The sequence below is a fragment of the Rhodamnia argentea genome, chromosome 2 (genome assembly GCF_020921035.1).
Source record: "Rhodamnia argentea isolate NSW1041297 chromosome 2, ASM2092103v1, whole genome shotgun sequence".
Lineage (NCBI taxonomy): Eukaryota > Viridiplantae > Streptophyta > Magnoliopsida > Myrtales > Myrtaceae > Rhodamnia > Rhodamnia argentea.
In genome coordinates this window covers 32,697,670-32,838,086 of record NC_063151.1, presented here as the reverse complement: position 1 = coordinate 32,838,086, position 140,417 = coordinate 32,697,670, and the positions used below count along the sequence as shown (strand labels likewise).

The 140,417-nt window shown below is 39.9% G+C and overlaps 14 protein-coding genes across 22 annotated transcripts; 6 read left to right on the top strand and 8 right to left on the bottom strand.

Annotated features, from left to right (window-relative positions):
• The first annotated feature begins 9,712 nt into the window (after nt 1-9,712).
• Nucleotides 9,713-15,354, top strand: LOC115737875 (laccase-14-like). The gene is made up of 6 exons (XM_030670269.2): nt 9,713-9,862; nt 11,521-11,672; nt 11,779-12,023; nt 12,129-12,257; nt 13,895-14,845; nt 14,956-15,354. Exons 1-6 carry the CDS (start codon nt 9,761-9,763, stop codon nt 15,084-15,086), a joined length of 1,710 nt encoding a protein of 569 aa, XP_030526129.1. The 5' UTR covers nt 9,713-9,760; the 3' UTR covers nt 15,087-15,354.
• Nucleotides 15,355-21,172: 5,818 nt separating this feature from the next.
• Nucleotides 21,173-25,917, top strand: LOC115737173 (laccase-15-like). Its single transcript, XM_048275131.1, has 7 exons — nt 21,173-21,293; nt 21,740-21,891; nt 22,466-22,710; nt 23,605-23,730; nt 24,516-25,116; nt 25,220-25,578; nt 25,690-25,917. The coding sequence occupies exons 1-7, from the start codon at nt 21,195-21,197 to the stop codon at nt 25,887-25,889; spliced, it is 1,782 nt and encodes a 593-aa protein (XP_048131088.1). The 5' UTR covers nt 21,173-21,194; the 3' UTR covers nt 25,890-25,917.
• A 5,682-nt stretch (nt 25,918-31,599) lies between these two features.
• On the top strand, nt 31,600-38,069 carry LOC115737149 (cytochrome P450 78A7). The gene is made up of 3 exons (XM_030669146.2): nt 31,600-31,850; nt 35,872-36,877; nt 37,428-38,069. Exons 1-3 carry the CDS (start codon nt 31,600-31,602, stop codon nt 38,067-38,069), a joined length of 1,899 nt encoding a protein of 632 aa, XP_030525006.2.
• A 2,638-nt stretch (nt 38,070-40,707) lies between these two features.
• LOC115756792 (uncharacterized oxidoreductase At4g09670) lies at nt 40,708-46,763 on the bottom strand. The gene is made up of 2 exons (XM_030696750.2): nt 46,222-46,763; nt 40,708-41,499 (listed from the first exon to the last, which is right to left on the bottom strand). The coding sequence occupies exons 1-2, from the start codon at nt 46,681-46,683 to the stop codon at nt 40,879-40,881; spliced, it is 1,083 nt and encodes a 360-aa protein (XP_030552610.1). The 5' UTR covers nt 46,684-46,763; the 3' UTR covers nt 40,708-40,878.
• Nucleotides 46,764-47,718: 955 nt separating this feature from the next.
• Nucleotides 47,719-51,823, bottom strand: LOC115756656 (pentatricopeptide repeat-containing protein At1g09900-like). Of its 2 annotated transcripts, none has more exons than XM_030696543.2 (2): nt 51,481-51,823; nt 47,719-49,151 (listed from the first exon to the last, which is right to left on the bottom strand). In XM_030696543.2, the coding sequence occupies exons 1-2, from the start codon at nt 51,485-51,487 to the stop codon at nt 47,923-47,925; spliced, it is 1,236 nt and encodes a 411-aa protein (XP_030552403.1). In that variant the 5' UTR covers nt 51,488-51,823; the 3' UTR covers nt 47,719-47,922. The 2 variants fall into 2 exon arrangements, with proteins under 2 accessions (XP_030552403.1, XP_030552488.1); XM_030696628.2 differs by having other exon boundaries at nt 47,719-49,238; nt 51,483-51,823.
• A 2,663-nt stretch (nt 51,824-54,486) lies between these two features.
• Nucleotides 54,487-73,525, top strand: LOC115736063 (uncharacterized aarF domain-containing protein kinase At1g71810, chloroplastic). 2 transcript variants are annotated; one of them, XM_030667568.2, is made up of 21 exons: nt 54,492-55,032; nt 55,810-55,854; nt 56,567-56,605; nt 57,511-57,681; nt 57,918-58,070; nt 58,496-58,531; nt 59,327-59,370; nt 60,191-60,281; nt 60,968-61,009; nt 61,115-61,223; nt 67,610-67,724; nt 67,851-67,900; nt 67,968-68,046; nt 68,697-68,747; nt 68,891-69,032; nt 69,133-69,177; nt 69,437-69,541; nt 69,634-69,675; nt 71,618-71,800; nt 72,143-72,262; nt 73,214-73,525. In XM_030667568.2, exons 1-21 carry the CDS (start codon nt 54,655-54,657, stop codon nt 73,316-73,318), a joined length of 2,145 nt encoding a protein of 714 aa, XP_030523428.2. In that variant the 5' UTR covers nt 54,492-54,654; the 3' UTR covers nt 73,319-73,525. The 2 variants fall into 2 exon arrangements, with proteins under 2 accessions (XP_048130558.1, XP_030523428.2); XM_048274601.1 differs by lacking the exons at nt 72,143-72,262; nt 73,214-73,525 and having other exon boundaries at nt 54,487-55,032; nt 71,608-71,792.
• A 2,730-nt stretch (nt 73,526-76,255) lies between these two features.
• On the bottom strand, nt 76,256-89,472 carry LOC115727015 (shikimate kinase 3, chloroplastic-like). Of its 3 annotated transcripts, none has more exons than XM_030657382.2 (12): nt 82,723-82,758; nt 82,567-82,594; nt 82,230-82,437; nt 81,332-81,393; nt 81,130-81,184; nt 80,975-81,047; nt 80,347-80,434; nt 78,374-78,456; nt 78,138-78,267; nt 77,924-78,002; nt 77,429-77,493; nt 76,256-76,585 (listed from the first exon to the last, which is right to left on the bottom strand). In XM_030657382.2, the coding sequence occupies exons 3-12, from the start codon at nt 82,432-82,434 to the stop codon at nt 76,526-76,528; spliced, it is 900 nt and encodes a 299-aa protein (XP_030513242.1). In that variant the 5' UTR covers nt 82,435-82,437; nt 82,567-82,594; nt 82,723-82,758; the 3' UTR covers nt 76,256-76,525. The 3 variants fall into 3 exon arrangements, with proteins under 3 accessions (XP_030513242.1, XP_030513017.2, XP_030513169.1); XM_030657157.2 differs by having other exon boundaries at nt 81,332-81,390; nt 82,710-82,725; XM_030657309.2 differs by lacking the exons at nt 82,567-82,594; nt 82,723-82,758 and adding an exon at nt 89,468-89,472 and having other exon boundaries at nt 82,230-82,487.
• Nucleotides 89,473-90,371: 899 nt separating this feature from the next.
• Nucleotides 90,372-92,768, bottom strand: LOC115726609 (pentatricopeptide repeat-containing protein At1g34160). The gene is made up of 2 exons (XM_030656598.1): nt 90,856-92,768; nt 90,372-90,562 (listed from the first exon to the last, which is right to left on the bottom strand). Exon 1 carries the CDS (start codon nt 92,660-92,662, stop codon nt 90,938-90,940), a length of 1,725 nt encoding a protein of 574 aa, XP_030512458.1. The 5' UTR covers nt 92,663-92,768; the 3' UTR covers nt 90,372-90,562; nt 90,856-90,937.
• A 419-nt stretch (nt 92,769-93,187) lies between these two features.
• LOC115726690 (cleavage stimulating factor 64) lies at nt 93,188-99,766 on the bottom strand. Its single transcript, XM_030656712.2, has 10 exons — nt 99,569-99,766; nt 99,251-99,329; nt 98,017-98,191; nt 96,577-96,610; nt 96,233-96,474; nt 96,074-96,151; nt 95,395-95,430; nt 94,887-95,312; nt 93,962-94,189; nt 93,188-93,689 (listed from the first exon to the last, which is right to left on the bottom strand). The coding sequence occupies exons 1-10, from the start codon at nt 99,597-99,599 to the stop codon at nt 93,546-93,548; spliced, it is 1,473 nt and encodes a 490-aa protein (XP_030512572.1). The 5' UTR covers nt 99,600-99,766; the 3' UTR covers nt 93,188-93,545.
• Nucleotides 99,767-101,984: 2,218 nt separating this feature from the next.
• LOC115727740 (very-long-chain aldehyde decarbonylase GL1-9-like) lies at nt 101,985-105,072 on the top strand. Its single transcript, XM_030658042.1, has 3 exons — nt 101,985-102,046; nt 102,615-102,956; nt 104,172-105,072. The coding sequence occupies exons 2-3, from the start codon at nt 102,726-102,728 to the stop codon at nt 104,715-104,717; spliced, it is 777 nt and encodes a 258-aa protein (XP_030513902.1). The 5' UTR covers nt 101,985-102,046; nt 102,615-102,725; the 3' UTR covers nt 104,718-105,072.
• Nucleotides 105,073-106,855: 1,783 nt separating this feature from the next.
• LOC115727823 (probable F-actin-capping protein subunit beta) lies at nt 106,856-110,925 on the bottom strand. Its single transcript, XM_030658154.2, has 8 exons — nt 110,637-110,925; nt 109,758-109,828; nt 109,153-109,266; nt 108,878-108,960; nt 108,725-108,798; nt 108,477-108,596; nt 107,446-107,541; nt 106,856-107,295 (listed from the first exon to the last, which is right to left on the bottom strand). The coding sequence occupies exons 1-8, from the start codon at nt 110,763-110,765 to the stop codon at nt 107,212-107,214; spliced, it is 771 nt and encodes a 256-aa protein (XP_030514014.1). The 5' UTR covers nt 110,766-110,925; the 3' UTR covers nt 106,856-107,211.
• Nucleotides 110,926-112,467: 1,542 nt separating this feature from the next.
• Nucleotides 112,468-119,441, bottom strand: LOC115726867 (tRNA pseudouridine(38/39) synthase). Of its 3 annotated transcripts, XM_030656976.2 has the most exons (15): nt 119,268-119,441; nt 118,950-119,009; nt 118,571-118,667; nt 118,031-118,103; nt 117,535-117,580; nt 117,061-117,171; nt 116,044-116,128; nt 115,489-115,591; nt 115,262-115,322; nt 115,005-115,135; nt 114,662-114,779; nt 113,583-113,706; nt 113,241-113,348; nt 113,072-113,155; nt 112,468-112,700 (listed from the first exon to the last, which is right to left on the bottom strand). In XM_030656976.2, exons 1-15 carry the CDS (start codon nt 119,340-119,342, stop codon nt 112,627-112,629), a joined length of 1,350 nt encoding a protein of 449 aa, XP_030512836.1. In that variant the 5' UTR covers nt 119,343-119,441; the 3' UTR covers nt 112,468-112,626. The 3 variants fall into 3 exon arrangements, with proteins under 3 accessions (XP_030512836.1, XP_030512908.1, XP_048130871.1); XM_030657048.2 differs by lacking the exon at nt 118,950-119,009; XM_048274914.1 differs by lacking the exon at nt 112,468-112,700 and having other exon boundaries at nt 113,123-113,155; nt 113,241-113,352.
• A 927-nt stretch (nt 119,442-120,368) lies between these two features.
• On the top strand, nt 120,369-126,403 carry LOC115727279. 3 transcript variants are annotated; one of them, XM_030657689.2, is made up of 9 exons: nt 120,371-120,981; nt 121,700-121,751; nt 122,319-122,392; nt 122,546-122,647; nt 123,016-123,159; nt 123,963-124,014; nt 124,398-124,471; nt 125,222-125,311; nt 126,138-126,403. In XM_030657689.2, the coding sequence occupies exons 1-9, from the start codon at nt 120,854-120,856 to the stop codon at nt 126,148-126,150; spliced, it is 729 nt and encodes a 242-aa protein (XP_030513549.1). In that variant the 5' UTR covers nt 120,371-120,853; the 3' UTR covers nt 126,151-126,403. The 3 variants fall into 3 exon arrangements, with proteins under 3 accessions (XP_030513347.1, XP_030513549.1, XP_030513424.1); XM_030657564.2 differs by having other exon boundaries at nt 126,133-126,403; XM_030657487.2 differs by lacking the exon at nt 126,138-126,403 and having other exon boundaries at nt 120,369-120,981; nt 125,222-125,988.
• Nucleotides 126,404-127,032: 629 nt separating this feature from the next.
• On the bottom strand, nt 127,033-132,122 carry LOC115726534 (putative laccase-9). Its single transcript, XM_030656484.2, has 7 exons — nt 131,929-132,122; nt 131,457-131,608; nt 129,445-129,689; nt 128,795-128,920; nt 127,926-128,517; nt 127,403-127,761; nt 127,033-127,240 (listed from the first exon to the last, which is right to left on the bottom strand). The coding sequence occupies exons 1-7, from the start codon at nt 132,043-132,045 to the stop codon at nt 127,041-127,043; spliced, it is 1,791 nt and encodes a 596-aa protein (XP_030512344.1). The 5' UTR covers nt 132,046-132,122; the 3' UTR covers nt 127,033-127,040.
• Between the last annotated feature and the right edge of the window lie 8,295 nt (nt 132,123-140,417).

The following is a 140,417-nucleotide window of genomic DNA, read 5'->3' as shown; positions in this document are numbered from 1 at the left end:
TGTTACAGGCGATGCTGTCTTCATATGGCAGTGCAATGATCTTGATCGAGTCAAGATGTACACGTTATATCTTCATAGCATCTCATGTTTTCTTTGCGCGGCCCAATCAAAAGGGGCATGACAAAAGCGTTATGATCGTTGGGACGCAAGAGTCCATGATTCTACTTAGGGTGGAGACCAAGCTACTGGTCTATTGTGCTATGTACACGAGTCAGCCTTGAGAAACTTTTCTCCAGCTACCTGAGGCATCTAGATGCGGTTTTACTTTGAAAATTCAACATGAACGCGCATGCGTTCATCGTGCGTAGTTTCTAGGAATGACTAGTTTCGGGTCGGCCCAAATTTTAGAACTTATCCGTTGAAATTAATTTCTCAATTTTTGAAATTCGAAACTTACTCCGTCACAAGTTTCAAGATCGATTTTAGGATTTAATTAGGTTCCACCTATATTCTTAATTGAATGATTGCATTGAATCATTACTTCTAATAACTACCAATTTTTATTATTATAATCAACTAACCACAATTCATATTCGGACACATAAAGAATATGAACGTGAACAAAGTAAAAGTCTCAACCTTGATTATCGCTGAAATTAAAATTCAAACTAGTGATTTTAAATTACACACTCATCATTTGACGCCATGGAATATTGCAGAATTGTGCAAAAACATAGAACACAAAAAACACAAATTCCAAGTTCTCACTGGACCGGATTGGTTCCACAAAGATATGGAACCTACCCTGCATAATTGGTACATTTATTCAATTTTCAATTTTACCATGAAACCATGCTCACCCCTAATAAAGGTTGACCAACTACTTCCTTGGATTTTCCAAAGCAGGCAAAGACTAAAGCATACATAGCGAAGCATCGAATTTGTTAGTTAAAAAGGAGCTTAAGACAGAAATTGATGCAAGAAGTGGGGAGACAAATTGATGGCAGCATGGTTCACTTTGGAACGGGGATCAAAGAAATTATCAAATAAGTCGTCAACTTCGTCAAGAATCAGTTTGTTCGACGAGCAGCCGTTTTCGTGATTTTCCAATATTTGCGTACCGAAAAATTACTCGATTGATGGAAAACTTTTTTCATTAACTGAAAATAATAAGTTTAAATTTAAGAAAGCGACTTTCCTTTTTTATAACGAGTGGTTTTTTTTTTCCTTGATTTCATGCTTCGCATCAAAGTGTAAAGACCCCTTTATGTCTATTTCCAATATCTCGTTAATTTATTTTTTTCTGTTTTTTCTAGATAACTCTCATGTTTTTTGGGGTAAGTACATCACAAGTGTCATAAATTTTGTACGACGGTCACTTAAGTGCCATAACTTTTTTTTTTGTTCACTTAAGTGCCATGAAAAATTCAAGGTGTGCATTAAAATATTCAAAAAATTCATTTCGCCATTGTCATGTTAGCTTTTTCGGCTGCCACGTCAACTTTCTGGTATCCACGTAAGCGATGACATTGAAAGGATCGATTTTTGAAAATTATGGTACTCAAGTGATCGAAAAAACAGTTATGGCACTCAAGCGAGCGCTGTACAGAAGTTATGACACTTGCGGTGTACTTATCCCTATGTTTTTTGGTTCATAAATATTCTACTATGTCCCGAATATACTTCATGCTCACGTTCTTCTACATTCCCAAAAAACCCAATCATGCTTAACATTTCACAAATACGATTTCATAGTTTATTTCCTAGTTTCTTTGCATTTCATGTAATTTTGATGGATTATATAATAAACAAAGAAAATGTCGATTTCAATTTGTAGTCATTTTTTACGATGTAAACTGTCTTTAGTAGATTTCACTTATTACCACATACCATAAAATCAACTTACTCAATCTTCTTTTAGCAGAAACACCAGAAAACGGTCCAAATTCTACCAAATTGAATTTCCGAAAATCATTTTCCACCAATAGGAAGTTTCACTTAAATTAACTTTTAGCAATTTTTTTTTCCAGATTTTCTCATGTTTGGTTCACAGAAAATAAACTAATCAAGAAAATCGTTTTCATCATTGGAAAACACATTCAAAATGGGGAAAATGAGGAAATCATTTTAATTTTTTTTTTACTTTTACTTTACTTTTTCTTTTTCTTTTTCTTTTTTTCTTTCTTCCTTAGCTAGTCGCTAGCCACATCGACCAGCCACGGGCCGGGGACAAGATCACCCAAGGCAGGCAAGGCTCGAGCTTGCCAGATTTCGGAGAGCTCGAGCCTTGCGAGATCCAGCCAAGTAGAACCTCGCTTGAGGCCGGCGAGCTCGTCCATCAACGTGGCTTGCGACTAGAATCGGAAGAAGGAAAAAAGAAAAAAATAATAATTAAAAATTCAATTTTTCTAGTAATTTTCTTCAAAAAATCAAATCAGATTTTCCATACCAAATAACGAAAAATATTTTTCTATTCACTTTCAAGTTTTAGCGAAACACCAAAAAAACATTGCCATATTCCTGAAAAATGACTTACTACAATATTTTTCAAAAATATCTCATTTTTTGCGAAATAGATGAAGTCCGAATGGGAAGATAGAAACACGAGATTATGTTGCATTTGACGGTACTGGAATTATGCACTTGGACGTGTATGATATTTTTCTTCTATGAGACAATGGCAACACTTCACCACGATGCCAAATAAATGATTCATTTATGAGCATTTTCTCAACCGTCTAGGTTGGGGCAAGGCTAGGAAAAATCATGGCCAGTGCTATCCAATTCAAATGGATCCAATTTGGGGACAGATTGAGACTCCCAATGGCGATAGGCTTCCTGCAATTGGTGGACCTAGGGTCGTTACTAGATCTCAGTGGTTGGCAAGGTCGGGTTCAATCAAAATAATGTTGCAATTATTTCGTTTCTTTCGTTAACTCCTGAATCAGATCCCCTTTTTCGTGTTATATATCATTAGAGGGAGCCCCACGAGATATACGCGAAAGCGAAGCGACATCGTTATGTTAAAAAAAAAAAAAGGAGAGAGATAAAGAAGTCCTAAATTTATTGCATAGCAGTTAATTTGGTCAAAAAATTTTTAATTATGCCAATTTAATCCTAAATTTTTCAATTGTGCCAATTTGATCCTAAACTTTTTTTTTTTTGTCAATTTAGTCCTTAATCTGTTGAGGATTTGTCAATTTAGTCATAAACTTAATATTTGAATACTTGATAGGAATAAGTATATTGGCAAATCGTCAAAAAAATTAAGACCAAATTGGCAAATCATCAGAAAGTTTAAGACTAAATTGACATAAATGTAAGATTTAAGATTGAATTGGAATTCGTACAATTTAGGACTTTTTGGACAATTCTCCCCATGAAAAGAATATGATAGTTACTAAAGACAGTGAATAAAGCGAGTGATTATCGTATAGAAAGTGAGAGATTTTCGTGGCTTTATACGTAGTATTAGTTACTTTATAATTGTCTTCATTTCTATGCTTTGACATCACGACTATGATTGAAGTGCACATCATAAACTTGACAAAGATTTCACGGACATAATATTTTGTCTTTCAATTTCGTTTGTCTAAAAGAAGTTACTGATTTCTTCAAAATTATCAACACCCCCACCTCCATATGGGGAAACAACAGCTTTCTGACGTTGACAATCTTGAAGAAACCAGCGGCAATAATAGTGCGTTACATTGACATGAGAAGGAAGTGATGCATGTCCCCCAACACGGGCATGCCTAATTGGATAGAGAGTTTGACATGGAAAGGCCATCTTCAAAGGGCGCACCCATTCAAAATGGTTCATGTCCGGTAATCCCAAAAAGATTTGTTCGACCAAAAAAAAAAAAAAAAAGATTTGAGGAGTTTTTGGGCTTCATTCATGGAAAGTCAAAGGTCGGGTATCAAAGCGAATCATGCCACCATAAATTGCGTACGCTTATGGAACTACATCCCCATTGTCAAACAACCTTGAGTTTTCCTTTTTTAATTTCTCTCGGACGTTTATTTTTTTTTTCCAAGCATATTGGCTCGATCAATCGTTATAAATACATGCAAAATGCTGCGTTCATGCGCATTGGATAAGACTTTGCTCGCTGAGCGGCAGGCATGGCCTCCTCGAATTGTTGGCATCTTCACGAGATCCGACGCCCCCAAACTGAACGCTTGACCGTTCGATCGGACCCTTTGCGAAATTATTTCTGAATTTTGCTTACGGGTGCGAAGTCGGCGGTGAGAATGTACAATTTGTAAACAAGAAGGTGAGCTGGGTAAAAAGGTCCGGCTCAGCCAACCTCGTTGAATGTGATGCCGACACCGACAAGCATTAGGGGCCTACTTTATTGAGATAAGGTGCTGGAATGAGAGTTCCAGTGCTTCAAATTCTGGGGATTTTGCTAGTCCTTGGCATCCCCTATTGCGAAGCCAAGTTCGTGGTAAGTGCGACATCTTGGGCATTGACTTTCCCTTGCCATGGCTTTTGGGGCATAACCAAAGCTTTCATGATTGAGGGGTTTGACCTGTTTAATTTATGCAATCGTCTTTTGACGATTGTTTTATGGCTAAACAATCGAAGGAGGGCAAAATCTACGACACGTGATTAGCGCTTCCATTGGGACAAAAAAATTAATACCACAAAAAATTTCAATTTGATACATATACGATAAATTTATCTCAAATTATTTTTTTGACCATAAAAAAACTCCAAATCTGTACATTTGTGAAAAATTTACCGCAAATATTTCTTTGATCACAATAAACTCTAAATTGGTACACATGTAACAAATTAATCTCAAATTATTTTTTTATCACCAAAAACTACAAACCGATACACATGTGATAAATGTATCTCAAATTAAATTTTTTACCATAAAAAACCCTAATCGGTCCTTCATTAGTTTCCGTTTAATTGGGTATTATACAGAAAACTTCAAACCGATACACCCATGATGAATAGAGGGTAAAAACTTCAAACTGGCATACTCGTTAACGATCACATGTCATCCACTCAGCAATTTGACGATAAAATTTAATGGAGACTAACATAGGGTAAATTTATCACATATGTACTAGTTTGGAGTTTTTGGTGGTCAAAATATTAGTTTGGGGCAAGTTTGTCACAAGCGTACCAGTTCACGATTTTTGATGATGAAAAAATAATTTTGGGTAAATTTTTTATAGGTATATCAATTTAGAGTTTTTGGTGGTATTAACCCATAAAAAAAAGAATTATTAGAACCAAACGTATTTCATATTTGGGATATGATCAGTAGAAGTCATAAAACTTGTCGTAAAAGTGCAATTGAGCCCTAAATCTTGCAAAAGGTGCAATTGAGTCCTAAAACTTGTCAAATTGGTGCAATCGAGTCTTTTCGTTAACACCGTCAACTTGACTAATGGAAAATGATGATGTGTCATTTTAAAATTAATTTATCTATCCTACGTGGCATTTATTACTATTATTTTTTATTTCAAATCTTATTTAAATTAATTTAAAAAATCAAGAACATGATACAAATTAATTTTAAAAAGCAAAAACAAAACAAAACACAAAAAAGGAAGAACGGCAGCTGGGCAGGCCTCGCCGGTGAGGCTAGGCCGTCGCTGCCCATCACCGGAGGAGCCGGCAAAGGTCATCGGCCCTGGTCGAGGGTGGCCAGCTGTCACCAGCCCCCAGCGAGACCTCGCCAGCCCAAGGGAGAGACGGGTTCAGTGCAATCAACGCAAATCTGGGTTCATATGCTTCATAGGCTACCGCTACCGCTGTGAGAAATGCCAAATAATCCTCCATCTCCTTTGTGATGTTGATGTGAGGGAGAAAATCAGAGGACGCTCATCCGTGATGCATTATTATCCACATCCGCACAGCTCTCCTCTTACAACACGAGAACCCAGACGACTATCAAATGCAAAATCTGTGATGAAATCATTCCATCAGGCGACTTCTTTGCTTGTCCATATTGCAGATTCTTCCTTCACGAATCTGTGTCCTTGGCGACGTGTGATGAAGTTTCTCGTTGCATTTGAACCCAGATCTAGGTTTGGGTTGAGGAAACCCAGATCTGGGCAAGCCGGGCTGGCGACGGCTGGCCACCCTGGGCTAGGGCCAGCGACCTCCGCCAGCTCCTTCGGCGATGGGCGGCAGCGGCCCAGCCTCACCGGCGAGGCCTGCCCAATTGATGTTCTTCCTTTTTTTGGGTTTTGTTTTGTTTTTTCTTTTTAAAATTAATTTTTAGCCTTTTATTTTTTAATTAATTTAAATAAGATTTGAAAATGAAAATAATAATAATAATAATAAATGCCATGTAAGAGAGAGAAATTAATTTTAAAATGCCACATCATTTTTTTCTGTTAGTCAAATTGATGGTGTTAACGAAAGGACTCGATTGCACATTTTGCAAATTTTAGGACTCAATTGCACTTTCATGATAAATTTTAGGACTTCTATGAACATATCCCTTCATATTTCAGTCTAGTAACTTGGCGTTTTCTTTCTATTTTCGTCCTTCATCTTTCACCATGATCTTCGGGCTGTAGCTCAATTTGTCCGGTCAATTCCTCCTGTCACCTAAGGTATTTGATATACTCTGTCGACGTATCGACATGGCTGTTCATTGGTCCTTCATCTCTCTCTCGCAAAATTGAGGAAATACAACATGATACAGGATTGAAATAGATTTTGTTAAAAGAAAAGGAGAATTGATTATGTAATTATCCTTAATTCATTGTGAGGTTAACAGCCTATTGTGGGCCATAAAAAATAAAAAATAATTAAAAATTAATATGAGGTTCACGCTTTTAAGAATTTGTGTTCAACAATACGTTGATACTTTCATAGTCACCAAAAATCGTTATGCTAGCAAAGCCCAAAGAAAAATTAGACAAGAAATAACTTAACAATATGCTGTAAGTACCCAAATAATTTGCTTACAATATATTTTTTTCATTTCCACCTCTCTCTTCCCTGGAAAACATGTTTGATAAGTCTTAGAATTCTCTTTGAGAAAGAAAATGATGCAAATTTTTGTATCCCACCAAAACTACGAAAAAGCCTTACTATCATAAAAAAGCGGAAAATTATTTAAATGTAATAAAAAATAATATGCATCGGCACCGATCGTGCCACGTAAAACGGTTGGCGTCCATGTTAGGGATTTCCGGATAATTGACTAGATGGACTCAATCGACAAAACATGAAAAGGCTTACGACTCAATTGATTAAATTAAAAAGGTTTAGGATGGAATTGTTAAAAGTGTAATAGGTTTAGAACTTTTTTCACTCTTTTGTATGTGTATGTGAGCATATTGTCGCCCCCCTTTTTTGCGTGAATGATTCGTTTATACAGTTATGGTGCTAGGGCTTCATTAGAGCAAAAACGAATTTTGTGCATTCCTATTTTAGATCGAGGAGACATACTATATATTCAAGCTAGAAAATTAGGATATCTCCCTCTACTATCCCCTATACGGGCAAAATTGTTAGGCTAAATTTCAAATAAGGATCCGAAGTGAATCTTGTTTTAAATAAGCATCCGAAGTGGACATTATTTCAAATAAGGGCCGCATCACATAATTATGGGTTGGCCGAATTTTCACGGGGGTTTGGTCCTTATGGACTCGATCTTGGAAATTCAATAAAGTTTGCTCATCAAATTTATGACCATGCTGGTTAATATGAAATTGATGTGAACATATTATGATAGTGTCCCGATCCCTAGTTTACAAACGCCACTGCAAATTAATGTAAGTGGTATTTTTGGTCGGGACCGATCCCTAGTTTACATATGCAATAAATGGTTAAATACGATAGCTAAATATTTGAGTGTCCACATCGAACGGGCTTTGCTCTGGGTGACCTTCTCATAGAGGTGTTTGGACCTTTTCCCCAAGGATTTTATCTGTTTCTCGTAGCGAGGTAGCCACTGAAACCAGATCCACAAAACTCGGATATCAAATGAAAACCTCGTGGGGGGAAAACGTCTCCTTCGCTCTCAGCTGAGGGGAGTGACAAGGGATGCGTTAGGAGAGGCAAAGAAAGATACCCGTCCTACCATCGGAACATGCCGGAGGGAGTGCGTGTCCTCATCCGATACGGAGGAGGGAAGAGAGTGAGAGAGAGAGAGAGAGAACAACATGGACACGCACCTTCTAATAGTGCTGGTCCAACCCTCGAATGGCTTATGCGGAAAGGGAAATCAAAGCTTTTTTCCGTTGTCGTTACCTTTGGTTTTTGTTTCCCCCTTTCATAGCACAAGGCATCGAAATCTTTGGACTCAAATGATCCTCGCATATGCACGGGGAGCCTCCGGTTCACGAGTATGGGGAACGTTGTGGTTTGGTTAAAACTGTGGCATCTAAACCAAAAGCTTAACCGCTCGACCAATCCATTGAATTTACCTTTGATTTTTCTTCGGGAGAATAACAAAAAAAAAAATCCTAAACTTATTATAGTTGTGCCAATTTAGTCATACAGTTTTTTTTTAGCCAATTGAGTCTTAAACATTTTGTATTTATGCTAACATAGTCCACCCGGTCATTTACGGATGGATATCAACGATGTGGCGCAACCAATGCTAACCTGGACAATTTACAATAACATTTTAATTTTTTTTTATTCCCTTTCTTTTTCCTCCAGCCAGTTCCCGTGGGTTGACGAGGTCGACCTCCACCAGCCTCTAGCAAAGCTCACCCCTGCCGACCACCGGCGAACTTGCCCTCGCCACTAGGCGATCACCGAACCTCGACGATCAGCTGGAGGAAGAAGAAACGAAAGAAAAAAACAATAATTCGAAAAAAATTAAAATATTGCTAAAAATTATCTACGTCGGTATAGGTCGCGCCATGTCGGCGATTTTCGGCCACTATACCTAAAAAAACTTCAACTTTAGCATTTGTGATAATTATATCCAAAACTTTTTTTTTGTCTCATAAAAACCCCCAACTTTTACTTTTGTCCCAAATTCTACCGGTTTAATACCCAAAGAAACTCTCAACTTTAGCATTTGTCCCAATTATATCCAAAAAAAAAAATTATCTCGTAAAAAACTCTCAATTTTTACTTTTATCCTAATTCTACCACCGTTAGTCTTCCGTCCATAATCAGCGTTAGTTAATTCTATGTGGATCAAGTTTTCTCATTGAACTTACTAATGAATCTTCTAAATTTGAAAACAATAGGTTTTAGGGACGACGAGGTTTTAAATCGTTAGTCCAAATATCTCCATGTCTAGCCGTTTTTGGGGCTGCCGAGTGTTGTAGAGAATACGAAGCGTGCCATCTTGAGTGACTCTATATATCCCGGCAACATGTAGAGGAAGCAAACTACAAAAGAGAAGTTTTACTGAGGTGTAATTCATTAACAACGTGAATATGCCACATAGGATTTACTAATGGTGATTATGGACTGAAGGCTAACGATAGTATAATTGGTACAAAAGTAGCAGTTTGAGGTTTTTTATGAGACAAAAAAAAAAGGAGTTTTGGATGTAATTTGGACATATGCTAAAGTTGAGGGTTTTTTTTTTTTTTTGTACTAGGCCGGTAGAACTAAAACAAATCAAAAGTTTGGGGTAGAATTGGGACAAATGTAAAAATTAGAGATTTTTTATAAGACAAAAAAAGTTATGGGTAGAGTTGTCACAAATGCTAAAGTTGGAGTTTTTTGGGGTATTGAGTCTATTTTGATGGCGAATAGGCAGGGAAGCCTTTCGCAGTGTATAAATAGACACTTCCCGCAATCCGCTAAACTTAAGGGGCAAGACAGAAGAACACATACTTTTTTTTCTCTCTCTCTCTGTTGATCGAAATGAGGAGCTCAGTGGGAGTTCAAGTGCTTCAAATTCTGGGGCTCGTGCTAGTCCTCGGCACCCATTATTGTGAAGCTGCTACTCTTCGCCGTAAGTTCGTGGTAAGTGCAATAGATCTGGCCCCTAATTTTGTTTATCTAAACTAATTTGAAGCCTATTACATGGCTAATCCCAAGATGGGGCATTTCAACTTGGGTTTAGCACTTTCCATAAGGAACAAAATCATTCGAAATCGTTTCCATATGCATAACATTGGGTCCATTGCTTTCGAGTTTTCTTTGGATTTTGTACTTCATCTTTTGCCTCGAAACTTGTTCAGTTTGGTGAATCAAATCCTTCTCTCACCGCCGCCCAAAGCCGAATCCCAATGGTAAATGGGTCACGCCGTTCTCCGCGAGAATAAGTCCGAGTTATGTTGTGAACAAATCTCCGGCCAGCTTGTGTCTTAGGCATTTGCTACCTCATGGGAAGAACTTCCTAACTTTTAGCACTAGGACGTCGTGGGGCGGCGGTGACGGGATCGTACATCTAGAGAGGATAATAGTTATGTTGGTCTTCTTTCCTTTCCCTTTTTACTTATAATAAAAAGCCCGTCCATCTATGACCAAAAAAAAAAAGCCCGTCCATCAACTGTTACATTTTATTTGTTTTGTCAAATTGCTAGCGTGACACTGTCGGTGGGGCGAAAATTGGCAAACTTTGCTGATGAGCCACCTGAGTGGCATGGCATCAACAAGAAGATAGGAAAAAACAGCAGAATGAAACCCCATAAAAAACAGAAATGATAGATCTAGCTACTTGAGAAGTAGCAGCAGCTTGTGCTATAGAGACGTCCACTGCCATCCACCATCTTTGGACCCATCGTCGCCGAAGTGCCACGGCCACTGCCATCGACCATCTTTGGACCCTTCGTCGCCGAAGTGCCACAGCCACTACCGTCGAGACTTCTCCATGGCGTCAACAAGAAGATAGGAAAAAACAGCAGAATGAAACCCCATAAAAAACAGAAATGATAGATCTAGCTACTTGAGAAGTAGCAGCAGCTTGTGCTATAGAGACGTCCACTGCCATCCGCCATCTTTGGACCCATCGTCGCCGAAGTGCCACGGCCACTGCCATCCACCATCTTTGGACCCTTCGTCGCCGAAGTGCCACAGCCACTACCGTCGAGACTTCTCCATCCCCCTCCCCTCCCCCCCCTCTTATCTGTTTTCTCCCTCGACACGTGCCGTCTCTTTGCTGTCTAATCGCAGCAGCAACGGCAAGCGAGTGGCTGAGCAACGATGAAGCTTCTGTTGAAGTTGTAATAGGAGGATAGAAGAACCATGGAGATGAGAGAGAGAGAGAGAGAGAGAGAGAGAGAGAGAGAGCATGCCTTAGTTGAAAATGAAGTATGAGGAGAGAAAAAAAAATAATCTAAATGAAAGATCCTAGAGAAAATCCGGAGTTATGAATTTTTTGTGATGTGCATTATTTCTCTAGGAGTTTTACTAGCATAACAGTGTTTGAGCGCACTATGAGAATAATAATATATTGTAAGCTACAAATTCTTGAAAGAGTGGACCTGACGATATTTTATAATTAATTAATTATTTTTTTTGTGATTCAGGACAGACTGTTATTTTTACAGTAGATTAATCATTTCTCTTTTTTCTAGTGTCCGAACAATGGTTGACACACGTCCACGTACTCTTCTATGTTCGTTTAACTCAATGGATGTGTTCTCTTCGAGTCCATGATACATTACTGTCGTTGCCAGATCAAGGAAACACCCTATACGAGGCTGTGCAGCACCAAGAGTATCCTAACCGTTAACGGTCGATTCCCCGGCCCGACTTTATATGCCCGCAAAGGCGATACGGTCATCGTGGATGTGTACAACAAGGCCAATTATAACATCACTCTTCACTGGTACTTCCCCTCTCGCTCTCAAACTTCACTAGTGCCGAAAGCAGACAAGGAAATTTAGTTTTCACTTATCTCTAACGAACGAAAGCGAAACGAACGAAAACAACAGGCACGGCGTGAAACAGCCGAGAAATCCTTGGCATGATGGTCCCGAATACATCACGCAGTGCCCAATTCAACCCGGAGGAAAATTCACACAGAACGTAACGTTCTCGCTCGAGGAGGGGACACTTTGGTGGCATGCTCACAGCGATTGGTCACGCACCACCGTCCATGGTGCCATTGTCGTTTATCCGAAGAACGGCACGAGCTATGCTTTTGCTATGCCTCGTGCAGAAGTGCCCATCATATTAGGTTTGAAACTCGGAATTGATTTCCTTCTTCAGTTTGTGTGATCAAATATTCCCATCATTTTTTCCAATGTGATCTCACAGTAATCAAAGTGTATGCAAAATGCAGGAGAATGGTGGAAACAAGATATAGTCGCCATATACGATGAGTTTCGTCGAACCGGAGGAGATCCAAACATTTCGGATGCTTATCTCATTAATGGTCAACCGGGCGATTTGTATCCATGCTCAAAACAAGGTTAGCATATTCTTAGACATAGTGTCCTTATTGCTCTTCTAGAATTCCAAACCCACCTGGTGTGCGGGAATCTCTGTTTCCCTTGGTTAATTACGGATCAAGAACAAAATCTTTTATAATCGTCTTTCTTAAAAATTTCATCATTTCATTGCCATGTAGGAACAACTTTAATAAATTATTAACCAGAGTTCGAATAAATCTCCACGTAAACAAGATTTATACTTATAGTATTATCATTCTATCTAATGATATATGTAAGTGGGCCATGTTTTTCTCCGACCAGTCTCTGATTGATGGTTTAGATATGTTTACACATGAACTCTGTGTAACAAAAAAAAAAAAAAACGTATAACAAAACAATAAATTAAATCATCCTGGGGTTTGATGGCGGCGATGTCATAGCTAGGTTGATGGTCGCAGCATTGCGAGGTCGTTTGCAATGGGGCGGGGAGCTCAGCGGCGACACGGTGAAGGGGGGTGCTGGGTGTGAACGGCTAATTTGTGGGAGGGAGGAAGAAGGTGAAGAGGGGAGAGAAAAGGAATCGAGGTTTTAAAGTGTGTTTTCAATTTGTGTGAGGGAAAGTCACGTCGGTGCAAATCGGTTTCCAAATGTCGGAAGGAAAGTTCCTTCCTACTTTGAAGAAAACATGGCCCCAACCACGTGAACCAAAAACTAAAATCCAGTGGGAAGTCCGTGATGGAGCAATGATTCATGTGAATAATTGCATTGCGAGGACGCTGGTAGGACCCCGACGTTTCTAGCACCAGTTAATGTACTCGCCGGAAAAGTTTCAATCACTGTTTGAATTGTTGCGTTGCTTAACAATTGGTAAAATTACCAAAAAAGTCGTAAAGCTATTAGAATTGTGCCAATTTAGCCATAAATCTATATTTTTTTTTTGTCAATCGAGCCCTCAACATTTTGCATTTATGCTGATTCAATTAATCCGGCCAATTTTCGATTAGAAATTGTTGACGTGATGCAAATGGTGCTGACTTGGACAATTTTTATTGATTGTTCTTTTCTTTTTCCTTTTTTTTCTTTCACTTTCTTTTTTTCGCCTTCCTTCTTCCTTAGGTCCGGCGATCGGCCAAAGGCCCTCGCCGGCCTCTTCCGAGCTTGCCCCTGCGGGCAACCGGCAAGGGTCGGCCTTGTCGGTCCTCACCTCTGCCCGATCGCCAATCAGTAACCGGCTAGAGGAATAAAGATAGTAAGGGAAAAAAAGAAATAGAAAAAAGGAAAAAGAAAAAATATATAACGATAAATAGAAAATTTGAAAATATATTAATATGTTAAAATTTATCGATGTCAGCCACCATCTGTTTCACGTTAGCGATTTAGGCTAAAATTGATTGAATGGACTGAATTAGCACAAATGCAAAAGGTTAAGGATTCAATTGACCAAAAACAAAAAAAGGTTTAACACTAAATTGACATAATTACTATAGGTTTAGGACTTTTTTTTTTTTTTGTAATTCTCCCCCTAACAAAGCATCGTGTATTATCTCCGAGCTACCAAGACAATACATCATATGATACATGTTAGGGTTTTAAGTCGCACTAGTTTTAGCAGGCTTTCAGCATTAATCAATTTCTTAGATATTGTTTGTTTTGCCGCCTTCCCTTTCCCCGCTAGATACGTTTAAGTTGGTCGTGGAATATGGCAAAACATACCTTCTCAGGCTCATCAACGCGGCGATGCAGGAGATCCTCTTCTTCGGCATCGCGAACCACCAAGTCACGGTGGTCGGCACTGACGCCTCCTACACGAAGCCCCTAAAGGTCGACTACGTCGCCATATCTCCAGGCCAAACCCTAGACCTCCTCGTTGAGGCCAACCAGCCCAAGGACCATTACTACATGGCTGCTAGGGTTTACTCGAGCACAACCGCTCTTGCGTTTGACAACACGACCACCACGGCCTTAATCCAATACAAAGGTCAATACACACCGTCGTCGCCGACTCCTTTACCTAAGCTTCCAATCTACAATGATACAACTGCATCGGTCAACTTCACTGGCAGGCTTCGCAGCTTGGCTAGCGGGGAGCACCCCGTCCCTATAACTGTCCCGCAGACGGTGACCCACAAGTTCCTGTTCACCATCTCTGTGAACACGTTCCCTTGCGTGAACAACTCGTGTGACGGGCCGAACGGGTCCCGCCTCGCCTCGAGCATGAGCAACATAAGCTTCGTGTCCCCATCGATCGACATACTCCAAGCCTATTATAACGGCATCCCGGGCGTGTTCGGCACCCATTTCCCGAGCAAGCCCCCGCACAAGTTTGACTACACGGCAGATTACCTCCCGCTGGCCCTGCAGACGCCACGACGTGGGACGGAGGTCAAGGTGCTCGAGTACAATGCGACGGTGGAGATGGTCCTGCAGGGGACCAACTTGGTGGGCGGGACCGATCATCCCATGCACCTCCATGGGACCAGCTTCTACGTGGTGGGGTGGGGATTCGGTAATTTCGACAAACACAAGGACCCCAAAAATTATAATTTGGTGGACCCTCCATTGCAGAATACCATCGCAGTGCCCAAGAATGGATGGACCGCTGTGAGATTCCAAGCCTTCAATCCAGGTACAACCATTCCAGCGCTGAACAAGTTTGTCATGATATTAATTAGATGCTACAGTATAATTGAAGGAATAATAATTTGGCCTTTTGGGAAAAAAAAAAACCTTTTTCAGGAGTTTGGTTCATGCATTGTCATATTGAACGACACTTGACATGGGGAATGGAGATGGCATTCATCATCAAGGATGGCCCGACCACAGAGTCGCAGATGCTTCCACCTCCGCCGGACATGCCGCCATGCTGATGTAATGAAACTTATGGGTTATTAGCCCTTCGTTTGAAGTGTAGTATTTCATTTTTATTAGTTTTTGGTACTTGAGGAGGCATCTGAATCGGAATTCAGGTGCTGTCCTAATCAAGACGCACAAATGCTTGATTTGTCCGGTCATAAGAGAAGAAGTTGTAGAATTGTTTTCTGCTTTGTAGCGGACGAGATGTACTCATATTGTTATATGTACCTGTTGTAAGAATTTGCTGATCAAGAATAAAACTATTTGTGATCATATTATATACACAGGCTGCGTATACAACATTAGTCCAAACGCAGATTAACTATTCAGTAGATTTCCGCACCTTTTTGTGCATCATAGATACGCAAAAATAACTTCACTTTCAATTTGGTTTTCACGGCGATAGCAAGATCCAAGTAATAATCTTACATGAGAAAAGGAGGGCACTTCGGGCGCACATAGCAATAGTTCTCTTCCTTGTCCTTATTTCCGGCCGGAAATAGATTTTTCTATTTCTGTTCCCTAGACAAGTTTCTAAGCCGAAATATGTGTTTAATAACGACACAAAATTTCTATTCTTGGAATAGAAATTCATTTCATAATAGCATAAAATTTCTATTTCCTAGTCGCTAGTATTCTGCAATTTTCACAATTGACATACGTCATCAACATAATCAAAGCTTACATCCACAATGAGGGAAAAAGGACCCAAGCAAAGCAATACCATGACATGAGTCTCCCATACACTTGGATCATCCACAGCCATCATTTTGTTTACATTATCCCATCCAAATCCAAACCGTGAAAGAAGCTTCTTAAAACTGCTATCTTGTAACTTCAGTTTGTTTACCCTGTTCTTCAATTGAACTAGACTATAGTGAGGAAGAAGCCCTAACGAGTGATGCCCTAAATTTTGGATAGCCCGAACTTATTTTTGTTTTTTGTTCTAGAAACAAAAAAGTAACTTTGTCCTACTTCTAATTTCTTCTCTAAATCTATTTCTGAGTCAAAAATTTGTCCCCAGAATAGAAAAATAAAATTGTGTCACCAAACGGATTTTTATTTCAAATCTGTTTCATGGAACAAAAAAATAGAAACATAGAGAAAGAGAAATGTTATCATGCGTGCCCATTCGCATCAATCAAGTTAATCTCCTAAAATGGTCAAATCACCCTATTCTTCCTCGATTGTTTATATCCTTTTTTAATAGAATAAAATGAAATTATTTCTTACTCGTGTTTTATTCTAATAATAGAAAGTAGAATCCTAGCACATGTCACATCTGCATATTAATTATTGGGTTATTTATATTCCAAAAATTGGCCATAAATGGGTTTAGAACGATAAAACCCGATATATTATAAGTGTTAAATGGCTTCACAACTTACTTAAACCCAACTCAATATCTATAACTCTTTCTTCATTCTTTTTTTGCTCTTACTCGATCTCCCGCTCACTCACTCACTCTATGTTCTTACCTCAATTTGGATATGAGTTTCTTATATTTTGTATAACATGAAAATATTTTAATAATATAGGTCAGGTCGAATATGTGTTAAATACGAGTCGTGTCGGGTATGGATTGCTAGATTTGTGTCGCATGAAAGTGGATCAATTCGAGTGGGACCATTTTCAACCTGTCTAGAACCCGATCCATCCATTTGATTGGCCTAATTATATTCTCATTAAAGCCATGAACTCTTTGACAAAAAAGAAAAAATAACAAACTCTGAACTCATTGCAAAGTGCATAGGGTAAGATAGATTTATTTTTTATGTATAGGTCATATTAAATGGATGAAAACATGGCTCAAAATAATAAATGAAAGTTGTTATGCATGACGTGTCGTGAAGTCAACACAGAATATGCCAGATTCGTGCTTTACATAGACTGGGTGAAAAATGAACGGCCCAGAAAGAGCATAAAAGCTTTTAGCGCAACATTCAGACCGGCGCTAGCTTAGGATAGTCAAAAGTCGGCAACGAAAATCTCGGTCAATTTCGAGAGGCTTGACTTATGGTGCGACGACGTAACTCTAGGAGCACCAGACCATTCAAAGACGTTATTTTGATCGGGCTCAGACAATTTTGCGGATGATGACATGTGCTCGGACAGAAATGAGGAATCCTTCCTCGTTTTCCCTGTAAACAAAATGGTGATTTTGACGAACAGGTGATGCTCCCGCATGCAAGATAGTGTGTTAACGATGGATTTTGACCATCGGAGTTCGGATTTTGAAGGAAAGGTGTCAGAATTAGGAGAACAAAACAGAAAAGCAAGATTAATAAATGGACGCGAGGGACGCTATTCCCGACTAATGGCATCCATAGTCTCTTTTGTCGTACCTGAGGCCTAAGGGCAGGGAAAAGTGTTAAAAAGTACTAAATCTGTTGCATTGGTGGCAACTCAGTTATAAATCATTTAAGTGTATCAATTTAGTCATAAACCGTATGTTTTTGTGTCAATTCAGTCCATCCGGCCAATTTTTATCGAAAATCACCGACGTAGATACCGATTGTCTTATGTGACACGATCGATCTTGACGTGGTCATTTTTTTGTAATAATTTTTTTCGTTCATTTTTTTTATTTACTCTTTTTTTTTTATTGAGGGTGGCAAGGGTACTGGCCCTCAATATATTAAAAAAAAGGAGTACATAAAAGAAAAAGAAACAAAAAAAAATTATAAAAAATAAAAAAAGTCCATGTCAGAGTCGGGCGTACATGTGGGACATTGATGTCTACATCGACGATTTACGGCCAAAATTAACTAGATATGCTCAATTAGCACAAATGCAAAAGGTTTAGGATCAAATTAGCACAATTAAAAGGTTTATAACTCGGTTGGCACAAATGCAATAGGTTTAGAACTTTTTGACATCTTCCCCTTGAGGGCGACATGGATAATAGCATAGATAACCCATGAACTTTGGTCCAATATGCAATGTCATCCATGAATTTGTAATTTGTGCAATGTGGTCCCCGAACTTTAACTCAATATGCAATATCGACTCTAAACTTTTAATTTGTTCAATATCATCCCTGAATTGTTAGTAAATGTCCAATGTAATCCCTAAATCATATGAAAAATATTTAAAAATTCATGAACCACATTGAAAATTAGATCCAGATTTAGTGATCACAATAAACAAATTACAAGTATAAAGACGAAATTATACATTGAACCAAAGGTCGGGAATCACATAGATTAAAAGTTTAGAGGATGATATTGTACATTAGATTAAAAGTCAACAACCATTATTTTCCCAACTAGATATATAGATCTCTACCGCACGCCATTCTTTCCCCAGCCAATCCGAGCCAGCCACCACACGTTTAACATCCCTAAGAAGACTATGGGGCTCATTCCACTGTTATAATTTTCTAAATGATAGATGACATAATAAGATATAAACTTAATTTATTTGGATCAACATCGTCATAATCATTGGATGTGAGGGCGTTGCTTACATAGACTATATATATATATATATAGGCATAGCTAATTGCAGATGGGAACATTGTATACATTGCGTCATTTCTCTACTTATGTTCAACTTATAATATATGTTTCTTTCCATCTTTCTAATCTCTCTTTCAGTTTAGTGATTTTATGAATCAACTTTCAAATTGATGATGAGATAAAACGTACTAAGTTGACTAGTTGTATCTTAGTATCACGTCGAAAAAATAACTAAAAAAATCATAAAATTATTGCACTTGTGTCAATTTAGCCATAGATCTTTTAATTTTGCTAACCAAGTCTTAAACCTTTTGATGATTGGTCAATGCGATCCCTCTTATTGATTTTCATCGAAAATTGATGACACGGACTCCGGTCGTCCTACATGGCACGACCGACGACAACGTGAATAGTTTTTGCATTTTTTTACTTTCTGAATTTAATCTTTTTTTCTTTTCGGTTTCTTCTCCTTTCTTTTTTCTCTACTAGATCCAACCAGGGTGCCCACCCCACCCTCATCAAACACAGGCAAGGGCAGATGACCCTTGTTGGTCATTGGGGAGAGAGTCACGAAGCCCTTGCCATATCTAGGCGAGGGCTTCACAATCTTTGGTTAGTGCCCGGACTTAGAAAAAAAAGAAATGAAAGAAAGAAAAATTAAAATTAAAAAGAAATAAAAAAAAATTTGTCAATGTCAACGCTGGTCATGCCAAAATTGGTTGGAATGACTAGATTGACAAATTGTCAAAAGATTTATGACTCAATTGACAAAATTAACAGGTTTAGGATCGAATTGGCACAAGTACAATGGTTTTATGACTTTTTTTTAGTAATTTTCGCGTGTCATATCTATCGCGATAGCATTGTTCTTTTAGTCTCTCTAAGTTCGTTTAATCCAAGACCTGAACAATGGTCTCCTTAGCATCTCATGTGGAAAAATTGTCCAAAAAATCTTAAACATATTGCACCTTTGCCAATTCAATCCTAAACCTTTAAATTTTGTCAATTGAGTCCTAAATTTTTTTATGTTTTGCTAATTGAATCAATCCACCCAATTTTTACGGAAAATCATTGATGTAGATATCAATCTCCTACATGACACATCCAACGCTAATGTAGATAATTTTTAATAACACTTTAATTTTTTCGAATTTTTTGTTAACTTTTTTTTCTTTTTCTTTTATTTTCTTTTCTTTCTTAAAGTGGCCTGCAAAGGTCGTCGAGCCTCACCGGACACTAGATGTGGGCCGTGATGCCCTCGTCCGGCCTCGCCTAGACTCACATGTGGCTACGATGGCTTCGCCCACGGTCGGGAAGGGTATTGTGGCCCTCGCCGGCCGCAGTAAAGAAAATGTAAAGAAGAAAAGAAAAAATAAATAAATAAATTCAAAAAATATTAAAAATTTATTAAAAATTATCCATGTCAGTAGTGGCCGTGTCACATAAGATGCCCGACATCAACAATTTTCGATCAAATTAGCTGGATGGACTTAATTGGCAAAAGGTAAAAAAGGTTTATAACTCAATTGGTAAAATAAAATAAAAAGTTTAGGACCGAATTGATAAATGTTCAATATGTGTAGAACTTGTTGAACAACTTTCCCCACTTCCTTGCGCTCTACGTCGCATGATCTCTATGACATGTCTAAACTGACCCTCATTTTCAGTACGAACAAGGCCAAAAAAAAATAGTTATACTTGGAGATCAACCAAAGCTAGTCTCCCAAAGACATTGAGGAAAGACAATTCACAAGGAGGGAAAAGTTTGCTACCTCAGAATTTCAACATGCCATTGTTTTCTTCGATAATGAATCCATGACAACGACCTAAGTTCGAACTTCTTTGTTGTCCACATCCAAGGAAACGTATGCATGTGTCCTTTTGCTGGGCCGGGGAATCGTATCCACTTGTTTACCAAACAAAGACTGAGAGGAATAACCTGTCTCGCCGGAGCTTCACGACAAAAATCCTAATTAGCATCACCTAGCTTTCCAAAGGTTCCCGATCCACGGCAAGAAGTTATGCACTCATTCGATTATTACTTAAATCTGTGGAGGCTAATCGCGACAAGCGTTCGTCGGGGTTTTTGGACTCCATCTTTGAATCTCTCTGCGTCAGGCTTTCGGGCGTTTGTGCACTTGTCGTGGATGGGGGACGGACCAATGGGCGTACGCGACATAATATACCGGACACTATAACGATTTGAATAGATAAGTAGGTGGGATTTGAATGAGTTGGAATAAACACGAGATGCCCGCTCTTCGCAAGCGTCGATGTCTATCAAAGAAAGGTGAGCAAAGACGAACAATGAAGAGAATGATTAGTGCTTGAGACGATGCTTTTCCTTGGACGACCAACGACCACCAACTATCAGTCCCCGCATAAAAGGGCACACAACCCAAACGCACACACCGAAACACTTGGGTTTACCACGAGGTGGATGGTTTGAAAGTAAGCTGAGAGCCCCCGTCAACAATTTCTCACATATTACGTAGATCGGAATCCTTTTCGATGCCGGCCCGAAATGCCTTTAAATAAGCTAGTAATTGTGGTTGATCGTAGTAAGAGCCTACTCAGTGGAGTGATCGAGAGCTTTGCATTGCGAGAAACTCGGGATTCACAAAAAGGGTGCGAAGTACAAAACCTTATTCATTTCAGGACATGGACCTGTTCCAATCCCGAATGTTTCGTTGTCTTCTTGCGCTCAATGTGGTGCTCCTTCCCTTGGCTCAAGGCAGCATCCACTTCTACGACTTTGTTGTGAGTACATTACACTCAATCTTCTTCTTTTTTTCTTTTTTTTTTTGGTTGCGGAGTGGGATGCTGGTGCGCTTGCGGCGCGAGGCCTCCTCGACCCCTTTGACAAGTTAGAGGCGTGAGCTCAACTCCTCGCCCGTGTCTCTCTGCGTGTATCTACACATGTCAAAGAGGGCGAATAGCTTGGCTTTCTCTAAATGGTTTTCCCAATAAGTGAATTTATGCAAGGCATCGGTTTCCTCTAAAATTAGCAAAATATCAAAGAGGCTAAAAGTCGAATCGTGTTCTTCATTGCCCGGCCAATCGATCAATCCACAAACAGGTCGAAGACATAGAACAACACGCATCTAGAATTCTTTCTTTGTATCTTTTCCTTTTTTTCTTTCTCACGTTTCACACTTGTGCTGAAGCTTGAACTACATAACTGATATCGTTGGCGTGCAATGCAGCTGAAGGAGCAAAATTTCACGAAGCTGTGCGTGACGAAGAGCGTGTTGACGGTGAACGGCAGCTTCCCGGGGCCGGAGATGAGGGTCCATAAAGGAGACACGGTGTTCGTCAACGTTCACAACCACGGTTACTACGGCGTCACCCTCCATTGGTAAAGCTGATAATCAACTCCTTTTTCCTCATAATCAACTTAATTTCACGTAAGCTTTGAATGGCATTATTCCTTAATTGTTACTGTTACACGCTCTTTCTCTTTTGGGGAAAAACGACACCGTTTTATTGAGATGTTGGGGGGCGAAGAAAAGTTTAGTTTTGTGAGGGTACCCTTTGTGTGGTGGAGCGTTGAAGTTTGACTGCTGTGTTTGTATTAGCAAATTTTTTTTTTTTCACTTTAAGTGCTTGTTACCGAACGCCTTAGACATAAGGAAATCTCAAAATATCACATTATAAATTTATATTCTCAACATTTAAATCAGATAAGATCCTTTGACATTAAATAGGAACTTTTTGCAATTGTGCTCAATTTTGTGTTGGACAATGTTAGTTATTAATCGAGAGAACCATAGCAAAATCTCAAACATAGTGGCGGTCTTAGAGAATGGCTGAAATTCATTAACTTATCGTGGGAAAGCTCCATCGCACTATAAATAGTCGATGTCACATACTATCCCTCGATTTTTCAAATTCGGACGTTAGTTTAACTGAATCCGTTTCCATTCATGAAGGCACGGCGTCAAACAGCCTGGAAATTCATGGTCGGATGGCCCCGAGTTCATCACGCAATGTCCAATCGCCCCGGGAACAAATTTCACTTACGAGGTCCAGTTCACAAACGAAGAAGGAACCCTGTGGTGGCATGCTCACAGCGAGTGGACACGTGCAACCGTCCACGGCGCAATAGTCATTCTACCAATCGAAGGAACCACTTATCCTTATCCGAATCCCGATGGCGAGGAAGTCCTCGTGTTTGGTATGTATATTTGGATATGGACCCACCCATTTATGAACTCATGATAGTCATTTGAAAAGATCCGTCCCTTCGGGTCCGTTTGTTGCACGAAAAATGAAGGATTTAAAACATTTCCTAAAAATAGTAGCTTGCATCGCTAAAAAAAAAAAAGAATGAACAAAAAAAAATTCATCATCCACAAAAAAAAAAACATAGTCATAAATTATTGTTGATTTTTATCATTAAAAATACGCAAGCAATACGAACAATCAGTTTTAGAAAAATATTTTTTAAATTATTCATTTTTCATGAAATAAATGAAGCCGGTGACTATTTTCTTTTTCTTTTTTTTATGCATGGAAAGTGGCATAAGAGTCAACATATAAAGAGAATAAATAGATTTGCCAAAGTCGTTATTAGATGAGTTCTCGGTTGGCGTGATAATAATAAAACAAGTTTATGAATTGGAAGAGTTAGGCAGACTCATGTCGGCATTCATGACTATATATAAGAGCTCCACAAAAAAAAAAAGTCATAAATTATTGTCGATTTTTATCATTCAATAATATACGCAAGCGATATGAACAATCAATTTTAGAAAAATATTTTTTTAATTATTCATTTTGTATGAATAATAAGTGACACTAACTATGAGGTCAATTGCACGTGCTTTCTCTGAAAGCAATAGCTGGTGGACGACACCATAGAATAGAGTACGTAGAAGAAAAGTCTCAATAGTCCCGAACCTTCCCCGGAATGGTACGTCTGATTTGGTCTTTCAACTTTGTTGAATTCGTATCCATCTGCTCGGAAGTTACCTTACACATTACAAAGTTGCTCGATTCGCTGTCGCTCGTTCTTAATCCTTAAATCGAGATTTGCAATTGTTGATGTAAATTTGTGATCGAATCGCAGCTTGTTGGTACAAGGAAAGCATGAGGGCATTGCTGGAGTTAGCACTTGATACTGGCTCAGACACGCCTCGGTCTGATGCCTATACGATCAACGGTGAACCGGGTGATGCGTGCGCGTGCTCTAACGGTAAAAATTTGAATTAACCGAGTTATTTAAGCTAAACAATATCTTAATCCTCTCTTAAATGTAAACTTTAACAAGTAATTGTGCTGGTATTAGATTTGAACAAATTGTCCAAAAATTCCTAAAATCTATTGCATTTTTGTTAACTCAGCCATAAGTCCTTTAATTTTGTCGGTTAAATCCTAAACATTTTTATGTTTTGCCAATTGAGTCTATCAGTTCAATTTTAATAAGAAATCGCTGAGATAGACGTCACTCATCTTACATGGCGTTGTTTTTAATAATATATTAATGTTTTCTCGAATTTTATTTATTTATTTATTCATTCATTTCTTTTTCTTTTTGTTATTTTTCTTTCTTTCTGTTTTTTTCTTCCCTTCTACCTCTAGCCAGTCGCTGGGCCTTAGTGATGACCAACAACCGGCAGAGGGAAAAAGGAAAAAAAATGAAGAAAGAAACATAGCAAACAAAGAAAATAGAAAAAACATAAAAAAAAAAAAACATAATGCTTTTAAAAAAATTATTAAAAATTACGCACGTTAGTGATGACCATACAATGTAAGATAGTCGGCATCCACGTTAGTATTTCTAGCTAATATTGGCTAGATGGACTCAATTGACAAAAAGTAAAAAGGTTTATGACTCAACTAGCAAAAATTAAAAGTTTTGGACTGAACTGATAAAAATCCGATGGGTTTAGGATTTTTTAGATAATTTTATCAATTAACTTTCAAGCCCAAAACTCTTTGTTATGTCGGCTATGATTTTTACATATAACTATGTCACAGAGACAACATATCGCGTGCTCGTCGATTATGGGAAGACGTATCTACTACGTATGGTTAATGCGGTTCTCAATGCGGAACTCTTCTTCTCGATTGCCGGGCACAACCTTACCGTGGTCGGCATGGACGGGGCCTACCTCAAACCGATAGACACCGCCTATATCATGATGACTCCGGGCCAAACGATGGACGTTTTGGTCACCGCGAACCAGTCCCTCAGCTACTACTACATGGCCGCGCGACAGTACTCCAGCGACCGTCTCGACGTCACCAATTACGATCATAGCAACGCGACGGCGATTCTGCAGTACCGAGGCAACTACAGCGCTCCCGAAGCGATCCCATTCCCGTCGACTCTACCATCATACAAGGACAACGCCGCGGCCCTGACGTTCACGGACCGCCTCCGGAGCCTGGCGTCGGAGGAACACCCCGTGAACGTGCCACAGAATGTGACGACGCGCATGTTCGTGTTGGTATCCATGGGTGTGCTGATTTGCCCAAATAGCTCATGCGGAGGAATTTATGGGGATAGGTTGGCTTCAAGCATGAACAATTACAGCTGGGTCAACCCCTCAATTGATATACTACAAGCTTATTATAGGTAATTTAATTTCCATTTGACACGCGGTATATATATGTATATATAAACATATATGTAAATCTACCAAAAGGATACGTCAATTAATGGTATGTTCATCTTGCAGGAACATCAGTGATATTTACAGCACGAATTTCCCGGACTTTCCCGGGATTTTATACAACTTCACGGGTGACGATCTATCGCTGAACATTTCAGTACCAACGAAAGGGACGGTCGTGAAGGTGTTCGATTTCAACGAGACGATTGAGATTGTGTTCCAGGGGACAAACATCATCGACGGGGCGGAGACTCATCCTATGCACTTGCACGGGTACGCTTTTTACGTCGTCGGCACCGGCATCGGCGACTTCGACGTCGATACTGACCCTCAGCAATACAATTTAGTCGACCCTCCATATCTAAACACGGTCCCCGTGCCGAAGGGCGGATGGGCAGCTATCAGATTTACAGCGGACAATCCAGGTAAAAATCGCATTGGTTGTTCTTCAAAGTTTGTGCATTTTCCGTTTCATACATATACTAAACTTTTGCACACCGCACTCACGACGCTTGTTTTAAATGTCATATAAACAGGTGTATGGTACATGCACTGTCATTTGGACCGGCACTTGACGTGGGGCATGGACACAGTGTTCATAGTGAAGAACGGAGGCACGCCCGCAACGAGCCTCCGCCCTCCTCCGGCTTACATGCCACCGTGCCATAACTCAACTGGCTCATCTCGATTATTTAGTATTTTAGACAAAGAAGCACACTCGTTGATAATGCGGTAAATTAGATTTCATCTGAGTCTGTGGTTAAATCTTTCTTATATTGAGTGACTAATTAGATGTAACATTGTGCAATCGGTGCATTCTACCATACTATGAATCAATCCTATTGTCCGTATCTGTTCATCGCAACGCCCTCCGTTACCCAACTATTGGCAATACTTGTTGACGACCAATTATGTGCTCGCCATTCTTGTGAACAGATTAAAAAACAAGCTAGTCGGTTTAATGGATTACGAATGAAAAACCTAAAGGCATGGCACTTAAGATTATATGGATAATCTGAAATCAACCTAAAACAGATTGATTTTCCGAACTAGGAAATCCAGCTTCAATCTAGGGTTTGTAGATGCACTCTGCACTTACTAAGCTTGAAATCGAGTCCGCTCATCGTCACCCATTATGACCCATTTGTACTGGGCCACAACTTTTCTACGCCATTCTAACCTGCACGCTGCCGCATCGAAAATTTTATGGACCCAAAACCACCGCACCAAAGAAAATGCCTAGAATGAGATTCGTTGATCTCGGGTAAATGTTAGGAATGATCCGTCCATTATTTTAAGAAAAGTTTCAAACAAAGGTCTTCATTTTCTCAAGCATCAGGCAAGCCCTCACTAACCTCGCCAGGGCGAGCGAAGAACGATCCTCACCCGAGAGAGATGAGGGCTATCCTCACCGGCCCATCGACTGTCGCAGGCCAGCTGCTGGCGAGAAGGGAAAAAGAAAAAGGAAAAAGAAAGAAAAAGGAAAAAAAAAAAAAAAAAAAAAAAGCAAATGACGAAAATGTCATTGGTCAGATCCTTCTTTAAAACAATTAGCGCACTTCAAGTCCTTATTTAATACATACTCCACTTCATATCCTTATTTAAGAAAATGACAACCTTTCGGACAATTATTTGAATTTTTTTCTTATTTTTATTGCTTTCTTGATGTGGTACACTATTTATGCAGTACAGTAGAGACGAGCTGATTAGACGTTTTTCTAAATTGCTTGACTTTTTCTTTGCTTATGGGTTTCTTTCGCCCCTTAATGCACTCGATATCTTGAAATGTTTCCTCATATAAACCCGTCAAATAGGTGGGTCATGTCGGATTTTGGTCGACTCATAAATGGTCTGACCCCAAAAAATGACTCATTTAACCAGTTTATAACTCATTTATTGGAATGCAAATCTAGTGACTCATATCCTATTTGAGTTGTATTCCTAGAACAAGTTCACATTTAATTCAATCTAGGAAAATGCATACCCAAATTGAGGTGAGAATGTAGATTGAATGAGCACAAGATCAAGTGAAGGCAAAAGAGAATGAAAAAAAAGTCATAGAAGTGAGTTGTGTCTAATTAAGTTATAAACTCATTTATGATCGATTTAACACTCATATTATATTTAATTATATACATGACCCATTTATTAAATATAACTAACCTATTTTAAAAATTCTACCTATTATATACGGGTTAAGAAATGAATTTATAACTCATTTAACAACTCGGCCCATTATATATGTGTTTTTTTTTTTTTTTGGTCAAATCCCATCATGTATGCTCTAAGAAATGAGTTTATGACCTATTTTGACAGGTCTACTCATACATACGTCTAATCAAGGTCGAAATCTAGCATCCCATTTGAGAAAAAAAAAGTAAGAAACACATCCGTGTTGATAACTTTCTCGAAACCTATTTCAAATACGGCTGGTTAAAAAAATCACTTATGAATTGCTTGTCCAATAACTTATTAGTGAGTCGCCAACTTTACTTTAAATTGTCGTTGGATTATTTGATTGTTCACAACTTACTAATGGTTCAAAAAATTATGAGTTCTATTAGTGTAGTTTGGCAACGTGTTAAATTACCAACTTTAATTTGAGTGGATTATACCTTTTTTCCAATGAAGTTACCAACTGGTTTTAGGTTGCCAAAATTTTATTTGAACCAATTACCGATAATTATTCAATCTATTCCGAATTACCAACTAATCCATCAACTTATGGAGTTTTATTAAAGCCACCAACTCTTATGCAAATTTTATTTGAAACTACTTACCAACGTTTTGAAGTTTCAAATCATTTTGGGTTTACCAACTACTTAAATGACTTACCAACATTGATTAAGTTATATCCAAAAGACCAACTTTCATTGAAATTACCAACTCTTATAGGATATTACCCACTTTAGAAGGTTTTAGTTCTAATCCTATTTAGAAATCCATGTTCAGTTTTTCAAAATGTGTCATGCTATTCGATGTGAACTAGTGTGTGGAAAGCACTCTTCGATGCGTAATACAAAGAAATTTCAGGCTTCTAAATTGTCCGCTTCATATCCAAAGAAAAGTCAAATATGAAGAGGACAGTTTTCACTTAGTACTTTATTAAAAAAAAATATTTGTGGGAGTATTCAGCTGTGGCAAATTATTTACCATCCACAGGAGAAGGTTCGGTTTAAGGCCGAAAATTTAATCCGGGTAGGACTCCCCGTCGGTGAGCCCGTCATCCTTGCCCCGTTACAATGTGTGTCAAGAGTCCAAGACCAAAACTACACGTAAAATGTGGACCTATTCTTCACATGTTAATACTTAATAATGGTCTGCCAAGGCCCAAGATCAATGATAGATTGGAAAACCGAACTCTCGATCTTCAAGTAACATCCTTGATCACTTGATCCCCCACCACTAAAGAATATTATATAAAAAGTTATAAATCTATTGCGTTTCTGCCAATTCAGTCCAAACCTTTTCACGTTTTTTTTTCAATTGAATTCATTTAGCCACTTTTGGCCGAAAATCGCTGACGTGAAAGCCCGTCATGCTAAGTGACATGGTTTGCGCTGACGTAAATAATTTTCAGTAGTGTTTTAATAGTTTTATCAAATTTTTAATTTTTTTTTTTACTTACTATGGCTGGCAATAGAAAAAATGAAAAAAATATATTAACAAAAAATTATTAAAAATATTTAAGTCAACCCCAGCCTTACCACGTAGAACGGCCAGCATCCACATCAACGGTATCCAATCAAAATTAACCAAATTAACTCAATATGACAAAACGTAAAAAGATTTAGGACTAAATTTACAAAAGCATAGTATGTTTGCAACTTTTGGGACAATTTTTCCCCACCACTGTGATATTTTTAACTTAATTACTTAATGAGTACTTTCCTGCTCTCTTTAAAGAAATCCCTTCGAATTGTAGATGATAGATCAAAGTACAAACCATCCACTCTTGGGGGATATCAAAGAGTGAGATTTGTCTTCCCAAGAATTAATCAAACAACTTTGGTTTGGGAATGTGGGTCTCCTGGGGAGGACAAGCACCGGTTGCCCCAAATAACAGCCTTCTAGAGTGGAGTGAAAATTTATTATTGTTTGGATGATTTATCTAACCAATAAGAAACCAAGGATTACACGCCCACCCAGTCATTGGTACAAGAGACACCTGGGGTTTTGCTATATGTTCCCAATTCCCATGATGTCTTGGTTGAGTAAAAGCGGTAGCTGACTTGCTAAGCCCTTCTTTCTTTGCTTTTGATTGACTCAAAGTCGGCTTGTGAAACTACTGTTGTAACAAATACGAAAAGCAAACACAGAACACAAGAATTTACATAGTTCGATCAAGGAGATCTACATCCACGGGTGAGGTAAAACAAGTTTCCACTATAATCAAATAGAGTACAGATTACAGAAGTCGTTCTTATTGAATGAACAAAAGCACACGGTTCACATATCTCTCATGTAAGGAAAATCCCCCATCTCAACGAAAAAACTCTAGCCGCAGTATAAATAGAGCCCAAAAAAATACTTTTCTCGAGGGTATTACCCCGAACCCCCATAGAGATCTATTCGTACTGCTATAGAGATTTGTTCACTTGCTATGAGTTGGGCTTATCGGCCCAACTCTCCGCGTCATGAATTAAATCTCAATTTTTTCTCCACTTTTGGGTCGCACAAAAAAATATGTCGGGTCGGGTGATGAATCGGACTAAGTACATAAAATTCAATACATATTTAACAACTACTGTGGATTTTTTTGGTTATACCATATGACATGCCCCCTTTCGCCCATGGATTTGATTCTTTCGGTTGATAGAGGGGCATCCGTCGACAACAGAATCACACTTAAATGATTATCTCATGGCCATTGAGAACGGATCAAATCAGATGGTTCTATTTTTCAATCTTTCTTATTTGCTCCTACGGAACTAAGGTCAAAAAGATTGAAAAAGAATCAGTCATTCATAACCACTTATGAAAGATTCCTCAAAAAGTTGAGGATAATAATCCTTTTTAGAATTCGAATGGATTTGGTCTTATACATACGCGAGTAAGGTAATTTAAAAAAACAAAAAAAAACTACTGTGGATTAACGTGTTGTCAAGTCCAATTGCGTACATACACTTCGCTGGTCATGCGTGGCTTTTGCAAGAGCGGTTCAAAGAAACATGTAGACTGCTCCCAGCACCCTCCTTCAGTCGCCAAAGCCAATAAACCCTAATTGAACTGACCATCTCCTTTTACTTCAACAAAACTCAACAACGCACGGCTCTTATTGTGAAGAATCATGCAATCGCGTTTGTTCGTCGTGAGGATACTCGATAAACGAAAATTCTAGGCTAGTCATCGTTGTGTCTCTTCGAGGACCTACGCAACTTGCGAAGGTAGGGCAATCGCGTTTCGTCACCATACACTTTATAGTGATTATCGTTGAAAAATATGATAATGAACATATGGGAAGAAATGAAATCACATTTTAAAGTGTGATAATACTCTTTCTAAGGAATTATTTGCCCCATAAAGTTGTTAATGGTGACTGGCAAAAATCTTCCAAGACACAAAAAAAAAAATTCTCAATGAGAATATTATATAACAATTCTGATATTTCTCCAGGAATTCTTAAAAGGAAAACAATTGGAAACAATAACTGTATATCGTATTAGAGAAATAAAAATGAAAGTTGAAGTATTGAATATTGACCAAATTTGTTAAATATATAATAGCGAAAAGAGCATGACTTTCCATGCTATTCCGAAAAGAACGATTTTTCACACCCGAAAAGAACAAAACTCTTCAAGTCCGAAAAACTATAAATTCGGGCACACCTCTTCGAGAGTTGTAAGAGTCCCCTATACATAAATAAAAATTTCAAATTAAAAAATAACTGAAAATAATAGTTGCTATTTTTTTTTAAATTAGAATTCTGAATTTAGGATACATAAGTGCGCCTAATAATGTGGCCAAAATCATGCACATATATATTGTCCCACACTCTCCCATCTTTTCCGCGAGTGATTCTCTTACAAATAAACAACCATCAATTACCGTATGTCGAAATTTATCCCAATGTGAGGAGAGTAATTTGACTCGCCCCGATGGCCTTGAAGCTTGAGCACGAAATGTTTCGACTTGAATTAGCGGCTAAAAAACGGAGGCAAAATCGTTCAACTGTCGAAATCATCTCTCCCAAGTTGCATCTCAAAGGATCGAGCGAAACTCGCCCCTTTCCGGATTGTGAAAACCCCTAATCCTAAAACAGTTTCCATACACAAGCACAATGCTAATTTAACAATGTGCCATGTTGGGACAAGGGGAGAGGCGTGGTTCTCTCAATCTTCTAAGACTAAGAGTGCCTCGAGGATCAAAAAGGGCATAGAAAAATCTCTTAAAAACTTTATGGGTTGTTCGGACGTCGAGATATAAATCTAGACCGTTGACGGAAGATGAGCATTGCACGTGCACGAGTAGGAACCCACGTGCGGCGTGGACTCGTGGTGTGGGGTGAGCGCACGCGTTTCGGGCTGACTCCTAACATGCCCTTTCATCCCGGCCTCCCGCCTCAGTACACGCTCAGATTATATGACTCCCGAGGAAAGAGGGCTTGTGGGATCGGCTCGTGGTGCGAGCTCGGGATCCGACATTCGTGGGCACAAATGCCTGACCTTGCTATCGGTGCAACCTTTGGACTTTTGAGGTAAGTCGGCTGAAAAGGGGAAAAATTGTCCAAATAATCTTATATTTATTGTAACTTTATCAATTTAGTAGTAAATTTTTTCATTTTGTCAATTGAATCTTAAACCTTTTTTTCATGATTTTCCAATTGATTCCATCCAGCCAATTTTGGCCAAAATGCACTAACGTAGACGCTAACCGTGATGTAGCCCAAATGTAATAATATTTCAATATTTTTTTCGAAATTTTTATTTTTATTTTCTTTTCTTTTCTTCAATTTCAAGTGTGAGGCTGGCGGAGGGTAGAAGGGAAGAAAAAAAAAGAAGTAATCGAAAATGGAAGAAAAGAAATAAAAAAAAATTAAAAGTTGTGCTACATAAGACGAACGATGTCTACGTCGGCGATTTCTAGCCAAAATTGGCCAAATGAACTCAATTGATAAAATATAAAAAGGTTTAGGACTCAATTGACAAAATTAAAAGATTTAGGACTGAATTGGCAAATTGTAATAGGTTTAGGACTTTTTGAATAATTTTTCCATTGAAAAGTGCAAACTGTATGCAATTGGGATGCACGTCACAAGTCTTGAGTGCTATCTCCTACGTCTAGAAAACGAAACTACTATCCAATCACGAAGTCAACACTGTGTTTACACTTATTAGACCAAACTAATCATGTCTTAAGAATCTAAGGCTGCGTTTCTTAGTCGGGATAAAAATCAGGATGAGATAAGATTTATCATATCCTGTGTTTGGCTCCGCCAGGATAGGATAAAAGGGGATATAGCCTGGATATAATTATCCCATGAGGGAAATGAGACAAAGGTGGATAGGATTTCTTATGTACATGATATAAAGCTTTTTTTTTTTTTCGAATACCATTATTCTTAAATAATAAAATTAAAATAATAATTAATTTTGAATTATATTTGAATTCTAATATTAATGCTAACATAAAAGTAAAAAATAAATTTTTTATATATACCTGTATGTATTTATAAATTTGAGTTTCTTTCTTCTTTATAATATATATTTTGTGCAAACACACTTCATATCCATATCATTACATATTTTAAGTATGGTAGTATAGTTTATTATTCAATAAAAATCTTTATTAAGAAATGATAGAACAGAATAAAAAATAATGAAAAAAGATATGTAAAAAAAATAAGTAAATAAAAATGAAGTAAAAAAACCATATGTTAAATGAACAAATTCAAACTTGAAAATGATCTTTCTAATTCTCGAAGAACGTAGGACAATGAAATTTCTAAAAAAAACCCTAGAAATCTCCATCTCCTTCTATTATGTATCTCTAGTTCATCTTAAAGTTTTAGCATTCCGTTGTAGCTTTTAGTTCACATCAAAACTTTATGAAAATGGCGAGAGAGTCAAAACTTCTTTTCGATAGTAGGTTTTTGGTTCACGTAAAAAGTTTATAAAAGCAAAAAAAGAGTCAAAAATCATTCTTCTCTATAGCTTTATGGTTCATGTTAAAGTTTAACCAAAGTAACGAGAGAGAAAAACTTTCGTAATTGCAAATGTGAATGATCAAATTTTCTTTCTCTTACTAGAGTTGAAAGTGAATAATAAGAGATTTTTATACTTTCCGTTTGTGCATTTTCAGATTCGTTTACATCAATATGTGCAAATGCCAAACAATGAACATCATAGGATATGCACAAATCCGATTTTATTATCGCGATTCACCAAATAGTGAATATGATATGACAAAATCCCTAGATTTCATATCATATTCTATCTTGACTAGAAATCCAGGCGACCAAACGCAGCAAGGACTTACGTCGGGTCCTACTAAAATATACAAGTTCTCATATAGATTTTGTACTATGATAGTGGTTTCGTCCATCATATCATCCGTAATTTGTCTTTATAATAAAGTGTTCTCATCGCGAGAAGGCCATAAGACCGAGTCCGAGTGCAATCCCAACCTCCAGTCGTGGCAAATGAGTGGAATAGGTCGATTTTCCAAATTGGTCATTTTAAATTCGGAGAGTTCTGAGTTCAGTCAATTTATAGTCATGCTTTCGTAAAGAGAAAATTACCAAAGAATTTTTAAATTTGTTGCACTTTGTGCCAATTCAATATTAAGCATTTTTCATTTGGTCATTTTAGTTCTAAACCTTTTGATGATTTACTAATTCAATCCTAATCTTTTCATTGTAACAATTTAGCCCTAAACTAATTTTTTTCTTTTCTTGTTTTCCAGCTTCGCCAATCACAGGCGAGGTCCTCAAAACCCTCGTCTACAAGCAAGGATGATGTGTCCCTCACTTGGATCCGGGGGAGGGTGTGACCCTCGCTTGTGGTCGGCGGGAGTCGGTCAGCGACCTTGCCGGCAGCCAACAAGGGTCGGGTAGCGACCTTGCTGGCTTAACATTAGAAAGAAAAAAAAAAAAGGAAAGACAAAAGAACACAAAATAAAATTTAGAAAACTATCTATGTTAACGCCAGCCACGCTACGTAGAACTATTAGTGTTGACTAGACCGCCGCAACAATAATTTTCAATCAAAAAATTTAGAACTAAATTGGCAAATTCTCAAAAAGGATTAGAACTAAATCGGCCAAATTCAAAGATTTAGGATGAAATTGACACAAATACAATAGATTTATGATTTTTTTTATAATTTTTTCCTTTCATAAATATGGTAAGTTTTGAGTCAAAAGTTTCTAAATTACTTGGGGCCTCGCTTTCTTTGGATAAAGGTCGAATCCAATTAAGATACAAGTCTACTTGCGCTTCAGACGTAATTCGGATTCGATTTTCCATTGGATCAAAATTTAGGCACTAGGCTAGAATCAATTATCGCGGCATGTCGGGTTGCATCCAATATGGGTAATATTGCCAGTTTGGTATACTTCAGTTTGCCCTAATATCATATTCGGATCACTTCAAATTTCGGGTCGGGCTTGTTTCGAATACCTTGATTATGCGGAGCTCCCTCTCTCCCTGTACTTTCCCTTTACCACTTCCAACTTCATGGCTGCTGCGGAAGCGGTAGCCTAACCTCAGGTTTTGTCCCAACGAGAGAAAAAAAAAATCACATCCATAAGCATCACATGCCACCAATAAAAGTTGGATTATTTCCTTCTTTATGGTCAGAAAGAAAACAACATAAAAATCACCTCTTTACATCCCATATCATGTTGACTGATTGTATATATAAACACTTTTCCACACTTTATATATATATATATATATATATATATATATATATATATATATAAATGTAGAGTAGGTGCACATGATAATCAATCCGCCACTATGTTATGCAACACAAAGCTTAACTTCCATTTGGCCGAGGTAATTAAGGAAGTTTCTATTTTAACTGCAGAATACCTGCCAGTACAAGGACACACACCCTTATCGCCTATCATGCGTAACACAGCCGGCGCCGACATGAACAATTTCCGATCAAAATCGGCGGAAGGGACTACATTGATAAATTATCAAAATATTTAAGATTCGATTGATAAAATTAAAATATTTAAGGCTAAATTAAAATTTTCATTTTCCTTTTTGTGAAGAGTGCCTGTGACATTTATACAAACTAATGAAAGCTTAGTTTTGCGTTACCTTTTGTTTCCTACGGTGCTAAATGATCAGATGCCTGGTTTTACACCATAATCCCCACACTTGCCAAAAATCCCCACGCGTGGGCATGCGTGGTCAGCATGTCCCCACCGCTGGACGGCACCGTCTTGGCAGAGCATGGCCTAACTCCTAAAAAGTGGACAAGTGTCAACAACCCAACAACAGACGTTGGGAAGGAAAAGCGCAATAATTAAATTACACTCTTCCACCTTGATTTTGCTGACCATGGTTGACTCTCCCTTCCTTAAAAACCTTTTTAAGCAAGTACATGCACACGCACCTGGACGGATGGAACTTCAGTTTCACGCGAATCCCGCCGCTCCCTTCATTTTTATAACAAGATTTTTCACGATCGAATGCCCTCCTAACGCACGTAATCTCGCCTATAAATACCATGTTTCAATCTCGTTCTCTCCCAAACACGAAGTGAAGTGAAGTTCACTGTGGATATGGATCAATCTTTTGATACAAACTGGCTTCTCTTTGCATTTCCTGCTGTTTTGAAAACCCAACATGCGTTTGATCCTATGCTTCTCATTGCCATTCTGGTTGCATTTTCCACATCTGCTGTGATTCTGAGCTGGGCCTTCATCCCCGGAGGCCTGGCTTGGAAAAATGGCCTCAACAAGAGAGGCGCGGTTCCGATCCCCGGACCTCGCGGCCTGCCCTTCTTCGGGAGCTTGTTTGGCCTGAGCTACGGCTTGCCGCATCGCTCCCTGGCTCGCATGGCCTCTCGCCGAGCTGCCACTCAGCTCATGGCTTTTAGCCTAGGATCCACCCGGGCTGTCGTCGCGTCCGACCCGCGGATAGCCCACGAGATCTTGACCTCGCCCCACTTTGCCAACCGCCCTCTAAAGCAATCCGTGAAGAGCCTCATGTTCGGCCGGGCCATCGGGTTCGCGCCGGACGGCGCGTATTGGCAGCTCCTGAGGAGGATAGCCTCGGCTCACCTCTTCAGGCCGAAGCACATTGCGGCTCACGAAGCCAGGCGCCAGGTGGACTGTGGCTTCATGATTGAAGCCATGGAGACGGAACAATTCCTTAATGGGGCTGTTGTGCTGAGAAAGCATCTCCAAAATGCGGCTCTTAATAACATAATGGGGACAGTTTTTGGTAAGAGGTATGACATGAGTGCCTCCAGCGACGAAGTCGATGAACTTCGCGACATTGTTAAAGAAGGGTTCGAGCTCTTGGGAGCTTTTAACTGCTCCGATTATCTTCCGTGGCTGAGCTATGTTTACGACCCCTTTCGAATCGATGTCCGTTGCTCGGCTCTTGTCCCTAGAGTTAGAAAGTTTGTCATGAAAATCATCGAAGATCATCGAGAGAGGCAGTCCGGGAATCTCTCCCATGGTTCGGACTTCGTCGATGTTTTGTTGTCTTTGAGCAGTGGCGAAGAGCTGAGCGAAGATGACACGATCGCCATACTGTGGGTTCGTCAATTACTCTTGATACAACTATAACACACACGTACATTAACAAACTTTAATACTCGTGTCATCCAAACTTAAAACTTTCTAATTGATCTTGAACAATCCGAGTGAGAGTTTCGGTGGTCTTGCCATGCCATCTTGAAGATAACATAAATAGCTATTATAATCTTTTCATTGATGTCATGTCATAACTGTTGATACGTAGTTCGTTTTAATTCGAACAAGAATATTACAAAAGAATAGGTTCCTGGTGTTTGGTCTTTTTTACTTCTTTTTTTGTCATAAATTAACTTATTTCATATTGTTGTGTGGTGTTAAGGTATCACGACAATCTTTTCGATAATCCTATTTTTGTTCTATTGCCTAATACATAACATACGACACATATGTACGTTGTTTCAATTACTCTATTATTCATATAGGTTCAACCTAATTACTAAGAAACGTACTCCGATAATTAGTCAGATTTGGTTCTTTGTAATCCTCTTTTCCCTTTGATAACGATCGTCAGCAGGAGCTAACTTATCTATATTCTTCATCTTACTTGCAGGAAATGATTTTTCGCGGCACTGACACGGTGGCATTGTTGACTGAATGGACCATGGCCGAACTAGTGTTGAACCCTAATGCTCAGACCAAGCTTCAAAGTGAACTTGACCTCGTACTAGGAGTAGGAGACAAGAGCGTCAACGATGCTGATGTGGCCAGACTGCCCTACCTCCAAGCGGTAGTGAAGGAGACCCTGCGAGTCCACCCACCCGGACCCTTGCTATCGTGGGCCAGGCTGTCCACGTCTGACGTCCACCTCAGCAACGGCATGGTGGTCCCCGCCGGCACAACAACCATGGTCAACATGTGGGCCATCACCCACGACCCCAATGTGTGGAAAGACCCTCTGGCTTTTAGGCCCGAGAGGTTCTTGGATGGCGCCGGTTCGGACGACGGCAGCATCAACTTCGACGTGAGGGGCGTCGACCTTAGGCTTGCACCGTTCGGGGCAGGCCGTCGGTCCTGCCCCGGCAAGAACTTGGGTCTGGCGACGGTTGGCCTTTGGGTGGCCGAATTGGTGCGTCGCTTCAACTGGGTCCCACATGAGTCCCACCCGGTCGATCTCACCGAGCTCCTCAAGCTTTCGTGCGAGATGAAGAAACCTCTTTGTGCAGTAGCCGTCCCGAGAGGCGGGAGACATTAGCAGGGCTTCTCGAATACGGACGTGTTTCTTGTTAGAAACCTAATTTGCAACCTAGTGGCGTTATGCTTAATGAATAAATGGATCCTTGGCTTACCGTGGCCAAAGAGAGAAAAAAGAAGAATCCAGGCGTACATTACGTAGTGCTGTATTACGTAATGCTGTATTGTTCTGAAACTTTTCTAGGTGTAAGGACATTAGCTCTCTAAATGTCCTATGTGCTTTTGATTATATGATGTCGTCCGTAATGTGCTTCTGTGAGATGGAATACTGTATTGCAACAAAGATCTCTTGCCCTTTCTTCAAGAAGAATGATTTGCTTCCATGCCTTTTCCAATCCAAAACCAGTCTTCGAGACTTCCCCAAGAGCTCATTTCAGGAACCTGTAAATCCATCTGAGATGAACAACTATGCAGAGAGAGAGAGAGAGAGAAGGGACGATAGGATGAGGGACTGGCCAAGATGGCCAGACATGCCTTGAAGTTTCTAGGAGTTTAGGATTTCCTTGGGTACTCTAAAAAATTTGTAGGGGCAGTATGAAAAAGTATTTTTGTAGTCTTGAGGAATTACCTTAGTAATGGGACTGATGGTACGTGAGGAAATTGGATTTCCACCCCTAAGATCAAGGGAAGGGAAGGGAAGGAGCTCGTGTATTTTTTCTCATTTATTACATCCTACAAAATCCAACACAAGAAGAGTAATTGAGGTTTCTTGCCCAAAAGCACTCCCCTTTTTAAAGTTGAAAGCTACTAGTATAACGATCTGACAATACTATCGGTTATTTCTAACCACACGATCTCTTAATCAATAAGTGATTTATGCAAAACACGCGATGATAGTATTTGAATTTACGATTGAAATTGTACCGTCCCTCACAAGATTGTCAAGGAAGTATTTTCCTTTAAAGTTTTTTTTCTAGGAAAAATTACCAAAAAAGTCCTAAAGCTATTGCAATTGGGTCAATTCAGTCTTAATTTTTTTTTTTTTTGGGCCAATTCAATTCTAAACATTTTCTAATAGTTTCAATTCAGTCCATCCAATCAATTTTGGCGGATCGGCGTTAACATGGATGCCGGTGGGGGTGAGCTTCGCCTAAGGCCGGTGAGATCGACCTTGCTAGCCGTCTCCTCGGTCCGGCGACCGTCCGGAGGAAGAAGAACGAAGGGGAAGAAAAAAAATAGAACATAGAAAATAAAAAAAAATATTATGTTATCGGATGGCCGACATAAGTCGCTACATCCACATCGGCGTCGGTTTACTAAAATTAGTCCGATGGAGTGAATTAGCATAATTTCAAAAGGTTTAGGACTAAATCAGCCAAAAAAAAAAATATTCAGAACCGAATTGACATAATTGCAATAGGTTTAAGGCCTTTTTGGTAATTTTTTTCCTTTCTTTATATGGTTGAGGTGGCCAATGAGCGAGTGAGTAATTGGCAAGGGGTCAAAAAAAAGTTTAAGTGCCATATTGTCGCAATCTCAATATGTAGGTCCACACAAGAGAGAGGGAGAAGGGCGTTATAGAAAAATGATCAAGTGACAATCTTTAATCTATTGAGAGAATAACAGTCTGCTCTGGACCACAAAAAAGCAAATAATGAATAATTATAAATTGTTGTGGTGATCATTCCTTCACGAATTTGTAACTCCCAATATACTAATATTCTTATAGTGGTCCAAAAACTATTATGCTATTAAAATCTGGATCTATAATATGGCCAAAAAAAGAGAGAATTGGGATGAGGCAAGAGGAGAGCCGACCTTTTTTTGGTCGCTTGTGACAAAAAGTGAATTTCATGTATGTAGATTAGATTAACGAAAGAATCTTTCACTAACACATATAATTGTCAACTCATTAAAGCTTAAAGTTTAAACATTAGTTTTTTACTAAGGTACTTGAATTATAATATGATCTTTTTTTCATTTCCATTCAAGAGTTCTTTATGTGTTTCCGCGCACCTTTGAGACTCCCAAAAATAGACAAATTCATTTTCTTTTTTTGGGAGCACATACAATATTTGTCACTACAAAAAGATAATGGTAACCCCCCATTAATTACTTCATTTATGGGGGCGGATTCTCCCGATGGTCGATGAATAGATGCACCCTAGGAAGGATTCGCTTGTGATTCTATCTTCAGTATAGCAAAAAAATGCTTAAGGGCTGGGGATCCTCGTAAAATGCAATTTATGAGAAATCAATAAAAGGACATCAATTCAAATCCTGAATTTTCGAATTGAGAGAGATATTGAAAGAGATCAAGAATTCTCACTATTTCTTGGATTCATGGACATCACCATTCCCATTGCTATTCCTGGACCGTAAGTAAGATTTTCACCTCAACTTAATATCAATTGTATGTATCAACTAAATAGGATCCTTCATTCGACCAAAAGGGGAAAAAAAAAATCCTTCATTGCATCTTTCAATAGGGAGCTCCAAGTCATAAAATCTCATGCATATATTGCTTAAAATATCTAATTCTACTTACTAAACCTTTCCCTTATTGATAAACTACTCATTTGTTACAATATAATGCATTAACATCATGAATTAAGTGACGCGAGTGATAATGATCATACACCATGAGTTTAATCCCCACTAAATTTCACTCCTTAACTGCTATATGCAATTTTCTACTATAGAAAAGCAATAGAAATATTATTCATTTATATACAACTTTTTGTTTTAATTATGAAAAATTTCAAGCAACAAGTTTTCATTGATTAAGCCAACAACTCCTTATTCAACGAATCACCCCAACGGGAGGGAGTTAGGAGCAAATTACAAATGAAACCCCAAGGACAGAATATTCAACCAACTACCTCGACGGGCTCAAATCCTCTCTCAATTGACAGCTTCACCGCGTCAATCACCAGCTGAGTCTTCCTGCTGATGATCGGCCACTTCATCTCAGGCCGTGAACCTTCGGCTTTAATGGCACCAACCAAGCTGGAAAACTCTTTCACCATTAGAGCCTCCTGAGGAAGACTAGTACTGACTAAATGCTCGGCCGGCTTGGGGACCCACCCGGTCACCAGCTCGTCGAACCATGATTCCGAAGCTACAGAGAAAGATGCTTCGCTCTCTTGAAATGGGATGATGAAATCGTGGACATGCAAAGTTCCCTTTGTACCGACAGCTGTTATATCCATTGTCAAATGAGATAAGAACGAGCAATGGAAGGTCGCTACTTTTCCATCTTCCCAGTATAGAGAAGCCCCACAGGATAAAATGACCCCTGCCTTATTGAAAATGGGCCCACGCAAGGCCGTCACTGTCTTAGGCAATTCATAATCGTTGCCCCACAGAATTGACCGAGTGCAGTACCAGCCAGCATCACCGAGAGCACCAAGCGCATCAAGATCTGGCTTAACACGAATGTCCGTCTCCAGAAAATCAGGATCAGCAGCGAAAGTGAAACAGGTGTGCATCTGTGAGACCAAGGAAAACCATCTTTAAGATATCAGGAAACCCACTATCTAGAGCAACTTGTATAAATTAGTTGTTCAACGTGGGAAACCTCTGGCCCATCTAAGAACATGGGAAACCATATATACGATTTACCATGGGATACAGAATCACAAGTCACAGATTCAATGCAGTAACTTAAGCAATCCGATATCCACACTATAGACTCCTGGACAATTGAGGCTTCAAACCATTTCAAAAGCGAAAACCCCGCAGGGTGCACACCAACTCGTGAAAGAATTAGAAGAATAAGATCCAAGAGAAGAGTGCACGCAAGAAAAATACTTTCCCCAAATACTCTACTACCTCTTTATCTCCTTTCAAAACCTTCAAGGACAAAAGAAATCTCACATTATATTTGGAGTTGCCAAAGGTTTATTCTGGACATGGAAAAAATGCCATGAATCAAAATGCAAAAGACATGAATGACCTACGCAGCATTCACGTAGGTATTTACCACATTCCAGAAAGCTCTAGATGTCTACTCTCTAAAACACCTAAAACCACCAAACTTGCATCCATCTGTTTGGGTGCTCTCTGAGTACCAAATATTATCAATTCACGATGATCCTTTCCAAGGGTACTTGATCCAAGCTCCTATCACAAAGATCTGCTTCAAGGAAGCAATTTGACAGTATGCTTTCCAATTTGGTTGAACTAGATATTCTGCTGCACCCATCCCCTCTCCATTTCATTGTATAAAGAGTAAAGGTGAGGATGCGAAAGTCTCTTGAGTTCACACTACTCATACGGTAAAATCTTAAACATGGCATAATTTAGGCTTATCATTACGTAGTTCCGGCTCACCAGCTGACTCAGTCCTATGAAGCAGACACTAAGATGATCGAAGAACGTGCTGTTATTGGCATAGAGGAGCTATTACTGTTTTTGGCACTCTAAAAGGAGACCTGACAAGCGCTAAGAATCAAAGAATATCCTACAAAGAGGGTTGATAAGTGCTAAAAGGGGCTATTACTGTTACTGGCATTGGCATTCTAAAAGGAGACTTGACAAGTACTAAGAATCAAAGAATATCCTTTAAAGAGGGTCAATCCCCAACTTCCCAACTGATCTTGGGAAATGCAAGGGAGATACAACACCTCATAGCAAGGGAGAAAAGGGTTCAATATTCAACCCGTTAACAGACATGATAAGGCCAAATGTGTATAAGCATGTCAGCTGCCATATTTGACCAGAAGATCCATGGCCAGTATCCTACCACATCCATATGTCTCAATCTAAATCTCCAAATAACTGCTTTGCACCACGCAAATGACTTTCAACCATAGTAACCACCTAGCCCATGTGTTAGACCAATGAAATACAGGTTGCCCGTTTAACTAAATTTACACACATCTGGTTTCTTTCCACATCACAACTATCACACAATATAACACAATAAATGTAAAGCGTATGCTGATAAAGTCACTCCATCTCAATAATGCTTATAAGCTCAAATGTCCACTTTACCTTGACATGCAATTTTAATGTCAAGATCATCACGTTGGCAAGTGATTTCTAAATATCCAGCTATACAACTCTTAAAAAGCACCATATACAGAAACTCTCAGCAGGATATCCAAGTGCATCTTGGAAATTCATCTTACTGGGATTATCCCAGTGATTTATCAGCAAAACCCCAAAGTTAGTACTATATCCTATTTTCTAGACTATTCCTGTGTTCTTAAGGCAAGAGGTGTTAACTACAAAAGTATATAGTTATTTCACAGGCTGGCGGAATGAACATTAGAAGAGACTTTGGCAGGAATCTCTTCAGGTTTTCTTCATCTGATATTCCAGTAGAGAAAGGTGAAACAAAATAAAACTCCTGGAGCATATAATGAGAATTCTAGCACATGAGATACTCCTAATTGCCACCACGAGGAGCTAACCTTTTATCATGACCAAGCATCAACCCAACCACCACGAGTATATTTATTACTGAACTATAAAGTGTCTAAGGTTCACATAACAACAAATGCCACGTAATAACTGATGAAACTCCGCAAAATGTCAATATTCTTTCTTCTCTATATTCAACACTTATATCTGCAAATTGGTGACTTCATTTGAGATCATGACAATAACATCATGTCCATTATGTCACATCAAAAACTATACTCAAAATCCATTCGAAGCATAGTAAGTTAATAAACCAGCTTTACCAATTACTCTTAATGTATAACCCACTACTATCTAAAAAGTTCTAACAAGGAATTATTTTTGAGGATCCTGTTCCCAACCAACTTAAAAAGAGAATGCATGAAAAGAGAAACCACCGCAACACAATACTGCAGTGTTCTCATAAAATCCCTTGTCAGTACTTTAGAGAGATAATGCAGGACCCCAGAAAGATCGTTTCACCAACCCCAATCTTCAGAATTTTCATCATGCTGCATTTTAAAAGCAACTTGTATCAGCACTAACTGGTGACCATGCTTTGAGAATTAGAAACCAATTTACTGTAATTTGCAAGTTAAAGCATTCCTAGTAACGGAATGAGACTTCTATGGTAGATGCCAGAATGCATACCTGAAGTGTTCTATTCCCTGAACATGGCCCTACTCTATCCTTTCTGTTTAGCCATTTATTATGTTATCTGGTTAATATAAAGTCATGTGACTATTAATGAGCTCCAACAGTTGAGATTGGAAATTGCTATGTCAGATTGAATGTTGTGATCATCTTTCATCAACAGCTCTAGTATAAATTGGTACTTAAGTTTCTTGTGGTTTTTCATGAACCCCAGAACATCTTTTCTTTGTCCAGCTTCACTTAAACTGTATTTAGCCCTGTTTTTGTTCTTTTTATTATCTTTTCCTTCTTCAACTACATCAATTGGTATCAGAGCCCCATGTCAAGGTGTTTTTGCCCACATAAATTTGATATCACAGAAGAAAACATCCTACATCCTACCTTGCAATTAGGGTTTTCTTTGGACAAAATGGTTGGACGTGGAAGAGGTCACAGAAGCGGTAATCAAGCCCATCAAAACGATTGATTGGAGGCTTATTCGGCATTGCAGCGATAGGAACCTTCTGAAGCCCATATGGAGAATTGGGAAGGCGACTGCTACTTTCTTTCACCCTACTGCTAAAGACAGATAGCATCCCTTGGACATGTCGGAAGGTGGTCTCAAGGATGATGGTGATGAGGGATTTGATGAAAATCACTTTCATGATGCCGGGCCATAAATAATGCTGGAGGAGGTGGATTGGAAGAGCAATTGTGTAATGTCTTACATTTCGTGAAGAAATTTATTCTTTTAGTGAAGATTTCGACAAAATGGAACCACAAAAGTTAATGGGGTTATGAAGATGCCATACAAATAGTTGTTTGGGATGACTCTAATGCTCAAGAAAAATTTGAAATATTTTCACTTGGAGAGGGTGATTAATTGCAATTCCTTGAAGATTCAAGTGAAAATAAAAAGGATTCTCTTGTAGAGTCTCTTCATCAGACATCAATAAGTACCACAGAAGAGGATCAACAATCATGTGGAGGAGTTGCTAGCCAATTTAAAGTTGAAGAGAGAGAGTATCTTCCATGTTGATGATTGACTTTACTATTCTTCTTCAATTGGAATGTTCGATTGAATTTATCAATTGGAAGCTTTCATGAAGCAAGAAAATTTCGATGGTTTTGGTGACGAGATTCACTTACTAATGATGATTGGAAGAAATTCACTATATCTGCTTATCAAACACCGAAACTTGAGGTCGGTTTTTCTCACATCGGAGAAGGAAGGAACCACAACATATATAGCAAGTCATTGCGAAATTGCCGGATAAATTAGCTATCAAAGCTACAAATACACGATTTCTGGAAAGGAGATGAAGAAGATTGGTTCAGAGATATCTCCTGAAAAAGTTGAAATCTCAAGATTGGAGCTTGATCCTTTCCTACCCACAAAAAATGATGTACAAGCATAATTCTAGCTTTTGTAATTTTACAGGTCTTATTTTTTGTTGTCACTTATTATGTTATTCGCCAAACAAATAGTCCTGTGCCAGTTGTGTGACTTTTAATTGATCCCGAACAATTGAGCTGTTATATTAGATCAAGAGTTGAGATCGACTTTCATCTGTAGGTCTTTAAGTCTGTTTGTCAATTAGTTTTCTTCATACCAATAAACATCACTGGTTTTTCATACGCCCAAAAATATCTTATCTTTGTTCAAGCGTAGCCTGTTTTCGTTCTTTTTGCTATCTATGTCCATTGGTTTCAGAGCCCCTTGTTAGGGTTTCATTCCCACATCACATCTTTTAGAGATGGCCCCAAAAGAATGCACATATTCAGTGATTCAAAAACACGTGCATACCGACCACCTTTGGTTTTTTACATGGCTTATCCCTAGAATAAACTCAGTACAATTACCTACATTTACTCCGAAGATTGCCATTATTAGTGAAAACCCGCTAAGAATGTTTAGCTGACCATTTCATCAGATTCATTCCTTTTTTTTTTTTTTTTGGTGGACAGACGAGTTCTTATTCGACAATTACCAAAAGAGAAAGTAAAATTCTTGGACCGAGCTTGCCCCTCCAAAAATTTCCTCAAGAACGAAAAGACAACGCCCATTGTTATCTTCCCCAAAACCACAAACCCCACACCAGAGACACAAGGCCCAAAACAGAACCAAAATCGAAAAGACCGGAACAATCATCAAGGAGCCAAGAATTTACCGCTCTGAGTTTCCCGAAAGCCCTCTCGTTAGAGACGAACTCCTTCATCTTCGCCGTCCTGGGGTGATGCATCCACATCGTCCCGTCCATGAACTGCACCCCGTTCGCGACGCAAGCCTCCACGATCTTATCGAACTCGGCGACGTTCAGGGCCACCGGCTTCTCCAGGAGCAGGTGCTTCTTCTTCTGGGCGGCCAGGACGGCCCACTTGGCGTGTAGGCTGGTGGGAAGGGGCACGTACACGGCATCGACCTCCGGGTCGTCGAGGACGGCGTCGTACGAGCCGTAGGCCCGCGTCCCCGGGGGGAAGCCGTTGTCGGCGGCGAACTTGGCGGCCTTCTCGGCGGAGCGGCTGCCCACGGCGACGATGTTGGCGTTGGGGGCGAGGGTTATGGCTCGGCCGACCTTCCTCGCTATCTCGGCGCAGCCCAGGATCCCGAACTTGACGACCGTCTCCGACATTCTTCTTTTTCTTCGCGTCTTCTCGAAGAGAGGGAGAGAGAAACTGAGAGAGAGCGGGCCACTAATGGGAGCTGCATTTGCAGGAGGGTTCGTTCGCTTCAAACTTAATCTAAAATCACGGATTTGAAAAAATGCAGCCCCGTTGTCGTTTTCCTTTTCTCCTCATTTGCTACGTGGGCGGAACTCTTGTCGTTGACTCTTTTGGATTCGGATAGAAGATAACGAGGAGCCTGAATTTGGGCTTTAATCGTCAAGTGGTCAACTTTAAATTTGCTTAATATAACCCTTAAACTTTTATACAAAAATATTTCATATGGACTAAATTAAAAAAAAAAATCAAACAAATTAAATATTTAAAGATGACATTGTATATTAAACTAAAATTTAAAAATCATACGGGACAAATTTAAAATTTAAAAACTACACTGTATAATAAATTAAAGTTAAAAGATCGTCGATAACATCTACGCTTCGAATAAATTATAGAGATAAAATTGATCTGAAAATCAAAATCGCCGGCCCTTTCATTGTTTTATTGGGAGGCCGTAAAGGGAAATCTTTATTAGGTACGTCAACATCTCAATCAATGCTTGAAATGTATGGAGAGAGAGCCACGCACCAGAAACAAATAATGAAAATTCACCGCAGGCCCTGGTAAAGCTTTGCAAGAATAAGGGTTAGCCGTCTTTTTACTTGCGGTCCGAACCTAGCTAGACTTAAAAAGACTTGAGATTTCTCGATTATTGGTAATCTTTTCCCTTCGTTTTCGGGCGGTGGAATCGGATATGTTATTGTAGAATGTCTTCATAGTCTGAGACCACGTACAATATTTACCACAACCGTGACCAAACAAATAAAAAGTTACCGCAAAACTTGCTAAAAGAAAGAGAGGTGTGAGACGGATACAATGTCATTATTCCGTACAATGGTGAATACCACAAGAAACAGTTCATACCAAGCTAAGCCAGCCACATCGTTAATACTTCGACAGCATCACTTACTACCTCCTCAAGACCAGCTGCCCACATCTTCTTCGGCTTTCCCTTGTCCATGTCGCTCCAACCCTATCGTATGATTGGCTCATCTTACTTTCATGGTTGCTTGCTCGTGAAACATTGCTGTCTGGCCACTTGAATGTGAATCATCAGGCGTTCTCCAGACAAGGAACTATATTTCTTGTGCCACCAGAAAGCAAATCAGAAGGGATAAAGAAAGGGTGAATAAAATCCGATATTGTCACTAACCAGCCTCAGAATTCGACCGTGTCTTGAACCTAGCGAAACTGCTTGCCAACTCCTGGGCCAGACGTAGCTCACCCACCTTCTTAAGAGTTTTCAGAACTCCCCAGTGAACTCGAAGGCTCGGTTTCAAACCCTTCTCAATCATTTCAAGCAGAATCTTTTGGGCTGTGATAGTGTCTCCTTTCTTTAGATGAAGCCTTGCAAGCAAGCTGTAAGTCTCATTACTTGAGTTGTTAACACATGAGGAAACTGCATATTTGTAGGCTTCCTCAGGTTGCTCCCGGTGAAAATAACCCTTGACAAAGGCAGTATGTGTTGTAATACGAGGTTCAATCCCATTCAATGCCATTCGATCAAGTAACTGGGTTGCAACATTCATCTTCTCCTCTCTAATGTAGTGATTAATCAGTATCTCAAAAGTCAAAGCATTGGGAGGGCAATCCGTCCCTTCCATTTCTTCGATCACATGGAGCGCTTCACTGAGTTTACCACTTCGACACAAGCTACTAATAAAGTAATTATAGATACCAGTAATTGGCCCAAAGCCTGCTTGCCTCATCTCATCAATCATAACTTTCACATCCTCAAAATCACATCTACGGCACTTCTCCCTCGCCATAATATTGTAGTATGAAGCCTTTACCTCGGTAATTTGAATTACATGCTTTGCAATCTCAAAGGATCCCAAACGGCTAAGCGTCTCGATCAAAGCAAATATCCCAGAATTACGACATGATCCCCCGACTTGATTCAGGACTTTTATTGTCTTGTTCACGGCATCCATTACTGAAGACCTTAAGACAATTAGGAATGTAAAAGCCTTTTCTGTAAGACACACTCCATTCAAAGTAAATTCCTTCAGGAGGAGAAGCATGGTCTCATAATCTTCAAGTCGACCACAATTATCAATGACCAAACTACAGATGTTAGGATTACAGCCCAAGTCAGGCCAGGAGTTCTCAGTCCAGCGAAAGAACCGCAAAGCAGAGACCTTCTTACTGTTGAGGGTTCGAAATATGTGTATAGCTGAAGAGAGAGATGGCCTTACATTCATCAAATCCAACTGCAATTCCAAATCATCTGGGCCACTTTTAATCAACTCCATGATCTGCTGTGATTGCTTCCTTGTAGCTTGCTTCCTTGTAGCATGCATTTGATAGCCATCAAAACAGGCATGGCTTCCAGAAACTTCAGTTGACAACTCCGGTAGGTTCGACGTAGAGTAAACCTATACAAATTCAGCTTGTGAGGTCTCATAATCCGGAGATTCAGCTCTGTACTTCTACAAATCTTGCAACTATTGATATGTGAAACCTGGAAATATTGAAAGAGAGAGTGCTATATTACACATAGAAGACAGCTTCTGAAGGGTTTAAGGAATATATCGTACACAAATCTCACAGATATTTGGCAATAAAAAAGGTAGTTGACAAATAGATATTCCCAACTTTCTCATTAATATGAAAAGAAACCTTGACGACAGTAACCCTTGTCAATACGACCAACTAAGGACGATCATCTTGTCACAAGACTACGGTAAATACAATCAGTATGCATGTATCACGTCCAATTATGATGGGACTTTGGTGGTCACACTTGACATATGTCTTCACAAGCATTCATGGATTTGTTTTGAGCACAATTTAACCTCCTTAAAAGTTTTTTTTTAGTATTCTTATTTTATAGAGTTCCTTATGAAGGAAAATAGACTTCCCATCATATTCGGAGGGCTTGAGGTAGCAAAATTGTCGCATTGCTGAGTACGTGAACACATTAATGAGAACAGAACTTCGACCAAATGAAAAAAAATTGAGAACAGAACCACTCTTCCACTTTCTTATTCTTTATCCTACTCATGTCGTTCCACACCAAACATCAAATGCAGAGGCTGATCGACTACCAGATTCTTTCTTGCAAAGAAAGTCACCAAGTAACGCCCGTGAAACCCCTCTTCGAGGATTATCAATTTTCATAAACCTATCGCTTGGCATCTGAGAGACAAATCTTTGCTTGCTTTAGGAAATTTAACATATTATCCAGAGCATATTACTGGCAGTCTTCTTAGACACAGGTTATAGCATGATAACGTAGAAAATTTTCTATCAGAAACCCAAATAGAGCGGCTACTGTATGATTAATTTGATATACTAGATCAGCAGTTCTTTTCCCAAAAATAAAAGCTGAAGGAAATTTGAGGAAATAATATTTTAAAACAGACTTTTCAAGTAATCAACTATTATATAATGGATGAAAATGGGAGAATTTTGAATCCCGATTCATACAGTAACGTCATTTTGAATTAATTCAATTTGAATTGGTATTTTCTCCATCATAATTATTTGGAAGAAAGATCCACAATAATTAGTCTTGGACAGTTTATTTGTGAAAATGTATGTATAGGCAAAAATGGACCCCACCGATAGATCAGTCCAAATATTATATGGTGACTTTCTTCATCCTAGTATTTCCCAAGTGGTAATGGATCCAAAACAATATAACATAATGTGCAACTTAAAATAAAACTCACATTGTGAAAATATGAAATTTGATGTTTAATTGCAAATTACATCCTTGAGGATAATTTAAAATTCACAACATTAAGAGCAATCAGGAAGCTAATACGATTAACTACTGAAAAGTTGTCACAAAATATAAAGCATGAATATTTAAGAAAAACGGACTCTTTCTTTAGGAGAACCGAATTTCTTGCCTATTTTCTTTAATCTCCATCGGAGACCTATTTCAATTTCATAGACAAAATGACATGGCAAGTATCAAAATAGCTGATGAATAGGACAAACTCTTAATTTGCCTGATGATAAGCAGGTCAAAGTCAGTTCAAAGTACTTAGGGATGTGATCTGGTAACCCACCATGGCAGCCAAGTCAGGTCAACCGCATAAAGGAAGTACAGAATGGTGAAACATGCTTCAATGGCAATTTCAAGATGATTATGCATGTAAGGGATCAGATAAATGTGAATGCAAACAACAGATACCTGATGAAAATCCAAATCTCAGACTAACTCAGGCAGAACAATTGCAACTGTAGATACGAGGATACAGAAGATGAAGCCCAGCGGGATATAAACAATGGCTATGTCAACCAGTAACGCCATGTTCGGATCTAATTCCACATAAACGGTACGACTCAGTCACATAGATCGCAAAGCACCTCAAAAGCATTACAGAATAACACTCTTCTACATCCTCCATTCGAAACTTGCCCATCTCCAAGTTCTTTATAGACCTTCTTTCTACCACACCAGACATGAAAAAGTCGCACAAAATGCGGGTGCTACTTGAATAAGAAAGCACAAACTCAATCTGGAACACTACAGAAAAACAACTTTCTAGCATATTGTCGGTGTTACCCGTTTCGCATTGAGGACCGGTTCTTATACGTGACCTCGAAGATCCTTAATCTTTATTCTCTCGAATCAAAACTAACATCGTAACTGAACAAAATCAACCATTCACAAGACACGACGAGATTGAAGACACCCAAAACAAGCGCCAATAAACAGTTCGAGGAAAAAGAGGTTAAAAAGAACGATTACCTCATGGAGCCGCCCAACCGAGTGCAAACCCACGACGCCCAAATTATCAAATGGAACCTCCGAAACCTTATCAGGCTCGGCCACCTTCGTAGCAGCCGAGACGGCGGCGCTTGGGGTTCGTCTCGCGGCTCGGCCCGCCTTCCTGGCTAGAGCCCCGAACTTGATTACCGCGTCCCACATTTTCCGATTGCGAAGCTGGCTCTGGGCGAAGCACTTCGTCGGCTACTCCGATAGCGAGCGAAATTGGAGTCGGAGGCGATTTGGGGATTCCCCCATCTATACGCCGTTAGCCGGGGGGGTAGTGACGATGTTAGCAGTCGTGCCCGTCGCTCGACACTTAAAAACTTTGAGGCACGTCGATTTAGGGGGAGCAAGGTAACAAAAGGAAGGGAATTTCTGCTCTAAAAGTGCAAAAATCTTTTTAATAATGTAATTTTTGAATTATAAATTTATTTGATAAAAAATTTTATTTATTTTTTTACAAATTACTTTTGAAGTTATTTTTTTTTCAATTTGAAAAGTTAAAAAAAATTACTTTTCAACTCAAAAAGTACTTCTCGCCTCACTCTCTTTTTATTACGACATTACCCTCTTTTCATCATCCCTCTCTTACTCAATCATGCATCCACCAACCTTCGCCACCCACCGCCAACCGTTGTTGCCGTCCGCTACCAACCGCCGCCCTCCAACAATCGCCATCGACCCCCTTCTGTTGTTGGCCACCACTCATCGCTACCCCGACCTCCATCGTCAACCGCCCCCTACCGACCACCACTTGTTATCGCCGACCGCGGCCAACTACCACCCGCTGCCGCCGACCATCATCGCTCCCCGCCAACGATTCTTGGCTGCCATCGCCACAACCGCCGAGTCGCCATCTCCGGTTGCGAGAATAAAAAATAAATAATAATTTTTTATTTTTAAAAATTAAATTACATTGTTAATAATACAAATTATTTTTTAAAAAATAAAAAGTTAAAAATGAAGTAGAAATTTTTCGATCGCCGATAATAATTCATCGTAGACGATTTTGTGTTAATAATATTCTAGAAGCAGAAATTTTTTACCATTACCAAACGCTTTTCTCTAATCAGAAATCAACTTCTAGAGCAGAAGTTAAAAAATCAACTTCGGCTCCTGAGAAAAAATAGAAAAATCAATTTTTGGTCATAAGTTAATTTTTGAAGCGGAAGTGCTACCACGCATGCCCTTAGCTTCGCCTCTTATTAGATTAATATCTCAACAAATAAATTAAAGAAATTGTAGGAAAATGTGAATTTGGCCAAAAAAAAAGAAAGAAATTAGAGAAAGTAGTTTTAAATTATAATGCATTTTTAAATCATGCTATATCATCTCTCGATTTCTATATTCTACTTATATTTTTGCTTAAATGCAAGACAATAAATATAAAAAAAATAAATCAAGCATTTATCTCTTATTAGGGTTAAAATCAATAAAAAAAACTAGACAAAGTATTATAAATTAAGATTTTCACTTACGTGACTCATTTTTCATCTAGTTTCCTAAATGTATTTGTAAACGGCGAAATCTTATGAGCCAATCTAAAGTTCTGCATAAATATTTTTGTGCTTAGCAATTGTTATTTTCAAGCGCGATTGTCTAATTAAATTACCATACGTGTTCATAGTGAAATATTATTCGCCAAAAAACAATTAAACTCGAACATAGAAAATGAGGAAATGGATGAGTTAAATCAAACTAAGGCTAGCCATATCAAGTACAAAATGGATTCGATATGTACTTAAACCAAAGTAAATGTTTGATCTAATTTCCGATTGGCGGAATGCAATGCAAATTCGACCAATAAAGAGATCATGAATTCCTCCCATCCTCTTTCTAGTCATTTTGCAACGGACATACAGAGGCATTAAAATCGTCAAGACTTCATCAAATATTGGGGTCGCCAAGACCTTGGCTATCTTATATTTGAAATCAAGGCTTTGGGTTCTTAATTACGATTATTCAAAAGGAATCAAAGATTGTACTAGCTGATTCAAAATCAAGCTACCAAGGCCCTCAAATTGTACTTATGTGAAGAGCAAAAAAGCAATAGGATGAGTTGATTTGAAATCAGGTAGGTGCTTTATTTCATTGAGAAATTAAAGATTGCACACGTCTATTAAATTAATTCAAATATGGTATGGTGTTTTCGGTTCTTCATATTGTATGATCATATGATTCGGGTGATACAAAGCCGGCACACCAATTCTATAGGGCTCGAAAAAAAAAAAATAACTCTTTATTGAAGTGGTGAAATGTATATTTCTTCAGGTACGAATTTTCGAAAAATTCGGAAAAATCCCGCGAGGGATACGGAGCATTCTGTCTTGGGAAAATTTCAAATAAGGGTATGAAGTGGACCTTATTTCAAATAAAGACTCGAAGCGTCCTCGTTGTTTCAAAGAAAGGCTTGATTGGAGGTCATTTTTCGTCATTTGATTTTTTTAAATTTTTTTCCTAATTTTATTTTCTTTATTTTCTTTTTTTCCTCTCCCTTCCTTCGGCCACTGGTGTTGGTCGCCATCGAGGGCTCCCACCTTGCCTAGGCGAGGGTGACCCTCGCCCGACACTAGCCATGCGAGGGTTGCTTGGTGCCGGCCCAAGCGAGGGCAAGGGTTGCTCTCCCCCAACGTTGGCCGAGCAAGGGCCTAGGTTGGGGAAATGGAGAAGGAAAAGAAAAAAAAAGAATAAAAAATAGAAAAAGAATTCAAAAAATCAAATGATGAAAATGCCATACGGTCACGTTCTTCTTTGAAATAATGAGTACATTTCAAATTTTTATTCGGAATAAGATTTATTTTGAGTTTTTATTTGAAAAAATGAGAGGTAAAGCATTTATTTGAAATTTTCCTATTTTTGTTTGTACCCTTTTCCCGTCGCTACATAAGGAAAAAAAAAAAAAGACAAAAAGGAAAAAGAAGGAGGAAAATCTGATTTGCAACTCAAAATGGATAACACAGAATGAAAGGACCACGCGAGAGCCGTTAACTTGCACGATCCCTCCTCCTCCTCCTCCTCCTTCTCACACTCACTCTCTGCTTCCCTTGTTCAACCATTCACGTCCTTCCATGGTGGAGACGCTATAAGCCCCAATCCAAACGCCATCTCCGAATCCGGGAGGCTCGAAGCAGGGACCGACACCGAAAATCGAATGGCGCTCCACCTCCCTCCTCCGCCTCTCCGCCTCGTCCTCCCCGCCATTTCCGACCGCGCCCGCAGGCTCAACCCCTACGTTTCAGCTCGGCCCCTACGCACGAGGCGCTCCGATCGCCGCACCGTGCCGGCGGCGGCGGCCTCCTCCCGCGACGCCGTCGACGCCTTCACGGAGAAATCGGGGTACCTGTTCGAGCTGAGCGCGACCGAGGCTGACTCGTTGGCGGACTACGATGTCGCCAAGATTGCCTCCATCTACAGGCGTAAGCCTTTGGTTCTGCTCCGGCGGCTTCTCCAGACGGCGACGACCTTCGGCAGGTGGTTCGCGTCGCGTTACCTGGACGGCCTCATGGAGCGATCCGATCAGATGTTTGAGGTTCGCCTATTGAGCTTCGATTTTGCCTTCCCGAAGATTTGCTGCTAGTAGCTGAAAATAGATCATACGAACTCCATTAGAATTGTCATTCATCTCTAACTTTAGCTTTTCGTTTGATTATTCAACATGTATTTAATAGTGGATTGGAGGAAGACAGTTGTTCTCGTGTCTTTATCTTTCATCACCTCCTATCATTGATAGGAGATATAAAGTTGAATTCTTCAACTTTAATGTTTGGGATTGCTAACTAGAACCGTTCCAATTTCACTACTCTTTCGTGAAATATTGAACAATAATTCAATTAGTTTTCATTTTGCTTCTACTTGATTTTATTTTATGAATTTACCTTTGGTGTTTTCCTTTCCCATTCGGTCATCTTTTTCTTCTTGATAATTTATGTTCCAGAAGAATTCTTATTTGTCCTTAAATGCTTTTCTACTTGGTTGAATATTGGTCTCTTCCAGTAGGAAAATTTTGTGAGTCGTTTCATCAAAAGGTACAAGGTTGCTCTCGGTTTTAATTGAAACTGGCTGCTACTATCTTCAGTCACGATTTAATCTATTGATCACTTATCACATGTTTTTTCCCTCTTTTTCTTCACGATAACCATTGTTTTCTCTGTTGGTTTTGTTTATCTGTAACTGTCCTTTCCCCATGTTGAGAAGTGTTACATCATATTTTCAGAAATGGCAATTAATCTTCTGTCGAACTTTGCAATAATGAGTACAGACGTGGGCTTTTGGTGAATGACTCTGTTTTACTTCCATTTGCTTGCAGGTTAGAGCAGAAGAACTTCGGAACATACTGGTCGAATTAGGTCCGGTACGTTATACAAATAAATCTTGGGCTTTTTCAGAGTTTTCTCCTAGAATTTTCTCTCTTTCAAACCCTATTAGAATCTTTAATTCCCATAAAATGTCACTCCGGTAATGTTATAATTTTAAGCTTTATTGCGTGGATTTCCTCCTAAAGCACATTGTCTTCCAGCATCAGTCAGCTGTTATTAAAGCACCTTAACAGGTATTGTTTCCATCAGGTGAAAGCCCATTGATTAAATTGGTTTCAAAAGAAAGCTTATCATATTGATTGATCCTAGATTTGAACTCCTAAACTGATAGCCATCACCTATGGGGCTAACTGGGCACTCGTACTAACAGATTATGTTTTCTTTGACCTAGACAGAAGTGGCTCCTTCAGAGCCCATCTTGGAGCAGAACAAAGATATCGGATGGTTATCACGGTAGAAGTGGTGACTTCTTATAAAAGGGCTTAGGGCTTTTAGCTTTTCCTCCTCTGGACTGTGCAGTTCAACCAATATAGCTTTAGTAAAATCGGCTGAGGTCAATTGAAACGTGTCTTTGATGTCTCATGATCATGTTGGATGCCTTTTCTTGAGACGTAGGTGAATTGTGTGAAATGAGATAATATCCAACAATACATGTGATGACATCTGCAATATATGTTGCATACCTACTCTCATAGGTTTAGTCTAGGTATCTGATACCAATATCTTTTTCTTGTCCTATTGACTCAGGCATATGTAAAAGTTGCTCAGGCTATATCTTCTCGGCCAGTAAGTAAAGCAATCCTATTTCATTCTTTTCTTCATTTACTCTTTTATCCGGGCAAATATATTTTCATTTGAAGATAAAGTGCTTTTAGAGGAGGGCATGCCTTCCGATTTTAATGAAGCGAATGCTGGAATGTAATGATAAAGGTTCTTCTTTTTCTCTACCGTAACTTTTGTGGGAATTGGTATATCGTTCTGACAACATGGTACTAATGAAAAGAAGTATACACTGAATCCCATACTTTACTTCCGACCAAAAACAAAAAAAATCACATACTTCACTTTGATGGGCAGTTACTGGCTCCTAAAGTTTGGCGGAGTGTGATACTTTATTATGATGAGATGTTACTGATTTTACAGCAGTTCTGAGACCTCTTAAGTCTAATTTCCTTAAAATGCTTGTCCAGATTTGGACATCTAATTTTGATTTATATTGAACATATTTCTTCATGTCTGTTATGCCAAAACAAAATCTTGCAGCTTTTCGTTAACTTCTTTCTCAAATCTTGGTTGGGGAAAAAAAACGAAAAGAAAAAGGTCGTTTATTCAAAACCCCCATTTTGAACGCACTCCACACCTTGGAACGCACCCTTATTATAGAGAGAGGCGCTTTCACATCTTCAATATTACATTAACCGCCTCATCTTTCTGAACTTCTATATATTTAGTCAGTCAAGGGAAATTATAAGCTTAAGTTGGTGATGGTCAAAAGCAAAATATGTCGAGAAAAGTGCAGCATATCTTCTCTATATGATTCTTGCTTAAGCTTGCGACACATGCATGTCCCACGAGAAATTAAACGTCAATGATAATCACCTTTGGTTGAGGCTCTTCTATTTCACAGCCACCTCTATTATTCATTACTATATATTATCTTAAGTGCTCATCTCTTGGTGTCCTCTTTGCAGGATCTGATTCCTCCTTCATACCTGGATGAATTATCTCTGTTGCAGGACAGAATAGCTCCATTTTCTACTAGTGTTGCTTTCAACACGATAGAACAAGAACTTAAGGTTCCTATTGATGAGCTATTTTCGGAGATTTCACCAGAGCCTATAGCGGCAGCTTCCCTTGGGCAGGTTTGAACTTGTACTTGCCTATATCTGGTGTCATTTAGGATGCATATGTTAAACCACCGATTTTTTCCCTTATTGTGTATCCTCTATATATCTGGGACTACCTTATTACACTGTGGCTAATTACTAGTACTGTTAGGAATATGTAGTTTCTTTAATCAAAACACGAGCAAGGTTACTTATGAGGATAAAATATCCTCATGTTCATACTCATCTCTCGCTCTCTCTCTGCTTTATAGGTTTATCAAGCGAGGCTTCGACGCAGTGGAAAGGATGTCGCTGTGAAGGTACAGCGGCCCGGCGTACAAGCTGCTATTGCCTTGGACATTTTGATCTTACGATATCTAGCTGGACTGATTAGGAAAGCTCGCCGGTTCAATACTGATCTTCCAGTAAGGAGCTACCTCTAACTTGGATGCATTCCTTTTTGCTTGAATGCTTTTATTTCCTTCCAGGTATTTCTATGTCAGACATAAGATTGGACGGCCTGTGTATGGCAACCACTTGTCCCGGAAAACTTGTTTCCTTATATTGTATACAAGCACATATCGAACACTTATCTGCACATATTACTATGACCTTATGGCCTAGGTAAGATTCAAACTTTCGACAGGTGCTTTAGTACCATGTCATGCAAGTATTTGTCCTACCTAAAAATTAAGCTGTTTGGAAGTGGTCCAGTACTGTAAAGCATATTTCTTAACATCTTGAATTGAATAAGAGAATTTTTCGGGTAGCAGTACCTACTTATCCCATAACTACTCATTTTATCATCCAACAAAGATACTTGTGGTCAGTAACTATGCATTACCTGCAGGCAGTTGTTGATGAGTGGGCATCAAGTCTTTTTCGGGTATGCTTCGTTCTATTTGTTGGTATTAGCTGTTTAAGGTCGCACACGACAAGATACATAATAATGTGCTTTCTTGCATCAAAATGTTGAAGATGAAAATCGTTGAATTGGTAAAGCTTATGGTGTGAAATGATTTCTTGAATTCTTTTAAAACGATTTATCACACTCTGCTGTGTCTTCTTTTTTTATGGTTTTTCCCTCTAGTTCCGGCACTATATTTGCCTGTCACAACCATCATAGTTGAACTTTCTGAGGTTGTATTGTAGTCTATTTGATGTTTAGGTTCTATAGGAGTAACAGGCTCAGATTTCAAGAGAAGAAGGGAAAGTTAGAGAAACAAAACAGAGATGAACCAGTTGAAGTAGGACCAGTCACGAATCTGGTTCTTACCAGTCTGGTTGTGACACTATTGTCAAAAATACAAGAATAGCTTAAATCTATCTTTATGCCTTAATAACTTCACCTGTAATATACCAAATGAAAAAAAAAAAGAAACCGACTTGTGCAAATTTGTCCCGTTGGAAACAGAATGGTAGAGACAGCATCCTTGAAAATAGTTCCTCTTGTTGTTGAACCAAAGTAGGAGTTAGATGCTCATTCTCAGCCCCACCAACTTCCTTGAGGTGATAATATTTAATAGTTCCCTGTGGCCATTTGAATGGTGGTTTTTGTAACTTCAATGTGTCTGGTAGTTGATTAAGTCTACATATCAGTGTTAATTTCCCAACTTCTTTCGGTTCTACAAGAGAAATTCTTAGAGCTTCTTATTGAATACAGGTAATCCATTAAATGCAGGAGATGGACTACCAGAAAGAAGCAAATAATGGAATCAAATTCAGGTAAGTGATTTGCGCAATGATTTGGACCTAAATGTCTGAAGGCCTGAGTTATAGGGTTTGTGACGTATGTTTTGTGACTTAGACTCCTGTTTGAGCAACACTTATTGCTATCCAAAAAAGCTGTTTTTGCAATTTGCTTTGTCGAACTGAAGAGTTACCTTCTTGGTATAGGGAGTACATTGCCTGGCAGATTCATGTTTTAAGATGCAAACAGACTTTTGAATAGTATATCCAACAAGTCCAAAACTTGTATGTTGATGTCTTGGAATTTTACGTGTACCTGAGCATGGGGTATTCTTAATTGACTTTTGTACCAGCAAAAGGGAGTTTGATGAAGAGCCTAAGTTGGTTACTAGTTGCGAAGAGGCCTGGCCTGCCACATTGAAATTGTATTTCCCCGCCATTTTATATGTGTCCTACTGACTAGGATTAGTCTTGTCTAAATTTTCTCAAGATCTTCTCTGTGGGATTATATATCTTCTAGTGGAAAGTATCTTATGATTTACCATTGTGGCACCAAATGAATGTCACAATACCTTTCTCCTGCTCCTCCTCATCGTTCTTTTTCTTTTGTTTAAATATCCCCCACTATAGCACCTCCACAAGTCATTTTATCAGATACTAGCATACCATGTAAAATGTGAGTGATGAAGCGATTTAACTGATATACTTTTTACTTTGATATGGTGGTCCAATTATGCTGCTGAGTAAAATTGAAAATTCTTTCAGCAGACTTGGTTTGGTGTGGTTCTCTTGAATATATTGCTATTGACTCTTATTAGTGTGGCACCTAATGATTTTCCGTTGTAATTTCTGGCAGGAAGCTTTATGGAGGTTTGCGAGATGTTTTAGTTCCAGAGATGTACGTGGAGTACACAACTCGGAGGGTCTTGACGATGGAGTGGATAGAGGTAGAATTTATTCGTCGTGCTTTCTTCTTATTGGAATATGACTGCTATGTTAGAAGTTCACTCTGTTTTATCCTTGGTTATGATGAGTTTTACTTTATCTCCATTTTATTGATGAGATAAGGACGTATTCAAGTTTTTGAATTAGGTACATACCTAGGACTAATGTTTACTTCTTCTGTGGTAATGACGACTCGTTGCACCCTTAACACTTTGGGTTTGAATCATTGGTAAGTAATGTATGTCACTTCCACATGTGCATGCCACCAATCATGTTAACTATTGCTAATTTGCTCATACATTATGAAGGGATGTATTCAATTACATAATTTGAATGGAACCTGGATATTCCAGAAAAATCATCTCTCAGGTCATTGTTTTTAGGGTTCGTCTCTTGAAAAGGTCAAATCTTGGATGATTCCAATCTCATGAAGAGTGAAGAAGCTGGAGGAGGAGACAAACATTGTTACACGTGGATCTCCCCCCAAACAGCAAAAATTGTGTCATAGGTGTATAAGAGTAGAACTTTCACATGTATTTTTCAATAGATCACCAAAAATGGTAAATTGACAATCACTGGAATTGCTTGTGCTTTGCAGAAGTCCTTAATAAGATCTTTCCATTTGAACATGGCGGGTTTTCTTCTTTAGTTTGCTTATGCTTTTACTGGCATTGTTTGCCTGTTGCAGGGACAAAAGTTGTCTGAAATTAAGGATCTCTACTTGGTTGAGGTCACTTCTTTAACTACAATAATGTTGTTATTGTTTGGCAATGAGTGATTTCACTACTTGAGGTCTTGGCTCAGTATTAATGGGACATTTTCATGTTTTTAACAGGTTGGAGTTTACTGCTCATTCAATCAACTTTTGGAATGTGGCTTCTACCATGCTGATCCACACCCCGGCAATCCGCTTCGGACATATGACGGGAAACTTGCTTATTTAGGTATATGCCTTAAATAATGTATAATGCCAATCAATACTCGTTTTGCATGTTGTTGAGACACCAAAATCTGAATTGAATGCTTGGTTAGGTCGATGTGACCCCAAGCTATCTATTTATTAGACCTATCAAACGGTCGGGTCGAGTTGGGCTTGGGTCCGGTCTTAAATGGTCCAACCCAAATTGACCCGTTAACCCGTTTATGACCCATTTATGCGTAGTGCAAATCTCTTAACCCATACCTGACCCGACCCATATTATTAAACACTTCTATATTTAATTTTTTTAATTTCTATAAATTTAGTGAATTTAGTGAATCTTTTTAATTTTTTTAATTTTTAATTTTTATAAAATGTTTTCTCTTTTCTTTTTTTCTCCCCCCTCCTTCGTTTGCAACCTCCCTCCTCCGTCCGCAACTCCAGCTGCACCTCCCTCCTCCGTCCGCCGGTTGCGGGACTTCGGTGACGGCGGGAAGCCCGGCAACCGGCCGTGTCTCGGCGAGCCTCAAGCTCACCCGAGGCTTGCCGGATCTCGGCTGGCGAGCTCGAGGCCAGATCTTGGCCAGCCTCAATCTCGCCTAGGCTCTCCCGGATTGGCCAAGCCTCGAGCTCTTCGGCATTCGACCGATCTCGAGCTCAAGACTTCCTTGATGAGAGAGAGAGAGAGAGACGAACAGACCCTTCCTTGATGAGTTTCTGGACTTCCTTGACGACTAATTGGAAACAATCTTCGTAGCCGGAGTTGGCAGCGGTGAAGGCAGTGGGGTGGCAGTGAACGAGATCTATGTTGAACGAAGAGTAAGAAGAATCGAAGAAGAAGAAGAAGAAGAAGATGCTGTGTGTGGGAATTGGGAACGGCATGAAACGTGGGAGCAAGGCTTTTAATTGTAAATGGGTTAAGACTTAAATGGGTTGTAAATGAGTTTATAACGGAACCCATTTAAGATCCATTTATTTTGGCTCGTCCATCTACAACCCATTTATGGTTGGCCTGCACATTTTAAGTGATCCATTTATTACCCATGTCAGTAAATTTGGGTTAATAAATGAGTTCTAGACCCATTTTGACAGGTCTACTATTTATAATAAAGCCAAGAGGCCGAAATTACGACATCAACCTTATTGCGCCGTACATAAGCAATAAAGAAAATTGACAAATATGCCCCCATCGGCCATATACTCTCAACACTCCCCCTCAAGTTGAAGCATAGATACCACACATTCCCAACTTAACTAAAACATGATGAAATGATTTACCCCCTAATCTTGTAGTGAATACATCAACAAGTTGATCACCGAACCGAACAAAGGACATGCAAAAATTAAACCATTCTCCAACCCTAACTTCGCCTAAATAAAGTGCTTGTCAATCTCCATACGTTTTGTGCGGTCATGTTGTAGTGGATTGTGAGCAATACTAATAGCCGCCATATTATCACAATATAGCATCATAGGAACAGGAACATATACACCAAGATCTTCAAGTAATCCTTGAAGCCACAACAGCTCACAAAATCCCCGTGCCATTACATGAAAATTTGTTTCAGCACTAGACCGAGCAACCACATTCTGCTTTTTGCTGCGCAAGTCACAAGATTTCCTCCTAATAAAGTACGATACCCAAAAATAGACTTCCGCCAAGAGATTCAGCTCAATTAGCATCTATATGGGCTTTAACTTTCAAGCCCTCATGAGGAGACAAAAAAATCCCTTTCCCAAGAGCGGACTCAAGTACCGAGGGATACGAAGAACAACATCCATATGAGTTGAGTCAAAATCATGCATAAACCGACTCACCAGGCTCACAACAAAAACAATATCGGGTCGGGTGTGGGACAAATTAATCAACTTGCCCACTAACCGGCGATAACAACCCTTATCCATTGGTCCACCCTTTTCTCGAAAACGAATATTGGTCTCAATAGGTGTACTGGAGGGATGACATCTCAATAACCCAACTTCAGTCAAAGACCAATGACATACTTCCTTTGGGATAGAAAGATAGCTTTTGAGGATTTGGCAATTTCAATCCCAAGAAAATGCCGAAGCTTTCCAAGATCCTTTATCTTGAACTCTTGTCCATGAAACTTCTTCTACCGGTTGATCTCATCGTATCATTCCTTGACAACAATATCATCTGCATGGACAATGAGAATAGTGACTTTAGCACATGATCTCTTCACAAACAAAGTATGATTGTCATTAGTCTATTTATACCCAACGGAGACCATAACTTTTTGAAACCTACCAAAACAGGCTCGAGGTGACTATTTTAAACCATAAAGTGCACATTTTAGCTTGCGCAATTTACTTTTGAGTATTGTCACCAGAAAAACTTGAAGGAATCTCCATATATGCCTCCTTTTCTAACTTTCCATAGAGAAAGGGATTCTTTACTCAACAAGTAAAGTGTAGAGTATACTGATACCCTAAGTTCGAAACAAGTAGATTGGTTTGTTCACCATTAAAGGGTGGAAGTTTCAACATTAACACACGAAAGTGGCACTCGAACAATATTCAACTTGACAACAGGAGCAAAGGTTTTTTGATAGTCAATTCCCTAAATCCGGGTAAATCTCTTTGCCACCAACCGTGCTTTATGGCTGTCCACAATACCATCCATCTTCCGGTTGACTATAAACACCCACTTACATCCCGTCGATTGTTTCCCAAAAGGCAACAAGATCCCACATGACATTATCTTCAAAACATGCATCTCCTCCACCTTTGCTGCCTTCCACTTCTCATCTATAAAAGCTTTCTACCATTTCTGTGGTATAGAGACAGAAGATGGAGAAGACACAAAAGTGCTATAAGAGCTAGACAAAGGTCATATGAAACGTGGGATATAGGATATTGAGTACAAGTTCTAGTACCCTTTCGAAGTGCAATAAGAAGATTAGAAGGAGAAACCTCACTAGGAGCAATAGAATCCAAATCTGGAGAGGATGACCGAACAGACAATGTATCAGTGGTCTTAACCTACGTGTTGGTAGTGTGATCCCTACAAAGATACGTCTTCAATATCTCGCTACTATCAATCCGCCTTTGAAAGATACCAATAGTTTGCCTAATAGGTGTGGTCTTCCCCTGAAGTGGTTGCTTTGTTTTCTCTACTTGAGGTACTGTACTATCCTCTTCTTGTGTTGCGTTGTTCTCCTCTTGGGAAGGAGGAGAACCACTAGAGACTATCGAAGGAGGGTAAGTAATATCCTTAGAAAACTCCAAAATGGCAATATCTCTACGCTAGGACAATCCCCCCGAAGAGGTGGCGCAGAGTAATAGTAATTAGACTCGTGCGAAATCACATCTATAGATACAATGGTGCGCCTACAAAAGGAGGATGATAACACTTATAACCTTTTTGAGTAATTGAATACCCAAGAAAAATGTAGCATAGACCACGGGGTTTCAACTTTCTATCAAAGGTGATGTTATGAGCGTAACAAACCCAACCAAAAAATTCTAGGGAAAGAATAAAAGTCAACAATCTTGTAAAACATCAATCGGTATATGTGAATCAAGAATTCTAGTTGGCATTTAAGTGATTAAATAGGCAGCGGTTGAGATAGCATCACTCCAATACTTGAACGGGACATGACAGGCACACATAAGAGACCTAGCAACCTCTGACAAATGTCGGTTCTTTCTTTCAGCAACACCATTTTTTGTTGGGGTATCAACACAACTAGTATGATGAATAATACCATAATTAGAGAGATACCGTTGAAACCGATCCTCAGTGTACTCAATGCCATTGTTCTTGCGAAGAATTTTCATAATGGCGTTGAACTGAGTCCGTATTATTTTGTGAAAGATTTGAAAACAGTGAAAAACGTCACTCTTACCCCAAAGTGTACGAGATAACAATCGGTAAAAGTGAAACTATCGATGACCGGAAATAGAAGTACACTTGGAAGGACCCCACACATCAATGTGAATCACATGGAAATGGAAATGACTACTATTATTTGAATGAATATGTTGAATGAGTTTGCTTAGCCAAAACATAGGCTTCACATAAAAACTCATCTTTATTACAAGCTGAAATGAGACTAGGAAAGACTTTTTCTAAAGTTCTTAAAAGGGATGGCCTAATCTGCAATGCCACCGATGGGAATCAGTCGATGTCGAATTAAGTTGATGAGGCATGTAAGACGAAGTAGAAGTAGAAACCCCAATACCCTCAAGCAGATGAAGACAACCTTCTAGTCTACCATATCCAATATCCTTTTTCGTTACCGGATCCTGGAAAACACAATAAGAAGGAAAGAAAGGTTACTTTACAATTTAAGTGTCGAATCGGACTACTAATAAAAGGGAGATTAGTAAAGAAGGATGAAATGGTAAAACAGAAGACAAGGGAAGAGTGGAGAAACAATTGATAGACCCTTTTCCAACAATGAAAGGAAGGTTTCCATTAGCTACGCGAACTTTGTCTACGCCAAAAGTAACTTCCAATAGGCAGTCTTAGTAAGATATGGCTTGTGACAATGTTTACTCTTCACAACGTCCTTAGAGTTATCATTAAATCGAGAGGACGATTTAGATTTGGCAGAAGTGCTAGTAGTGGTCCATAGAGCAGATCGATCAACGGTAGAGGAATGGAACATTGTTGTCCTACAACCATCTTCAGAGTGAACTAAGGCATAGGACTATCCTAGAGTAGGGAATAGAGACCATCTAAGGACTTTAACACATATTTGATCATATTCAACATTCAATCCTCGCCAAGAAATCGTAAACTCGATGTTGTCCAATGTACTTCTTGTAGGCATCAATGTCCTTATCATTGATTGGGTAATAATTGACATAAAGACATAGCTCTTGTCACGAACTCCTAAGCTCAAGATAATATTGAGATATAGTCATCTCCTTCCGTGTGGTGTCATGAACCTTTCGAAGTTGATATACCCGTGCATTATTCCCGGGTTGACCATAAGTATCTCTTGTAGTCGACCAAATCTGCGACGCAAGATTGAGAAGCAAATATCCTTTTGCAATATGTGGCTAGGATATTACCAAAGAGTCATTCGAGATCCATTTGTCCCGAGTAGTACCCGATGTAGCCAGCTTCACAGAAGTGCCATTCATATGTCTTGTAAGCCCACAGTCTGCAATGGTCAAGAATGCATATTGATCATATCAAATAATTTGTGCCGTTAAGTTTTACAAAGATCATAGCAAAAGTAATATAATGCATACGGCCACAATTGAATCCTCAGACATTGTGTCTCAGAAATCGACTTGAAAAGTGTGAAAGGAGCAATTGAACCACCAAAAATTTCCAAGAAAGGCCAATAATTGGATCAAAGTCTTTTGGTAGTGGGTTGAAGTTGTCTCCAAAAATCAGCCAAATCAGATCGAGGGAAGACAAAAACCGATTTTTGCTGGGTTTTGAAAACCTGAAAAAAAATCGATAATTCCGATTCATCCCAAAGAATCTGAAATAAAAGGAATATGGTGGTCCACGAACCGTAGTACTTTGGTCTTCTCACACTAAAGAATTGTAGGTCGGCGGCAAGGCAGAAACAATCTCAAACAAGATCCAAAAAATTGCAAAAGATGTTGAACCACCTATCACCGATCGCAAAGAAACTTTATCTCATAGAGGTGAGGTTTAGGGCAGACAGTAAATTCAAAGAATCACCTCAATAGTGCTTTACACTGCTAAAGAGATCAAAAGAGAAGGCGAGAAGGAACTGCAGTGGTAGAGGGTGAAGGCGAGAAGCGAGAGAGAAAAGAAGGTTGCGCAGAGAAGAGATTAGGGCTAGTGTTTGAGTTTAGTCCTTATTTTGATACCATATTGAGAGACAAAAATCTGAACTAAATGCTTGATTAGGTCGTGACTCCAAACTATCTATTAGTAAAGCCAAAAGGTTAAAATTACAATATCACCCTTATTGCCTCCATACAAAATATAATTAAAAAATATGGACAAATATGCCCCCAATCAGCTAAATATTACCCAGGCTATATATGGGGTATATAAATAAATGTTGGTGGATTAAGCTTATTCTCAAACACAAAATGGTGGAATAGGATGTATAAGATAATGAGTAGTTACCAAATTATTCAGAAGAGTCGTCCTTGTGAAAATGCCGGGGCAAATTTTTCATGAGTAACCTTTATGGCTTTGTTTGCATTGGCATCATCATGCATAACTTCCATTGCGTTGTTTGTTTGTTTCTACCATGTATGCCTCCGATTGATCTATTTCTCACACACGTTATTAGAGTCGGAGGAGATTCATGACATGATCATTATGTTTGTCACTGAATTATGCAATAATCTCTGCCAAATGTTAAGAATGTAGGTTAATCTCGAAACATATATGTGCACTGGAAGTTTTCAATTGACTGAGTGGAATTTGATATTTTTTCCAACCAGATTTCGGTATGATGGGTGAATTTGAACAGGAATTACGTGATGGATTTATTGAAGCCTGTCTCCATCTTGTAAATCGTGATTTTGTAGCACTAAGCAAGGACTTTGTTACTCTTGGGTACGATTAGCATTACCACTTCCCTACTAAAACAAGAATAACTACTGCTTTCCTCTTCAATTGCTCATATAGTAGTTTGTTTGACCTTCTTAAATTTCTGGGGATGTACAATTACAATATTTGCAGGCTTCTTCCACCTACTGCAGACAAGGAAGCTGTCACAAATGCTTTAACAGGTGAGACGTCATGGTTTTCCACTTGGAGAGATCCATTTTATTCAATCTCACATTCGCTTCTGTCTAGGTGTTTTCCAAAATGCTGTTGCTAGGGGAATCCGCAACATAAGTTTCGGTGACCTCTTGGGAAACCTAGGAACCACCATGTAAGCTCCTTCCCACCACCTTGAGTTAGAACTGATATTTTCATCTCGCATACACATTCTGGTTGACTGGTGTAGTATTATATCAGAGATTTGGGGGCAATAAATTCAGTTGTGGAGGAATCTTAGAAAAAAAGATAGGGTGTGGAATTTAGATTATGCCAAGACCTATTCATAAATGATTATCATGAAGGCTGGCTCATATCTGGAATCAATTCAGGAGTATTTTGGAAAAAAATGTGAGAGAAACAAGGATTGCATTAACCGTTTGACATCATATGCGATGCTTAACAATCATATACAGAGGAGTTGAGGGAGGTCAATTATTCAAGGTACTTCACACTTTAGAAGCTGAGACCAGAACCTTTTCTTGAATGATTCTTCCATTCATAACTAGCTACTTATCCTCGTCATCTAAATGTTACAGTGTCTGTGCACATTTCATATGTTTAACAAATTAGATGCTGGAACAGTCGGAAAATCTGGTGCTGTAGAATTGCCTTGAAGATCATCGTAGCTGTATCTTTTGCTTTTACATCTAGGCCAACAAGAATTAAGCAGCAGTTAGAATTATAGGATACTTTTTACCTCATGCATGTAAAATTTTGATACTTAGTTGTAATGAAGGAGACTGATGTCCTCCAATTTATCAGGTACAAGTTCAAGTTCCAAATACCTTCATACTTTTCTCTTGTTATCAGAAGGTAATTATGCAATGACGGTGGAAACTTTTGTCTGGTTTCCTGCATGGTTGGACTTTTGTGGGACTTGAAGATGCTTCTTTTGACTACTTGTGTTGTTGAGATTGAAAACTGTGTGTATTCTCTGCATAATTTATTTCTTCCAGCCTTGCTGTATTGGAGGGAATTGCAATTGGCCTTAACCCAGATTATAAAGTTTTGGGCAGCACTTACCCATGGATTGCCAGAAAAGTTTTGTCTGACAGCTCACCCAAGCTGAAGTCCTCTCTGCAGGCTCTTCTTTATGAGGTAAATATGTAAGTCTTGTCCTGGAAAATTAGATATGAGAAGGTGCTAGCATGTATGGTGGTGAGAGGACAATCCTAATGCCAACAACCCATTCTTGCAGAATGGTTTTTTTCGAGTTGATCGCCTGGAATCTCTTCTAACTGAGGTAAGCACTTTTCCATCTCCTTCCTCAGCTCCCTTTCTGTTTTGTAAGAGGTTTTTTGCCCATATTCTGAGTCTTGTGCATTACCTTCCTTTTCCACTTGTAGAGGAGTCACATCTTGCAACCGTATGATAATTCAGGAGGCAGTCAGTCATAATTTAGGGACTACTGTTGAAATTGCAGTAATTGGTGTTTTTATTTCTTAAACTGGTTCTTTTCTCAATCTTTAATAGTTCATATCTTGTATTTTCTTGTTTCACAGTCTCTTCGTGCCAGAACAGATAAGGCCTTAATGAAAAGGCAGGTAGAAGGAAATGATTCTAGAATGGTTATCAAGCAAATTCTCTCTTTCACATTAACTGAAAAGGTATAATCCAGCGTTTTCCATCACATAATCTGTGTCTTTGGCCTGAAGAGCATTTATTCTCCTCTAACTGGTTTATTTGATCAATTTGGCAGGGTAGTTTTGTTAGAGAAATAATACTTGAAGAATTCTCTAAGGTTAGTTTCTAGTCACCTGGTTCCGTTTTTCCTGTAATGTTGAAAAGATGAGCAAGAAGATGTTTCAGTTCAACTTAATGTACTGACCTTAACTGTTCATGGAACCATTGTGAGTCTGTGACACTCAAGTCCTTACCCAAAATTCCTAGTTTCTGCATCTAAATCAAAATTGTAATATCTTTTCTTGGAGCAGACAAGTGGAAGACAGTGCTCGAACTTTTTAGGGTATGAAACTTACAAGATTTAGGTGATCCTGGGTCCCATTGTTGGCACGAGGCTTGGAGACTCAATGCCTAGAGTATGACATCTATTGAAGTTTGGGATCAGCTTTCTATAAACAGAATTGCTTTAGTGGCATGACGATTTTTTGTCCTACAGAAGGCTGCTGGGGAGAGGGGCCGGGCTCAGTTTTGACACATTTTTTTTTATCTTTTCAGTTTCTTTTTCTTTTTTTTTTATCTGTCTCTTTTCAGATTCTTAAAACCCACCTTCAAGAGCTTTCTTTATTCCTTTCTTTAGACACAGGTTCTCTCCATTGAACTTTTTTGTGGGTGTAGCCAAACTGTTAAACCATGTTAAATAATTCTGTTTTTTGTGGTACTCACATTTTCTATATCTCTCATGCTTAAATCATTTCTTTTAACTTTTTTTCATCCTCATTCATCAGGATTGAAGCTTAAACCCTCCACATAAATTCTCAGCTTATCAAGTTCACTGAATGTGGCCAATGCTGTTGCTCTGTCTCTTCATTCTAATTAAAAAACAAGCTGTTCCCTATCAAGTACATCAGTTGGTGTAATTCTATATAGATCATTGAAAAATTTGTCTCCGTCAAATTGATCAATATTTATTACTGTGAATATGTAACTTTTACGAATCTACCACACACTTTCGGCTTGTATCAGGTAAGGACATATATTGTAAGGAGATCAGAAAGTTTGTAAGGGCTTGTCTCTTACATTGTGTACATACATTATATTGCATTCATGTATACCTCATAAACAAACACGTTCAATATGTACAATGATTTGCTTGTAAGATATAAAAGAAGGGAGATTTGAATGAGAAGGGCTTATTACCTTTTAACTGGCCCTGCAAAAGATATAGCTACGCTTCTCTCATAACTTTATCTCCTGTTCTTCAAGAGATTGTCCTGTTATGAGAAGCATAAAAGGCTTAGACTGCTAAGTGCCCTCGTTTTTTTCAAATAAGAACTTGGAGTGGACCTTATTTTACATAAGGGCCTGAAGTGCTCAAATTTTTTCAGAGAAGGGCCTGGCCGAAGGGCATATTCGTCCTTTACTTTTTTAAAAAAAATTTCTTGTTCTATTTTTATGTTTGCCATTTTTTTCTTTTTTATTTTTCTTTTGTCTCCCCTCCCCTCCAAAGGCCATCGCCGACCTTGCCTAGGCGGCATCAGCCTCACCCGGGCCAGCGTCGGCCGAGGGCCCTCTCACTTGGGCGGCAAGGGCGACCCTAGACAGATGCCGGCGAGGGCCACCCTCGCCCTCGCCTGGGCTGGTGAGGCCGCCCTCACCTGATGCCAGCTCGGGCGAGGCGGCTCTCACGTGAGGTCGGCACTAGTGGGGAAGGGAGGGGAGAAAAAAGAAAAAGAGAAAAGAAAAGGCAAAAAGAAAAACAGAAAAGGAAAAAAAATTCAAAAAAGTAGAGGGCAAAAATGCCTTTCGACTAGGCCTTTCTTTGAAATAATTTGAGCACTTCAGGCCCTTTTTTGGAATTCCCCCCTTAGTTTATATCCAGAAATGGCAGGCTGAATTGCAGTTGCCTTTCAGCAGAATGCCTCTCTTGGAACTGAGAAATGGATGTGCCTTATTCAACTAATGATGATGATGATGATGATGGTGATTAGATAGATTTACTTGATGGCATGTAATAGTGAATCAAATGTGACACTGCCTAATGTACTGCTGGTTGAATTCAGGGCGTGGATGCACTTGGTCTAGCTACGGTTGATTCTTTAACATCTGCAGCAGTATCATACATACCATTTGGGACATCATTTTCCTTCTCTGCTTTGACTGATGAAGACATAACAAATTTGAAAACATTACGCCGTCTTTTGCTGTTGTTGTCGGGGTTTCCAAGTAATGAAAGGTTGAGTCAGGTAAATGCTTACACGTTCTATACTGGGATTGACAGTGAAATTTGATGATTTTTAGTGTGCAGAGAAGTGTCCCTTATCTCATTGGTCAGCAACTAAATATTGACAAGCATTACTCCTTTATCTCTTTGTCAGCAACTAAATATTGACGGGCAGTTCATGTGTCCCTCATAATATCTACATGTTGGAAGTTAAACGGTTCAGGACACTCTTTATGTGCGTAAAATTTGACATGAACGTCATCTGATCCTTGTATTTGAATTCCTACCAGTATTTTCTGTTTCTCTTTTTATTGCTAGTCAAACAAAATACGACCTTTCTTCTCAATGGGTTTTCATCTTGTAGGGGCATAACGGAGAATCCAGAACCGAGGTTGAAAAGAGATACATGGGGGAAGCATCATTAGCACTGGACCAGATTTCTTCTTTGCAAGAAATTCTCCCCCTCCTTTCTGTTATTTCTGAGGTGAGAAATGGGCATTTGGAGCAGATATATGCTCATGTAACTACATGTGCTCTTCATTGAAAGCATGTGGTCCCCTATTTGAAATTGCCTGTTATTAGTTCGCAATCACCCATTCAGATTTGGGTTAAGGAAACCTTAATTTGGGCTTCTACCTTGATACTCCTGGAAAATCAAACAAGCACTTCTCTTCCCCTTTGGGACTAGGAGAGTCGTTCGCTTTTTCACGACAAGCATTGCATTAATTGCCTAATAGCTAATCATATCCGTACAGGCATCAGGAATAAGATATAGAAAAACCATTTGTTTAGGAAAAGCATGCTGTATGAAAGTACGGGTTACTTTTCGTGCAGAATAGTGGTGGATTTTGGAGAAATAGAGAACTTTTCAAACGTCCATTTATTTTACATCTTATTTTTGTTATATTTTACAGTCAGCAACAGTTGATGATTTGCTCATAAAAGTCACATCAAATTTCTGCTATTATTACCAATCTGATCTTGCACCATCATCCAAGTAATCGAGGCTATAGATTCTCCTTTTTCATTCTATTTGGATAGTTAAGCTACATAGTCTTCGTATTGGTTGTTGATGGATAGTATATGGTCCATGTGCTGTTACAAACAGTCATGGGTTTCTGTGCCTACTTCATTTTCAATGTAAGAATACTTAGGCCGTCTTGTGGGGATGCATTTGTTCATGCGTCACGTAATGCAGACATTTCAGAGAACGCATATTTTTCTCTCTGCAAATCTCATCTTTATCAAATGGTGCATGGTAAACAGCTTTTAATTATTTTGGCAGTGAACAAGTGAAGGGCAAAATGCCTCTGTTCCTGCTTACTGTTTGATTGAATTTCTTGATTAAAAAAAAAATTGAACTTACGATGCATCTTTATGCACATACGGAGTGTCAATGTGCTTACCCGCTGCTACATGTGAAAAATGTTGACAGCTCCCTCCAGAAGCGCAGCAGCAATTAGTGAGTCTACCGAGGAATTTGGCAGGGAGATTATTGTCCCGGGGTATTGCGAGGACCATCCGCAGGATCTTTCTATGATACAAGCAAATAATTTTTGGCCAGAGGTAGCCACTGTTCAATTGCCATCTCCATTGGTTCTGTTCCCCGGTGTTTCAATAGACCAAAATAGTAATACTTCCGATTAGAATGGCGGATCAATAAGTTGAGAATGATCAGAATAATTGGAACACCAGAACATCCCCTCCTTTGCAATATCACAGTTAAATCTTTTCATTGTATGGTTAATCTCTCTCTCTCTCTCTCTCTCTCTGACTTATCGTATCTGTCTGTTGTCAATTTCATCATAAAATTTCTTCTTGTGTGCGGAAGTTGATGCATGCAGTCTATTTGACTTTTGATCGCCAAACACATCATGCACTAATTCTTTTTTTAGGTGAAATAGGTACTTCCCTTTCAATTTATGTTAATGATGATGGACAGCCTATAGCATGCGCTGTACAGATTAAGCTCGCATGGTGAAGTGATCGAATCTTATTTGCGTCAATCATGGAGGAGTTGGAAGGACTTCAGTGGGTCGAACATTGATCAAATTCATAGTCTGTTGGCTCCCCGATATCTCCCGCAAAAGATATTTAACATTCGTGCATTGACTGTTTCTTAATTCACGTACAAGAAAGCCTTTGGCAAATGTGACTAGCTCATTCAAAAGCAAGGATGAAGAGGACCGCATAAATTTAGTAAAGCAAAACTAGACTACAAATATGCTGACTAGATTCGTTTTCCACATTAAAATGGGACCGAATTGTCTTTCGCGGATGGCCTAACAGTTGAGAAGTCATGAAAACTATTCAAAAAGTTCTAAACCTATTATACTTTGGTCAATTCAGTCATAAAACTTTTAATTTTACTAATTGAGTTTTAAATATTTTCATATTTGTTTAATTGAATTTATTTGGCCTATTTTAGCTTAGATTGCTAATATGAATGCTAGCCATCATACACGGCACGGACGTGGGCAATGGGCAATTTTTACGAATTATTAAAATTTTCTAAATTTTTTATTATTTTTTTCTTTTTTTTGGCATGGCCAGTCCTCATCTGTGACTGGCGAGAATTGGCTGGCGGCCCTTGTTGAACCATATCGAAAAGAAAAGAAAAGAAAATTAAAAAAATGTATAAAATATAAAATATAAAATAATTATAAAATTATTACCCAAGTCGGCGCCTGTCATTCTATGTGGCACTACTAGTGTTCACGTCTGCAATTTCTAATTAAAATTGACTAGATAGACTCAATTGATAAAATTGAAAGATTTAAGACTAAATTGATCAAACCGCAAAGTTTTTCCCTTCGAAAATCATAGTTTGATTTAATAGAAATAGTTATTCCTCCCTTCTAAGCTATATCCCTAACATAATCGAATACAAAAAGACCACATTCACTCTCCATAATAGAAAAACAATGTTTTGTGAGTAAAATAGAAGACACAAACTGTACATTCGCACGAATTTGATTATTTGGACCCAAAAATTTAGTTCTAGCACCGGAGAAATGCTAGGGGCGCGCATGGTAACACTTCTGCGTCAGAAATTAATTTATGGCCGTAAATTGATTTTTCTACTTCTCCTCGAAAGCGAAAGTCAATTTTTTTTCTTTTAACCCAAAAGTTATTTCTAATAAGAGAAATTTGTTTGGTTACTTGTTGAAATTTTCTACTTCGAAATATTATTAACAGAAAATATTTTACAAAAAATTATTATTGACGATCGAAAAATTTCTACTTCATTTTTGAACTTTTTTAATTTTTTTAAAACAATTTTTATTATTAAAATATTATTTAATTTTTAAAAATAAAAATGTATTATTTATTTTTTACTCGCGCGGCCGAAGACGACGACTCGACAACGGCGGCCGGCACGGTGGTCGATGGTCGGTGGTAGGGGGTGGTGGTGGAGGCGGTCAAAGCGAGCAAAGATTAGCAATTGGCAACGATCACGGCCGGCGAAGGTTGGCAATGGGCGATTGGCGGCGGCCGGCGAAGGTCAACGGTATTCGTCGGCAGCGGCTATCGATGTCGCGAGCTGCGATGGGCGGCGGCCGGCGAAGGTCGGCAATGGTTGGCTACCGTGGGCGGTCGATGGGTGGCGACCGACGGAGGTCTACAGTGGGGGGCGCAGACAATGGTCGGCGGTTGGCAGTAGTCGTGAGCGACAACCGGTGGAGGTCGGCGATAGGTGGCAGAGATTGGCGGAGGTGGGTATGATCAAAAATATGGTGAGGGAGTAATAAAAAGATGGTGAGGCGAGCAGTCCTTTTTGAGTTTGAGAAGCTATTTTTTTTAACTTCTCAAATTGGAGGAAAAACAACTTCATAAGTGAAAATTCACTTCATAAGTGGAAATTTCTTTCAGTAGTAAAAAACTTTACCAAACGAATTTTTGTTCCATAAGTTGCATTACCAAACGGATTCCTGTTCCGAAAGTATTTCTAGAGTAGAAATCCACTTCCAGAAGTATTATCATGCGCACCCTAGGCTTCTACTAAATTGGAAAATGCATTTTGTTAAAGAGTACCCCAAAACTCTTGTTGCCCATACAAACAAGATATTGACAATCCACGTAATTTGCACAATCACTACTTTGAAAATCACCTATTTCCTTGTAAATTTGTTTGAAGTGCCGCGGACACACTAGACAACAACACGCTTTAGAAACTCCCTAAATCCTGTGCCCAAAAGACAATTCCTTAAACTGCTGCAACCAGGTTCGCAGTTTTTGATAGAAATATATTGTTTTCTTATGTAGGAAGAATTTCTTCTCATTTAGAAATCGAAACTTGCGCCGATAATAGCTGTTCAATATCAGAGGTATTTTTCGTGCAAACTTCCAATTGTACCATCTCCTTAGTAGGGGGTACAAAAATGCAACTTTGTGGTATCACCCATCTTTTGATCTACAAAATCTGTTTTCAATTCAAAAGATTATATCCTCACAGCCGTGGAACAAATAGAACTTGAAGAACATACCCTCTGCTGAGTCCACAAAGTGTGCCAGTATAGCCCTACCAATGTTCGTAATTGAATAGACAAATATCCAAGCACTAAAGCGACACTAATTGCTAAGTATGGATCATGGACATACATTACCTATACATTCTGCGCAACCCTAATAAACAGAACTTCTCTTAATATCAGTTCAAACTAGGGAGCCGAGAGTGGCTAGATAGAGTCCAAAAATGGAAAAGCAGTGTAAGATGCTAAAAAACATGACCCCCATATATGATTGATTAAGGAAACAATCGCCTGGACACGTTGCCTTGAAGAAATTTCTCTATTTGTACAAGCGCCTGCCAACAGTTAAGATCGGCATTAAAAACCACTTACCATAGCCAGCTCTTGATAGACGAAAGGATAATTAAAAGAGGAGAATGTTATATGGTGAATGATCCAGTCAAGCAGTTGACTTTTTCGAATTCTGGTTCATTGCCAGTGCAAGCAATATGGTATTAAGACAATCTCTCTATCATGTGATATCTGATGGTCAGACCGGTGGACTTTGTATTTTCTGAAACCCTGCTGTTGCACCCGCTAAAATCTAGTGAAGGATTATTGAAGACAGCCTCAGCATCACACAAATTGGTACTATCAGAGCAGTCAACAATTCATTTGGGTGGTTAACATTGAAAAAGCATGCATTACAATTTCCACAATAACATATGAAAACCTTCTCATTGTATCCACCGCTATGTGACCAGAGGGACTACAATTTGACTTCATGCAAACAACAGTATACCTTAGAAGAATGTTGTTCAAAATACTTGGCAGGTACTCCAGAAATGAGAACATTTTTAAAACCCCAGCAACGTTAAGGTTAAACCGGATAGATTTTTCGGGAGCAACCCTTCAGCAATTTTTCTTTATTCAGACTCACCCCAGTTGGAATGCACATGAGAAAATAGGATTAAACCAAGACAAGCAGAAAGCAAGAGAAGAAAGGTATTCTGAGACCAGGGTTTTGTTGACTCATTCGAAACAAATGTTTTTCTGTATCTCACGTTCTCTTCCCCTATCAAATCACCCACCAGAGAGTAAACTAAAGGTCCACAGAAGAATCAGACATTTTATATATACGTACACGCATGAATATCTTTGCAAGTGTGAAAACAAAATGAGGAATAACCAGGCCATACCTCAATTGCTATAGCTGTTGGTGTGACATCAAGAACATCTTCAACGCCCAGGTTAGCAGCAAGATCTGAGAAAGGGTATCTCCTCCAAAATTATGTTTCATTTAAGCTCAAAAGATTACCAACAACTTCCTCAAGCTTAGATTTCCCAGTTTGAGATGCAAACTTAAGAAAACAAAACAGATTCTTTTAACAAGCTTCAGATTCGTGGCTTAACCTCATATTCAAAACTCTAATGAGTGTTGTGGCACTAGCAAATGCAAAATGGAGCATTTCACCAGTGTGGAGACGATAAGAAAATTTCCAATTGACCAAGTATTAAGTATTTCTGTTCGGACGATCTAGAAAGGGAATTATCAGTGCAGTACCCTATGGTAAATGATACCAAAAACAGAAAAATGAAACCAATTTTGCTCAAAAGAGTGGCCTATTGTGCATACATGTTGACCAAGATTTATCCACTATAGGGTAAAATATGAATCCTGTTAAATGACGTACCTAGAATGGAAACTGTAACATCAGCACTGGCATATGATTCAGCTCTCTTTTTTGAGAGAGTGAAAAGTCCAACGAAAGCCTGAAGAGACATGTGCGAGGTAACACTTAGGATTAACTCAAGAATGACAATTAAATGAGAACCAGAAAACGTTGAAGAAAGCATATGCAGTAATTTCAGATTAAGGAAGACAACACCAGCAAGATGAATAACCACCTGTGTGTATGGATCGCCTGATTCAAAGTGCAAAAGGGGGCGAGAATCAGTCCCTACAGCAGCAATTCTCCTAGCCAGGGCATCTAAGGGTACATTCAAGAAGACACTGACTCCCTGCCTGATATATTTCCTACAGTAGGGTGGACAAGCTCATGTTGTGATCCATGCAAATGCAAATGGAACAAGCATAGATAGTAAAAGATCCAGTTTCACTCTCATTCAGGAGACACGAGTACCAGTTGATAGGCCGAACAACTGCACCACCACCAGTTGCAACAACTTGCTGGGGCATGAAAGATAATTTCCGTAATGCATCACTCTGGAAGACAAGATAATAATCACTGTTTCATTAATAAAATCAAAGGGATTATTAATGTAACTAACTACAATCGGATTACTAAAATTTGAGGAATTTTACGGGACTATTGCCAACTATTGTAAAAGTTTAAGCTATGAGATGAAGGTGTGGTTAAATGTTTAGATTTCTAACACACCCTCTCACATGTTGATTGGACTTTGACCTAAGACTAAAGTGTGGAAATACCAAATTAGGGAGGCAAATAAAAGGCCTAGCAAGATTTGAACTTAGGAAATTCTGCTCTCATACCATATAAAAATGTGTGGGATCTTTGTCAACTATTCTAAAGACTTAAACTATTAGATGAATGTGCTCCTTATTAGTTGTATATTTCAATCAATAACAAAGGGACTAATTCACTGACCTAATGAAGTCACACAGCAGTTTTGTGATAACATCGGATTGAATCCTCCCCTCACCTTGGCAGGGATATAGAAATTTAGGCAAGAAAAACACTATCCGTTCTTATGCAGCCCACTTGTGGAATGAGAACAAATAAGACCATTACACTACAAGTATGTTGACAACAAGATTTACAACTGCAACGTCTATGAAGAAATGATAATGGTTTACCTAACTTGTAACCGGTATCTCAAAGTACTCCCAAAGTTTGTAGACATGTCACCACTTGCCCCTCTAGCAATCAAGTTAACCTCGCCAGAACAACATTCGTATTACATGAAAAAAATCATTAACTGCACCCACTATCTCTCCAATTCGTATGAGACAATTCCATACTAGTCTTGCCGGAAATTTAAGATTGCAGCATCTAACCTAAAACTTCCCTTCACACTCGAGCTGTCCACTTAAAATACTTGAGTAGTAGAAAGATTCAACATTAATTTTCTCCAGCAAAAACCAGGTGTTAGCTGGAGCTTGAACCCAACACCATAACAAGACAGTGCAAAATCAGTGCACGATTACACAATTTCATATATCCATATGATATGGAGAACAGTGAGGAAGTCAATACCAGCCAAAAGGACAGTATTGTCTGATCTCACTAAAGGATTTGCAGGGATCTACGGACAGTAAAACAGAAATGAATAGATATTAAGTCATAACCTTCCATTCCCTTTAGTTCTTCTGCATTGCTAACTGTTATTTTGCTTTACTTGTTCCCTTTCCTTTTATTTTTAAAAAAACCAGCGGACACTCCTTCTCTTCCTTCATAATATGACAACTGTTTTCCTGTGAGAAAATCTTAACATGACGGTTGTACATCATGCTTTTGCAAAACTACAACTCTAAATGCCACTTCCCATAGTTAGGGGGCAAAGGGAAAATCTCCCGTTTAAAAAAGTAACCATTTTTCGTGATGCCAGCAGATGTAATGAATCACTTTCCACATCTGATATAGCCTAATCCTATAAATAAATGAAACGGGAAAACGCTAACCGATTAGCAAAGCATGTAGAGAACCCCATGACCACCGCATTTAGGCATTTCCGAGGTAAACAGATTGTGATCGAGCTAAGAATTAGTCAAAATGCTAAAGAAGCAAGCACAGAAGTCAACTTAAGTACTCTATAATCAACTTGATGGAAAATATATGGTGAGATCCCAATTAAGATGTAGAAAAGAATATCAACAAGATTCTATGTTAACCAGAAAATATAGATAGAAACCTAATGATTCATATTTAAAATAAAATAACAGGAGACAATTATCCATGTGTCACATCTGAAATAATAATGCCAAGGATATTCAGCTACCAAGGGAGTTAAAGTAAGCTAAAGATCTCAGATGTGTTTAAGCTAATTACAACAGTTTGATGGAGATGCAGTAACAGGTGGATTGAGAGCATAAAGTCATGAACTAGGAAAGAAGCAACAAGATAATCTGACACACCTCATAATCTCTGAAGATACACTCCCCACGTTGTTTAAAGATTTGAGTGACAGAATCTTGGCCAATAGCCTGCTCCACGTATTTGTCGCTGCATTGCCACAAGCAGAAGAATTGATGAACAAATGAGAGGAACTGTGAGAATCTAAGAGAATATGTGTTGAATAGTAAAATCAGTTGTATGCACCACGTCTAAGGGCTAGGTAAATGACATGTGCGAGAAAACTTGGGAGAATGACTGCACACAAAGAGCAAGTACCAACACCACAACTAGTTTGTGGTCTCAGCATATGATGTCATGTAAGTGATGTTATGATACATATGATGACAGAAAAAAAAGAAGGTTAATTACAAAATCAGAGTGGCATAACTGTAACTTTTCACTGTTTGCATCTGGCTGCTTTTGATTCCCAGTTCTTCATATGGAAGTTACATCCTTATCTCATAACAATTACTGAGAAAATATAAAAGGATGCACTTCCGACTAGAAAATAAACAGCATGAGAGACAAACATAACGCAAAGAGCACGCTTCCAGCAATCAATCGTAATAACGTCTTTTCCTAGCATAGTTGTCAAATTAATCATATCTGTCAATGTTCCTAAACACAAGATCAAGAAAGTGCTCTGACCTGTCGACAAAAGTATAGCCTAACGCTTCAGACAAAATCTTTCCAACCGTTGTCTTTCCAGAGCCCATCATCCCTAAGTCATATAGTGCACGCGATTTTTAACACAAAATAAAAAGCTATGTCATCTTATAGAGAATTTAAGCAAGAGAACAAACCGACAAGGAAAATGGAGCGGCCATCTAAGCACGAGCTCACTTCTTGGGCTTTCGTCTGTCCAATACATCAGAACACCCTACTTGAGAAACATAATACTAACCAAAATTGCAAACCAGGACATCATATGAACATTTTCCATCAACATTATAGGTAATTCCAACGAATAATGTTTCCCATAAAAAAAATAATAAGTATGCGTACCTTGAGTAGCCAATTTCCATTGGAAGAAGCGCGCAAATATCCTGCTTCCAAAGCTGGGACTACTAGAAAAGGTTGAAGAGAAAAAGGTCAACATTAAATTGGAGGTCATTTCCACTTGATAAATAAAAGACTTAGCTGAAGATATACAATTCTGACAGGAAAAATAATCAGTTACACTCTCATATGCTTGAGTTATTTCGATGCGGCATTGTCTGATACCTACTTGCTTATCGACCAATATCCAAAACGAATATACTAATCTCTTGTCACGAGGCAATGTAAAAGAATCACTTTTCATGATGGACCAAGATGTTTCATACATATCGCAAATGTAGAGATGTATTTATTTATATCAGCCATTTTTATGAATTCGATATCCCCTTTGCAATTTCTTTCACCTTGAAGCAGTTGGAAAAATGAAAATCTCCCAAAGGAAAAGTATACATGGATGTCCACTTCCAGCAGCCCTTAAGATAAAACCATGGGTTCAGATAGGCCTAGACAACTGCCGGCACAGGGTATATGACTCTCAAGTTGTGGATTAGCAAATGCAATCCACAGAACTGGAAACCATCCAGTGAGATATCAATGGAGGTTTGCGTGTGTCGATCTTCAGAGTCAGAGAGAAAATAAGAACAGAGTGTTCATGGTAGCTTGACCATTAGGTTGCGTGACATGTATCCATAATGACTTGAGTTCAATCAAATTAGCAACAAGGACGAGCTCTTCCTCCCTAGGTTCAATAAAAATCAAGATATGGAAAACTTAAGTAGAATTTTCGATTCCTAATTATTCTGAATCTTTCTTCTTTACCCAATACTTCAAAGATTCAAAGATGCACATGCAGCAGCGTGCCACACCATAGCCCAAGAATGCAACGAAAGAGAAGGTCGCTCACCTTGCGAACACTCACAAGTTGGTAATAGACCCACAGGAGGCTTCCTCTGCCTAAGAAACCCGAGTTTCCTTCGCGAGTCTCGGACAGTCACGAGGCGGAGATTACTCCGGCGCGACGGCAAGTTGTTTCTCTGCTTGCCTCCATTTCTATTCGACCATACATGCGGAGGGAATTGCAGAGCCGGTCCACAAGCGGCTGCCTCCATTTTCTTTAAGCTGGCGGCGGGGGGGTGCTTGTGAATTGACCACCAAAAGCAATCTTACATACACCTTCTCCTCAGAAATAAGAAGTACGAGTTGACCTCTACGACAGCAAGCCTCTAAAACGCGATCATAACGACTTCATCTGAACCGATTATATCAATGCTGCAACAGAAAGAGGAGTTGGAAATCAGCTCAAAACAAGCCGAGACGGCATACAGAACAGGTCATCTCCGAGTAGAAGCCAATGAAACAGAGGACGCCAATTTCAGAACAGAGCCACATTATCGTACCAATGTTGACTTTGCCCGTACGAACACACCCTACAGCTCTAACGGTTTCCAGGACGCCGACAACCCCTCAAAACTCACTGAACAACGGGACCTGGCGTAAAAAGCTCTGCGACATGAGCAGCGGATATAAGAGGCCTATTTCGCAAGCATTTCCTTCCCGCGGCACCGGAGAAGACAAGCAGAGCCTTAATGGAAAGGGGGGGCCCCCCTAAATATAAGCATCAAACGCCGCCGGGAACATCACGTCAGGCATTTCTAGAGAGAGAGAGAGAGGTAGGAAGGAAGAGAGAGAGAGTGGCGTGAGGAGGGGAGGAGGAAGAGGGGCAGGTGGCGCGCATGATGGCTGTGGGAGATAGGTGAGAGAGAGAGAGAGAGAGAGAGAGAGGCAGAGTGTTGTTTGAGCACCGGACTTGATGGAAGAGACGTGACTCTGCGTTTAGAGAAGGTAGAGAGAGGGGGAATGGTCGTTTGTTTCGAGGGGTGGGCGTGGGGGGGAGAATTCTATTATTTATATTTCTATTCATCTCATCGTTCTCTGGTCTCTCCTCATAATCAATTTTCCTGCTTCCGCACAAGACGTCAATTAATAATAATAATAATAACAACTAAATATATATGTCGATAAATTAAGGGCGCGCATAGCAACACTTTTGCTAACTTTTGCCCAAAAGTTAAATTTTTATCTTTATGCTTCTGATCCTAATTTCTGGAGAAAAGTAAATTATTTTACTTTTTCAAGTGGCTCCAAAACTACTTCTAGAGCAAAAAAATTGCTCCAAAAGCAGAAAAAATAAAGTTGCATAACCAAAAGAATTTCTGCTTCAAAAATTATGCTACTAAATAGATTTTTGCTCTAAAAACACTTTTGGAACATAAATTATACTCAGAAGTGTTGTCATGCGCGGCATAAGTCGATTGACAATCGTCACGAGCCTTCCTATCAATTAAGGAAGAATTGGCCAAGAAATATTTGAATATCGATTTCATTGGTCTCATAAGTATCGTACCAAATCTCTTCTATCACCGAGTATGATCCGCTTGATCCATTAGCTTTCGTCTTTCGTCATGATCGAAAAGACCAACTTCAGAATTCAATATGGTCGAATGTTCCGAGTTTATGACCGAATACGTCGTTGGAACGCTCCGCTTCCGTTAATGGAGTTTCGACGTGCATAGTGCTTTGAACAGGAGATAACTTTCATGGAGATGTGATGTTGATGGATCGGGATCTATTTCCCGATACCATGTCGGTGAACATGCTGGTCCAGAAGTTCAAATTGGTATTAGACACATCATCCGAAGAGCCACAAAAGGCTAGTGCTCATAATAGATTGAGGAAGTCCGAGGAGCCAATGGATGGATCTCTTGATAATCCAGTACTTTGTGCATTGACTTACGATTTTCTCTATTTTAAGTTTGGTGAAAATTGTCCAAAAAGTCATAAACCTATTACACTTTGGTCAATTCAGTCTTAAACCTTCTTAATTGTGTCAATTGAAATATAAACTTTTTGAGATTTTGTCAATTGAGTTCATTCAGCCAATTTTGATCCAAAAACGCCGACGTGGAGGTCCAATCGGTGCCGGTTGTCCTATGTGGCATACCAACGCTGTGTTAGGGGTGGTTGATACGCTCCATCGACGGGAAGGTACAGGGGTCCCACTCCCTAGTGAACGGGTTGAGCAGCGGGGTTTCGGGGAGCCGCTCCCAAGCAACTAGAGGACTTTTATAATTTGGGCTCATATTTTATTAGTACTTTGGGCTTGTGCCCGTGAATAGTTAATGCTATATATACTCTTTTTCGCTTAAAAATGAGTGATGTAAAAAAGATGCACAAGATGCTAATTATAGTGGAATAATCAACTAGATGAACCCTTATTTAAGGGTGATTAGGATAAACCTTGTGTCTGGATTTCTTTTCTCACTTTTATGCTATATTTCGTTGTAGTTGTGCGCCAAATCCTAACACGTTGACATGAACAACTTTTTAAAAATTTTCTAAATTTTTCCTTTCATTTGTGCCGGTGATCGATCTCGGATTGTGGGCGGCCACCGACGATGGTCGGAGAGGGCTAGGCAAGGTCGCCCTCACCTGGTCAGGGACGGGCTAACCTCACCGGCCATAGGTGAGGAACGACCACGATAGCACTTGCCTAGAAGAGGGTCGTCCTCGCCCGATCAAGCAAGGTCGACCCTAACGGCCACAGGCAAGGGTCGGCCTCATCTAGGCGAGGGTCGTCTCATCTTGCCCACGGCCGACAAGGGCGACCCTCATCTAGCACTTGATTAAAAGAAAAGAAAATTCAAAGATTATTGCAAAATATCAACATCAAGACTGGTCATGTCACGTAGAATGTTAGTCAAAATTAGCAGGATTGACTCAATTGAAAAAAAAAAGGTAAAAAGGTTTCAGATTTAGTTGGTATAATTAAAAGGGTCAAGACTAAATTAGCCAAAACGCAATCTCATTTTCTGTCTTTTTACTTTTATAGAAATGATCCATGAACTGTGGCCCAATGTGCAAGATCATTTTGGAACGTTATGATTTGTTCATTGTGGTCTATGAACTTTAAACCAATATACAACGTCGCCTTCTTTTAGTAAATATTCAATCGAATCCAATGTGGTACAGGGACTATTTGTGCAATAGACAATCAGGATAATAGTTGATTGTTATTATCTTGATGTTTGTTATATATAGGTAGGTGGGTGCACATTTTTAGCCATTTGCAATAATCATATGCAATTTGAATCGACCAAGCCTGTATATATAATTATCCGCTTCATGGGAGGATGATACTTGCCAATGATAACTTGTACCAACCATGTCAATAAAGATATGAAACCATACGAAATTCAATATTTTTTCTAGCTCAACCAAACGGGGATTGCACGGACCGATGCCGACCATCGCGATTCGCCCAATCCCATGCCCACACACACATTGCCGCGCCCATATAAGAATATATATATATTACACCCTACATAGACAAATCAATGATGTCGTTGGAAAATCTATACTTCACAGAAGATATTACATATCAAGACAAGTGGTGGTTGGTGAGGACGTGGAGATACAGAGGAAGAAGACTCGCCACCATGCGAAACGAGAGATGGTGGTTGGTGGGGGCAGAGGGGGAGAGATTTGGGCACATGCCAACCCGTTTGGATCGCTTCCGCCACCTACCCACGGGGGTTGGTGGGCTGGTGGTGCTTGGACCCCCGTAAAGGAGAAGACCCTTGATTTTTGGAACTGAGAAAGTAGAGCAAAGAGGAGAACGGATGTGGGTCGATTTTCCATCCCCTCCACCGCAAGAGGGAGCGCAGATCCGGTCGCGATCAAGTCATTCGGTGGTGTCCCACCGAGGCTGCTGCGCGGATCGGGAACTTTCGAGGAAGCCAGGAAGGAGCGTATTTTGAATGCAGAATCCTGTGCATGCAGTGTCCATAACAACGGGGTACGCCCTATCACGAATTCGGCTGACCGCATGCCTCCTTGTGTCGAAATGGGGTCCGATTAGGCTTGAGCCGAGTGTGGCATGGCCCCAAGATTTATACATGCGTCTCTTGTGATGGGCGAGCTTGGGTGGCAAATTAGATCAATCTCGACGCGGTCCTTAGTTTAAGCCCGTCCGACCATCTCTAACTAAACGGAAGTGAGCCTAGCCGGGTGTGCTATCGGGGACTATTTGGTCTATATGATATCTGATATGAATAGGAGAAAATACGGGGGGCAATCTTACATCATCGGAGAAAATGATTGTTTTCAACCAATATCCTAAATAGCAAATTCTCTTGGAAGAAAATAAACCCTGTTTATTACTGTACTAATTACGTGCTCAATTTGAGTAATTGAGGAGAAGTGTATTCATTGCAAGATTAGATTAAATTTATTTAGTCAAAGATTCTCTAGTATTGACTTCAATGGTATTTCCAAGTTTCTACATTTTTTAGACTACTTTACCATGGGTTGAGTAAGCTCTTGAAATCTATCGCAGTAATTTGCCATTAAAATTTAGGTTACTATAATTTCATATTTACCTACTGAAGTATTTGTCCTTTTTTTCCTTCATTTTGTCGTTAGACAAAAAGTGGTCTAAAGGTCACTTAAGCCTTCACTTAACTACATCCACATAGAGATAGATTGGCCGTGAAATGGAAATTGTGAAAAATGAGTTCTCGGGGCTCTGCATTTTCACCCAGAAAAATGATTTCGACTCCACCTATTTCTAAAAGAGAAAAGTTCCACACGCATCACACATCCACGTGATATACTTGTCACAAGGAGGTTGCTAAAAGTCCACATCCTGAAATATACGGTTGGCGTGGGTTCGTCATTTTGACGGACCGTCTTCCTAGCGTAACCCTTTCTAAAATGCGCATTTTCGGTTTTACGACAATTTCCATAGATTTGGAAAATAACCAAGATTCGATCGTCACGATTGGTCTTTCCTTCTATCGTAAGAAAAAAGATGTTTCCAAATTGACTTGTAGGTTTCGCAGCAAGGAACAGATCACATGTAGCAACAGTACCATGGATGGAGTTAAGGAAAACCCTCTGTATTTCACGTTAAGGAAAGGCTAAACTCGATCATTTCCAGTTGAAAATTGTCAAAAAAAAAAAAAAAAACTCTTAAACATTTTCCACTTTTGTCAATTCTATCATAGATCTTTTAAGTTTATCGATTTAGTCTCAAACCTTTTTACCTTTTGCTGATCCAATCCCAATGGTTGGAAAGAGGTTGAAGACCCCTGCCACCTCTCAAGACAAAAAGGAAAATAGGAAAAAGCATTAAAAAAAATTAATTTTTTTTATAAAATTATTAAAAATTACTCATGTCGATACCGGCGATGCCACATAGAATGTCCACGTCAGCTATTTCCGGTCATTATGACTGAATTGGCAAAAGGTGAAAGGTTTATGATTGAATCGGCAGACTCAAATGGTTTATGACTGAATTGAAAAAGGTGTGAAAGGTTTAGGATTTTTTCACAATTTACCTTCATAGGAACCATTTAAAATTTTAGTGTTTGGATATGTGCTTCGAGTGACCTTGGCCCGGAGAAGTTTTCACGCAGTCAGTGGCATTCAAACAGACGAGCGACATCAGAATCCTGAAGTGGGAATCCCCAATTGCTCTGACCAACTGCAGGAATCCTGAAATTTGACCTATCATTAATTCTCGTTCGTTTATCCCTAGCTGACATTGGACGAGAGTAAAGATAGGACCGGAGATCGGTCCTTTAGTAGTGTTGTTTATCGAAGTCTCATCACAATCACATGTATGCATGTCAACAATCACTTATTACAAAAATGGCCTATCCGCATGTCGTGATGAGAACGCGGTCCGCTGAAAAATAATTCCACCATATGGCTTGTGCTGTTAGAATATTCAAATATTAAATATCGCTTTCATTTAATAATAGCTTGATGATTTTTTTTTAAAAAAAGGTTAATAGTCGTTCCTCGAAATCTTATGTGTTAAAAAATTTCAAATATTAAAAATAATCTATTCAGCTAAGAGCATCGAGACTGGAAATGATAATTTTGAATATTCGTCTCATGACGACAGTGTTCTCACGAAATCTGGTTGGCCAAACCATTGATAACGTGAACCCTCGCGTCAACTTGACAGCAGCGTCTTCAGCGACAGGGTGCGTAGGTGAGGGCGTGGCTGTAGGCTTGCGATCAAACAGAAGTGTGACCCGTCACGTGTAGATCCCCATGGAAGTAGGTAAAGAGGCTGGCTGAAGACATCGACAAGTGATCCAATCTTCTCTCCTACGTTGTGATCCAGACGACACCCATTTGCTTCTTCGATTGGACGAGAGCTGTGTCCTTTTTTCATCCTTTCTTTTTTTCAGAGAGAGAGAGAGAGGGGCAGGCTTGTCACGTGCAATCCTACCCATCAACCTGGAGTAGTTCTTCGAAAGCGAAAGCTACCCTACGCTTCACGCCTTAATTTGCTTAAGAAAATAGGTATGGTCATGGCAAGCCCAACCCAACTGCGGTAGTGATGGCCGGACCCAACCAATTTACATCACAAGTGGGAAACGTGATCCCAACACAGAAATTCACTCACATGTTTTCGATATACACGTGTCACTTGTATTAAAAAGTCCTAAATCGGATATTTGGTATGGTGTAAAATAGTTAATACAAGACGAGTCCAAATGGATTTATTGACAGGCTCGGATTTTGGTTCTATAAAATTAAAACCGGTGATTTTCAGCCCGATTCCCTGTTCCGGATGGAACCGAACAGTCCAGACCATTTATTTTTTTATCTATTTTTTTTATTTCTTAAACGTAAGCCTAATAATCCACTGATTATTTTTTTTATTCTTAAATGCAAACCTAATTAATATTAAAGATCCGAGTTGCTCACCCTTGCTAATAATCCATTTGCTCCTTTGGATTGCCCGGGAACATATCACCCCTACTACAGATGTCACAGTAACATCTACTTTGTTCAATCTGGTTGTTCTTAAAAGATTAGAGATAGCTCATGGGGATGCCTAATCAAATAGATTTGGAACGCAAACGGCGAAAAAGTGGCATGATTCAGGGACCGTGCAAATCTAAAAGCTGTATTCATTTTGTCATGACAAACTTATTTCGTCCACGAACAGCTCTAAACGCATGCAACTGTATCTTTCGAAATGTATTTCTGAGAGATCAACTCAAAAGGCATACATAACATGCATCAATAATAGGTATTCCATGTACATGCAAATGGAAAAACAGAAAAAATCTAAATAAAAGATGCATACGCGGGAAGGGGGTGACCTACAACTAAATACTTTGTTTGTGAATGGATTCACTGGGCTGCAACCCGTTCCTCTCCAGTGTAGAAGAGCTACTTCGTTCCTCACTAAAGGAGTCAAAGAATTGATACGACTTCCCTGTCAGTGGCCCCTTGGGAACGCCTCCCCTGTCTCTACAGAGCGAAAGAGCTGCCCGGTGATCCCTAGTTAGTGGGCCCCCTTAAGCACCTTACAAAAATACTCAATGAACAAATACTTCTTATCCACATGAGCTTATATGTGTGACAAAAGAGGCCAAATGAGATACTGACCATGTAGCTCATTCATGAACTAATCAATGTCTTTCTTTTTGAATGATTGAGTACATTTCTTTGTACAAAAACTCTAAACTCTATTCCAGCCAAAAGAGGGGGAAAAAAAAAAAACTCTATTGCCGCGTTTGGCAGAGCTTTGGGAAGGGACTTTAGCCAGTGAAATGTCTAACATCCACGACAACACTCTCATAAATGGAATCAGCCAACAAAACTTGATCTAATGCAAAGCCAAATCTCTAGCCTTCCATATGTTATAAATGCATGAATTGCAAGCAATCTTCAAAATCAAACATTCCAAGGACTTCCCTTTCAAGATGTTGACTAGCCCAAGAAAGCTAGTCACTTTTCCAATCTCGCAAGAAATTCTACTCGGTTGTAGAAGCCTTCTCCATATCTCCCGGGAAACTGAGCAGTCAAAAGACAAATGGTCCCCCATTTCATCGGTAGCAGGACTAAGTATCATGACTGAGAGACGGAGATGCCCCCATCAAGTCAATCTGTCCTTAGTAGGCAATCTGTTAAATATAGCCATCCAAGTCAGAAGCCAAATGAGTTTTGTTCCATGATAGACCATTATTCTTGGACAACTTCCAGATGAGCTGCATTATAATTTTTGTGCGATGGGAATAAGGCACCACAAATTGCAGCTTGAATGTCCACAAGAATCAGCCATTGCATGCAAGGGCAATACCAGGTTTAATCCCGTATATTGCTGAAACTCGAGCTTGGATTGGAAATTCTACAAACATAGCTTGTAACCTACAGTATGATAGACTAAAGATCAAGAGGGTGCCAACAATCAAACTAGAGAAAGGTGGAGGCTTGATTACCAATACTATGCTGAAAAAACAGCCTAATCAAGCTTTCTCATAGTAATTAGCCTTAATTTTACTGATTAAAAACTCTTCCCACGCAATAACAAACTGATTTATAATGACATCGCTGTCATCCATTATTCAAACTGCTTTATGTCATTATTTCACCCCTTTAAACATGTAAACTGCAATGTGTACTAGTAGAAAGAAATACACGGAATGTATTTAATTTGTTACCTGTTCCTCAATATTTCACTGGATGCTTTGGCAATTAACTGGCTAGTACGAATTCAAGTTTGACTACTCCCGCAAATCAATTTCACCAGTAGTCTCTGCAAGAACAAGATCCCTCTCTGAATCTGTGAAACCTGGACCGATCTCGCACGATGATTTCCCTATCGTATATCTTCGATATAAGCTTTATCACAGTATGACAATCACCACATATTCTTAGGTTCTTTATTACTTGAATAGGGGTCCCCTCAGCTGTACTAATCAAACCAAAAGCAACAGCCAGTTTTTCGCTATGGTAACATATGGCATTCTCTTTCTCCTCATCACCAATGTCATGCAACACAAAATCAGTCCCTGCCACATAACCATGATCTGTAATCTTGAATCTAATTTCCTCTAGCTTCCTATATATCTCTTGCCAACTTTCATGGCCTTGGTCTCCATTGTTGAACTTGTGTATTTTACCGTCCACTTCAATATAGCTAAAACCAGGCACCTTTTTTATGTCCCTACTTTTCATAGCTTCTCTCACCCTACCAACATCATCCCACCTTGCACGAGCTGCATAGATATTGGACAATAACACGAAGTCACCGCAACCGCTGGACCCCAACTCTAGAAGGTGCCGTGAGGCAATCTCTGCCATCTCCACATTTCCATAAGTCTTGCAAGCACCAAGCAAACTCTGCCAGAATACCACATCCGGCATCATCGGCATAGATGTTATAATGTCATATGCCTCTCTAATACGTCCAGCTCGGCCCAACAAATCAACAACTGTACCATAATGCTTCACATTTGGAACTACTCCACATTCCTTCATTGAATCAAACAACCTAACCCCCTCTTCCACCAACCCCGCATGGTTGCACGCGCATAAAGCAGCAAGGAATGATACTGCATCAGGTTCAACCCCAGCTTGACCCATCTGCTTGAAAAGCTCAATAGCTTTATATCCATCACCCTGCATTGCAAATGCCATGATCATGGTATTCCATGTAACAAGACCCTTCCTGGACCTCATACCATCAAAAACCTCATAAGCTTTATCAACAAACCCACATTTGGCATACATGTCAATAACAACATTGCAAACTTGGACGTTCTGATCAAGCTTCTCCTCCTTTATGTAGTCATGAACCCTACCACCTTCTCGCGTGGCTCCCAGCTGCGAGCACGCGGAGAGAGCACCAATAACCGTTACTTCATTAGGCTTCAATCCTTCCTCTTTCATCCTCTTATACAAAGATATAGCCTCAGAGGGTCGATGGCCCTGAGCCAGCCCATAAATCAACGCGTTCCACGAGGCAATATCTCTCACAGGCATTTCATCGAACACCTTCTCCGCAGCATCGAGATGGCCACCCTTCGCATACACGTCGAGCAGAGTCGTCCGCAACAGCACGTCCGCACAAAAGCCGAAACGCACCACTTGGGAATGCAGCTGAATGGCCTCGGAGATCGCGAGAGCGCGCGCGCAAGCCTTCAACGCGAAGGAGCAAGAGAGCGCGTCGACCCTGCGAGAGTCGCGCAACATGGAGCGATACCAAGAAACGGCATTGGCGGGTTCCGGGCTCTGGGCGATGCCCCTGAGAATGGCGTTGAAGTCGTTCGTGGAGGGGCGATGGATGCAGTAGAAAACGCGGGTCGCGAAAGAGAGGTCGCCGGAAGGCGAAATTGCGCAGAGCTCGACGAGCTTCGTGCGGGCGTTCGTCGACTGGAACTGGCCAGTGATCAACAGATGGGCTTGGAGCTGCTTGATGCGGGGGAGAGAGGTGCATTTCTGAATCAGCGAATCCAAAGAGTGCATGCCTTGCCAGCGTGAGCTCGTTCAAAAACCATGGCTTTCACGAGCTGGACGCATGGTGTCTCGTGGAGCGAAGTTGGTTCAGTGCAGCAACAGCGGGGAACGAGCCTTTGCGGAAATTGCCAATCGCGATGTCTTATAGTTACACATTTTATGGTCGAAAAAGCGAGTCTTTGCAGTAACCAGTAATTTTTCAAGTTCACTAACTTTTCATAGAGAAAAAGTGACTTTCTTAAAAGTTCAGCGACTGGTCGAGGTTGGCGAGCGACATTCCAGCTAATAGAATCATACTGCTCCCGTAACGTTAGGATCCTGCGAACATAACTTTCGAATGCACTCGTCGGCCATCCTCGATAAATTAAACATTTTGAATTTCAAAATCGTTAATTACTCATGCTACGGCAAAAGCTGCGCATCGAAAGCTACACAACAGTTCCTCAGAGTGTCCGGCGGGCACCGGCACCGGCACCGGCACCGGCTAGCAAAGAACCATAACTTCATAACAGTCCTCTAGCAAGCAGTCTCTCGTATTAAGAAAGACCACAAAGTCTTATTCTTCTTATTGTCCAGATCCGCAATGCCCAATGGTTTCTCCAATAAACAGGCCAGGTGCAATAAGAGGCACCTGAAGTGACAAGGGTTTTTCTGAATCGTGAAAGTTTTACAAAATTTTCGTGCTTGTATTCAGCATGCTCATCGTATACTTAACGTTACAAGGGTGCAGTCGCAGTCACGCATACTGCAGCTAGGCTGAACCTCTTCACGAGTTATTTTCCTGCGACGATTCCTGAACTCAAGTGTAGGATTCACGCGCTCCTCGCATCCCAACAGAGCATAACTTAGGAGCCTCATGTAAAAGCCATCATTTGATCTGTCACTGCGCAAACTAAGTAGCCTGGTTCTGATCACGCCGAAGCATTTGTTGCAGTTGAAGCACTTGTTCCCTCTGTTCTGGCGGCAGAGAACTCAACTGTTCTGCTGTTAAGCTCATGACTTGCTGAAGCAACACAGACTCCGCATTTGACGAAACCTGTCATTGGAAAAAACAAAAGAATTAGGCAGATAGGACTTCATTTGGTTCAATATCCTCTATTAAGCTTCAGAGCACAGAGAATCAGGAAAGCACGGCAAAATATAAACAAAAAAATTCCATGTCAGAGTTGAAACTAGAAACCTTCCCATGCATAGATATAAAGATCTCAAAACAGATAATTTTATCTTGGAAGGTGCAGCCAGATAACAATACAAAGTTGTATCACTGCAACCCATTGGACTTTGCAAGTATCATCGAAAAGAAATTACCTGAGATGCTTGCCTTTCAGGGTGCTGCAGTTCCATTTGGGGAGCCGGATTAAGAGAAACTGGACCGAAGGGAGGTGCCCCAAGTCCCCCAGCATTATTCGGACCCCCCAAAGAGAAAGAGCTGGCCCTGACATCTTCTACTCTCATCAGCTTAGAAGGGTGATTGCTTGGTTCAGAAAGCTCACCGCCAATTCTACCTGAAATGCCTGATGATATTGAGGGGCCAGGCTGTTATTTCAAAGGACATTAGACAGAAGAAATTGCTTATACAAAGAAATGATAAGATTCATCTCCCAGAAGAAATTGCTTATACGAAGAAATGATAAGATTTTATAGAAGAGAGACTATCAACATTACAAAGCAGTTCTTTTTCTGCAAAAGCAAAGAATTAGAAGAATTCGCGAGGTTTGATTTATGACATGATCCAAAGATTCTTCAAGCACTTCAAAGTTTCTAAGCATAACATGTTAACAAACAAGAACTTAACCTAGTTAAACTTTTGCCACTTGCTAAACTGCAATGTGTAGATCAACGGAGAAGTAGTACAGAAAAAAGACCCACGCACGACATAGATTTCGAGAGTCCAACATTAAATCGATTCTCTACGAAATTTTGTAAAATTTGATAGATTTAATTATCCACACTCTCTGAAAATAAATCACTGCAGACTCCGGAATGTAATGTATGCTCACCAAATGCCCATTATAACTGCCCAAATTCGATTCATCAGTTCTTCTATAATGCTGCTAGAGATTCGGCCTCAAAACATAGTAAAGTTCCCTAGTTTTAACTAACAGTATTCATCAACTGATTCTTAGATTTGTGATTTTGGAAACAGCGAAATGTTTTAAAACCTGATCCCTGACATCTGATGTGGAAGGATGAGGCAAAATAGGAGGAGTGCTGCTCCATGTGAAAGACCCACCTGCAAGTTATGAGCTAAATCTGCAGCACCAACCATTCTTGGTTGTTGAGATGAAAAGGAGTGCATTTGCTGAGTAACGGAAGCAGCATTCGGCACGGGACCTCGTGTTGTGATAGGTAAGCTGGTGGAAGCTCCTGACGGGCCCGTGAACATCCCCTGTGGATAGTTAACTTGTGGAAATTGGATTTGAGGTTGCATCACGAGTTGTGATAACCCAGATATTTGGTTTTGTGCATGAGAACCTTGAGGCACTGAAGAAACTTGTCCATGCTGCAGTTTGGGCATCAATCCAGGTTGTTGCACCCTCTGTCCAAGTGGGGGCAGCCCTGAAAGTGTTTGAATTGCTTGCTGCTGAATCATATGACCATCTCTGGCTGCTGGCTCTGAAGGTTGAGTAGGACCCTGTCTAATACTTTGCATATGCAACTGCAAATTTCAAACAAGATGCTGACTTTGACATGTAATAACATGAACTAACCCCCAACAGGAAAGCAGGTGAGAAACTAACCATTTGTGGAGTCACCAATCCAAGCATTATTTCTGCCTACATGATTCCCCAATAAAAGAAAAAGTAAATCAATATTGCAAACTCAGGACAACCAGTAATCAAGTGATGAAAAAGCTCATGAATATTGACATAGAAGCACATCATAATAAACTGGCTCTGAACAAAGGCGAAAGTAGGCAATGCTAGAACTTCAACGATCCCCTCTATACACAATCAACATCTTATCCACAAAAAGGAAAATGTAGTTTTAACTTCTCCTAAAAAAAAAGATTGAAAACTATAAAACAAGATAACCTCAGGCTGGAACATTTTAGATCTCCAATAACATAAAAAAGCATTTAAGGCCAGTAAGAGTAATAAAAGTGTCCATAAAACCTTTCATATCACCAAGCTCATGTTCCTTCTTCCACAAAAAATGTAATTTTTGCGGCATAATCAGTCTTAATAAATTAGTGAAGTTGGAAGAACCCCAAAAGGGCTCTTGCAAGATTCATCAAATAGGAAGAAAGTGAGAATAATAATTGCCAGGCATATAAAAGGTTCTAAAGTAGGCCCAGGAAAAGATTTTGTGTGTGGATATAGGCATCATATAAAAGAATGACCAGGATAAGAACTCTTTCTGGAGATTCTATGGTATAAACTATGATAAGAAAGGAGAATTCAAAGTACTGTCAAGTACCTGAAAAAGAGCTTTACACAATTGTGGGTTTGATAGCAGCAGCTGCCTTGCAGATTCCTTACTACGAGTAGCCATTGCCTGAATCAAAGCAGAAGTTTCTGATGGACCAATCCATGATCAAACAAAGAGAAGATGATCAGCTTTTCTGCATGTGCTTACTTTGAGCTCAGATATAACTTCATTAAGTTGGCTCCTTGACATTTTGGCCAGTTGAAGGGTTAATGGATCATTTGTTAGAGCTGATTGACTCTGAAGACCATTTTGATTTGGTAGCATGCTGACCTGGGCACCACCCAGAGCTCCCGCCATGGCTGCCGCAGCAGTTATAGCAATATGGAGACCAATGGGCTGATTAACAGACTCTCCATGGATGGCAGGGCCCCCTACTTGCCTTGCAGGATCTGCATATAGAAATTGGGGGAAAAACAAATCTATTTTAAGATTCTATTCAGGTAGCCTAAGATGACTGAACAAAAACAGCTCATAGAACAGAGAAAACTGACCGGTACTTGAAGACAATCCAGGCCCACCACGGCCCTGAAAGAAAAGCCATAAATAGATAATCTTCATACTCCACCAAAATTTACACAAAATAACCAATGTATTCAAGTCGATGAAGGGGTTGGGAGGGAGCCATGAAGATGAGATACATTGGAATGACTCTTAACGAAATGACTCTTTTTGTCTCTTTTTCTGCATCGATATTTTGCTCACATCATTTACCAAGTCAGCCAACTATGACAGTAAAGAGAACCCATGGGGGGTCTCAACTCTGGTGAAGTCCATGATATTTTTGGACCATTCCATATCATTTTCTTCTCAAATTCCATATCAAGGTTATTGCCCTGCATAAAATCAGATCTTCTAAAACTTAACTTAGTTCAAAGATTGGCCCTAATTCATTTATGTACCATGCTTTCAGTTAACACTAGTTTCTTGATCCTTTATCATACATAACAGTCGAAGAATCTCTAAATTCACCCTGTAAACAGGGAAGCCAACAAAGATAAGTCAACATATGGAAAAGAATCCAAAAAATAGTATGAAACAGCAAAGAAGAATTTCATTTTTGCCTGGTTATACATCTATGTATGTTGTGGGTGCTCAAATTTATCCCACGGTCTCCTAAGTGATAATAAAAAGTAGAACTCATAGTCCTTTTCAACCTGCATGACCACCGAAAAATTTCACCTTCCTACTAGATCGTATAAAGCCATTATTTACCTATCCAAACCACCAATAGTAAGTTCCCCCATCTTAACCTTGAAGAAAAAGACGAGAATATTTGTTTTTGATTACCAAAATCTCAATTGCTGAAACCCCTTCCAACTCCCACCTCATAACATCATAACAACATCCATATTACCGAAAACAATTCAGACACCATAAAGCCATCATATACGTATCCAAACCACCAAACATGAATTCCTCCCATCTCATCCTCAATAGAGGAAAGGAGAAAATTTGTTTTTCATTACCCAAATCTCGTTAGCTGAAATCCATAACAACAGGAAACAATTCAGACACCATAAAAGGAGGAATAGATAGCAAACACAATGTTTGAATTAGCTTATAAATAGTGAAGAGGATATATTTCGCCTCACCAAGTATGACTAAGGAAACCAATCCACTTCTGCAAACAAACTACCAGAAAGCAGTCTAACGAAATTCAAAGGCACGTACAATTTTCGGGGTTGCACTGCATAATTAAACACATTATTCCTACTGCAAGATCAGTTTATGTTCCGCAAATAACCCATAAACGGCACTTCTCAATACGATACTAACGTCTTGTACAGATATCTCATACAGTAGTTACGTCAAAAGAAACTACGATGCATTGCTGCACATGTCAGATGAGCCTGTAGCATGTTGTCATGGTGATGAAACAATCGACAAAAGAAAGTATCCATACAAAAATTCAAGAGTTCAGTGACAGTAACCTGCTCCCGATTTCTATCAGATCCTTTATCATTTTCAGCAAAATCCACCCGTAGTTGCCTCCCATTGATCTCATAACCCTGAAGGTTTCGACGAGCACTCAAAGCTGTTTCCTCATCCTTGTACTCACAGAAACCGTAACCTTTTGGCTTTCCAGTTTCTCTGTCAATTACCAACCTGAAACACGCAAGGATAAATAGTGCAAACAAATTGGAGTGAAAATGCTTATCCATAGTGAAATCAATCATGTTGAAAAAAGATGAGTTGGAAGGAGAGCTAAAGAGTAAAATTTACTTTAAGCCTCTGGGATGCCTCATTACTTGCCAAAGTTTAGCCTAACACCAGTGTTTATAAACCCAGACTGCTTGAAAAACCGGTCTAGCTTCCTATTTGCAGGTCAAACGGTTGAAATGGCAGAACCACTGGATTGATCTTTATCATGATTCACAACTAAACAAGGTGATTTAAATAATTATTGACGCCATTATTCATTAATGACACCCAACTCAGTTAATTTGGGAGGTGGCATATATTCTTGGGTCGGGATTGATTCCCCTTGTTACAGCCCGTGCAATATTTTTTTAGGTCTAAAGAACGGGTCCAAATGGTGAGTAGTCCAGCGGATGTACTGGTTGAACCAGGTGAAAACCACCAGTTCTTCACCAACACAGTTATTAAATAAAAACCGAACCGGACCGCGGTCCAGTTCCCGGTCTAACTAGTTCAACCGACCAGTATGGTCTGGGTTTAAAAACACTGCTGATAGCAGAAAAGTGTTGTAAGAAGTACCTCTAGCAGTCATTGAAGACACCACATTCTTGCATTGAATTCCCAAAAGTTTAACTGTTGGCATATTTTCAGTCTTCAAAATTTTCACTTTTCAATTCTGGAACTCACAGCCAATTGAACAAATATCCGACAAGCTAAAACCAACTTTTTTTGTTCTTGGAAACAAATGCAACCAGAGCATCATCTGAGAAGAATGCCGCCCACTCCATGTAGCTTTTTCGCATTCCAAGAATACACATCGCAAGTAAAGCAAATACACTTACATCTCAATTAAGGATGCGCCTATACTTAACATCACACATGGTACTAGAAAAATATTCAAGGAGAAGCCAATGAAAGCTCCATAAGGACCACCACAAGTTTCTATATAATCAGCAAACTTGGTAGTGAAGCATGAACGCTAGAGCAAGCTTATCGCTACCGAAATCTCATCGAAGTGATACACACCTGAAAGACACGACAGGACCGACCTCCTGACAGATTTCTTTAAGCTGCTCCTCGGTGGCGTCATAGGGAATGTTTCCAACTGAGAAAAACACAAAAAAAGAACAAACAATTACTTCCACAATCCACCGCTGTGGTCAAAGCCTCAATTCATTATAAAGAAGAACTGCATCCAGAAGAAAATATTCAGTCTTTAAGAGGAAATCGCAGTTCGCGTGGCCACAAGTCGAGATTTTCCCCCTATTTTTTGCCGATTCACGATAAATCGAATCAAGGAGGAAGGCAGAGAGAGAGAGAGAGAGAGAGAGAGAGAGAGGGTACCGAAAACGCAACGATGTTGGGAAGAGGCCATGAATCAACAACATGAGGAGCGGGAGAAGGTGAAGCTCGGCTTCATCTTCTTCTTCCTTCTTCTCCCTCCTCCGCCGCCCTTGCTCGCCTATATCTTCGTCATCCTTCGCTCCGGATGCGATTCGTCAATGAAAGCACAAAGTTGTGAGACTTTTGTGGATTCGACAAGGGCGGAAGTAGTCGCGTTCCACAGTCGACGGGGTTCGAGCTGATAGGCGGCTCTCGACTCTTTCTCTCTCGCTCGCTCACACGGTCACACCACACCAACCCCGGCCAGGCCCATAGGCAAGTAAATATACTATTTGTTTTTAATTAATAAAACGAGATTAGGACATGATTAAGGTTTGCATGCTAGCTTATATGGGGAAATTCATTATATAACAGCCTTTGAGGAAGATTATGCTAACAGTCTATTTTGAGCTAAAAGATAAATAACAATTAATTAAAAATTATTGAAGAGATCGTACTTTTAAGAATTTATGACTCATAATATTCTTAGGTTACCAAAAAATTATTATACTAGTAAAGTCATTTATATAACATTATTCTAGTCTTGATCAAATGAAACTGAATGTCAAGACCAGAGCTTGTCCGATCCGAACCCAATTATCGCAATATTTTCATGAATTCTTATATGATTTTCATTTGATCTCGATCTCTGTATCAAGACATAGCACATAGAGATTTGAGAATTACGACATTTTCACGTTTCATGAAGGCATGGAAGTGAACTATCTGTGACACCAAGAGAAGCACGAGGGATCCAAGATTGACGGTACAACTAGGTTGTGGGAATTGCGTTGGTTTTATACAACGAAATGGATTTCGTGTGGGAGATGTTTGAATGCGGAGTTAGCCATCCATGCACAAATTGATCGGAAGCCGATGTTACTCTCACAAAGATTGGACGACCTCATAGACTAAGTTGAATCGAGACGCGTGACCTGCTCGGGAGACGAGATATCCGTGCTAAAGTGAGATTCAGTGCAACCTGTTTCAACAAGTCATTCTTGCACCATACAAAGTTATGAGAACGACCTTTAAAAAAGACAGCTGGCTCGATAGATTGACTTGCCAAGCGTCCCATGGTCCTTGGAGCGCGACATGAATGCACATATAAATATCATAATGGCGTGTCACTCGGTGAGTACAATTAAAATCAAATATTTATAAAGTCGTGTGACAAATATACATGCTAATTTTATATGTATGTGATTTTTTTCGCTGCACCAACTACATGTAATATTAGCAAGACAATACATCAAAAAAGGCAAAAGTACAGCAGGAGTGTTAATATTTTTGTATGACGCTCACTTTAATGCAAATATTTTTTTTTCGGATCACTTAAGTGTCAATTCTTTTAAAAAACGGTTATTTCGGTGCTAATTCCAGCGAGCTTCACCGAAAATCTTACGTGACGTCCACATGGCTTGTTGGAGCTTCCAAGTCGACAATAAAAAAAAAGAAAAAATTTAAAAACATTAAAAAAAGTCAAAAAATTTTAAAAAAGAAAAGAAGTCGGGTACAGGGGCGAGGGCTCGGGGATGGCCGAGCCTCGGCAACCCCCGCCGAGGCCTCGCTAGGATTGGCGAGGCCGATCGAGCCCGACCTCGAGCCCCTCGGCCATCCCCCACCCCTCGCCGGCCATTGTCGGCGATGGCGAGGGCGATGGTGGTGACGGCTCCGCTATAAACTCACGGTTCCCTTTTTTTTAGGCTATTTTTTTGTTTAATTTTATTTTTTAAAATAATTATTTTTAAGTTGAACAATCCACGTTGACGCCACGTGGGTTGCTTTTTTTTTTTTTTTAAATTGACACGTAACATTAAAAATTTAACAAAGAATGCCACGTGTCTTGTTTGGCCAAAATTAACATTTAAATAATTATTTTTGGCCGGAATTGGCACTTCGATAATTGTTTTTTCTCCGATTTGGCATTTAAGTGATTCAAACAAAAATATTGACACTAAAGTAAACGCAGTACATAAATATTGATACTCTGCTGTACTTTTTCCCATCGTAAAATATCGAAATTTCTTCATTTGAATATTTAAAGAGTGTCGGGAAGTACTTGTTAACAAAATCCAATTTGTAATGAAAAGTCGACGTTGTTTCTGCTTGACCGTGGGAAACATCCACACCAGCGTGCGGCCCACTGCTTTGCTGAGCCTGTGGCTTCCCACCGAATTCCATTGACTCCGATGAACGTATCGACGTATATTTTTGGCCTTTTTTCTTTTCCTGGGTAAAACCAAAACCCATCACGGTGTGCTCTCTGCTGACACATTTTTGAACTGAGGAACGCATCAAGATCAAATCTTTCGCTGTGTGTTTCTAACACCGTTCCCTGTCTCGCGGTCGAAACCCTGAACAGAGTGAAGCTCAGATCGGGTTCGTGATCCTGTGTCGGTCAGCTGTCGAAGGAAGCCATGCGCACTGCTAAGATAGGTAAGCCAGTAAACCTCTCTCGCTCTCTCTCACCTGCCATAAGATATGGAAGAATAATGAGGAAGTAGTGACATTGCCTGCTTGTGTTATTTAGATCTGGGGATTGGAATTATCTTCTGGTGTTGAATGTGTTGGCTTCGGTGGGAGCTCGGGACGTTCTTAGATTGGGGCGAGGGGAAGTGAAATTGTCCACAAACAAATGAGGGAATAGTTAAAACAGCTGCAAGAGGAGGAAACGTAGCTGCTTTCTTGTTAGATGTGCGTTTTAAAGTTGATGTCGTGGACTAAAATCGGTGTAATGTAGATCCTTGATACTGTGCTCTAACTGAACTGTCTTGTGGAATTCGTCGCTGTCAAGTTCTACGAGTTTTATCGGTCGGCGACCCGTTGCCTGTACAGTGTCCGACACCTCTTTTCATTTGTTCAATTAATATGTTTTTGTGTTTTCAAAGTACGATGATGAACAGTTCTAGTTGTATTTTTATTTTATTTCCTCTGGCTTTTCGTTTATTTTATCTTGGTTCCTTTATGAGGGGGGAGATTTGACAGAACATGGAATATATTGCAGGGCATCAGATTTCTTGCTCAATTCTAGGTTGGCGAATGCAATAAGCTGTGTTGGTGTTTGCATCTCCGAAGAGATCTGAAGTTATCTGAGTTGATTGGTTCTGTTGAAAAGATGGTACTTTGGGAAGGGTATGTAAGTGATGAAGCAATGGGCACATTTGCCCCAATTGTGGTCTATTGGGTGTATGCAGGATTCTATCAACTTTTGCCTCCCCTGGACAATTACCGGTTACATACTAGAAAAGAGGAGGAAGAGAAGAATTCGGTACCGCTTACGATGGTTGTGAAAGGTGTATTGCTTCAACAACTTGTGCAAGCCACTGTTGCCCAGGGGCTCTTTGTGGTTAGTATTTTAATTTGAAAATCATTTGTCAGCCGTAGTCTAAGTCTTGGAATTAATATCACAAGTTTCTTGGACTTTTCTGGTCTTCTTGTATTTTAGTTTTAGAGAACCTAATTGCTACAGTTGAAGCAATGAGCTACAATAAATTCATATCAGATAGGAGAATCTAGTGCTTTAAGTTCCATGTCGAGAATACGTGATAACTGGAGAAGAAGGATATGTTTAGATTATTTCTTGGGCGGTTAAGAAACTTGGGTACATGGGAGCTAGCTTGCGAAATTTAGCTTCCTTCAATAGGGGAGATTTAATCTGTTAAATATTCTTTTTGCTGTTGGGGGCAGGGGCCGGGGGGATTCTCGGCCTTTTGGATTCTTCCGATTGATGTAGATGAAAGTTAAAAGTGGCTTCCATTTGCTTATTTTCACCATTTATTTCAATAAGCAAGGTATCAGTTCTAGCCCTCCTAGAAGGAGGAGGAAGACTTCCTTCAATCATGTGTTGTTGCTCAAAATCGACAATACAGCAGAATAAATATCACCTGGCAGTGTGTTAGGATACCAATCTCATGGAGTTAATTGGACTTAGAAGAACTTAGTGGTTTAAGTTAGAAATTATAACTGTTAAAGAGTTGACTACAGGAAACATATGCACAAATGCATTCCTTCTTGTCCATTCAGGAGGGTGCAAACACACCAGCACTTGTTAGAAATGATCACCTTTAATGGAAATGAAGATGTAAACTAACGTCGTAATGTGACTGAAATCATGGATACTGATTACCATCTTGTAGAATTGGATTTAAATCTGAGTTGGAAATTAAGTGGAGTTGCAGAAAAGATCCATGTGCTTGCCCTGTTGCCCTTGTGCAAATAATCTAAGGTTGATATGACATTGATTGAGTGTTTCCAATGATGGACCCAAGTCCTAGTTTTCATCAACCTCATTTCAGTTGAGTTCTTTCCTTTACAGTTGTGTTGTATGACTAATGTTGTCGAAATTGTTGGTACTTGTTTGCAGCATTTCGATTATCAACAGGAAATCCTTGTTTGACTGTACGTTTTTTTTTTTTGGGTCAAGTTTGACGTATGGTTGAGCAGTTTAACATTGGCAAGTTCTGCGACAGAGTTTTGCATACCTATACCCACATGTTTATCGTTGTCATGAGAGAGGTTGATGTTTAGCGTAAAATAACACTCTGTTTCCATCTGAATGCAGTTGACATCGAAAGCCAATCTATCAGGAGTGACAGTTCAACCCTCGATACCTATCCAAATATTGCAGTTTTCAGTTGCAATGCTGGTCATGGACACGTGGCAGTACTTTGTGCACCGCTATATGCATCAGAACAAATTCCTGTACCGCCATGTCCACTCGCAGCATCATAGGCTGGTCGTCCCTTATGCAATTGGTGCTCTGTATAATCATCCACTGGAGGGTCTCTTGCTCGACACTTTTGGCGGGGCGATCTCTTTCCTTGTGTCTGGGATGACCGCAAGAACCGCTGTGTATTTCTTTTGCTTTGCGGTGGTTAAAACAGTTGATGATCACTGTGGGCTGTGGTTGCCTGGCAATATCTTTCATGTATTCTTCAGGAACAACACTGCTTATCATGACATCCATCATCAGCTTCAAGGCACTAAGTACAATTATTCTCAGCCATTCTTCTCCATTTGGGATAAGCTCTTAGGGACTCACATGCCCTACAACCTTGTAAAACGACCAGAAGGGGGTTTTGAGGCACAACTGGTGAAAGACAAATGACACAATGACTTTCTGTTTTTCAGCATTTCAAGCATTTTCATGGTGAGAACTTCATTCTCGGGATGTTGGGCAGAGATGTTCTCAAAAGGCTCTGGGTTTAGCAGGACATTGTTCTGGGGTTGTGAATTTGTCTTTAGATGATTGAGTGTACTTATTTTCTTAGTTGGCTGGCCCAATTTCACCAAGGTATTGAAGTCTTTGGTAGCTATTCTGTCGTTTGCTCTTCAATCCATTTCTATTTACGCATGTGCTAGATTTTTCAGGCATATCGAAGCTGATGTAAAGAACAGGATGAAGATTCATTTGTTGCATTGTATTGTTGTGAGGTTGCTTAGAGAATAGAATTTTTGTGTGGTGTTGTTGGGTTTTTTTAGGGATAATGGCACAAATAGTTCATAGACTTTGACCCAATGTGCAATGTAGTTCTTAAACTTTTAATTTGACTAGTACAAGACCCGAACTTTAACCTAATGTGTAATGTGGTCCCTAGGGGTGTGCAAACTGGATCGGACCGGCCCGGACCAACCCGGGACCGGCCCGGACCGGCCGGGTTGGTCCGGTCCTTGAGGTGGGCAGTCCGGTCCCCGGTCCCAATAAATGGGACCGGTGGTCGGGCGGTCCGGTCCTTGGGTTTCTTGCATTGGGACCGGACCGGACCGGCCCGGCCTGGACCGGATCGCCAATAATATATAATTATTTATATATAAATATATACAATTGCAAAAAAAAATTGAAAACAAAACAGAATAATAAAAGTCCACTGCCCATTTTTGTCCCAACCTTGCACGGTCGCACTCTCTTCCTCAAGACTTTTTTTTTAGTCTTATTTTCCATCTTGTTTTTGGTCATCTTTTCTCACTGCAGGCTTTTTTGAGTGCAGTTGGTGATGTTTTTATCATGTAATGGCTGGATTTTGTATTGAATTCGAACATTTTGGTCAAGTTCGTCGATCATAAAAGTCATAGCGAGTCGTTATGTTTTTACCATGGCATAATTTATTAAGTTGACTAGATTTTCAATAGTTAGCGGTCCCATTGGGCGGGGACCGAGACCGGACCGGGACCGGCCCGGACCAAGACCGGCGGTCCCGGTCCGGTCCTTGGTCCTGAAAATATGGGGACCGGGACTACGGTCCGGTCCTCGGTTCCATGTCGGGACCGGACCGGCCCGGACCATGCACACCCCTAGTGGTCCCCGAATTTTTAATTTGACAAATATAATTCATGAACTCTTCGAACATATTCAGCTTAGTCGCCGAACTATAGGCAGATGTTCAATGTAATCCTTCTATTGATGCAAATTCAAAGACTAGGTTGAACATGTTTCAAAAGTTCAAGAATTATATTGGTAAAATTAAAAGTTCGGGAACCACATTTCACATTGGGCTAAAGTTTTGATCAAATTAAAAATTTAGGGATTACATTGCAGATTAAGTCAAAGTTTAAGGATCATTTGTATCATTTTTTTTTAATCTTCTAGGCTTTGACGTCTACTTGCACTAAACTTGTACTTCATGTCAAATAGACAATAGAACAATTTTTCTATACTGTGGGAATGAATGACTTTCTCTCTACTTTTATAATAGATTAAAGTCAAGGGACCGTAGGAGTAGCTAATCTTTGATTTGAAGGACTATTTTATCGCGTACTTCTTCTTGCAAGCGCAAAATTCCTCGTATGAGGTGTTTCCCCTCCCTTCAATTTTCTCTGAGAAATCAAAATGCTGTCTGATTCAATAAAGAGCAAACCAATTAACTTGCTATCAGCTACAGATTAAGAAAAAATTGCCTTGATTTAAGCTTCAAGTGCTTTATCAGATTAGAAAATTTTATCAAAGCTGATCTGAATTTTCAATATAAAGATTGTTGCAAGACTTGTTAAATATCTTTAATCACGTAAATCATTTTCCTGATATCATCCGCAGCTTTTATTCACTACTGGGCGCCCACTACCCGAGGATCGCTGTTCCTCACGCTGCAAACAGGTTTAATCATGGTTTGTTGACAGTGTATCATTCGCGGATTTACCATAGGTCTATTTGCTTTGGTTGCTTAACATTCACTCTGCACAGTTTAATCGAAAGCAGAATTTCCACCCGAGTCCGCGATAAGATATAACCCGAAAAAAGAAGTACAACTATCCAACAAATCCAACCGTAGGAAAAGTGCACCTGCCAAGAAACTCATCAGCCTGGACATTGTTTTAATAGAGTATCCCCTATGCACCTTTCGAATGTTTCATCTAAACTAAAAGGCCATGCAATAGACACATCATTTCACATGTACAAATCATGTTTAAGCAACGGCACATTGATAGCTGAAAAATGTCCCCTTTGAAGTTTCTAAGTCCTAAGAAAGTAACAGAATCGGATCTACCACCATCCTCCTCTTGGCAGCGTGCTGCATGCAGGGCTGGAGTTCCAAAGTTGGATAATTAGACTAATTATCAGGCCTTGGGAGAATGGCAACATGTAATTCATGACAACATGGCATATATCAGCTCTCAGGCATTCTCATCTGCGTTATTTCAGCTGGTGGTCGCAAGGTGCAGACCATCTCTTTTGTCTTTCCAAAATAGACCTGCATTATAAGTGACAGGCCAACAAATAGTATGAGATTCTAGGTATGCCGGTCAAGAAATGGCCGAAGCATATATGCAAGTCACTAAGGCAAAAAAATAATAACAAAAAAAAGAAATTGAGAAGATTGCAACAATGGAATTCACCAAACCTGATCAAGCGAGTTCCTCAGCTTACCCTCCATTTCCTCTATCATCCTTCCCATGTTACAAAGATGGCCCTCAGCAATTGAGAGGTCCATATTCATCTACATGGCGAAAAAACATGAAAAGTTCCATATGAAGCAAACTCAATTGTACATGCACATGATGTAAACAAATATATCTAGAACCCAAGATAATAGCTTCAAAATGAGATCCTAATTAGTTGCATGATTAACAAAGCCTTGAATAACATAATGATGCTAAAACTAGATCCTTATTAATTCCATGACTAACAAAGCTTTAAATGACATAATGATGCTAAAACTGAACTTGCTCGCTAGCTATCCCTAAAACTAAGAGAACCTTCCCCTCAGGGTACGCAAAAAGATTATACTGTGGTTCAAGAAACAATAATAGCAAACCAGCAAGAAGTAACTCATAAAGAGTACTTCAAGAGACATCCTGCTTACAATTACGTAGATCATTTGCTAGACATTACGCAACCATCAGGCAGTGGTGCGCACACGCGCGCGCCAAATGACACAATTAAAAACCAATATCGAGAGAGAGAGAGAGAGAGAGAGAGAGAGAGAGAGAGAGTAAAATAAGGCCCAATGTGCATAGTTTTCCTAACTGCAAACTTTGTCAAGCTGGCTGAAAGTCCATCCATATTAGAACCACTTTACTAAAGAATAAAGTAGAGAGCCCATTCAATTTCGTGCACACATCTGTGTCGCATCGAAATGGGTACTTAGGCCTAAAGTGCCAAGTCCAGGCAACACTGGTATCTATATATAGGAAGGCCTGTCTGGGTCAAGCTTTCTGCTAAGAATTTAGACACTCATATGCTTTTCCATCCCAGTAACTCTCATGTGTTTCAGGCAAACATCACCTTCAGTTAGTATTATCAACGCTATATTTGAATCTCCCAAAATATCGAGGAAGACATTTCCTCTTCGACTTAGCTATTATAGGGGATCTATTAAAAGTTGTGTCAACAGGTAATTAAAATCCTCCACGTTCAATGTAATCAAATTACCTGTCTTCTAATAGACCCAGACAAACTGAATGTGCCTGATGATTCATCATCCGTAGTGAGAGAGAGCATAACAGTGCTGGTTAAACAATAATGAGCTGTCCCATCTTCTTCAGGACCCACCTATACACAAAACCGAAGATGCAATGTGACGGAACCCTTGAAGGCAACAGCAAATAAAAAAAGAGAGGAGATGCAGGAAACAGTGAAAAGATGAGGCTAAGAACAACTAACTGCTAAACTGATTGTACCTCAATTACATGTATAGCATCCCATGCCCCTTCTTCCAGGTAACCCCTTCTTCCATGAGCCGTCTTTGATCCATCTTGATGAGAAAATAGAATGTGAAGGAATTAGTAATTGGTACACTATAAAATGAGCCATCTAGCACAATAGAACCTCACCTTTCTTTATCAAAAAGCAGGCAACAAAACCTTCATTATCGTCTTCCCACATATAGACCGAAGAAATGCCACCTTCATAGTACCTATGCATCCACCGGTTAATCAAATTGCGATATCTATGAATATAAAATGGCATTTGTTATAAAATACAAACATGCACGAGGTCAGGCAAGGGCATCTGAGATGCTTAGATTGTTCCTTAGTATTTTCATTGGCAATTATACCGTTTCTTCCTCATAACCGAAATAGAGAACGAGGTAAGCAAAGGACCTCACTGGTCACGATATATTGCAAAGATGTCATTCGCCTCGATCTCCAGTTTCCTTAATTCTGAAGATGGCTGCGTGCCATCTTCCAATGGTGGATGGTATTTACTAGACCAGGGTGACCTGCATGGACATAGTAGGTAGCACAGTAAGAAAAGAGGAGATTCATTATAGACCTAGAAACCAATAACCAACAGCAAAATAGATAGTGACAGTACATCCTAAACTGAAGACTCACAATGAAGTTCCAACAATTTGTTTACTCTACCAAGTTATTACTGATTCCTACCGTGTCACATGCCCAAAATATGATTATTCTGCCCTTTTTTTTTTTTTAATGTAAAAGAAGGTAACTTAGAGAAGAAAGGAAATTATAATACACAATGTCATTGTCACGTAATCACTACGCTATATCTGACCTACAAGCAATAAATGCACGTTTGTTTTCCCAAAGCTGAAAGTAGAAACAGCAACATTCAAAAAGGAGCATAAAACTTGGCAAACTTCTAATACAATGCAGATAGCCCCTATAATAATACCAGCACACTATAAGCAGCTATCAGATTACACTAAGGTTCTGCAGTACTTCAAGAGTAGAAAGTTAACAGTCGCACCTGTAAGAGTCGGCATCTCTGTTGTATTCACACAAAATAAACTCCTTTCCAGAGTCTATATCACACAAAACCTGCCATTTGCTCCATGAGTGAGTTCTGTAGCGATATTTTTGCTATTTTTTTTTTTTTGTGAGATATTTTTGCTATTTTAAACAGTAGATAATGCAAAAATTGTAGGCTAGTATAAATCCTGCCTCTTTCCAGCTGCAAGTTCTACAATACAGGGATCACATTTGACCCAGAAATTCGGAATCCCAAGGTCACCAAATTTAGATCAACAGTAGAGTCGAGCCAACACAAACCATGTTCTAAGATCTGCAGATGAAAAACAAGAAGAAAGGACAGGATCGATCGAAAGCATCATGCAATTTTCTGCAAAGCTACCCAGTAATGCGTCAACGACAATGACCTCATTTTTGGTTCTTCTTCAGTATCATTGCCTGGACTATCATCTTGTCTCATCCGGTGTCAAAACTCATCTAGTTCTATCCAACATCAAAATCGGCGTCTCGCTTAGGACCTCATCTTATCCAACACAAACAGTCTATTCTCACGTTCACCGCCGTTGCCATTTTAGCTTTCGCTCCCATTGGACTTCTATTTCCAGGATATGGAGGGACTAATAACGACATTTTATGGAGTCAATCAACGTCAAGGTAAACACAACAGCATCGGCTCTAAAATCCGAAGGAACACCAAAGGAACCGGGAAACCCTAGCATGACGGAATCAGAAACATCGGCTGGCGGCCACCAAAACCGACGGGTGAAAGGGATAAATGCGAAGCGCAAGATAAGAAAAGACTCTGCATCGGCATTGTCTCTCGCTCAGAGAGAGAGAGAGAGAGAGAGAGAGAGAGAGAGAGTTGCGAGCGAAGAACCTGGAGAGGCTGATCGACTTGGGAGAGAAGATCGGAGGAGCGGTGAGGCAAGAGGCTGAGAAGCGCTGAGAGCGCGGTCTCCGAGTGCTTCGGGGGCATCCTTCTCATCAATCCCAACGCCGCTTCCATTTCTTCTCCTCCTCCTTCTCTTCTTCTTTTTCGACGAACTCGAAGCAATGAAAAGTGCAGAGAGAGAGAGAGAGAGAGAGAGAGGAGATGCGACTACTTGTTCGATCCGAGCTTCCCTCGCCGGAACATCTGATTGATTCGACCCTCTCTCTCTCTCTCTGTCTCCTCTCTCTACGAACATGGATTGTCAGACTCAGACAACGTTTGAAATTTCTATGTTTTCAGTTGCCTTTTTTTGGGGGCATTAAACGTTCAATTATTTGGGTGGGAGATCAAATCGAGTTCGAAAATAGAATTATTTAGGTAGTCAAAAGGCCTACAGCTGCGGAATTTAATGTCAACTTCACTTCATCCTTTGTACTTTCAGATTTCTCTACCGTTTTATTTTGACAAGTGTTTGGTGCAGAAAAATCCTGTCTTTGTTTTTGCAGTTTCGTTTCTTCTGTATCGACCCTGCGCTCATGAGGGGAGATTCGGAGGGAAGAGACGAGAGTGTAAGAATGCGACACGGAAGTACGTGACCCACGGGGGATTAGAAGGGATTGGTCGAAATCAATTTCACATACTTCACAATCTTTTTTAGAGACGAATTTAGTGTAAAAGCTCCCAGTGAATTCAACCGTCGTTACCATCCACTAATATGGATGAGGAGCAGGGACGAGACTTGAGCTAGAAAAATCCCCCGTCAAGCTAAAAGCTTGGGGATGTGGATTCGGACCAAATCGCCTCGCCGGGCATGCGCAAAGGTCGTGCATAGCCTCGATATTAGCACTGACTAGAAGTGAAATTACTCTTTCGAAATCGGTGTGCCGGGCTCTATAAGCTTTAATTTAGTGTGTAAGAGGCTAAGAGCTAGTCTCACCAAATTGCGCTCCGGGACTTCATACCCCGTAACTAAAAACTGTCCAAGAAAAGAACAAGGAGTAGAGTGGAATGCACTTCATATGGACAAGGAAAGTCTGCAGTTCGGGAGCCGCTTTTGATAAGGAGCCCGACAGGACCCTACGAACTGACAGGACCATGGCTTTTGTCGATCCAGATGATTGCACTCCATGTGACTCGCTGGACTTTCACTACTGCCATCCATGACGCGAGATGAAAGGGGCCACTTAAAAGCAAAAAGGCCCGACGAAATCATAGTTTCTGTTCTCCGAGAGAGAGTGAGACAGAGACAGAGACAGAGAAAGCGATTATGATATATTAATGCTCACTAAGTCATTGATAAGCACCAAAAAATTTCTCAATCACCAATAGTTTCACGGTACCACGTCTTTCGAATAACGCTAATGTCATTTCGTGCGCATCGATGACATTATTTTGATTGGTATCGTGGGTTGAAGACATTCTCATTGATTAGGGTACACCAAATTGTACGTACCCAAGCAAAGTCAAGGTTATGGTAGCTTTCAGATTGCAATGCATATTAAAGGAAGGTTTTTCTAAGTGAAAATCACAGCTTCATAGCAGCGGACAATCAACCTGGAAAGCAAAGAATCTCGCATGCCCAGTAGAATATCAACAGTATGTTGCATTTGATAAATGAAAAGTGCCAAGATAACCTCTTACCGTTCAAAAGCATGATTACAAAATCGGCAATTTAGATCCCTAGGTACTTTTGCTTGTAAGGTATTCCAAGATCAGGTCTTGGCGAGCCTTCACCTTTCTACTATCGTGAGTTACTGATACACTCACAGTGGCCAGTGAATAACCAAACGCCAGTCATTTTACAACACAAACATCAGCTGGAGAATTAGATGGAGAATCGAGTGAAAATAGCTGTTTCACCAGAGCAAATATTTTGATCACAAAAATGTTACACGAACCACACAAATAGCAAAAGTAAGCATCCCCATTTGACAGACTATATGGATTGGCCCGAAAGCTCACAAGCTTCTACTTTTAGGTTCAATTTGGCACGCCGCTCTTCATAAGATGCTGTGGCAGAATAAGGGTAAAGAATCAATAGAATGCCGTACATAGTTTTCCCACCACAATAAGAAAAGGACAAGGAAACAATACACTCGTCTCTCCCCCTCTGGCAAATGAAGTTGATGGGGGAAAATGAGCTTAAGTTTACAACGATAATCCAACTACATTGCAAGTCCCATAAAGCAAGCAACTATAAGCATAAGCGGGACCAGGTTCACAATGACCCTAGTTTGTCCTAGTTCAAGAGTCCCAATGAAGATTTTTTTTTCTCCCGGAAGTAATAGAATTCAAATATAAAATAGCACTGCACATCAGAGCATGATGCAATAATTTCAAGAGCAAAACAACATGAACTTCAGCAGTATAGGAGGACTTACGCTCAGTTGGGCGAGACATGAGAGAAATATGTGAGGCTGCCTTCTTTTTTCGGTGGGTACCTAATAAGCTCTGATCTGAGCAGCCTGAAGATGTATTTATTACTGTAAATAGCAAAGACATTAAAGTATCATATTGACGTGGTTAAATCAGAGTATCACTTCCTCCTACCATGTTCCTGAGGCAAGCAACTCAGAAGAGCCTCATGAGTCATTGCAGCTTGGAGTTCGTATGTTTGATAGGCTTCCTCCAAGTGCACATGTAATGCTTGCCGAGCATCTATTTTGAGATAATCAGCATCAATAAGATTTTGAAAAAAGAATATGCTAGCTAGCAAATGAACTAAGATGACCTAAAAGGAACACAAACGACGGATAAAAGTTCAAGCAAATCACCGTTTTTTTTTTTTTTTAAAGAAAGAAAATCTATGGGGAGCTGTACCCAGAGGACATTATCAAAAGCACGAACGATAAACTAAGATGAATAGATTATGCTACTTAATGAGGCAAGTACCTGAGGAACAGATAAACCTGACACCTTGAAATTCACAAGATTGAAGAATTAATGGCATTTCTGGAGCCATGGTGTATTGTGGCTTTCTCGGTGTCCCATCAGTATCTAGTAAGGCATCTATCACCTATAGACACGAGAATCAAAATATTAAGTCTCCTAACCAGCCAATGAAGTAATTCGGCTTTGCAGCCAACTCTGCCAATGTAAATGCTCCAAATTTCTGACAACCTGAAGAGTTTCCAGGAAGGTCATGCTCTTATCATATGCAAAGCAATTACATTCAGATGTATAGGAGAACTTTCAGTATAACTAATCAATTTCTCAAACCAAAAACACTCCTTTTTCTTTCTCATGTGCCTTACTTCACCCAAAAGGCATCAAAGTTTTGAGTCTTGTATGCTGGATCTGAACTCTAGCTCTCACATTTAGTAAGCCATGTCTCTTTTACAGCTTTTACACAGTCAAGCATGTGCATGCATTGCAAATTCGTGCCATAATTAAAGACATCAAGTAATGTCAATTGATCCACCGGTTCTGAGCTACCTTAAGCTAATGATTATCAGACACTTCGTGGTCTTTAAATTCAAATGCTAGTCCAGAGCCAAAAAAAATCGGAGTTGACATTGCTGCTCTTTGGGATGAGGAATGAAGACGGCAACCAAAATCTCATGGCTGCGCTTGATACAGAAAATTGATAATGAGAAGTGACATACAAGGGAATGCATTTTGCTTTCTTTTTCTGGAGCCTACAATTTGCAAAAGCATGTTTCTTGCTCCTGCCAACTTGTGTCAGCACAGCATTTGAACATCACATCTTTATTTTCCACATGCCAAACAATTGACTAACTAAAAAAAAGGATTAATTTGTGTCACTATATGGTTATGCAGATCGCACGATGTCCTCTCATAGAAAGCCTTTTACCCATCATGTCTTGTCCAATATTGATAGCACCGCGCTTTCCTTCGCTTTAACTCATAGTAATCAAACAAACTTAGAGTTATCAGATCTCTCACCTAGTTCCTACGTTCAACTTATGGCAAACAAGACACAGAATGGTAAAGTATTTAATAGTACGTACATTAGGAGATTCAAGACCTTGGCCAACCATAAACATCACAGCGACCATGCAACGAACTTGGTGCCACAAAAATGCACTGCCCTTAATTTTGAAACACCACAGTTCATTACTTTCTAACCTGCACAAAAGGAAGTTTATTAAAATCAGAAAAGACAACGCAAAGTAAATTGTTCTTATTAATTCAATAACTTGTACAAGAGAGAAACTGGCCAACATGAAAGGGCCTGTTTTTTCGCCTTGATTTCTCTTTCATTGCCCCAAACAAGGAATAAAAATGCATCTCTTCTTTCCTTACAATGATCTAAAAAAAAAAAAAAATGCATGTACATGTACCAGAACCAACCTCTTATCACAAGAAGCAAGTTCAAAGGATGTTATATGACGCCTGTAGTTATGGACATTAAACGCATCCATCTTACAAAAATTTCTGAAATCATGATCCCCAACAAACTTTTGGCCTGCACTCTCCATTGCCTAGCATAATAACAAAGAAAGGACTTCTATCAAATGAAATGAAATAGTCACATTAACAAATTTGTTGTTTGAAACTCAGCAAAAACTTGTTTATGAAAGTCATAAACTAAAAAAATGAAGAGATACCCTAATATCCAAATTATCTCTCCAAAAGAAATATTTGTACTCCCTGCTCATACAGCTAAACCTGCAAGATATTGAGGAAGAGAGAATCGTGTGAAAAGGCAAACCCCAAGTTTCTGCAATGACTTACGTTATAAAATCAACAAATTGGAGGCACCTCTAACTCATTTCATCAGTAAAAGCCTGTCGTATCGAATCAAAATAAAGTACGCCATGAGAAGGAAAACAACCTTGCCCTAAAATCAATTGGAACAGGACACCAGCCAGTTACTCGGATATCTTTGGGTAAGATTCGATTCAACACTCTCACATAATCAATTTCCGCGTCTAAGACTGACATATAAGTGAAAGTAAGCATCGTATTAAACATGATACATTTTTCATTGTAAATAATTTGTTGCAGAAAATCAAATAAAGTAAGAAACTGGCATGACTGCATAATCCCAACATATATGCACTCTCTTGAAGAATAACCCTGCAAAATGAATCACTTTTGTTGAGGAAAGCAGTATGATGTCCATACGTATGCATACGATATGTATATTTTATGCATGCTTTATTGCCGTACCAGCAGTTTATTTCCACATGCAGCTTGGACATCAGCCATGCCCAAAATGCACTAGATTTTAGCAATTAATTCCTTTTTAAGTATGAAGCGATTACATTGAGTCACACGTTTCCAGCGAAGTTCCAAGTTTATCATTCAAAAGCAATTTAAAGAATTTATAGTGACAAAATAGAGCTCGAAACAATTAAAGATCTGTCACTCAGTAAAAACAACATACCATCTCTCTCTACAGAAAGTTCCCAACTGTTTGCGTCATCAGTGTTCTTAGGTCGCAAGTTTGATCGTAGAAACAGAGAAATGACCTGCATCAGAAAGCAAATCATATCCTACTTATGATGTACTTGAGAAAATAAGCAACCTGAGGAGATACTTATCCACATGAATCATAAAAGAAAGAGCCAACAGCAGACATAATTATCCTAGGTAAAATGACAGTTTATAAGAGACACTTGTCCACGTCATACATCCTTCTTGTATCTTGTGGTGGCATCTCTGTCAACCTCTCAATCATCTTGCAAGAAGACTCCCAGCAATCAGAATGCTCGCTCTTTGCTACTTTCTCATCTCCAATTCACATCATTGCTTCTCTAAACCTGTTTACTTCAGAACTTGCACTCCGATTACAATATTCTATGACTGAATTAACACCCAATCTCAAATTCCTTGAGAAAATCGAGCTTCACATATGCTCCTAACTGATTCTTATCCAGTAAGATGATAATCACAAAAGCACTCGTAAAAGGAATATCATCAGGAATATTCGCAGTAATCACATCTATCACGGGAACGGAAAGATATGGTTCTTATGGGGAAAAACTCTGATAATTGCCGTTGTCCCCTACTTATGCCATAATTGCATTTTAGTAGTTGTAAGTACTAAGTAGTAAACATGCAGCAGTTAACCATCTTTTTCCGGAAGCCCTTAAAAAACTTGTTTCTGAGGAGCCTTGTCATCTGTTTTTTCCAAGTTTAAGAAATAATCCAAAATTCAAAAATACAAATGAGAATGTGCTTTTCAATAAAATATAAGGTGACTCGTGTTTTTGCAAGAAAATGCTTAGCATTTTGATACAAGTTGAAACAAAGACTCACATTCTCTTTGCAAGGAAATGGTGATTGCATAGAAAAAATGAAGGAAAAAGATAAATTCCAATCTAGCGCCTGTAAACAAAATAACAATCTACTGATCTATCAAGAACTTAGAAGCAGGGTAGAAATTTTTTTATGAACTTACTTGCCCGAAAGATGAAACTCCTTTGTCTGTTCTGCCACATCTGGAGTACTGCGACTTTTTCTTGTCACCAACTAAAAGCTTTGTCTTCTCAAGAGCTTTAAAAATTTCAGACTGCATGATACCAAAATCAGTATGACGGGATACTGATAAAAATGGATCGTGTGTCCATCAAGAATGCCAACACAGAAAATTTCCAGATTTTAAATCGATAGCATCCATGATTCAAACATTCACATTGCACAATATTAAAAAGCTCTTTTCTGTGTATCTTTGATAATAAGAAGAAACTCAGCGACTTCGTGCACATAAAACAAACTGATCTACTAGTGTAACTAAAGATATGTGTCCTTACTCAAAACATAAGTTAACATCTTGCAAAGAAGGAGAACCCCTTTTCATAGCACAAATTTCCATTAGGCCCAATGCTGAAAATAAACAGAAATTTTGAGGAGAAAATGGAATCTAGGGGCGGACCTCGACAGTTGGATCAAATTGTGCTTCAGAGGCAAAACCATAAAACCTGTAAAATAAAGCATAAGTGAAGCGATTTCATTGTGCCAAAGAAAAGACTACATTCAACGGCCTAAGGCACAACACATCCAGACTTTCATTGGTCTAGGAAATTAGTCAGACTTGCCATGCAATGTAACAGCAATTCAATTGCATATTTCACGAATCACATCCACTACACATTTACTTGCGATGGATGCTGCAACTTAAGTGATTTCTACAGCGACACCCTAGCATTTCAATTTTTTGGAACACGAATGCTTCCATAGCAGAAATTTCTTCAACTTATTAAACAGCTAAACTTTCACAATTTCCAGAGAATTCTATATTCCATGGTGCAACTTAAGAACAGACAAAATCAAGACCAAGAAACTGATATTATGCGGCACTGGATTAAAATCGTATTTATGATGTAACAGTTACATTGTACGACAAACAGTACAATGGCCACAATCTGTACCTTTGCCCAAAATACATCAATCTTAGAGCAACGTATCTCCTTGGATGGTGTTCGAGAATTCCTGTTTTGAAATCTGTATCAAGAGGTATCGCAACATTCACTTTAATATGGCTGCACATTGAAAGAACTTCAGCCAAACAACATGCACATGTCTATGGAAACATGGTTGTTAGAAATAACTCACTCGAACCCACCCTGTAAAATTTAGAATCAGAAACTATTGACATCATTGCTGCTTTGATTATGTCTAGTTTTAATGCTTAGGGTTGCTTGTTTTTCTTTAGACTGTTTGGAGTCAAAACTAGCACAGAACATTATGCAACTCCAAGAAATTTCAGCACTACAGTATCCTATAACCTCTCGAGGCCACTTAATTATTGTTGGCTTTTGAACTTAAACCACTCCTCCTGTTCCTGAAACCTGACTGACCTCATCTGAAAAATCCTCAACTGGAATGAAGTTGAAGAGCAATAAACATACAAAGATGTCATGGTTCAGATTAAACATGCAATTAAAGCTCAGAAAGTTGCCCAGTAACACCTTTTTTCTTCCTAGTCTTCTTGTCCAAGTTCATTGATTTGCCAGTTCCATCGACCACACTGCCTCCATCTACGGCAGAACTAACCTCATCTTCCATCTGCAAAAAATGAAGCAATAACCTCAAGTACATCAGATTCAGCGCGGAACATCACAGTTGCTTATCATCTATATGCCGTAGCCAATAACAAAGAAGCGCCAACCAAAAGATGCACGCATTCACTCAAATCACCGACAATAACGCATCCTCAACTCGAACGCGTGCTTGACCTAACACCAAAACCAGCTTGGGCCTACTCTAACATATTTAGATTCAATCACAAAGTTGCAAAGACAGTGAAATCCTTTAAAAAACAACTAAAGGAAAATCGAGTTGGCTCACCTTCTGACAGCAACATCTAGACAGTTGAGAAGAAAGTCTCGCATTCTGCACCTCCAGCTCCTGAAATGCAATGCGCAAGCCGCGAAACCGACAAAGTTAGTGCGTGCAAAGAGCAGCGCCAAAGGCACGCAAGACGGGCGAATCAGCGACGGGGTGAAGAAAACGAACGGAGCGTAGCGAACACAGTGGGCGTTCGGAAGCACAGCTCATACACGCATTCGAAACTCCCACATAATCGCGATCGAATTCTCGACAGAAAGGGAAGGAGGAAGAAACGTTTCCAATGGCGGGCGCGAGAAGAGAGAGAGAGAGAAGTACGTTGACTCTCGTCTGGAGAGAATCGATTTGGGAGCGAAGGGCGTCGACTGAATCAGTATCGGGCGAAGCAGACATTGCCTCTCCCGCTTCGGCTTCGCTTCCCCTCGACGTTCTGCTCGCGCTCCTTCTCCGGCGAGGCTCTCTAGTAGGTTCGAGGAGGAGGTCGGAGAAGATCCACGGCGGACAAAACAAGAAGAATTAAATTAATTAAAATAAGGAGGTGGAAGAATAGAGAAATTACACATGCAATGAAGTGACGTTCATATTTTCCTTTTTTATAAGGAATTTTCAATCCTATTATTTTCATTTTTCCCTTTTCGACGAAAAATTAATTAATCGTTAAGAATAGAATTGAGTCAGGTAGCTAGAAAATATTTTTAGCTTCACCATCGATTGGATGATTACTCGAGTATCTTGATCTTGAATTTAGTCATTTGAGTTATTCGGATTTTTTTCAACCTCGATACTCTTGCGATTCTAATCGATCTTTTGTTACTTTCTTAAAATTGCTAATTGCTGCGGCAAGAGACGTGCACCTTTTATTGGCGGCTCAATTGCAAATCCCTCTAATTTGAGCTCTAGCTGAATTGAAACTGAGAAAAAGAAATTCATGCTAGAATCTTATTTCAAAGCCAATTCTATGAACCCGTGTCAAGCTCGAGTACCACACTATATCGGCTCGACAACACTCAATTAAGAGCCCCTTTCTTATATATAAGATTTAGGATGAGAAAGAACACTTTAAACCATGGAATTGACACCAATCAAAATGATTTTGAATCAAATTGAAGCATATGATTTGGTATTTCGCAAAAAATAAATATTCTTTAACACGATCGTTTATATCACTTATAAAGATAAACGAACAATAATATTTTCATTGTTTATAAAAGTATTTAGATGTAGATTGTTATCGATAATCAAAACATTATTTATCGACTAATAATTTTATGTGATATAAATGATATTTTCAGAAAAATATTTTTGAAATTATTCGGTTTTAGTGAAATAAATGAAAGCTGGTTTAAGTTTTTTTTTTCAAAATAAGGTGTAAATCGACCTGCTCTACGAGATGCGGTCTCTGCTTTTGGTCATGACTAGCGCGCACACAACCAATCTCAATTCTGATCGCGGGCGCCGCCGCCGCCGCGCACGGTCCATCCTCCGGTGTCTCTGCGACCGCCGCCCGGCTAATTTGGTCGGATGAGATACGATGCTGAGTCACAGCATCGATTTGACAGTGGTTTACGCAAGGTGGAGCAATCCGGAAACTTGCGAATCGGGTCAAAAAGAAAATGGGTGACGTGGACTCAGTCTGCCCACATCGTCGGTCTCTCTTCTGGACTTCCATAACCAACAGAGGCCATCAACTCTCTCTCTCTCTCTCTCTCTCTAGAAAGGAGAGTTTGGTAGTACCCAGTTTAAGACGGGCTTCCGACTAGCGCTATCTATATATGTAGTTCCCTGTCTTGGAAAATTCTGGTACAGCCATTGCGATTACGGCTCTCTCCCTGCGTTTCTGATTCCTCTGTTCGTGTCACTTGCAAGTGAAGATTCGTCGGAGCAAGAACGACAAACTAAGCAAAATGGCGGGGTCGGCGGTCGTGACGGCTCTGAAAGCTCTCTTCCTGGTGTTGGGTTGCTTCATGGTGGCCACTCTCATCTACACCATCGCCGTCGATGGCCTCCCTTTCCGCTCCGACCTCCTCACTCCGTAGCTCCCTCTCTCTCTCTCTCTCTCTCTCTCTCTCTCGTAGTGTTTATGGTGCCTTTGTTATGAATGCATTTCGGAACATGGAAAAGATTTGCACGTCTAATTCGACGCCAACCTCATTTACCAGTCCTTACTTCATCTTGGAGGACGAGGGAAAAAAAAAAGCCGACTTTGCTCTTATGTTGTTTCCGGGACTAGGAGAGTTGGTCCTCTAGTCTACTGAACCCAAACGCATATTGAATGAAGAACCTTATTTCTCTGTCATCTTTCCGTGATACGCGTGGGAGACAGAAATGAACGTATGAAACTGTTCAGCTAACAATTTGTCTGAGATGATCCAATCCCCCTTTTTGTCTTGCCCAGCATTTGTGTAATTTGAGATGATCCTACCAATGTGATATGAATCTTTAGGAGGTCACCTTTCGTGAAGCGGGCAAGTGCAGGGACTTGTCGAACCGGACCACTTTTGCGAATCTGTCTCATGCGGGACTTGTGGTCGGAACAGGCTGTTCTATATTGATATTACTAGAGACAGATATCTTGGGTTTATCCTGGAGAGAATGACTTTTAGATGGTTCGTCTGGACAAATGTTTAGTTCTTGTATATGTTGGTCACAACTCGAATTATTGGTCACTTTATCATGCAAAAATTTTCTTTAGTACATCATACAAACACAAAACATGGATTATTGATAAATTTTTTCTGACTACATTGCAGGTGGATGGCAGCAACGTTGGTTGACTACTATATAAATGTTGTTCCGCTTGCGGTATGGACAAATTTTATCTTCTCGCTATTACAGATTACTCCTCTTTACTCAACTTCATCAATGGATAAGTTTGAAAACCATCTCAACTATAACACCATGTAAGAATGCTGCATGTGGTTAATTACATAGCTACAACTACGTAAGTGCAGTAATGTTCAGGTAATGCAGTTTCCTCTCACATTTATCAAATTTTCTGCTTCTAGGAATTAAAAAAAAAAAAACTAAAACATGGTACCTGATGTGTTTGGCGATAGTTCTTTCCAGTTTTAACTGACAAGTAGCAGCTTTTCACCAGAGCAAACAGACCCTGAGTTTATATATGTTGGAAAATTGACTCAAAATCACGTGAAGCTGAAAGGTGACATTTCGATAATGCCTTAAAAGGAACTGGCGATTGCACGCATTCAATCTGCTTTCATGTCAATGCCCAACGTTCCTTTTTGAAGGGGGGATTCAAAGTATAGTGTTGAACAAGTAGAAGATGATGTATTTCATCTGTTGTTGAAGCTTTTTTTGGATGAAGTTCTGTGAATTTACGGTGCATGCTTACACTTAATATGTCTTCAGGCTTGGGTTTGGTACAAGGAATCAAACTTTTTCAGTGCTTTACTTTGGACAGTGCTTCTTATCTGCCTGGGCAGGTATGACTTAAGTTCTCTCGACAGGAATTCTGCTTCTTATTTTGTAGGTGCGAGCTACACAAAAGCCGCTTTGAGTTGTTTTAAAGGGCAAAGTGCTTTCATTTGATTTCTCAGCTGACATTTATGTGCATTATGATGCGATTCTTTTCTCAGTGTCACAACGTGCTTCTACATTCTTTTGCAATTTCTCAAACTCTCACCTCAAGAATCTTCACAAGATCCCATCTACCATGTTCTGCTGCGGCACTCGAGCAAGTATGTTTACACGGCATTTTATGTATGAGTATGTCATTGTTGTTTCTACTGTATTTTGGAGTAGCACCTATAAAGTACTTTACGGAGACATTATGAGCTCATGGTTTCGCCAGATCATGGCAAAGGAACAATTTTCTGCTCTGGAGCTATAAATCTTAGAGTCTTTTAGATGTTGTTTATGTGATTCAATTTTGAAAAAGGGTTACTAACGTGCCCAACCACTCCAAACTTATGCTTTCAATTTTAAGCTGCAGTCTCTTTCTTGTGCTGAACAGCAAATGGAAAGTTTAAATGTGCTAATTCTGTCATTTCCGATTATGATTTTGGATGCTGGAATAGCTTTTTATTTGAGCAATTTCTTTCTTCAGGGATGGCATGGAACAGAAGAAGCAGCATTTTCCTGTTATAATTGCTAGAATCACTTTCATTGCTTTGGGTGGTTTGATGCTGGTGACTCTTCTCTACACTATCTTCACCAATGGTAGTCCTTTCCGGAAAGAACTTTTGACTCCGTAAGTTAATTGCTTTGTCTTCAATGGGTCTTTGTCATTTGGTTTCCTAACACTTGGCGTTATGTTGGAGAAGTTATGAGGATAGGTTGTTTTTTTATTTGGTCATGGTGCACTATAAGGAGTACAGCTAGGATTATAACAAATGCCTCTGCTTAGCTTTCTATTCATGTGTCTTGAAAACTGATTAGGGACTTGGCAGTTTTTGGTTTAAGTACCTTTTGTTGCATTAGTTCTCTTACTCATTCATCTGCTAGGAGCCGGCATTTTTTCCCCTTGTATCTACAGTGCGTAAATCATCTGGATCTTTAGAGGGAAGCAACATATCTTGGATGCTGGTTTGAATCTTAAGAAAACCAATGTTCATGGAAATAATTGTTGGGCTTTAGCACTAGATATGTGAGTTGTGTGTAGGAAGAGTTGCTGATTTTAAGATGCACCTATGACCCTTGCCAATACGTTCCCTGCTTCTCTTTTTGTCTAGTGGTATGCCATGCCCTGCGTTGGCCAAATAGTATAATTCTCAATAGGAGCTTCTCTCGATTAACGAGAGCCATATACTCCCTTGGGATATTAAATTGACGCTTTAAGTATGAAGGTTTCTATGCTTTTGCTTTCTGAAGTTTTATCCTTCTATCATGAGATCATGCAATTTAAGTGAGTCCCCATGGGAGGACTGTACTTTTCATTTTAAATTAGGAGGGGGGGCATACTTTTTTCATTTGCATCTTAGTCAGTGTCTTAACATGTAAGCATATTAGTCTCTGTCCTCTGTGAATGTACTGAATGGTGCTATCAATTTGCAGGTGGATGACAGCGACGCTAATTGACTTCTACATCAACGTTGTTGCTCTTTCTGTATGTCTCTAATGCTTCTGTTGGCTAACTTTGGTGCATACAATTTTTTGACTCATCGGATAGAACAGAGGACGTGCATAAACAGGACTCTGTGTGTGGTAGAAATGGATAGAAGGATTATGAAGTGATATCAGATGGTTCAATTAGCAACGAGCAGAGGCTATGCAACATCTTAGTTAATGGATAATCAACTTCAGAGTTCATGCTTCATAAGCTTATGGAACCATTGCTGCGATCATGCCTATTAGATCTGAGAGCAGCACCTTTGGTTTTAGACACCCACAAATAGGAGTTCTTGTTTGATGGCTACTGATTGGTGATGAGACAATTGTCTTGTTTTGCCCTGCATAACTCATGTCTATTTACATCTCATGGTCTTACAGGTTTGGGTTGCTTATAAGGAATCAAGTTGGCTTAGTGCATTTGTGTGGATCTTTCTCTTGATATGCTCTGGCAGGTAATGTATCCATATTACCCAAGTTTCTGTTACAGCTGTGAGCATTGTCTGTAACATCGAATTGACCGGTTGAGCATTACAGAGGACTTTAAAGTTATTGGATGATTATTGATCATATTATGTGGTGGTATTTGATTGTTTTTATTTAACGTTTATGTGCTGATGATCACTCATCGTTTATAAACTGATGATCAATGACAAAGACCATCTACCTACATTTTCCGGACTTCTACTGTTGGCCATTGATCCTGTATCCACACCTAAGCTTCAAAGTCCTACTTTATTCTTCCCTCTTGCATCACATAGGGCAAGCAACAGCCTCTACTCGACATAATGAACTCTCGGAGGCTTTGTTTAATCTGTGATATGATCTTCTTGGCCAATGCTTAGTCTAATGCAAGTTGTGTATGATATTGTCGATATGTTTCCACATGAAAAATTGAATTGGAAGGGGGATTTTGAGAACATAAGCATGCCATTCAGTCTCTTGGTGCTTGCATGGACATCCTGCTTGGACCTTGTTAGGGAGACCTTGGGCAATATGCCAAAAACCTGAAAATGGCACCCGTCACTCATCATGATCATAGTCCCTTGTTTTCTTGCAATCGGACATACGAGTGCTCATTGTTTATAATGGACCATTTGGAAATCGTCTAGAATGCTCTAGTTGTCTACTGTGTTTTCAATTCATAAGATGTCAAATAAACCTTTTTACAGCAAGTCACAGACTTTGTTTAATGTTTTGTGCAGTATTAGTACATGTGCCTACATAGTGCGAGAACTCTTCCAGCTTTCTTCCCTGGATCCACTCTACTTCGTCTTGTTTAACAGCGGTTATAGGTATGTCAAATTGTCTCCGAGTTTAGATTTCAGTTTTGTCAATGCTAGTAGAGAATTGCATTTCTTCTGTCCCAAGATATGATTCTCCAGAAAGGATTGCCATTGATATCTTTTTGATATCTCCAAATCTTTGGGAAAAAGCTTCCGGGAAACTTTTCTTTGGTATTATAGGAGAACACAGCTTCTTTTCAACTTTCAAGAAGGAGTCATGAGAAACGTACTTTGGCCAAAAACAAAAATGTTCAAGTAACTTGAGCTATATTGGGATCCCTTTACCTCGGGCTCTGGTCATATCATATGGGTTGAACAACCAGAATTGCCTTTTGGTTTTCCAGCATTGGCACTCCTAACTCTCCATGCTTGGTTTCTCTCTTGATTCATACTGTTAATTAAGGTTCATGCTGATCATGCAGGCATCCATGATGTAGTTTGCCTTCAACTACTATACCATAGTTTTGATTGCTAAAAGGAAAACATGATGAGCATGATGCACGGATTATTCAGACGCAAACAAAACTTTGTTTATTCCTCCAATAGTTTTTTAGCATGAAAGCACAGCAGAAAGATGGAAACTGTGATTTCTACCATACCATTAATAATTGCTTTGTCATACCATATTTGTCCAATGTAATATGGAAGAACATGATTATCTTAATATCATTACTATTGAGTTTTCATGCTTTCTGTCTCCTTTTGGGTAGTAGATCTCAGCATAGTTGAGATTTAGCTAACTAGCTTGCATGGTATGTTCAATATATTCAATGAGTGCTTTTTTGGCTATTTTCTCCTGAGGATTGAGGTGATTCGATTGGAAATGCTAGGGCAGAAAACAGGTATGAGAGAACTTCGGCATGAAAAGGCGCAACAATGAGTGTCGAGTGAAGTACTTGTGGAATTCCATGTTGAAGATGGTTTGGTCGCAGGCGGAGCCAAAAGATTCCATTTCTTGCTGGAAAGTTTTCGTGCTGTGTTATTCTACAGCGTTTGCACAGTGATGATTCATTATAAAAACACAGACGGTGTAAAATATTCTTTACACAAGCATCTTTGAACGGGAATGTCTACTATTGACGTATTGAATATGGTTGCCAAATCCTGCTTGAGTGATTATCTGTTTTCGCCAAAGAGATTTAAAGCGGTAGGAGCACCGTGCAATCGGCAAGGATCCTCCCCAGATGAACTCCTTGAGACGACACGGTCCCTTTCTGTAAGAACAGGGACGTACACTCTTCTGCTCATTCTTAACCCTGAGCGATCAATCTACCTGCTCGAAACCAGCGCCGGAGTTGCTCCGAAATGGGTCGGTTCTGACCACGTTGTCTGGGCCTGGTTTCTTTGGAAATAATCATGAGCCAAGTTTTGAACCTGGGATGGACCAAGAATGGCTTTTCATATCAAACAAATGAATCAAGGGACGCATCTGATGGAATTGGAAAACAAAGGATTTGAAGGAACGGATAGTGTCCTGAATGGCTTTTCATATCAAACAAATGAATCAAGGGACGCATCTGATGGACAAAGTATTGCCATTATTGTCCTGATAGCGTCACTCCAGCACATCTCGCACTCATCAGGCGAAAGAGAAGGCCTCTTAGTTGGGCAGTATAAAGCTGAAAATTCCAGGCCTGAACTCTACTTTCCGCATGACTACAGCAACGGCACTCTAATGTGATCTACTAATCAGGAGTGTTAAAAATATATATATATGGAAGACCATATGCTGGTTGGTTCATACATCTGATTTATCCAATTCGACAGATGAAGTAGCGTCCGATTTTCGCAATCGAAGTGAAGAATCTTTACAGGGGGGCATGTAGGGAGGGGGTTCCCTGATGCTAGTCTCAGGCGTCCCGCCGTTCTTCACAATGAACACGGTGGTCATTCCCCAACTGTAGTGTCGATCCAGATGACAGTGCCATAGCCATACTCCTGGTATTAGGAAGCAGATATCAAAGACAGAACCGCGTAAAACAAAGATTCATTTCAACCGAGATTCGTCCAGCAAAACAAGACAGAAGTTGGTGTTAAAATGGGTTACTCCTAAATGACTAGGTAATAGTAACTGCATGACCGAAGCGCAAAGGCAAGTACCTGGATTGCTGGCTCGGAATCTGATGGCTGCCCATCCTTTTTTAGGCAGCGAGACGGTATTCACTTCCGGTGGATCGACCAGATTGTAACCCTCGGGGTCCGTCTCGTTGTCAAAGTTCCCATAACCGGCTCCGACGACATAAAAGGCATACCCGTGCAAATGCATCGGGTGATCCTCCGATGCATCCATAATATTGGTTCCTTGGAAAACAATCTCCACTTCTTCATTGTAATTTAGCATCTTGACTTTGGTTCCTTGTAGTGCCACCTCATAATCATCCGCCACGTCGTCTGCGGTAAAGTTGAAAAACTTTTCCGGCCAATCTGGAAAATCTGTTGTGAAATAACCGCTCATGTTCCTGTTGTGGACATTCATCTGTGAGTCTGAGTCCAACGATGATCACAATAAATTTGATACCGTGCATGAATATTTCTGTCGTTTAACATTCCTGTCCTAAAATTGTAGTTCCAAAAATTGAACAAGCTCATCAACAAAATGTACACAGGAATGATTGACGAATACCTGTAGTAAGCCATTAGCACATCGGTCGATGGGTTTACCCAACTAACATTGTTTAAGCTTGATGCAAGGCCAGTTCTCGTGTTCGAACCATTGACAAACTCAACTTCGCCCATGGAAGCCGTGATGTACATGTACGTAGTTATATTTCTGGGGACGTCAACAGGGTATTCTTCATTTGCTAAGCTCCTGATGTGACTCATGAAGTTTATTGCAGATTTATAGTCATAATAGATCGGCAGTGTGTCGGGAAAGAAAGGAGCTGATGTCTCGGTGTAGTTGCCGGCATACTGAAGAATCGCGGTGGCATTCACTTTGTCATAATCCGTGACGTCTGGCTTAACACTGTCGTACTGTCTAGTTGCCATGTAGTATTGACCAAGAGATTGGTTCGCAGTGACTAGTATATCCATGGTTTGCCCTGGGGCAATCATCACAAAACTCGTGACAACTGGTTTTATGTAGGCCCCATCCATCCCGATGACGGTGAAATTATGTTGTCCGATGGCAAAGAACATCTCTGCATTCATCACCGCATTGACCAGACGAAGGAGGTACCTTTTCCCATAATCGACCGACCAGCGGTAGGTGAAATCTGCAATCAAAAGCTTTGTAAATGGCAAGACCTAAAGAACATTTTAGCCAGGAAACGCCAATGCAACAGTCCGTCATATGTTCTCTTAGCATTGTAACACAAGATCAGTCGGGTTCATTTCTCTAGTTGAGCGAATTCCGCTGATTTTACATTCCCCGAATAGGTCAAATGCACATCAAACCAAGTGAATGAACTCCGACTTAGCAACCATCGTCAGTTAGTTCTGCAAACGAGTTGCGCAATTGTTTTCTGTCTGTCTCATGTAGCGGTGGATTACCTTTAGAACATTCGCAAAAGTCTCCCGGTTGGCCGTTGATAACATATGCATCCGAGCGAGGAGTGTCTGAACCTGCATTCAGGTCCTCCTCAACTTCCTTGTTCACATCTCCGGTGTACCAAGACCCTATGGATAGGCAAGTAACATAGAATTTAGGCAATCATACGGAGAGACCAACAAAATGAATATGCAATCACCGTGGAGCAAGAGAAAACAAGGAGGAGTGACAGAAGGAAAGGAAGTATGTGATCCTGAAATTTCACATCTTTTCATGTTTGACAGAAGAAAACACAGTATACATGTCCCAGCCTCCTTGTGGAGCAAGTTCAGAATGAACAGAGATGCACGAAATGTGAACGAATAAAAGCGACAAGAGCGATGCAAGCAACTCCTGAAACTTCATAGCTGTTTCACTATGCTTTTCTTCTCTTTCTTGTCCGCGAAACATTATGTTGTCCTTGTCCTAGACCCCAACCATATTAACAGTATGAAAGAAACCATAACAGATACTCACTTAATTCTTTTGAATCCGTCCCTGAAACTTCAAATTGAAACTTATGATTCATGAAGTAGCAACAGATAAAAACAGACGAGAAACAAATCTTTCTGATCAGAAAAGACTGAACAAGGAGGTTATGATGATCACTGACCCAGTACTACCACTTCTTCACCATCAGGTTCCTCAAAAGGGTAAGTTGTGCCCTCCTTAGGGTATATGACAATGGCCCCATGAACTCCGGCTCTGGTCCAGTCGCTGTGCGCATGCCACCAAAGCGTGCCCTCTTCTTTCGAAAATATGACCTCATAAGTAAAGTTCGTCCCGGGTTCGATCGGGCACTGTGTTACGTATTCTGGACCATCTGACCATGGATTTCTTGGCTGCTTTACGCCGTGCCTGCAATTTTCACAACAAATCGAGATATTTTCCAAAACTCGCGACTCTTTAACTCAAAGCCCTCAACTCATTTTGTTTTTCCTTTTGCAAATCGAAATAATTTTCAAGATCCTTTCTCTTCCCGAGGAGACACAACCAATTGCCACCACCAATTATGGAACTTTGTTTGTAAGATTTAGGTATCTGATTCAAGCAACCAAACACAAATACAGGGGATATTATGTTCGTGATGCACTTAACAAGTACCCAAGACACTAATTTAGGATAACTAGAATGCAAGTCTTAAAACTTGTCATGTAATGTACTTAATCACTGTAACTTTCATTTCGTTCACCGAAATTCTCACTTTCAACTCAGATGCACTTGATGTCATTCCTGCCATTAATAGAAAGACTCGAAACGGCAGTTATAAGTTTTAGGGTTTAAATGCACGAGACAATAAGCGTTAGGACTTGTTGACAAGTTTTGGTATTTGCACTGCAGTTATCCCTAAATATACTAGTTTGAACATAGTGGAAGACTTAAAACTTGTGTTAGTCCGTTGCTCTAGCTCTAAAAAAAAAAAATTTGGGTCATTTAATTTCTAAAAATTTGTCATAATTAGTCTTTTAATCAGATCCGTCTCCTTTCAGGGGACGGAAGTCTGAGTTGACGTTTTGTATTATTTTCTTCGTTAACATGGTTGGTGTTGGTTAGATGGCAGAGCTTCTTACAGTACAAAACAATATTTATTGCGGAGCAGCTCTGCTTTTGTGACGTCCTCAGTTGGACAGCCAGAGTCTTGCGAGTAAAATTGCAGCTAACCTTCAGCAAGAGGAGGAAGAAAATTGACCGGCGAGACAACGGCCAACCTTCGACACACACCCCAAAAAAAAAAAAAAAAAAAGGATAATGGCCGAGCAACACCTTTTATCTGTTTTTAAATTGACTAACGTAGAACTCTCCCCCCAGCCCAAACCACTCCGTACTTGACACGTGTTCCAATTCGCGACGATATTTGATTTTGTGAGCTCTTATAGTGCGTTTGGTTCATATTTCCCAAGGAGTTATGGGCCTTTAAAGCCCCTTAAGAAACTGCCGGGGTGTTTAGCAAGCATTTTTAAGGGGCATTTGGTCAAATGCCAGCCTTGGAAAGGCTGAAAAATCGGTGTTGAAGGCCCATCATTGAAAATTAGTTAGTTATTTATTTTGCCCTCAAAACCTTACTAAAAATCCACTTTTATCTCCCTTTGAAAAGTGGAACCCTAGATTGTTGCTGTTCATCTTCTTCTTCAATTGGTGGGGCCGGCGAAGGCCGCCTAGTTCGCCGACCTCAGGCGGCCTCGTGCTATGGCCGTCGGTGCCAGACTTGGCCGGCGAAGGGTTTTGATTTCGTTTGGAAAAAGGAGGAATGAATAAAAAAGAAAAAGAAAAAAAATATGAAGCCAAAAACCCTTTGTAATTTTTTTTTTGGGTCCCGAACATTACTTAATCCAAAGTTATATTTCAAAACATTTTTTACCAAATACTATTTTTATTTTCCCAAAGCCACTTAGGCTAAAGATATTTACATGTTGCTCCTACTTTTACTGTTTCGGGTGGGTTCGCGTGGATCCATCCGTACAGTATCTTGTCCTTATTGTTTGGCGGGTCTCGTATTCACGAGATGGACCTCGATCTGGCTACGAAAGGACGTAGACGCGTCCGGGTGTGGAAAAACGCATGACATATAACTTCACCTTCATTTGAAAGAATGCTCAGAAAGAGAGAGAGAGAGAGGTACCATACCAGTGAATGGTGACTCCGTAGTCGCCGTGATTGTGGACGTTGACGTAGACGGTGTCGCCTTTGCGAACTCGAATCGCCGGCCCGGGCAAGCTATCGTTCACGGTCAACATGCTCTTGGAGCTGCACAGCCTTGTGAAGTTGGTCTCTTTTAGCTGCGATCAAGCCCAGAAAGAAAGAGTTTAATGACAACACTCCGTGCGTGCCGCTTCGATGTCGAGTTTGTAATGTATCCGGGGATTTAGGAGGAGTTTCGGAGCTCCTATTACTTTTTATGCGGCAGCAGGAGATCGTTACCAGAAAGTTCAGACGAAATGGAAAGAGCGTAACATAACATAACGTAACCCAAGTACTTGTCCGCCAGAAGAAAGCGAAAACGTGCGAGGGACAAGAAGTTTCTGTTCAGGAAGGGGAGACATTGTCACGACGCGGGTGCGAAACCAGGACAACGTGCGTTTTCAATGCGAGAACTTACTATGAAGTCGTAGTAATGGACTTCGGCATGAGCGGAGGGGGAGAGAACGCAGCAACCCAGCAGCAGGATCAGCCCCGCCGACTCCAACAACAACCACAATCTGCTGCCCATCCTCATCCGTCGGCGCTTCCGGTAGTCGGCGACGAGCAGGAAGGCGTCACAATCAATTCCCAGGTTTTCTTTTTTTATCTGTCGGTCCCCCCGCGATGATTTTGAGCAATGCCCACGACTTCCGTAATTGCTCTCCCCTCCACCAGTTTTTAACAGCGAGAGTTAATGCAGAACTTCACGGTCTTCTCGTCTCTTCAACGCCGTCTGCAGGTAGATGAGTGAAGCTCACATTAAGATTGACCGACCGTTCTGGGCTATTTAGTTAGGTCGCGTCCCCAGAAGCGATGGCGACAAAACGGAAAAGAACGAAAATGGTTGGTGCCTTTTCCATTTTTGAATAGTGGGATTCCTCTTCCCCACCGGAGAATCCTCCGGGGTCGGGGAGCCTGCTTCCTCAGGCACGCGTCCCACGTTTTGTAGCAGCTTCTTACCTCGGCTCGAGCAGAATCGAGTCCATCACACCCGTTGATCGGGGGCCTCAAGTGTGATCACGAGCCAGGCAGCCGGACGAGGCCGGGCATTGATGGGAGGAGGGGCTTGGACGGTAAACTCGTGACTGAATCACATTGACAAATTAAGCCCGATTGATGCACACTTGAGAATGCTATAATATATGGACCAGGATGGAGTACACAAACAAGATAGCGAAGTGTATATTACCCGGATTTAGATCGCCTAACATTAAGATTTTCATGACATGTGTGATATTACTCAAATCAGACCGCTCAATTGAAAATAGGGGGCCCGATTTGAGCCACTTCATGTGTTGAAAAGGAGGAAAAAAATGTGGGCAGGAACTTTTTTGGAGTTTGAAAAATTTTGAATCCCAAACAAGATTCAAATCAGGCCGTCCATTTTCATTTGGACGGCATGATTTGAGTAATGTCACGTATATAACGAAAATCCTAATGTTAAGCGATCCGAATCTCACATTACCCACCGTTAAAACGAAGAACGTCTACGAGGGTTTTTTCAAAACAAAAGTCTCACGATTCGATCAATAGATTTATGCGCTCTATTGTGATTGGATGAATACGGGGAATCATACCCACCTTTGTCTAAGAGGGGACATGGACATGGATGGACCTCTATAGTTCTATCTTGAAGCTTTGCGTAGGAAAACCAAAATTATTAGAAACTTTGCGAAGGCCATATGTTCTTCATTCAACATTGCGAAGGTACGCATAATAAGAGATGATTCTTATCACTCTGTAATTAAACTAATTGCGAAAGAGTGGAATAAAATATTTTTATGGCAAGCTGCCGATTGCCGACGACCGAGAGAGGACGAAGGAAAAAAGAAAAATTTAAAGAAAGAATAATTAAAAAGGAAAAGGAACGTGAAGGAGTACACGAGGAAAGAGAAAATCATTTTCCCTGCTTATAAAGGTGTTTTTTCCATTGACAAAAATTATTTTTCTTGACTAATTTATTTTCTGTGAACCGAACGCCGAAAAATTTGAAAAACTTTTTCCCGAAAGTTGTTTTCTGTGAAACAAACGGAGTCTCGGTTCTAATTTCTTGCTTGGTCGAGGGTGAGATATTCTTTTGTTTGTTCATGAGGTACAAGGAAAATGGACTAGTAACAAGATCACGCCGGCACCACCGGGTGACAGCCGGCAACGGTAGCCCAATAACATAGGCCGTCAAATGCGAGGTCAAGAGTTCCAATCCGATTACAACGGTAATGCATGTGTCACGGACCGGTGTTCGAACCACGATCGTGTGGCGACTTGAGCTTTGTGTGCGGGTGATTTGCTCAAATCGAACATTGGCCCGAGGATCATTCTCTCACTCACAAACACTCAAATCGTAGAGGGACGAGATGGAACCAAGAGAGATCGAGTTGTGAGAGAGAATGGATATCTATTGCTTGATTTTTTTTTTTATAACCAAGGTGTCCAAGCTAGCTTACGCGCACCTCGACTATTCCTCGGGAGAGACTAGTACAGCAACCCACCGCCATGGCCCTCCACTAAAATCACGGATGCTCAACTGAAGAATCGAACCTGGGACTAGTACGCTTAACCACACAATCCCAAATACGCCCTAACCAACTGAGCCACCCATGAATGAGTTCCTATTGCTTGATGTTGTGTTGGGGGAAAACCCATATTTATCATATAAAGGCAGTCATTTGGCCCCTTGGACTGCCTAATTTCGCCATTGTCTGCTCGTCTTATTCCCCTTGTCTAGGCTTGTTTGAGTTCTCCCTGCTTTGTCTTCTGTGGCTTGGCCTTTGTGGGACCTTTGGACTCCCTCACGGCTGAATGATTGAGTGGACAGCCCCATGGGAGTTCTAAAAGGCTCGAGGAGGCGAGGGGTCTCAGTGACTCTTCGCCTGCTTGCTCGGGTCGTTTGCTGCATGATGTAAGACATCGTACGCTCATTCAAGTTAAACGAGCGCTGCATCATGCGCTGGCCCACGTTGTTTGATCGCCGCATCAGGCAGTGAATCGTGCAGATCATGTTCTAGATCGTGCAACGATCCATGCATTGTTCGGCCGTCTTGGTTCATGCTCGGCCATACTAGATTGTTCCCGATCGATCGTTGTGCCCAACCATGTATTGAATCGTTGGATGCATCATGGCATGGCCGATCGGTCGGTCGCATCATGGTCCATCCTCATTCGAGGATTTTATCGGATCGCAATACATGTATATGAGTCTGATGAGTCGGTTTGGACTTCTAGTACCTCAATGGAACGGCGAGGCTCCCCAGATCGCCTCTCCCCCCGCCATTTCCGATCGAGCAACATATATAAATAAACAACAACGAACTTGAATCGACAACGGAGAAGGGGGAAAAAAATAAAAAATAAAAAATAAAAACAAACCCATAATACACGTGCCGGTTAATTGTTTTCAGATGCACCTAAACTTCAAGGAGACAGGTCATCCCTAAATTGATTAGACCGAGACTCCGCACGCCATCCTCGAAAAACGATCCGACAAAAGACATCGCTACCGACAAAGATCCGACCAGTACTTTACCGGGACGTCTCACATGCTAGAGGGGCCCACCTGGTCCGGATCGTACCCAAGCACTCTCCAAACCGAGGCATCCGGTCCGATCTTAATCTTTAGGTCGACCTCGAGACTCTTCCGGGGCCATCTGGTGTCGAGATTTCTTCGTCTGATCGGGAAAACATTGCCCCTCTCGAAAATGGTCTCACCCACGTGGCTCGGGAAGTTCTCCGGTCCTCTTCCGACCAAAAGAGAGAGAGAAAAAAAAAAAAAAGAGTTCTCCAGTCCTCGGGCACAACCTGCCATTCCACCACAAATCTGGTCAGGGAGAGGTCGGGCTGGAAAATATATACGCTCCGGTTACCGATTGGTTCAGACACTTTTGCCAACGTTGGGGCTGTTTAGAGCTCGAAAAAATTATTTAAAAAAATTCTAAATTTATGGTAATTATGTCTTTTTAATCGTGATTTTTTTTATCAATTAAATCTTAAGACCATTGTATTTGGGCCAGTTCAATCCATTCGGCCAGCTTTAGCCGACCGGCACCGATGTGATAATTTTTTATATTATTTTAATATTTTTTAAAAGATTTTTTTTTTCTGTGTATTTTTATTGCTATTTTTTTTTCTTTTCTCCTCCTTGCGATCATTAAAATTGTGCCGGTAGCCTCAGCCAACATTCACGTTAGCGCCAGTAAGTTCAAAATTTTTTTGGTAATTTTCGCGGAAGCAGAGGATGAACACTTTTTCCGACCGTATGCCACTGTTAATTTTCGGTTTTTCAAATGTAGTTTGCCTTGAAAGTGTTGGTGTTTTACCCAAATAATCTGGGTCCTTGAGGACGGCTAGGGAGAGTTTGGGAAAACTTTATGAAATAACTTTGGAAGTTGAGTGAAAATTTCAAGCTTAAAAAAAAAAAAATTGCGGCTGGAAGGGAAATGGATTTAAGAGTTAAAAATTGCTTTTCAAAGTTTTCCTAAACACAACATGAGCAGTTAATGTATATGGATTAGGTACACTATAAAGATTCAATTCCTCGTGATATCGATTGTCAAGTGCAAATGATCTTATGTTCCGGACACTTATCTGGTTCTAGCTCGCATTTCACCTAGCTCGGGGATAAGTACAATACAAGTGCTATAGCTTTCATATGGCGCTCACTTGAGTGGACCACTTAAGTGTCATGACTTCTAAAAAAACATTCATTTGAGGGCCATAACTTTCGGTCGATTACTTAAGTGCCAATTTTCTTTTTAAAAGATGTTTACCTAAGTGCCGTAAATCCGACGTGGCATAGCATTTGTGGTGAACGTTTTTAAAAAAATTATGACACTCAAGTGAACAATTGAAAGTTATACGACATTCAAGTGATTGAAAAAAAAATTATGGGACTTAAGTGAGCGTTATACATAAATTATGGCACTCAAGTCATCGAAAGTAAAGTTATGGCACTCAAGTTAGCGTCGTACGAAAGTTGTGACACTTATAGTGTCCTTTAACCCAGCTCTCGAGATAACGAGAGTATTTCGTGAACAAGAATCTATTCCTATGAGCGGAGCTTCCTCGTAAATAAAATGAGACATCGATAACCTTGAAAACGGCATGAACATGAAATGTACCGGCTTTTTCCAATAAATCCTACAAAATTGCTGTAATGACATGAATTTTGACATCACATTCAAAACTCAAATATGACACGTGAACACGAAATGGTAATTTGGCGAGCCGCTTGAGATGACGCAGTTTTATACAGAATCGAATCCACAGAACTTACGCTCCCATGCATCATTGAGCTAATGCAGAAAAAATTTAACTTGCGATACAAAGAAGGGCGACAGTTTGGGGTGCTCATCAATCAGTCAACACGACGCCCTCATCCGTCGCTACCCATCATCACGTGCACTCGTCACGCGACGATCTAGTCGGATGGATCAGAATATCAAATCCCGTGAACACAGTTGAAATGCCGCGGAGAGAGGAACCCTTTCATTTCGGTGGGATCTGTTGAGAACAGTTGGGAAGCGACCAGTAAGGAGCTTCGCACGTTGGAGCAGAACACGCATCCAATGGCTCGCGGGAGATCAGTCATCTCCGAGTGTTTCCATCGGTCGATTCTCCATGATCGGATCCTTGACCATTGTCGTGGAAGACTACAACTTGGGGATCAGCGTTGGACATGGAGAGCAGGTGAAACGCACGTGATGAGTGTCGTTTCGAGGCTTCAAAGGCTTTCTGTTACCTTGAATGGGGGGAGCAACTTCCCCTTGAAAAAATCACCAATGCCTTCTCAAGACAATTCCCCCGCTGAATTCAATCATTAAGGGTCCGTTTTTTTTCGTGAAAAATAAACTGTTTCTGAAAAATATTTTCGCGAAGAAATTGACTATATTTATCGGTATTTGGTTAAGATATGAAAATAAGCTAAAAAAATATTTTCCGTTGTTTGGTAAGAATTTTTTTTTTCTTCATATTTTTATTTAATATTTTATTTTTTAATTCAAATTTTTAAATATTTTTTATTTCTAGTTTTATTTCTGATTTATCCATTTCTTCTTTTCTTTTTTTCTTTTTCTTTTTCCTCGACGATCGGCCACAAGGGGGGCCAGCAAGGCTCGAGCTCGGTGGCGAGCACAAGCTCAGCATGACAAATGAAAAATATTAACAAGTTTTAAGACTTGATTGTTTTTTTTTTAAATGTTCGGGAATCGATTTTATTTTTATGATAAATTTTAGGACTTGATTGCTATATTTGAAAGTTTTATAACTCAATTGTATTTTCATGACAAGTTTTAAAACTTTCATTGCACTTATCTCTTAAAAATGCCATCATTCTTATACAATTATATTTATTTTTTTCAGGTAAAACATTTATTCCTTCAATCATACAAGATTTTCCACAAAGTTTATAATTTTTAGGTTAATACCACAAAAACCTTAAAGTGGTACACCTATATAAGTTTACTCCAAACTTATTTTTTTATCACAAAAAACCCTCAAACTAATACATTTGTAACACATTTACCCTTTGTTAGTTTCGATTAAATTATACCGTCAAATTGTTGAATTGAATTACATATGACAGTTGAGAGGCGTATCAATTTGGGATTTTTACCCTTCGTTTTGTCACATGTTTACTAGTTTAAGACTTTTCGTGATATTAATATAATTTAACGGAAACTAACGGAGGGTAAATTTATCACAAGTATATCAATTTAAAGTTTTTCGCTATAAAAAAAATAGTTTTGGTTAAATTTATCACGCATGTACCGGTTTGAAGCTTTTCGTGGTATTAACCATAATTCTTATAGCACACATCTTATCTCGAATCTTGATAGATTCCCGTATACATGGCAAAAATAGTTAGATTTCTTGATTTTTTCAGTTTCTTTCGTTTATTGATTGATGTGATTGGGTTGAGTTGAATTTGAGTGGATCATAAATGAGTTCGATCCAAATCCGCCCATTTAACTCACGTTGACAAATTTACTTGTTAAACACATCGTATGATCTGTACCCAATTCAACCCAAACCCACCACATAAGGTCATCATATCTCCAAAACTAAATCAATAGAAATTCAAGTTGCTCCAAGCTCAACCCAGCGCAAACGCAGCCCTGGTGGCGTCCCTCAGCGGCCACTTATCTCTAGCCGCCGAGCGCCAATACGCTGCTGGAGGTTGGAGCCAAGATGGAGCATCAACGAAGTGGTTGCGCTCGAGGACAAGCCACTCTTATTGCCTAGACCCAGGCCAGTACCCGTGGTGGTGAAGGGGGGACGCCAAGGCCAGTACCTGTGGTGGTGAAGGGGGGACGCCAAGGACTCTGCGACCGCTGTTGGTGAAGCTCAATCCCCTACTGGTTCCGAGTGTTGACATTGACGTCGGTCTTGAGGAGATACTTCAAGCGGTCGATGTCGCCAACGCAAGAGGCCTTGAAGATGTTGACCATTGGGATCCTCTTGAGGGTGACGAAGCGACAGAAGTCGGAGAGGTCGAGGTTGATGTCATCCATGTCAAGGTTAAGCGTCCAAGGAGTTGTTTATTTTTTTCCTTGGGTGGATGTTAATGGCGGTAATTGGGTTTGAGAGAAAGGAAGAGGAGCACGCGAAGGAGACAGAAGAAGGAAAGAAGGGAGAAGGAGATTTTGGTCTTTTGGATTGGGAAAAAATCACAAAAAATCAAAAACTATACCGACTATCACACATTTATCTCAATTTTTTTTTATAACACCAAGAATCTCAAACTTGTATCCGTGAATACATTTACTCAAAGCTTTTTGGTGTAACACTAAAAATTTCAAACTTATACCCGTATGATACATTCACCCTAAATTAGAATTGTTGGTGTCACAAGAAAAAGTTTAGAGTAAATGTATCACACGGATACAAGTTTGGGATTTTTTTTATCTAAAAAAAGTTTCAAATGAATATGTCATAGTGAACATAATTTAAAATTTTTTGTGGCTTTTTCCCTTTGGAATTAAGTAGAGTTATAAATGGAATGGGCAGCAAGATGAAAATGGGTTGGAATGGGCGTATGTCTTCCCAACCCATTTAAACTATACATGCTTAGGTATTTATTTCTTGGACCCATTTAAACCCGTTTTTGACATTTTAACCAACACATCTATGATTTGACCCATAGAGATGAGTTAAAGAACGGGTTTTGGACCCATTTTAACACCTCCGGTCTATGGTCTGAATAAGCAACTAACTTTCCCTCTCTATAGCTAGCGATAGTCCATGTACCCCTGAAATAATCACATTTGGGATGGCCAAGAAGCGACAGATGAATGGGAAAAACTTGATATGATGGTGACACGACAACATGAAAGTAATCAAGTCTGATGTGCGACAGCGAAGTGAGTGAAGTGGGGTCTCCCGCCGTTTTACCCGCGCAAAGCCCGCACTTGGGCAGAGGCCACAAGGGCGAGTGGGCTAACCAAGAGAGAATGCAAGAGTTCAGCAACATGATGATGAACAACCGCGCTCACTCTTAGAAGCTCCCATGTTTTGTAAAAGCAATGATGTCAGGCCCACCCACACACTCTCTCTCTCTCTGTCGATATATATCTTGTCACACAAAGTAGATGGTCCCAAAAAAAAAAAAAAACACCGGTAGAATCCCCTCCAAGGAAGAATTATCAAGGGGGGAGTTGCCTCACCGCATGGACTCTTCCGGTGGAGTTTTCCGGTGGGGTGTCGGAAAGGACAAGAGTCACTTCTTGCTCCCTAAAATCTGGCAGCGACTTTGCCATCCTAAAGATGGAGGTGGTCTTGGTTTTAGAACCTTTAGACCGGTCGATGCCAGCTTCAGTTTCAAAGTTGGCATAGACGTCTGCCTCTGATCAGAGGATACTTTAGGGCGACCTTGTGAGACCGAAATACCTTGGAAACTCCAAGGTGGTCTTCGAA

Coding starts and splice junctions, on each gene's coding strand:
- LOC115727740 (XM_030658042.1), top strand. CDS start 102,726: ATGGTACTTTGGGAAGGGTATGTAAGTGATGAAGCAATGGGCACATTT. Junction 102,957..104,171: donor TTGCCCAGGGGCTCTTTGTG/GTTAGTATTTTA, acceptor ATCTGAATGCAG/TTGACATCGAAAGCCAATCT.
- LOC115727015 (XM_030657157.2), bottom strand. Junction 78,457..80,346: donor GTATCTTCAGAGATTATGAG/GTGTGTCAGATT, acceptor CTTGTCTTCCAG/AGTGATGCATTACGGAAATT. Junction 77,494..77,923: donor TGTTACAGTTTCCATTCTAG/GTACGTCATTTA, acceptor ACCCTTTCTCAG/ATCTTGCTGCTAACCTGGGC.
- LOC115726609 (XM_030656598.1), bottom strand. CDS start 92,662: ATGCACTCTTTGGATTCGCTGATTCAGAAATGCACCTCTCTCCCCCGC.
- LOC115726534 (XM_030656484.2), bottom strand. CDS start 132,045: ATGAGGATGGGCAGCAGATTGTGGTTGTTGTTGGAGTCGGCGGGGCTG. Junction 131,609..131,928: donor TCCATTACTACGACTTCATA/GTAAGTTCTCGC, acceptor GCTTGATCGCAG/CTAAAAGAGACCAACTTCAC. Junction 127,762..127,925: donor GTGCTAATGGCTTACTACAG/GTATTCGTCAAT, acceptor TGTCCACAACAG/GAACATGAGCGGTTATTTCA.
- LOC115736063 (XM_030667568.2), top strand. CDS start 54,655: ATGGCGCTCCACCTCCCTCCTCCGCCTCTCCGCCTCGTCCTCCCCGCC. Junction 56,606..57,510: donor AGGCTATATCTTCTCGGCCA/GTAAGTAAAGCA, acceptor TCCTCTTTGCAG/GATCTGATTCCTCCTTCATA. Junction 61,224..67,609: donor CGGGAAACTTGCTTATTTAG/GTATATGCCTTA, acceptor TTTTCCAACCAG/ATTTCGGTATGATGGGTGAA.
- LOC115737875 (XM_030670269.2), top strand. CDS start 9,761: ATGAGGAGCTCAGTGGGAGTTCAAGTGCTTCAAATTCTGGGGCTCGTG. Junction 12,258..13,894: donor GTATCCATGCTCAAAACAAG/GTTAGCATATTC, acceptor TTTCCCCGCTAG/ATACGTTTAAGTTGGTCGTG. Junction 14,846..14,955: donor ATTCCAAGCCTTCAATCCAG/GTACAACCATTC, acceptor AACCTTTTTCAG/GAGTTTGGTTCATGCATTGT.
- LOC115727823 (XM_030658154.2), bottom strand. CDS start 110,765: ATGGAAGCGGCGTTGGGATTGATGAGAAGGATGCCCCCGAAGCACTCG. Junction 108,961..109,152: donor TTTGCAATATATCGTGACCA/GTGAGGTCCTTT, acceptor GTGGATGCATAG/GTACTATGAAGGTGGCATTT. Junction 107,296..107,445: donor TGAGGAACTCGCTTGATCAG/GTTTGGTGAATT, acceptor CTTATAATGCAG/GTCTATTTTGGAAAGACAAA.
- LOC115726867 (XM_030656976.2), bottom strand. CDS start 119,342: ATGTCTGCTTCGCCCGATACTGATTCAGTCGACGCCCTTCGCTCCCAA. Junction 115,323..115,488: donor CCAATTGATTTTAGGGCAAG/GTTGTTTTCCTT, acceptor AATATCTTGCAG/GTTTAGCTGTATGAGCAGGG. Junction 113,156..113,240: donor TTGCTTGCCTCAGGAACATG/GTAGGAGGAAGT, acceptor ATACATCTTCAG/GCTGCTCAGATCAGAGCTTA.
- LOC115737173 (XM_048275131.1), top strand. CDS start 21,195: ATGGACCTGTTCCAATCCCGAATGTTTCGTTGTCTTCTTGCGCTCAAT. Junction 21,892..22,465: donor TACGGCGTCACCCTCCATTG/GTAAAGCTGATA, acceptor CCATTCATGAAG/GCACGGCGTCAAACAGCCTG. Junction 25,117..25,219: donor ATACTACAAGCTTATTATAG/GTAATTTAATTT, acceptor TTCATCTTGCAG/GAACATCAGTGATATTTACA.
- LOC115726690 (XM_030656712.2), bottom strand. CDS start 99,599: ATGGCCTCTTCCCAACATCGTTGCGTTTTCG. Junction 98,192..99,250: donor GGTCCTGTCGTGTCTTTCAG/GTGTGTATCACT, acceptor TGCGTGTTTCAG/GTTGGTAATTGACAGAGAAA. Junction 95,313..95,394: donor GATTGGTGACTCCACAAATG/GTTAGTTTCTCA, acceptor TGAAATTTGCAG/TTGCATATGCAAAGTATTAG.
- LOC115737149 (XM_030669146.2), top strand. CDS start 31,600: ATGAGCATTGCACGTGCACGAGTAGGAACCCACGTGCGGCGTGGACTC. Junction 31,851..35,871: donor GCAACCTTTGGACTTTTGAG/GTAAGTCGGCTG, acceptor CCAAACACGAAG/TGAAGTGAAGTTCACTGTGG. Junction 36,878..37,427: donor ACACGATCGCCATACTGTGG/GTTCGTCAATTA, acceptor TCTTACTTGCAG/GAAATGATTTTTCGCGGCAC.
- LOC115727279 (XM_030657487.2), top strand. CDS start 120,854: ATGGCGGGGTCGGCGGTCGTGACGGCTCTGAAAGCTCTCTTCCTGGTG. Junction 123,160..123,962: donor CGGAAAGAACTTTTGACTCC/GTAAGTTAATTG, acceptor ATCAATTTGCAG/GTGGATGACAGCGACGCTAA. Junction 124,015..124,397: donor TCAACGTTGTTGCTCTTTCT/GTATGTCTCTAA, acceptor ATGGTCTTACAG/GTTTGGGTTGCTTATAAGGA.
- LOC115756792 (XM_030696750.2), bottom strand. CDS start 46,683: ATGTCGGAGACGGTCGTCAAGTTCGGGATCCTGGGCTGCGCCGAGATA. Junction 41,500..46,221: donor CTTTCGGGAAACTCAGAGCG/GTAAATTCTTGG, acceptor TTGGTCTCACAG/ATGCACACCTGTTTCACTTT.